Raw genomic sequence first — 144,179 nt, 5'->3', positions numbered from 1 at the left:
TAGGGTCAGCATGCTCAGTGGCCATGGACTGCTGACTTGAGGATAGGATGCAAAACCACATGTGGAATGGTAATCTGAAGTAAGGCTTGAAACTGAACTACCAATGCTGTGTTAAGGGCAGGGCTGGCCTGAGACATTTTGCCGCTGAAGGCAAAACGCCAAGCAATGCCCTGTTGCTGCTCCCAGCCCCTGGCCCAGCCCCTGTTGTCACATGTGCGCTCCCATCGCCAACCCCACCACTGCAACGGCACCCTGACACAGCGTCGGCCACTAGGGGGCAGCAGGTGAGGAGGGGCAGCAGCACGGTGGTGGAGCTGGCAGTGGTGTCACGGTTGGGGAGGGGCACAGATCTGCCACCCGAAGCAGATGGCTTCACCTTGCCTCATTGAAGGGTTAAGGTGATGGTCGGGTTCAAAGTCGGGGGTTTAAAAAACACAAAGTCTATCTTAAAAACAAGAACAATTTATGATTCGTTCTGAATCATAAATAATCTTGCCTTCTCATAACTAAAGATTTAAACACAGTTTTGGTTAACAGTACCTACGTAGTTCGTCCACGGTGCTTCTCTTACAAATCTGATCATGCGTAGACCAAAATTTATAGACTACCCAGAGTTTACTAGCTCTGAAAAGTATAAACATTTTGAGATCTAGAAATGGATACATCAGAGAGTGTGGTGGTGCCAGAAGCATACTCCACACTTGCCCTAAGTGTGACTTTGGAGATTCTTTTTTGGAAATAGGCCATAGCTTCGTGAAGCAAATATTAGCACCTGTAATCTGGGGCTGAGGTGCCCATATGCGGTTCCCCTCCTCAAGATTTTATTCTTGTTTTGCATTATCGGTATTATCTACCTTACTATGATAAAGTGTTAAGTTTGGAAGACCCAGTCATCTTCCTTAACATTACCTGTACAGTACCTTCTTGCATACCTGAGACCTCTTGATTACAGAGACCTGCTGATTTTTAAATTCTGCCAATAGCTTTGTTCAAGCAGGAATTCATTTTATAGCAAGAGGCCCTGGAATAACTGGTTATTCTTCCTCTTTTTAAAAAAACAAAAATACTTGGAGGGAGGATACGGAAGCATCCCAGGACACCCTTTATTACTGATCAGAAGGTGAACATTTCAAGCTTTGCATCAGTAGGTGGCACCAGTTCTACACCCTTGATCATCAAAGCTCATGGTAAGTAACTGTCCTTAGAGTGGAGTCCCAAAGTCTCTTCTTTCCATTCCACCTCTTGCAGGTGGAATCCTGTGAGAGATGCTCTGGGTGGGTCTTGGTCTTATAGATAGGTTCTGTACAAGTGAGCCCAGTTTACTGGGGATGGATTTGTTGCTTTGTGTCTTTATTTGTCCCTCCTCTCAAGCTCTGTTAGCGATAAATAAATTACATTAACCTCCTTTTGGATATCTTGCAGCAGCAAAGGTTTGGGTGGTCTGTCTCTGTTACGATACCTTGTGGTCTCTGACTCGCAGTGCTTTTTTGTTAGGATTTTAAGTATCCTTAGCTACTTCAGCAGGACTATTATGTTTAGTGTAAATCACTTGAGTGTCTAAGTTAGAGTGTGGGAACAGAAGACTGGTCTTATCTCTTCCGCCTGAGTATGTATTATTGTAATTTGGTTTCACTTCTGCTGTGTCTCAGTATGTTGGATTGTTCTGGCAGAGATTGGAGAACACAGACGTGGAAATGGACTCTCTGTACGTAGACTGTAAATAAACGTAGTTTAGATCTACAGATGTCTCTTACTTCTTGCTGAGTGATGCTAGAAGACGTGTGTGCTCTTCTCAGGAGAGAAGGGTCGCATATTATCGGCACTCTGGACTGAAGGGGAATGCCAGCCAGAGAGGGCCATTTGGGAGTCGCTCAGGGGGCCTGGATGTCGCCGGTCCAGGCGAGCGCATTCCCAACATTTTTTTCCAAAAAATGTTTAGGGGTACTCTCATTTTGACTCAAGAAAACTACCATTTTATAGTTCAAATCAGTGGAAAATAAATACAGTAAATACAACGAAACTAACCAATCACTGTGCTAGACTCCAACTCCTACTTCACACATTAAACGCTCACTTCCGTCTGAGACTCAGGAAACACCGTGACAGGAAATGAGGCCGCCATCAGGGGTACCAACGGAACTGACAATTCACCGTGCTAGAGAAGAAGAAAGAAACTAAAAATGTTGAAATTTTTAGTTTCTTGTACCGTTAGATTCACAAAATGTTTAGGAGTATGCTTACCCCTGCACCCCCCCCCAAAAAAGCACTGCTGACTTGTAATGGTGGATGTGGAGGAAAATGTCTCAGTGATTCATCTGGTGTAAGCTGGTCTTGAAGCTTTTTTTTTTTTTGACAGAAGAGCAAGTAAAAAATTCTTATTCTCAATAACAGTACTAATTGTATCAAGCAGAAAAGCAACCAAGTCCCTCCAAACCAATTTAGAGAAAAGGCGATGTGATATAAAATCATGCAAAAAATTGATAGAGAATTTTTTTATCCCTTTCTCATAACACTAGGACTTGTGGACATCCAGTGGACTGGCTCTCACAGGAGCCAGCGATGGCCACCAACCTTTAAAAGACCATTGGACAAATTCATGGAGGATACAGCTATCAGTGGCCGCTAGCCATTATGGCTATCTTCTGCCTTCCTGGTGGGAGGCAGCAATGCTACTGAATACCAGTTACTGGAAACCATAGTAGGGGAGAGTGCTCTTGTGCTCTCGCTTGAGGGTTTGTGGGAACAGGACTGGACTAGATTGACCCTTGGCCTGATCCAGCATGTTCTTAATTTGTTCCTGATTGCCTGCTCTCTGCCTCAGGTCCTGCTCGTTAAATTTAGCCTTGCCTCCAGTTCCCACAATACACTGCCCCTGGTTGACAGTGCAAGGATACTGCCTGCTCCTTACAGTCACTGACCTGCCAGCCCAAGCCCTGTCATCTATCAATCTATGTTTGGGACTATAGGTGCTGACCAGATTAACCTACGCAGGAACCCACTTCCCTCAGCACCGATTCCTCAGTAGGCTTTAGCCACGAAGAGGAGATGTTGAGCCCGGTTCTGTGACATGGTGTTTTCCTTAGACGGACAACACTTTCAGCTGTTGTCAAGAGAAGGAGAAATTACTGCTTTGCTAATGAGTTTTGTTTTTTTTAGGCACAGTGGCCTACTGGTCTTTTGGAGGCTTCTTCCTACTAACGATTTTTTTCATTAATATTTTATTAATTTTCCAAATATAAAACAGAAAAAGAAACAAAGAAACAAAGAAAAGAAAAAAATAAGATCAACAATAGCATCAATAATACATACACATAATCGGACATAAAAAAGAAAAGAAAAAAGCAAGAAATAGATAAAGGAAAAAGAAAAGTTGACTTCCCCCTAGTCCCTTCCCTGGTTCCATTGTTTATCATCATACTGCATGTCCATTTTAATTTTAAAAATCATTAAAATTTTCCATTCATATTTCCTTACAAATTTTTCTAGAATCCTGCTAATGTAATTAACCTGTGTGCCTTGCTTCTGTATATATGCAATAAAGTCCTTTCAGTCTTCTTTAAACTCGCTGTCGTCTCTTCCTCTTAATTTCAATGTCAATCTTGCTATTTCAGCATATTCCATTAATTTAACTTGCCAGTCTTCTTTAGCTGGGACACCTTCTTCTTTCCATTTCCTACTAAGGATCAAGCTGCTTGCTGAGTAATTTGAGAGCTGCTTTACCTTATAAACATGGGTTGTGCAGTACCCTACGTTGCCTGTGAAAACAAAATAAAGTACATGTCAATTTACTAGAGAAATGTGTACATCTTCCAGAATAGCTCCTAGAGTTTTGCCAAACATATATTTATTTTGATTAGTAAATATGCGTACTATTTTTCTTGCGTTCCTTTGGCGTAGAAGAATGATGGGCATACCAATGTGTTTGTGTGACAGAACATACTGTACACTTATTTATCTGAGGTACCTACAACTCCTCTTCAATGGAAAAGAGCTTTCAGAGTGACTCACAGCAATCACATAACAAGATGGCCCTGCCTTCATGATTAAAATCTAAAAGATAGAACACAAAAGGATAGGGGATTGGGATGGAGGAAGGGAACCCCCACCCCAAACACTCTTGAACATTTAATGAAAACCTTGTAATTTTCTGGTAGGGAGCGGTTGAAGAAAATTCGGTGGAGCTGCTCCTTCTCAGGCCACTGATAATTTGGTTTTTCTTTGTCTCTATGTGTTTTCTTTGCTTCTGTTCTAAGGAGCCCTCATGTTGATCGCTTGGATGACCACAGGCAGTGTGGGAATGATATTTGCCAGGTACTTGAAGAAATCCATCAAAAAACCTCTCTTGGGTAAAGATGCTTGGTTTCAGGTACGCACGTTAATAGATCCGTGGTTGGGTAGAGAGGACTGTTAGGTTGGCCCCTACGAACAGGGGACTAGAGTAGTTTCAGTTGGCGAAATCACGTTCAAGCTTTGGGGATTGCGCAGATTATAATAGAAGTGTGTGCACATTTTCAGGGGTTTTTTCTGAGTTCAATGCAGCAGCAGCAGCAGCAGCAGCAGTAACCACAATCCAACCACCGCCATTTGTTCTGATTCTGCGCTAAAGGTACTGTTTCTCCAGAGAAAAGAGGCAGAGCAAATGGAGGTGTGGATAAGCCCTCAGACTTTTGAGTCTTACCCTGTTCTGCCTGCAGATGGTGAAAGTGAATTGGCTATTTTAAAGAAGGAACCAAGGCTATTGAGAAACATATCCATTCTATATAATGGCTGGTTTGTAATCTAATTTAAGCACATTTCCCCCCTTTCAGATCCACTTTTTGATGATGTTGCTAACTATCGTGGCAACGGCAATCGCTTTCATATTAATCTTTGTGGCAGCAAATGGGTGGAGTGAGGTAAGTTTAGCTTTCCTTGATTTCTACAGCTCCTAGATCCCTGCTGAACAACTTACTTCGATGAAGGGTGATGAAGGAGGCTGATGAAAGAGCAGGGACCAATTTGCTACCCCTCTCCAAAGCAGTCTGCCAGCAGCCTATAGCCAAAACCAACAACACATGCAACACACATCTGAGTTAGCAGCAGGAACCTAGATGGCATCTTGAGGGTGCGGGAAGTGTTGGATTTTTTTCAGCACAATCCTCTGCATCGTTACTCAGAAGCAAGCATGTTTTCTGAATTGTAATTGTGTGTTTTGTGATTGCAGTTTAAATTTGCCCAGAATAGATGTACCGTACTGTATATTAGACCTAATACCTAGATAGCAAACCCTGCAGTTATGCATTTTATGCCATTCATTCAAGTGGTGGTTTTTTATTTATTTTAAGAATCTGCTGAAATATTATACATTGGATTATTTAAATACATTTAATTAATAAGAAATACGACCACTGGACCAAAATGTGCTTCTGCATCAACATTTCATCTCCTAATTCCCCTGTCCCCTGACTTGGTTTCCTTAGTCTGCAATTAAGTACAGTATGAGCGAAGGCACAGTTTTTGTTGTTTTATGCTTGCATTGATTGACAAGTCTATTCCGTCTGATGTCCATGCAGTAGTTTTTTTTTCTTTTCGTTTTTTCGGAAATGGTGGCATGTTAAGAGATGTCAAACCTTCCTGAATGACTGTAAATAGAAATAGCTGACTGACCACTTCTACCTATGGGCGGCAGCTACTGTACCTTTTCCGTTATACAATGTTCTTTGCTGCCCCAAGGTCCCTTTGCAAGGACATTGTATGCGAACAAGGATTTCCTACAACAAGAATTAAGATGCAGCCTTTTCTAAAGGAGAGGTGGCTTCCGTAGCGTTTCCGTAGCGTAAATAGGACTCATACCCTTTTCTCTCTGACAGAGTGCAGGAGCTCATGCTGTTATTGGATGCATTGTCATGATTCTCTCTTTGATTCAACCAGCCGTAGCTTTTTTCCGACCATCTCTTCAAGATAACCGGTCAGTAACATCAAATGTAATTAATGAGGTAAAAAAAATTAAAAATGCTTCCTTGAATTGCAGGAGCATTATACGCTAAGTGGGCAGAACAGCCTTCCTCAAAAAGCTGATTTGGCTCTGAGCTGCAATACCACAATCGGTAACTCGGCACAGTTACAGTTGGATGCTAGCTACTTCAGAGTAAAAATATATTCCTCATAAGATCTCAGGGAGGTTCACAGAAGCTACACTTTCCCATTATCATCTCAGAAGCACTGAAATTATAGGGTTTTCTTGATTTTTAATTGTGCTGAGCAAAATTGTAAATACAGACAAGTGTTACTTTTAGCCATTTATTTGTATTTAGATAATGAATCCTTTGGTGCATGGTTTATTTCTCATAGCCAGGGCTTTTTTTCCAATCAGAACTCACTGGAACTGAGTTCTGGCACCTTTTAGTGGTGTTCCGGCCTGTTTTGTGAGCTACCTGCATAGCCCCTGAGCAACCAAAACCATCAAATGCCAACAGTGCCCTTCAGCTCTCTATATTGGACAAACAGGACAACCCTTACGCCAAAGGATAAATGGACATAAATCTGACATCAGGAGCCATAAAGCAGAGAAACCAATAGGAGAACACTTCAACCCCCCCAGGACATTCTATACAAGATCTTAAAGTAGCTGTCTTATTGAGAAATAATTTTAGAAATACACTTGAAAGAGCAGTTACAACTCATTACCAAACTAAAAACCATGGTCTGGATTCATGTCCCGTTATACATGCTAAAGCTAATTTTGGTCATCTACCCCTTTAAAAATCCCTTGCCCTTCCCTGTGGAAACAACTGCCATCATTAACAGTCATCAATAATTATAAGGTTGAAGCGACCTCTGCTTCAGAGTATCTGAAGAAGTAAGTGTGTATACACACGAAAGCTCACACCTAGAAAGCTTAAATGGGAAAGATTATTTTTAAGACTGTCTTAAGACAAAAAGACTTGATTCTCTTAAGGGAGTTCTTTTTGGATCATGTTTTAATATCTATCTATCTATCTATCTATCTTTCACCTTGGTATTTATTACAACCAAAACCAGTTCACAACAATACCTGGAATTAGGCAAAGCTAATGGGGCTGAAGGCAGGGCTCAGCCTTGGCACCTCTAGAAATAGATAACAATGAGTTCCTGATTCCATAGCTCTGTATTTTGCCCACTGTGCTGCAGCATTTATAGTGTGCAGGAGTAGCAATGGATTTATAGTGTGCAGGAGTAGCATGGATGGATGGTGGCCAGCTTGCAAGATCTTTTTGGCATCCAATGTGGAAGGTGAATCTGAGTTGGAGAATCTTTGCGACCCTCCAGAAGTTCTTGGGCTCCAATTTCCTTCAGCCCCGGTCAGCACGGCCAGTGGTTAGGGATGATGGCAGTTGGGTGTCTACAGGGCCACAGGTTCTCCAGCCACGTGATAGCTCTTTGTGTCTATGCATATGTATGTTGGGGGATGGGGACTAGTAGGTAGGTGTATTGCATGCTCTCTCCCTTACGCTGTCCCTGTGAGACGTACTTTAAGCGGCTGTAATTCTGCCCCCCTCTGACAGCATTGTCAGAATCACTGCTGTGAAACTCAAGCCTTTTAGCTAGGCCCGCTGTTGTTGACGACATCCAGTGCCTTGTTGTTTTCTGGCTCACGGTAAAAACAAACCAACCCCTATTGCATTTGGGAAAGACAATGCTTTGCTCTGCTGCAGTGGACTTACAGAAAACAAATCTGGAATGTGAATTGAATACATTGGTGTGCATAAAAAAGAGGCCTGCTGGAGCAGAATAAAGAGCCATCTCATTCATCATTGTGTTTCATGCAGAGACCAATCAGATACTTTATAGGAAGCACTCAAGCAGGACTTGAAGGCACACCAGCATTCTCCTGCTGTTGCACCCCAGCAATTTGTAGTCGGTGGCACATGCCCTCTGAACATGTTTCAATAGGCTAGCAGCAGCATGGCTGTGCACCATTTCCCCCAATGGCAGCCATAGGTGTGCTAGATGAGTTCTCCACCTCCTATTTAGTGGAACCGCCCTCTCAAAGTCTGCTCCGCCACGAGGAGAATGCAATGGACAGAGTAGGCATGATGCAACCAGCTAATGTTTACTCCTTGGGAGAGCAAAGATATCTAACAGTGTTTTGCATTGCACCAACAGGAGGTTTATTTTTAATTGGTTTCACATGCTAAACGCATTAGTCATCAAAGTTTTGGCAGGTAAGTGGATGGGTGCTTCTGTTGTAACTTAACAAGTAGGATGCTCGATTCCCACTGCGTAAGGCAGTCTAGAAATGCGCAAGGCTAAGATGATGCGGCACAGAATGAGATGCCACCCACCCTAATAAAATTAGGCCGGCAGCTGCAGTGGAATGTTAACACCCTGGTCCTAAGGACACATACTGAGAAACTCCAGCAATAGGTAGATACCTGGAAAACAATAGCAGGTAATATACATAAGCAAAACTCGGCATGACTTAGCTCTAAACACGTCTGTTCAAAATCAGGCTGCAGGGAATCTCTGTTTTTGTTTTGAACAAGAAAGGTTCTAGCTTTGCATTGTCCAGAGAAACCTACCTAAGTACAAGTGGGCCATTTCTGTTGCAAGGCCTCCAGGTTAACGTTTGCAAAAGTCACACAGGACATATACCCATATTACGTAGATAATGGTATAACTGTATTTTTACTTTTTATTTTCTGGGAGTCCTGCAAATTCTGTAGACTGGGGAGTAATCTCCGGACTATGGAAAGGCCTGGGGGACCCAGGTGGCGCTGTGGGTTAAACCACAGAGCCTAGGGCTTGCTGATCAGAAGGTCGGCGGTTCGAATCCCTGCCATGGGGTGAGCTCCCGTTGCTTGGTCCCAGCTCCTGCCCACCTAGCAGTTCGAAAGCACGTCAAAGTGCAAGTAAATAAATAGGGACCGCTCCAGCGGGAAGGTAAACGGCGTTTCCGTGCGCTGCTCTGGTTCGCCAGAAGCGGCTTTGTCATGCTAGCCACATGACCCGGAAGCTGTCTGCGGACAAACGCCGGCTCCCTCGGCCTATAGAGCGAGATGAGCGCTGCAACCCCAGAGTCGGACACGACTGGACCTGATGGTCAGGGGTCCCTTTACCTTTACCTATGGAAAGGCCTGGGAGTTTTAAGTGGTAAAAAAAACCCAATGTATGTTTATAGGGCAGTATTCAATTCACTCTTTGCCTGTGTAGAAGACCTTTTGCTTGTACAAGGCTTGTGCCCTTTCCTTTGAATGTGCCTCCTAATTTTGTTCTGGAGTTTTCTCCCAAGCCCCACAGAGCAGATTTGGGGAGGGTGCAGGGCATGCACAGAGAGAGGTGGAAACATTCCCATTGTGCAAGCGGAAGTCATTCCACATGTGCAAGGTGTTAGCTGAACGCTACCCAAAATATAAAAATTCAAGGAGGCAGGATTTCAGGGACACTTTATGAACCCGGTAGGGGTGGTGATAAAACATCTCCTGTACCATTTGTGCCCTGTAGCTGTGGGACTAAATGTATTGAATATTATGTCTAGTTTTTTATTATTATTAAAAATAACCAGCCAGTGTGTCTCCAACAGGCTATTTTTCCCACATGCGTTTGTAGGTGCTTCCAGATACTGTGGTATCGGTGTTCCTCATCCATGCAACAATGTTCACACAATGTCAGGGACGCCAATATGCCGCCCCTAAATCCCCCCCAATTTGATTCAGATTTTATCTTTGCGAGGAAAAATTGATGTTAAAAAAACAACAACAATGGCCCAACCCTGTTGCTAATGACTATTTCGTGATAGGATAGCAACCTGTTTGTGGCGTTAAGTTTCCATTTGGAAGCACCGGATCATGAAAAGGTCAGTCATCTTACGCCTCGCCTCTTCCTTCTTTAGTTGCCGCCATATTTCTGGGACTGCAAATGCTCAGCAGCTCTCCTAGCCAATGGATGGTTAAAACAATGGGAGGCTTCGTGGCCTGGGAAGTCTTAGCAGCTATCCTGATGGATGTAACTCTGTGGTTGAAAAAGAAAGGTAAAGCTTGATTCGGATCTACGTATAAAAAGCTTTTCTTAACAAAGCACGCAAGTAGGAATTAATAACATTCCTGTTTTTTTGTTTTGCTTTGTATTTTACAGAAATGCATGAAGATTCAAACACCAAGGTAATCTTTTTGTTCTTGCAGTCATTTTATCAGTGTTTTGTTTTGTTAGATTTCTTCTTGAGTGGAAGCTCTAAAACAGAAGGTTATTGGGAAAACCAAACAATTTTGAAAATGTTGCTAGCTAACTATATGTGTGGGGTCCCGGTCCTCCCCCCTTTAAGGAACCCTCCAGGCATTATTTTTATTATGCATGCATTATTATTTGTGCTCATGAGACTATTGGAGTGCTTATATGTGCACCTGCAAAAGTTTGGGGGCAGTTATACTACTTTGTTTCCAATCAGTGCGCATCCTGTAACTTCCTGTTGAAACCTTGCAATCACAAATATTATGGTATTTATTTATTTATTTATTTATTTATTTGGCCTGCTTTTGTTGTGCTGTAGCACAGGAGTGCCCTTCTGGACAGCAATAATCAAACAACATTGGGGCAGCATCACAGAAAATCTAATGATGAAGAATGGCATGTGGACAGTCCAGTATATATCCACCACTAATGCAGTATTATTGCATAGTATTATTGCATCAATGGCATTTTGCAGAATAATACCCCCCCCAAAAAAAAAGAGTCTGGAGGAAGCCTGAAAAAGCTAAGTTGCTTCAGGAAGGGGGCAAAGCAGCCGGATGGTGTCGACAAACTTGCCAGGCCACAGTTCTTAGGCCTTCTCTCGTTTTTTATGAACACTGATGAGCCGTTCAAAAGGAATATAGTGAACAGATCTTTCTCATGGAAGATCTCAGACTGTATATCATGTAGAGGCGACTGTGATTAAGCTGCGTACAAACTGCGGAAATAAAATTCAAAAATTTATAACTGTTAAGAAAAACAGCTTCTAAGAATTTTCATTGTTTTTAATTTTGTTTCCTTTCTAGGTGAAAAGTGAAGTGATACTGCTGCTGATGTATCTGTGTGGCAACCTGGCATTTTTAATAGCTCTGCTTACAGGTATTGGAGGTTCCTAAAGCCGGTTTCCTGTTTGGAGGAAGAATGAAAATGGCTTCTGCTCTTTTCCTACCCAGACAGAAATTTTCAACCTCCTCTGTGCAATTGTCTACCTGGATGTACCGACTACTTGTTGAAAGGCATCAACACTGATCATGAAAGTTGTCTGATAATGATTCTAAGGGAAACTAATTTACAAATGAAGCCAAATATGGCAGATGCAAGCGCATGAGTGTGTTGACATGGAATGCATCTGTAGTCCTGACCATGTTTGATGTACCTACCTGATCAACATTTGGATATTGGCAGGGTTTCTTTTTCAAGCCATGGCAAGAGAAACACTCCCCCTTCTTTTGTGATGCCATCTTAATCAGTTATTCTGTTACTTTAAATTTAAGGCTGGATTTGCAATTTCACTCTCAGACAAATTCTAAGTACCGGTACTACAGAGGCTTCATTAGTACTCCCTTTAACTTGACAAATACAAGTACGATCATCAACACAATCTTTCTACCACGCGGAGGCTGCAACCCTGCAAACATTTTATTTGCAAGTAAACCCTACTGGCTATCTTGGAATGCATGTCTGATTAAGACTGCAGTGCCTGTGTGGTCAGCTGCGTGGAGATAAACACAGATCTCTCGCCTCTGCAGACTGCTCCATTCATTTCAGAGGAAGAGCACAATCTGTGGTCACATTTTTTGACATGAGTCGTGCTAGGGAGCTCTTTCATCAGTGAACAATTATTGGAGCACGGCATACATTTAATTATGACAATCCCCAAATTAATCACATTGCTCTCTTAATATGCCCCCCATGGTTTTGCTGTCCTTAAATTACTGATCTAGTCCAGCAACTATTGGCAAGACCTTGGGTCGTCCCAAGCTGCAAATGTTTTGTCACATTTTACAACTCAGTGCCAGTGTTCTAAAACCATTAGCAATAGATGTTTCACATGTAACACAATAATCATGATAGCTGTCGAAGCACAGATTTATGAATTTAGAATCCATTTGGCTCTGCTGTCTAAATGCGATACTGGCTGGCTGCCCCTTACATGAGCCTCGTTCTCTGTTCTTCATCCTCTTCCTTGCTGCTTTCTCACTCCACAGAAGAGATGACTTCTTTTTTTGCCTCCACATGCCTGCATTCTGTTATTTGCCTTCAATCTGCAATCCTCAACAATGTCCAAGAGGAATTTTGTGGTCTTCCTCCACAAGACAGCACTTGCTGTTTAGCCTCGTTCCTCCCACCTGTTCCCTGAATACATAGAACCATAAAATTGTAGAGATGGAAGGCACCCTGAGGATCATCCAGTCCAACCCCCTGCAATGCAGGAATGTGCAACTGTCCCATACGGGGATTGAACATGCGACCTTGGAGTTATCAGCACCACACTCTAACTGATTGAGCTACCCATGCTAATCTCCTCTTTTCACTTGGCAACAGTGGCCAGAAAGAGGGGAGGAGAGCTCCATTTCCCCCCTGCGTTGTTGGCAGCCCCAATGGGAACAGTCCATTTGGCTATGTGGACTGTGGCCTGGTCCAGCATGTTAATTCTTACGTCTGTAATAATGCAAAGCAAAACACCAGCATATATGTTATGATCAACTTTTGTATTATTATTCATATGCTGATTTTAAAATATTCCTTTTGTATTGTTCAGATTTTATATGATGAAATACAATTCTTTTTGCATCTGTTGAAATAAAAGTCTCACTGAGCGACAAGTGGCATTCTCTCTTGCAAATGCAAGCAGGTCTTCTGTTTTCATACAACTTCCCTACACAAACAGTTCAGAGAAGCTCAGGTAGCTTGGTTATAACTCTTCAGGATTTGGAGAGTTGCCGCCCAAGACGTTTGGTGTCTGATGCAAAGGATAAGAAGGAGCGCTTCCAGGTCCACATACAGATTGCAACCCAATCAGCTGTTGAATCAGAACTTCAGCACTGAAAGGATAGGGTCTTCTGTTACACTTGAGACCAACAACCTAGTTTAGGAGGCATAGCGCTTATGAGTTCAAGGTGCTTGGGGGCAGTGGTTGGAGCTATTCTTGTTACCCAGTTCCCCCACCAAGCACATCCATTGCTGCACTCTGCCTAATAGTAGGGCCAGCCCAGTCAAGGCTGTAAGGGCAGGTGGGACAACTGGAGTCTTTCCCCTTGATCTCACCCAAGTTGCTATGGAGGAGAGAGGGGGAAATAACGTGAACTTTCCATCTCTTCTTTCCACAGCAATAGTTCATGTTGTATAGGGCTGGGAAAAAATCGTCCCCATCCCTATCCCCACCCCCAATCCTTGGAGGACTACTAAAAATCAGCACACTGGGCCCTGGTGGGCCAGTGCTCTGATAATATAGAATCACAGAATTGTAGAGTTGGAAGGAACCATGAAGGTGATTTAGTCCAACCCACCTGCAATACAGGAATCTTTTTGCCCAACGTGGGGCTTGTACCCATGACCCTGAGATTCAGAGTCTCATGCTCTACTGTCTGAGCTATCCCACAGTATATAAGGCAACTTGATCTGCTAATCTCTAGATTTCCTTGATGTGTGGGGAAATGGCCACCACTGTGGACAAACCCTTAAATAGGATGAACACATTCCTACCCTGTGTATCACTTCTCTTCCTCTGTTGGTAAGACAGGAGACCCCTTTCATAATTTGCCTCCCATCCATGGCCATTAAAAAGCTAACACAATAATGATTATAGGTATTCACTATTGTTTGTAGCAGTTATCCTTGCCTCATCGCATAGCTTGCTGGCAACCTCACATCCTTCAGGCCAAGGAAGTAGTAATTGCTGGCATTCATGTGTTAAATACAGATAATTAGCAATCTGTTATAATCCCCTGACAGAAGGAGCTCTTCTCAGTAGAGAACTTTATACGAGCTCACAGTGTTATTATTTCTCCCTCTGCTGTCCCTGCAAAACCTCTCATATGAAAATAAGTACCTTATTTTCTTGCCATTTCTTTCATTTCCTTAGATGTACTGGGACTTTTGATATTTGGAATACAGAAAATCGGTACTATTTAGAGGGATGAGAACAGCAATATTCAAATTAAGGTAGCAGAGAGAATCGAAGTATTGTAGAGGTGGAAGGGAGTCATCTGGCCCAACCAACTGCAAAGCAGGAAAACGTCTCTGACAACCTGATACAGGTTGAGAGTGTGGGGATCTTGGAGTTACTGGTTCCAGCATCCAGAGCTGGGCAATACTAGGATCAGCAGGATAATGTATAGGGAAGTTTCCAATGTTTGATGTTTTATTATATTTGTTGGAAGCTGGGCAGAGTGGCTGCAGCATCCAGTCAGATGGGTGGGGTACAAATAATGAAAATATCATCATCATCATCATCATCATTAAGCCATCCTTCTTAATACAGCAAATGTAGGGCAGCCCACAGGATAGAGGGTTGTTGCTGTTGCAGGAACGTTAGGGATTCACATTCCAGTCTCTGAATCTGTCACCTCTGCAGCAGTATACCTGAAGGAGCATCTTCACCCCCATAATTCAGGCCAGACACTGAGGTCCAGCTCTGAGAGCCTTCTGGCGGTTCCCTCACTGCGAGAAGTGAGGTCACAAGGAACCAAGCAGAGGCCTTCTTGGTAGTGGCGCCCACCCAACATTACGTGGCTGGACTTCCTCTTCTTTTCTTCCATAGTGAGGTAATAATGCATTGGGAGTGAACAGTGACCCATACTGCTGAAGTTATCTACATCTTAGAGGTCCAAAGGTTGAGCCTGTTCGAAATCTGAATGAGCATTTTTTGCTGATGTAGGTCTCACATTCTCACTGAAAACTATCCAAAACAAAAAGCAGGAGCAGCGCTGTGTTAAAAATTGGTTTAATGGCAGGGTCAGTTACAATTGGCCAGTTCTTACTAGGAAGTCAAACTGGGTTCTTTCAGTTAGCTTTGTAATCTTACCAATGCATTCATACCCCTATATTAATAATCCACATCTTTATAAGAAGCAACTGGATGACTGTATCAAAACAACAGCTATTGATCCGTGCTGTAATTTAACATAAACTTGTGCAATACAACATTATTTGCTTGGGCTTCCTTGTGTTCCCAAACCACACCTCTTGACAGTCATGTCTTAAAATTAAGACATAGTGACACTTGCTGGACATGCCTCAAAGCACTTTCAATGAAACTGGTTTTGGAGCCAGCAGAGCACAAGCTGAATATAAGGATAAAAATGACAGAAAGCCAAGTTGGCCTTGGAAACAATGATCTGGTATCACCTGAGCGATTGCAGCGCAGGATGGCAAGTGATGGAGAGATAATAGGTTTTGTACACAGTGACCACACACCCAGCTTTTCTCATTCTGCAGGGTTGGCAAGTAAGTCATCTTGCCTCCAAGAGTTCTGCTTGTGCAGCACAGAGGCAACCTCCCCCTCTTAACAGGGAGGAGGACATCTACACTCTACAGTAATACTCTACTTACTGTATGTGTCAGGCGAGGCTTACCTTCCCCCTCGCTGTAGATAACAGCACAAAGTGAAAGCAGTCTTTTGCAGCAACAGAGAGGTTTATTGACCACAGCACAAATATTCAGCATCCATTCTCATTGTACAGGTGGGCGCCATTGTCATTCCTTCCACTCCCCTCTAGTTACTTCTGTCTTCTCGTTTCCTCATCACGTGGTCCCTCCCCCACTGAGCCTTCTGAGAGGCTACCCTGGCTCTCGGGCTCATGGGATGCATACTTTCTAGTGAGGGAGATTCAACCAGCTCTCTCTCTTCCTGTTCCTCTCCGCTTGGTTGCTCTTCTCCCAGGCCCAGCTCAGCCCAACTGTCAGTTCCCGAACTGTGTCCTTCCGCAAACCATTGCTCTAGGTCGATACTATCCTCCTGCTCCAGAGGAGCTTCAGGATTAGGCCCTTGAGCAGAGGGAGATGGGGGCTCCCACCATTCTTCCTCAGAGCAATACCCTTTAGTCTGGTTTCTGACATCATGGGATGTGGCATCCAGCTTACCTTAGTTATGATGATGTCACGTGAAGCTCATACTCTTGACTCGTAAGCAGGGCTTTTTTTTGAGCTGGAACTCAGTTCTGGCACCTCTCAGGTGGGCGCCATTGCCATTCTAAGAGAACAAGTCATGGTGAGTTCCGGCACCTCTTTTTCTAGAAAAATAGCGCTGCTCATAAGGTCCAACTTGCAGAAGCCCAGGTACATGGAAACATGGGCTTCTGCAAGTTTGTTATATATATTTAGCACAGGGTGTACAGGGTGTTAGGGGAGGTGTACTACCTCGGGGGGGGCATGTCACACACTTTCTGGGGTCGTTTGTCCACCTTTGCTCCCCACCCTACACTCACCTTTCACCTGTGACTCCTAGAAGCTGTCAGAACGGGACAGTGGCCACACCCCGAAAAACAGCTTCGACTGGCCAGCTAAACCAGGTGAGGTAGCTGATGGGTCTCAAATCCTTGGTGAGTTAGGGACTTTCCTTGCATGCAAAAACAGGATCTGGCAGATTGAGCAACCACTAGTGGGCCCAACAGTCAAGAAAGCAGCTTCTGCATGTGCTGTAGAGGGAAGTGATGTGGCTCGTCAACCTGGGAAGCCCATCTCGGAGAAGGAAAACCGACCCTAAACCTCCACTGCTTTGTGGCATATCTTCGGGAGAGGAATAAGCCACAGGGTACATCGCTTATGTGTTTAGGGAAGGTGGTGACTGCTCTGGCTAAGAGCTGCTAAAGCAACTTACTAACTGATGTCAGCAACAATTGTCTTCTGTAAGTGCTAAGTAAGTCACCCCTGTTAAAATTATGATGCATCCTTAAAACTCACAGGCACCCATTGAAGAGGAAATACTTATGACTTTATGTGCACCAGATTGCAACAGGTAGAGCTCTTACAACATTTCCTAGAAAAGGCGATCCTGGTACCTTCCTTTCAGGTTTCTTTGTACTTCAAGAAACAAAGCATATCCAATAGAGTTCATTCAGCTAGGAGTCACTCTTCTCCCAACCTGGTGTCTTCCAGATGTTTTGGACTACAACACCCATCTTCCCTGGCTGGGGCTGATGGGAGTTGTATTCCAACAACAACTGAAGGGCATCAGGTTGGGGAAGGCTGCACACGGTCATTTTGGGAGCATGGGAAAGCTTACATTTAAAGGAAAGCGAGAAGTAACATGGTCTCTGCTACATCAAAAGAAACCTGTAGGCTTTGATCCAGAAACACACAAATCCTCAAACGCTACAACTAGGGTTGCTGTTCCAGTTCAAAGCAGGTCAAGAGAAAGGTACCAACCTGCTGTTTTGGGGAACGAAGGACTATAGAGACTAAATCCAGTTCCCAAACAGCTGAATGGCATTGCTGTCAATATTCTCTTACCAGGATTATGTAGGCTGAGCTGCAAAAAAAAACACCGTCCGTCCTCTCCCACAGCCATTCCTGGGTGGGCGCACTGTTTTTAGGAAGCTCACTTCACACATCAAACTCCATTTTGTAGCTACACACCCTAAGGTATTTACCACAAGCTCAAAATAACCATATGCTGCAAAGCTGTTTTGTAACGGTCACATGATTTACACCTGTGCACAACCCCAAAAGTATGAGTGGGTTGTGGATACAAAAAACCCCCAACAACAACACTTGAGTAAAATGCAAGAATGAGGGTCAAACCAGACATTGGAAGAGATGTAGATTAGTTCCTGTGATGTCTCTTCCTTGTAACACCTGACACAAAATGGCACAGATTAGTAGTAAATGTTGTATTTATACATATCCTGCCTTTTTCCCTGTCAGGGACTCAAGGTGGCTTACAGCTAAACTAGAAACAGCTTTAAAGTTGTCAGTTTTGGGGTATAGGTTTGCTCTATTTCCCCACTGTGAGGAGAAAGACTTTGGGAAGTTGAAAACAACATAACAAAGCTGAAGCTTTGATTTGGCAAACTATTACAACTTTAAGCAGCAAATGCAGTTCAAGCAATTTTAAATATCAACCTTGGGAGACCACGGGAGGAAGGAAAGTGTCAGGGAAAGAATGACTACTGCCACAGATGATTTCATTTGCCATGTGGTAATTTCTGAGGTGGAGGCTGAGGTGTCATTAATGGGCTGTTCTCCATCCTCTGCCTTGTGACAGGTTGAGCCACCCAGTTCTTCCCTGCTATTTGTTACATTGCTCTCAGAGTCCTACACTACAAGGTTGCAGGACAGAGGCAGATGTACCAAGGCTGACCAGAAACAGGATTATTAAGGTAGGTTGCTGGAATTCTAAACAGTTTCCCCTTGTACCATTAATTTTTATAGACAATGAATTGTACTTAATGGAATGTCTTGACTGAAATGTTTTAAACAGGAAAATAAAGCCAGGCTTTGATATTGAACCCTGATAGGTGGGCCCAAACTGGCTTGTTTGGGTTGTATTTTATTCAGAAAGTAAAGCTTGGCAGGGAAAAATGACAGAACTGAGTGCATGTTTAAGGTATTTTTGTTACTATTAACTGAAGGGTTGAACCAAGATGTTGAGGATCAAATGCACTTACCTATGAACTTGGTAGCTGAGAAAAGTTAATGCAGATAATGTAGGCTTATGGTGTATATAGTCCTATGAAGTCAAGCCAAGTTGAATGTGAAGATTTATGGGCAATTGGGCATACATTCTGTTAACAGCAAGAGAAAGAATATGGAAACACCTTAATGCCTCCACTTCCTACATAAAATTCAATGGCCTTAAGCAGGAATTACCTCCATGTAGCTGAAGAATGCAGGCAATTACCTTTCTTCAATGAAATTGCTCTTTATTTTCACTCTGAATTGCACAAGTTCTCGGTTGGTAAATATACACATTTCTTTCTCAATCCGAATTTGCATCTGGGTTTCCTTGCACAACATTGCTAGCCTAGTCCAACCAGCTGAAAAAAGAGTGGGTTGTTGCTGTGACCGAGAAACAGGCCCACAGACCTGTTGGGGTGCATTCATTGTGGGCCCCTCCTGCTAATCTTCATGCATCTGGAAGAAAGTGGGATAGTCCAAAGTATATGTTTCATATTGGCCTTGGAAACGCCTGTTGAGAGTTCTACCGAGGCAATTCAGGCCAGAAGACATGTGAGATCCCCTGCAAGATGAAGGATCCTACCAAACACCAAAGAGAGATGTGCAAGTTTGTCAATCATTTGAGCCCAAAGCAAGGGTTGAAGGGAACTGCTGCCCAAAACACAACCTCTGAGTTCACTGCTCCCTGTCCCACAGGAGAAGGACTGTGAATAAGACAGGTAGATGTTTAGAGTGATTCTGCAATGGTTAGTCTATACACTGGGTCTCTCTTCCTGGCTGCCAAGGACTCCCTTGACCCCACTTCCTCCAAAGAACTATTACACTAGCTACACTGAATACTCATGCCTATAGTTCACTGAAGCTATTTCCTCATGGGGAGGGTCTAAGCAGTAAGTCATGGAGTGTGAGATCAACCCAAGCTCTATCTCTGCACTAGCCTTGGTGTTGTTGGGTGGATACGCATTCCCTCTCCTCTGGAGACCTTGGGAGCATAGCAACGGTAGTGGGATTGTTGTCAGAGATCAAGATCTCCTACCTGAGTGATAGTCTTCTACACCCTAGGGAAAAGGCAGCCTTGATTTCTGACAGGGTCATTGGAGTTGGACTCCACACTGTGATAGAGAATAACTTCTCCTCAATCTGCAATATAACTGGCCCTATGTCATAAGTCCCAGTGCCTTTCCAGCATTGGCTGGCTTGCGTCAAAGTCAGCAGAAGGTGTCATGATAAGCAATACTTCCCACCCCTTCTTCTGGACTTCCACCTTTGCATGTGCTGATAGGCTGAGATGGCAGGAATCGGAGCCAGATATCTGGCCTATACAGTGGTACCTCGGTTCTTGAACGTACGTAATCCATCCTGGAAGACTGTTCGAGTTTGGAAACGTTCGGAAATCAAGGTGCAAAGGGCTGTCTGCAAATTCAATTGAGAAAATTGAAAAACATGCAGTGGAAACTGTTCAACTTCTGAGGCATGTTTGAAAACGGACGATTTACTTCCGGGTTTTCGGCGTTCAGGTTCCGAAACGTTCGTCAACAGAGACGTTTGAGAACCGAGGTACCACTGTACATGAGATGTAAGAATGAGTTTTCACTGCTTGGGGTCCATTTCGTGTATGTGTTCAATATATTTTGCATTTGTTGAATCTTGAATGCAAGGATTCTGGGGAAATGGAACACCTCCTGCTGTTGTGCGAGTGTGGTGGTGTAAGTGTGGTGGTGCGAGTGTGATTCAAGCTGCCCATTGGAGAGCTGGAAAGACCATAGTTGAGTAGCTGAACACACTGGTGGTACCCAGCTAACTTGTTACATCAGCTCAGGGAATTCTGCTTGTGCAACAGGATGTCATTCATTCCTCTCTTTCCCTGCACACACCCCTAAATCAGTTCTGAAAGTTCCCTCAGCCCTCTACAGCAGATATTGAGACAATGTGGAGCATGCGCAGGGAGAGAGCAGCGCAAGTTCCTTGTGGTGATAGCACATTAGTTGGATGCCATCCATGCTCTCCATACAGAAGGTTCCAAGTTCAATTCCTGACATCTTCAGTTTAAAAAAGGAATGTTGGAGGGTATAACAGAGTGTTTTGTAAGGCTTCACCATTTTTGCCCAGCTTAATCCCTGCTTCCAAGCAGCCACTTAACTTACCGGTACATATATCTCAGCCAGTCTGCTCCTGGCCAGAAATGAAAGATCAAGAGGACTTTCCCCAGAGTCTGTCATTTATTTGGTGACAAGCCAGAGCACGTAAACCTATTGAGTATCTTAAGCATCATTCCTGTTTACCAGTTTTTCCAGACCAGCTAATTTGAATGCAATGGAGTCAGAGTATCGATGGGTGCACACAGACTAATTTGAGCAGCAAAACGCTTTGGAAGAACGTTCGGGTTCAGGCCGGACCAACAATTTTGTGCCTGGGACTGAACTTAATTGAAACTGGTTCTGCTAGTTCGCTGCCGAAGCTGGCAGTGAACAGCACAGATTGGATTGGTCACTGTGTCGTTACAAAATGCCTCCCCCTGTCCATTCGCCAGAGCAACATTTGCAATAATAAAAAGGAGTTGCTGGGCACTTAAAATAATACTAGTAAGTTAATGGATGAATGTTTGTCTAGCTGAATAAATGTACATAAACAAAATGCCCATCTGAAACATGAGGAGAGCCTCAAGTGTGAGGACTGAATCAGCCATGCAACTACACGCACACACACAGTGTGTGTGTGTGTGTGTGTGTGTGTGTGTGTGTGTGTGTGTGTTGTGTGACAATTAGTGTGGGGAGACAGACTCGCTACCTAAGAGAAACAGAAGCACTAACTCCTGTTTCTAAAGTGCATTTGGGTGCACTATAATTAGAACAGAATCAAGTATATCAGCTTTATGAGTCAGATGAAAATGGTTTCAAAAGAGCTCTAACTCAGGGTTTAAACTGGGAATACTGATTACTTACTCACTATATTGCCATGACAGCTCATAGGGGTTGGAATTTCAGGTGTTAGTACAACTCTTTTACCTAGGAAGTCAGGTGACTCGTGGATATCCAATCAACTTCCTCCTGCCTTCTCTTATATGACATCTGAGAATTCCTGAGCAATTTTTGATACACTTTTAGGAAACACAACACATGGCCCTCCTTTGCAGCAAGAATGAAACTAAATATTTATTCTTATTTAGAATTTTCATTTATGAGAAACATTTCAAACAGAATCATCTTTACATATCATATTTTGACTTCCCTCTCCCTCTTTCTGTGGTTCCTTATATTTACTCTATTTTCCTACATATCTCATTTTAAATCTATTTTATATTTTATTTCCATCCATTTCTCTCTTTAAAAAAAATACTGCATGTTTTTACATTAATCCTGCTAACGTCTTAATTTGTTTACGATGAGTTTGAAAATATTCAATAAATTATTTCCATTCTCCCTTAAATACTTTGTTATCTTGATTTCTTATTCTTCCAGAAAGTTTGGCCATTTCTGCATATTCCGTTAGTTTCTGTAGCTATTCTTCTTTCGAGAGGACATCTTCCTCTTTCCATCTTTGGGCAAATACCATTCTTGCAGCAATGATTGCATACATAGATAAAATTTCATAGTGCTTAGGTAACTCCAATCCCGTAATTCCTAAAAGAAAAGCTTCTGTGGTGTTTTTATTTTATTTTATTTTTTACAAAAGCTATTTTAAACCTCTTTTTCAATTCATTATGTATCATTTCCCAGTAAGCTTGTATCTTCCTGAAGGTCCACTAGATATGGAAAAAGGTACCCTTATTCTCGATTTTAATTTGTACGTTTTAGCTAATCTACTAGGTGTTAGATGCCACCTATATAACAATTTCATTTTTCTTAAACCATAACAAGCTGTAAACTAAATAAACCCAGCCAACAATATCCGACTGAAGATGAAAATGTGAATGAACAGTTTGCTACCTAAGTAGCTAAATGAAGAACAGACACAAGCATGTTTCATTCCACCAGCTACATCCACAACCTACATTGAAAGAGCATTGCTCTCCTCCCACCAAAGGATCCTGGGAAATCATGGGTGTAGCCAAGGGTGAGGGCAAGGAGGGGCAGCTGCTCCCCAATCAATAAAAATACATAGTAAATTGAGGTTCTGCCCCCCTAACAAAAGGCCTGCCCCCTAACAAAAAGCCTTGCTACACCCATGTGCAAAATGTTAAGAATGCTGGGAATTGTAGTGCTCTGAGGGGTAAACCACACTTCCCATGGTTCTTTGGGGGAAGCAATGTGCTTTAAATTCCTGGTGGGGTTGTGACTTTCCATCATTCTTTCTACTGCTTTCCCCTACCCTCTTTGGTTGGGTCCCGTTCCAAAGTTTGCTTTCCAGAACTATTTCCTCAACTGTTTCCTTAAGGCATTAGAGGGTTAATTCCCAAGAGGGTTTCTTCCCACCTGCTTCCTTTCAGCACAGCATCCCATAATTTGGTAATTACAGACAGGAGTGCCCTTCAGCAATTCAACCTAGCAGTCTAAAGTTTCTTTCGGATTGCCTCATAGATTTTGCCAGCTAACATGACTGTCTCAAGCAGCTGTTTATTTAAAGAAAAGAGTTTCAAAGATTATGTCTGCATATTGCTTACAGACACTAGGTTAATTCCCTAATATTTCAAAGATTCCCCACCTCTCTGTTTTAAGGGAGCACCTGTGGCACCATTATTTTGTGCCAACTACAAGATATAATGCCCTCTGGCATTTAAACCAGAACTATAAACCGGCTTTGTGGTTATAGGTTGCCTTAATAAACTATTGTGTTGATTAGTTCTGTCAGGCAGGCAAGTTCAGAAAAAAGTCAACTGTTTCTTAATTCATTGAATATGGGCGGGGAGGGGGAGATTAGCAACATGGGATTAAATAATAACAATGCATAACTTTAACAATATAGGCTATACTATTATTGCTGAAACTTAACCAAGATTGATAGAGTTGAACTTTTGCACACAGTAAAGTGTTGTTACTAATGAAGTATTAGCAGGGGCGTAGCAAGGCGGTCCACCCCATGTTCCATAATGGAGGGGGTGACAAATTATCAAGGAACAATTACTGCCCTACTAGGGCGGTTCATAAAAAACTTTTTTTATTATTAAAAAAAATGCCTGTTCCAAAGATCTTATCTTGCTATACTAGGGATTATATAGTTATATATGAAATTTCATGCATATCGGTTAATATCTTGACCCTCCTCCACCAAAATAGCTGTTTACTTGGCTGTTTTCCTATGTCTTGAAGGCTGAAATTTCAGTTCAGAGAACACTTACTGTTCCCAACCCTAACCCTGTGGAAAGCCATCTAATTAGACTTTAATTTGATTTTGAGATGTTTTTAGGAGGTAATTTAATTATTGTTTGATTTTATACCAATGTTATGTATCTGATGTTAGCCACCCTGAGCCCGACTTCGGCCGGGGAGGGTGGGATATAAATAAAAGTTGTAAAACAGAAATACTATTGAGCTTTTCCACATACTAAATACACAAGCAAGGTTCAGTTTGAATAGGTACGGTTTGCTTATCAAAAGTGCTACGTACATAATAAAATTACTTTTACTAATATAATCATGATTAAGCAAATAACTGAATATAACTAAGTTGCATACTCTTATTACCATTAACATTTAACTGAATTAAATGTTCTTTGTACATTGGTGTCTACCATGGTTCCTCCACCTTCTTATAAATACCTTTATTCTCTTACTTCAGATGGAGAAATATTCTTCCTTCGTGGTCATTTTTTGTGCTGTCTTCCTGCCCAAGGCCCTTGGATTTCCATATAAAGATGTTTCAATAGATTGTTTCTCCATGTTACCGAATTGTGGAGGAGGACCACAGACATCTACCCCACCTTATGTCGTCTCTGTATCATTTGATAGATATGATCCAGGAAATGAAATACAAGGTGTGTTACATAACCTGCTAATGTTATGAATCAGAGATATTTAATGAGTAGGAATGGGGGAGAAATGTGATTCAGTTCATTTTTAAAAAGCAGAACTACCAGATTTGTACTTCCAGAACTGCTTTTTCATGTATATGTGATTTTATATTAGTTTACCTTGCCTTGAGCTTTTAAATTTTGTAATTGGCGGTTTTTATTATTATTATTATACTGGTCATTGACCATAATAAAATGACTTGACTTGCACTTCCAGAACAATGCAAGAGCCAAAACACAGCCTTTCATCAAAATTCACAATTCTCCAAATTTTCTAGTTAAGTAATTGCAGCTTTCTGGTTAAGTAATGTGTCGAAAAATCATGTATTAGAGCATATATTAGTGAAAATGCACTATATTAGACAAAAATGTACTGGATCTGGGAATTCCTTAAAGAGGAAGGTGCTACAGCTAGATCATTGTACCGTTTTGTTCTTTGAATTTAGGTTATGTAGCAAAATATATTTCAGGATTCTGTGGTGGAGTCTAGTTGTTTGAATGCTGTAATTCCACAGTGCAGAAAAAACACAGAAGGAGTTACTGAGCAGAGAATTTGAGCTTCTTCCTGGGTTATTTAAACTCAAATTCAACCTTGAAATGGAAATGGAAATAAATGTTGATGCATGTGGTTCATGAGAGGGGTGTTTCTTTGATGTAATGAACTCACAGAAGACACACTGGAGATGAGAACATATCTGATTCTTGAAGCTATTCAGAGGCAATTGCTATTCACTGCCATGGATGTAAATTATCCTGGCTTTCTAAATGCTGCAATCACTTAGCCAGTAAAGTTTCTGACTGAGACGAAACCTGCTCTGCAAAAATGAATGACCCAAGTGATCAAAGGGGAAATTTCTGGTGCATAGTTTAGCTCTGTTAAAAGTCATTATATTAAATTTATCTGTTGGTTTCCCCCAGTGACTCTAGAAGGAACGTCGCCAGCTGGATTCACAGCATTTATGGTACAGGCTCGGGAAATTGATGGCAATGTTCCCGTTGGTATGTTTCGCATCAGGGATCCAAATACGCAAGGCTACCCATGTGCCAACATGACGGTATGTGTTCATTTACCACGAGAAGTTGCTTTCTTGATGGTGTCAGAGTGGTATTCATTAGCCTCATAACAGAATGTATAATTGCTCTGTTTCTTCCTTTTCTTTAAAAATACAGAAGATATACCGTATTTTTCCATGTATTGGGCGAGGTTTTTTGACTCAAAAATCATGTCAAAAAACTGGGGTCATCCAATACACGGATAGTGGCATGGGGAGGGGGGGGGAGAAGCTGGGCGCTGCCAGCCACCCGGTTGGCAAGAGAGTGGCTTCCCCCGATTCTGCAGCAAGCAGGGAGCGATCTGGGGCGTGTTTCCTACCCACAGCTGACTGGGGGAACAGGCTGAACAACTTTGGGCCATCTCCCCTTATTCTCTTAAAATTGAGTCCCCTAAAATAGGGGGGTCTTATACATGGGGGGGTCCTATAGATGGAAAAATACGGTATCTGTCTTCCTCCTTTTTCATAACCAAACTATTTGTGATAGGCAAGGCACTTTTCCGCCGGGGCATCTGCCAAGAGGCATCTGCCAAGGACACAAGTGTTTATAGAGCTGGGATAAATTTGCTTCTCAAAATTTTCCTATGTGGAATTTAATGGCAAATATTCTTGAAAACTGAATATCCAGTACATATTTGATATTTAATAGTGGCATTGTGCATACGTTGATTTTGATGGTATCCGGTAGCTGAAATGCGATAGCAGTCAATGTTTGCTGGCGCCTGACATTTAGTGGTCAGTACCTGGTGCTGTCCTACAGGTGGCTTGCAATTAGGGAACATTCTGGAAACACCTTCTTAAGTAAATAAAAACTCACAGCCAAAATTTTATGAAACTTTGAGTTAATATCTATTATTATTACTAGAAGCCAAATTGCAAAGTATGAAAATCAATTTCATGTTTTCAGATTTAAATGCTGCCGAAAGGTCTTTCAACTGTAAGAGTAGCCTAGGCTGTAATCCTGTACCAGTGCTTTCCTGGGAGTAAGCCCCACTGAACTTAATGGGACCTACTTTTGAATAGACATGGATAGGATTGCACTTTTAGAACATAATTTTACACACATCGGCTCAGAAATAAGTCCTGTTGAGTTCAGTGGGGTTACTCCCAATCTTGGGTAAATAGCTGTAGGATTGCAGCCTTAATTAGTGATCTCGTTTCAACTGTAGCATGAGGAACAATTTGCCTCAAATATTGTTTTTGAGCTGTTTTTCTTTTTTACTTGTGTGTCTGGATTCTGTTTCATTTGCCTTCTCCTTTCAGAATTCAGCAGTGAGTCACACGAATCCCAGCATAAAACGCAAAGTCACAACTACCTGGGTTGCTCCTCAGGGTACGAATAAGATTCGCCTTATGTAAGTTGTGGGTTTCTTGCTATGTAATATTTATTGAGGAACTTTAGTTATTCTTTAAAAAAGGAACAAAATATATCAAGGTTACATGTATGGCCATATATTTGGAAATCACAAATGTTTATGCGGACAGGTGCACTACCTTCTTGGTAGTGGCACCCTCCCTGTGGAACACCTTCCCTTTAGATGTCAAGGAGATAACTTTTAGAAGACATCTGAAGGCAGCCCTGCATCATGAAGTTTTTAATGCTTGATGATGATGATGATGATGATAACAATCAATTTATTATTTATACCCCGCCCATCTGGCTGGGTTTCCCCAGCCACTCTGGGCGGCTCCCAACAAAATCTTTAAAATAGAATCAAACATTAAAAACTTCCCTAAACAGGTCTGCCTTCAGATCTCTTCTAAAAGTCAGTTGTTTATTTCCTTGACATCTGATGAGAGGGCGTTCCACAGGGAGGGCGACACTAAGAAGGCCCTCTCCCTGGTTCCCTGTAACCTCACATCTCACTGTGAGGGAACCGCCAGAAGGCCCTCGGTGCTGGACCTCAGTGTAATACATAGATAGATAGATAATACTTTATTCGGCTATAAGCCCACAAGGAAAAACAAATCAATAAATAAAAACAGCATTTTACATTCTAAAATCAGTGTAATACATAGTGATGTATTACATTGTTTTTATATATGCTGTAACCCGTCCAGAGTAGCTGGGGAAATAGATAATTCTGGACTGAAAAGTATAATGCAATTTCCCCTGAGAGAAAATCTTATGTATAATATATATGATGTTATATATCTCGTTAGAGAAAAGCCTCCACACTAGAAATACTGTAGTGATGATTTATTGGTGTGTGTGTTTTTTCCCCTCTCAGGGCTACTTTTCTTCAAGATTATGATACCTATTGGGTTGGCGTTCATAGTAAAACTCTCTCACCCAGATTTTCAGAAGTGGCTAGTATTTCCAAACCCACCAATGATTCCAAACCCATCAATGCTTCCAAACCCATCAGTGATCCCAAACCCATCAATGTTTCAATGGCAGCCAATAGCTCAGACCTAGCCAGTGATAATGTGGCATCAGTGGTTCCTGATATTGCCGATGATTCTGAGGAGTACCATGACGATTTTGATTTCAACGCCCTCCTTGGTGACACTGAGGCAGTTTATGACAATGAGATACCTGTTGATTCTGAGGAGACGCCGGACTCCAGAACAGAAAATGCCACAGAAAGGAGCAGGAGGAAGGTATTTGTGAAATACTTATTACAAACCAAAGGAGGGGCGTAATTCGACTGAACAGAACAAGTGCATGTTTTTCCAAACACTCGATCATGAATGTTGTGAATATGGCCCACCATTATGTTCCTTTAGCAACATGGTTGTATCTTCTGCATGGGTGCTTCTTGCCACATCACTCCAGTAACTTAAGAAATGGAGGAGACCCTGTAGAAGGGACTCATTTATTCTGAAGCAGATGCCAGTATGTTAGAATTTCTGCTGAGGCTGCAAACACTGGAACAGGCAGTAACAAAAGTCAAATTCTATTGTTTTTTTTAGCACATATTTTATTGGAACAGTATAAGATATGGCTACATTCTAGGAACTGGTAACATTATTTATAGAATCTTAAGAACCTTTATTCCAAGTGATTTCAAGCATCCAGTTTGCCCCTGCTCTCAAGTGGTGGGTATCATATATAACATGGAGCAGAGATGCGGGGGGTGGGGAACAAAAGTAATTCAGTTCACATTTAAATGTAAGCCTACAAAAGTTGCACTTGCCAAACCAATATTCAAACTAAAACACAGTACTCTTCTAAAGTTCTCATTTCTCTGATGCAGTCCTCCAACTGAAGAATGCAAGCAGAAATTTGTACATAATTGAAAAGTGCACACGAGAATGTTTATCAGTTGAAATCATGTTCAAAAAAAATGGGGGGGCAGGAATTGCTTGCAAAAATCAATACTGTATATGTTAGGAGAAAAACACAGGAAAATGCAAACAAATGTGCACGCAAGCTTTTTTCCCCTTGATTGCAAATGCATGTGGAAGACTTAAGACTGAGAAAAAATGATAACGGAAAAATGACGGATTTGTGCGTCCGCACAACCGAGGTGCCATGATAAACAGTACCCCAATGAATGAGTGTATGTGTGCGTGTGTGTGTGTGTATGTGCTGATTCTAATGAAAACCAAAGTAATATGGTTCTGGAAGGCACCCATTGCATTGTGAATACTGTAATCTACTCCCAGTTTTGCATATGAGCGAAGTCAGCACTCCATGAGATATTGGTGCGTTTCACTAGGTGGATTTATGAGTGGTATAAAAAACACCTCGGATAAATAAATAAATAAGTAAAGGAACATATCACAGGAATGCTATCTTCACTGGCATCCCTGTGGTGATGGTATTCCTACTCCAGTAGCTGGCAAAATAAAAAATTAAAAAAATTCATACCAAATTTCATACACGAAAATTTCATACACGAAAGCTCATACCAAGAACAAACTTAGTTGGTCTCTAAGGTGCTACTGGAAGAAATTTTTTTATTTTTTATTTTGTTTTGACTATGGCAGACCAACACGGCTACCTACCTGTAACAGTAGCTGCCAGTTAGCTAGTGGTTGCAGTACTAGTTTGTTTCCCATTGGTGGGCGATTGTCTGGGTTGGCAAGCGGCTGGTGATGCATGAAGAATCGTCAATTGATGCTACAGATTTCAAATGCTGCTAAAATGAAGGGCTAATAACAGTAATCATGGTGAAATTGCTGTAAGCTGATCCGCCCTTACAGAACCACCAGGTTCTTCACAGCTTTCCAACATATTATTAGGTACAGTCCGTACTATACAAAGCGCTAACACTTTTCTGTTTTCTTTTCAGTCCGTTGTGACTGTGAATGTAAACTGTGGCGAGGTAAGAACCCTGTTTTTAAAAGAATCCTCAGCGTTTCCCTCACTTACTGGCGAGATCTTTTTAATTGTGTGCTTATATATTTACTAACTGTAAGCTCACCCATAATATAAAGTTCTCTGGGTGGTTTACCCTAAATAAGTATAAACACAATGGGAATACAAGGTAAAATAAGATCTTACCATTTAATGAAAAGCAACAAGAAAACAAAACTCTCCACAACCCCAAAGTTGAAGCACAGATTTAAAAACGGAGAGAACCAGCTACGTAAGTTATTTAAAACATTTGGATAAACAGAAAGGGCTAAAAAGGGTTGCACAAGGCGAAACTTTCTGGGAAGACTGTTCCATAACTGGGGTAGACCCATCAGGTGTGCAGCAGCACAACCGGACACCTTCATCTGCCCCATCTGCAACAAAACATGTCTCTCCCACATTGGTCTCTACAGCCACACCAGGAGCTGCAACCACCCAACAGCTTGACCTCACCCCCAAAGGCAAACTCCTTCATCCTCCTTTGTCTTCTGAGACAGACGGATGCCAACCAGTACCATTTCATAAAACAAAACGGCATGCACCTGCGTTGTACTCCTGAAATGTTTAGAATGGCCCACGATGCTTGAGCTAATCGATTCTTTTCTTTACCTGGTGTGATCAAGTCCAACCAATTATACTGGGAAAGAGAAGTATTTGTACTTGGCAAAAGGCTATAATGCATTTTGACTGGTTAAGTAAAATGAGTGGGTTGAGAACACTGCTTCATTGCACTGCCATCGCTATAGTATAAGGAAGGCACAGAGTCCCTTTTAATGTTACCCCTGGGCCGGCCCTACCATTAGGCAAAATGAGGCAACTGCCTCAGGCAACAGATACTTAAGTGGGAAGTAGCACTCCCCTAGACTAGCCTGCTGGAGGCTACAAGGAGAGAAGTGGGGTGTTTCATTCCGTAAACAAGAGTCTGCTGCATAACTGGAAGAGCAGCATTGTATATAACCCAAAGTTATTTAAAAAAACAAAACAAAACTTGAACAATCTTATTTTTTCTCAGGCTGGAGCAGTACAGTCAAGCAGTGGTGGTTGTGTCAAGGTAAGCATTATTTCCTTAAATGTCCTTATTCCCCTACAAGACATGACAATTATATACACATTTGTCTTAAATTTTTAAGGAATCCTTCTGCACATAAACACTGCAGGTTCAGACAGGCTTTTTATTGGGGTAAGTTTGAAGTGTCAGGCTCATTCTTCTGCATAAAATTATCCAGTCCTGTTAGTGTGTCTTCTGTCTGCACTCCTGGTGTATCTGCATCAGTACAACTGGACGCTTTCATCTGCCCTAGATGCAATGAAACATGTCTCTCCCGTATTGTTCTCTACAGCTGTAACCCTCCAACAGTTTGACTTTACCCCCAAAGGCACACTCCTCCATTTTCTCCCATTTTCTCTCTTCCTGTTTTGACCCAAATAACAGAGAGAGGAATTTCCACTTCTTTCATTTTTTGTTCTTAGTGCCTGCTCAAACAGATCACTTGCCAAAGATTCCACAAAGACTTTTAAACTCTTCTCCCATGTCTTAAAAATTAAACCAACCTGTGCTGCATTCGAGCACAGTCAAAGGGTCCACTGAAATGAATTTCAGAGCAGCTCTGTTTATAATGAAATAATTCTTTTTCCTTTCTTGATCTTTAAATATCAAAGTTTTGGGTTGCATTTATTCCCTCATCATAATTTTAAATTCCCTCAATTATTCCCTCGTCATAATCTTAAATTCCTGATTCATTTTCAGAGTACACAAGGATCATCGCAGAACAGTGGCAGCCAAGCCAAGGTAATTGATGTTTTTTACCTTGCCGTTAATTTTCTGTTTCTTCTCAGGACTTGCTTAGAGCCAAACTACATGTTACACCTCACTACAAACTACACAGTAGCCACAAGTAATATTAGTCCCACCACAGCTGTTCCAATCCTTGGGAGGGGACAATTTCACAGAAGAGAAGTGCTGTGTTACTTCTCCTAACATCCTTGGTGCTGCTCATGCATGGAGGTTTTTTGCACAATCCACATGAAATAAATTCTCATCAAAATGCCTTCCCATAGTATTTCCCCACTTAAACCAGATTTGCTGTTTCTGCAGGGAACCTGATAAGTTAAAATAAAAAGTAGAGTGGAAACAGCAAATCAAAATTAAATGCTGGGGGGCGGGGCGGGGAATTGTGGAATTGCACTTTGATGAGGTCAGTGCCATGTGGACACTGGGAGAAACTTGCCTGCATGAGCAACAGTAAGTCCACAAAAAGTGCAGCTGTTGGGAGCTTCCACATAGCAGTTAAGCCAGTGAATGCTTCGAAGTTTTGTATACAGTCCTACCTCGTGTTGCGTTCGCTGCAGATTGCAAATGGCACGGGTTATGAACGCGGCAAACCCGGAAGTGAGGTACCACTTTAGCTAATGGGGCCTCCTGCTGCCGCCATGCTGCCGCCACGCAGTTTTTGTTCCCACCCTGAGGTAAAGTTCTCAACTTGAGGTAACTTTTCCAGATTAGCGGAGTTTGTAACCTGAGGCGTTTGTAACTGGAAGTACCACTGTACTGTGCAGCAGGCTGCAGTGCCCCCCACCCCCAATCCCAGGCTCAGAAATGACTGGCATCATTTTTTCTTTCCAGGTCATAGTGGTCAAAGAAGGAAGCAGCAGTGGAAGCGGCTGTGGTGGGGCAAGTATACACTCTGTCCTCTTGATTCTAGAACTTTGTCCCAGTGTAAATGCTGCATAACACAAGTTGTACTCGAGGATGCGATGAACTGTGTTACTGCAAAATAAGAGATTATCCCATTCTATAGCTGCCCCTCTCCAGTGCTGGATTTACGTATAAGATAAACAAGCTATAGCTTAGGGCCCCACTCTCTTGGGGGCCCCCAAAAAAATTAAAGGGAAAAACCTGGATGTACATTTCCAAAATATAAGATAAAAAACAAATAAAATAAAATCTACATACAGCAGTAGTGTTTTGTATTGTGTATGGACCTATTAGTTCCATAAATTACCATATAGCATACATTCAACAAAAAAAACAGCAACAATTTGTTGTTGACAAAGGACAACTGGACATATAAAGGGCCCCATTACCTTCAGTAGCTTAGGGCCTCATCAAACCTAAATCCATCCCTGCCCCTCTCTGTGTGATTTGATCTATCCAAGTTGATTTACCCACCTGAATGATATAGTCACAATTGTACCATATCCATGTGCACTGAAAAATTACACAACTGTCTTTTCTTTTGCTCACAGGGAGGAACTGCAAGCGTGTACAACAAATTTGGCTGCAGAGATGTAAGTACTGCTATGCCTCTTTCTTTGTGTTTTATTCCTGTTTCCTGCTCAGCAATACAGGGGAAGCTACCATTGGTAGCATATTGGTCAATTTCACTCAATATTGTGTATACACCAAGGGTAGGCTCCCCCGTTTAGCTGAAATGCCGCTTGAAGAGGTTCTCATTTCTTACCAGTCCAACAGGGTGGTCTGCTATCCAGAATTCCTAGGATTTATACTGAATTTTAGCCTTGCTTCTACATTTTCTTGAACTCTAAAGGCTGCCCTAATAAATTTAGCTCCTGGACCAGGCTTCCTCCGCTAAGCATCCAGTTGCAGAGCTAATCATTTTCTTTCCCAAAGTATGCCTCTGGTTAAATCATACAATTCAGGAAATTAAGGGAGTTTTGGTTTGTTTACAGAATGCAGCTGCTTCCGGCAGTCAGTCTTCATATGGCCAGGTAAGAACGCTTTCCACATTATTATTTATTTTACAATAAATAAATAAATAAACTTTCTCCGGAGTTTAACAACTCAATTTATGTCTTCAAAAGGTAGGTTGTACCAGGATGTGTGTTGAGTTGCAATCTTGACACGGAGGAGCAAACCATGCTCAAGATCTAGGTGCAAAAACTGCTTTGTTGATGAGTTGATGCATGGTATTTCAAGGGATTTTAACTAACATTTATATTCTATATCTTACAGTCGGTTTCCACCAGCAAAGTAAAGGTATGTAGGTGTTCCCCCCCCTTTCCTTTCCAATACATTTTTAAAGGCTGGAAAACGTTGATTGATCCTTGCTTCAGCAAGCCAAAGTTTTATGGGTGTTCTGCTGTGAGGAAACCTGTTATAGTAGACTTTTCTTTAAGAGATTGTGTGTTCAGCCCCTATGGTGTGTCCATCCCTTTTAGCCTCTTGAAATCTACAAAACGACCTCTTGGTGCTCTTAACATTGGTAACAGCAAAGTGCTGTCATTACCCAAAAAATACCTTCTTTTGGGGAAAATGCCAGATCTTCTTGCAAGAAAATTAAAACTGGGAAATAGGAGGGGAGATTATTTCCTGAACTTCCTAGCTGTATGCCATTAGTATTTAGAATGTGAATCTGCAGTGCTGCATCTCCTCTCTTTCTGAGTAGTTTGAACACCTTTTTTTGTTTCTTTGTTCAAAAAGCAGGGTAAACCACCAACACTTACCAGTAATTAAAATATACACTACTTCTTTTCTCATTAACAGGTTGTGACCTACCCAGAGAGCAAACCTTTCCCACCTGAGGTAAACGCTGTTCTATGCTGCATTTGTTTATTTTTTGTTTGTTTGATTTAAATTGCACTGTTTAATGTAATTAAAATCTCTAAGCAGGTTACAAAAAAATTGCAAATAATGCTCAGTTAAGGTAACCTTTAAAAAACTGGATTAAAAACAATCTCAAAACAGAAATGTGTATCGCAAATCAAACAGAAATGTGTATTGCAAATCAAACAGCCCTGACCAAGTAGAAGTTAGGGTCCATCGAGCTAATGATGGGGACACCTGGGGCTCTCCAGATGTTAAAGGACTACAACTCCCAGCATCCCTGACCATTAGTCATATTAGCTCATGGTAGTTTGAGGCTCGTGACACCTGGTCGTCTACACTTGGTTCCCCTTCTCTAGTTTATACTCAGCTGTGCTGAGCAAAACGGGTGTGTGAGGAAAGAGAGCCAAACACTTTCCCCACCTGCTATTTGACTCTCCTGATTCACTCCTACCCTGAATGTTTTTCTCCAAGCTAGCTTACTTATGGTATCAGATCTACGGATGAATGAATCTGTCCATTTCCATTTCTCTCAGTTTCTCATATTTCAATTCAGTTCTTTGCATTTCCACACCAGTTGGTAATTTTTCAAATAAAGAAATCCCCATCAAAATTGATCAGGATTTTCATGTGAATTATTAAAAACAAACACTTTTTTTTGCATGCAGATTCCCCTAATACACACATTTTTTAAGCTGTTTTCCCTAATACAATGCATTTTGTAGGCTACTTTCACAGCCATTTTTATGTACTCTTCTGCCCTAATATTTGCATTGTTGTACACATTGCAAAATTCAGAGACTTGCACATTTCAAAGGACAGCTATGTCTCAGTTTGCATATTGGTTCCAGAAGTACAAATTAGGTACTCCTTCAATAAAATTAAAACTATATCTAATTTCTCTCCCATTCCTACTTAAAACTGAAGGGGGAAAAACATCTTAAGGACAGATAGTAGGGACATTGGTCACAGGCAGCAGGAGGGTTAAGTGCTTGGGATCAAGCTGTTTCTATAGAGTTGGCACAATAAAAGGAACCTATATTGAGGTTGCATGTTATGCTTTCGTTTAATTTTTCATCCTTGATCTTTTCTGTAAGGAACCCTTTTGCAAGTGAATAACACCATTGCGTCTCTTTGTTTTTCCATTTCCTAATAGCGTGATTCTACTTATCCATCGGTAAGCAAAACATCTCCTTTGAATAGGCATTTGTATGAGAGCAAATCTTATGCTGCCTACCTCCCAACCCAATCTACCTGCATAACCTGCAGCTTACTTTTCATCAGCTGAGATGAGCTCTATGAGTATCCAGTTTCTCTGGAAAAGTCCCTTACCTCTGTAGTCAGTAATAGTTACTGTGTTGTGAGTGGTTTCTGTGGACAGGAGCTTACAAACCTTTCCAACTTCAAGGAATCATTTCCATCAAGACTTGCCTCCTGAGGGACCTCTGCATGAATGCAGAAGTTTTGAGGAAGTGTTTTAGGTTCATGGAGTTCCTGCAGGTTGCTGGACAAGTCTATGAGGCACCACCATTGCTCTGAATGAGCTGTAAGTGCCGTCTGGAACACACCCAACACACCCTTGTGGCTGTGGTGCAAAATAGTGTCAGGGAATCGGCTTCCTTCCACCGTGGCAGTAGATAAGCAGAACAGAAGAAAAGGAGTCTTCTTACCAGTTAGAAACTTTAATAATCACAGCGAGAGAACAAAGAACATATCTCCTAGAAATGGTGGTGCTTATAATTAAGGATCCCCCCCTTCCGTCCTTATTCATTTACATCACTGCTATGTCTTGTAATCTGAGCTTGTACTTTCTGTGCTTTCTGTTCTGCCACTTTCTGAGCTCTTCTCAACCTTGGGCTGAGAGGAGGAATGCTTTCCAGAGACTGTGAATCTGTTAACCCTCTCTCATCCAGTGTTTCTTCTCCTAGCTGTTCCCCATCCAGTATTTCCCAGCTTCTGCCTTCTGAACTAGGCCCCTCTGCTAACCACTGTTCCAAATCTATAATGTTCTCCTGCTCCTGGGAAGATTCAGGTTCCAGAGCAGGGGGAGGGGGAGGCTTTGGATCATAGAACTGTAGAACTTTAGAGTTGGAAGGGACCTCAAGGGTCATGTAGTATGACCCCCTGCAAGGCAGGAATCTTTTGCCCAACGTGGGGCTTGAACCTACAATCATGCCAAAGTTCCCAGTTTCACTCACAAACAACTCCAGCTAGGGCTGGAGACCCTGGAAAGCTGCTGCCAGTCCAGGCCAGATGGACCAATGGATTAGCTCAGTATAAGGCAGCTTCCTATGCTCTGCCTCTGATCACATGCCCAGAAGTTTGTTTTTAATAGCAGAACGATACTCATGATCCTGTCACAGAAAAATCCAGCTCCTGGTTTCTCTCTCTCTCTCTCTCTCTCTCTCTCTCTCTCTCTCTCTCTTTTTCTCTCTCTCTTCCTCTCCACCAAGCTTTCTGCCACCCTTCATATTGGCAGCCTAATGAAGAAGAATAAAAAGTATTTTTATGATTACTTTTTAAAAACAATCGGGAGTGGGGATCCTTGCCGATCCACTGCAAGGAACTTGGAGCTCTCTAAGCAGATTCTCATCTAGCTTCCTTCTCTAAGGCTCTCTGGAACACAGTTTAAAAACCACGGCTATAGATGACCCGGAGTAGACAAGGGTTCAGATTACTTGCTCATATGGTTTACTGCCTTTCCCACTAGCTGCATCATAGCCAAATTAAATGGTTCTCGGTTTTCTTTCAGAAAATTGCTAACGCTGGTGGAATAATCTATTCCCAGGTAAGAAGCCTTTCTTCATCCCATCCCAAAAATGTTGCTGTGTTTGTGTTATCGGCAACACTGTTTTATGAAATGTACATTTCTCCTTTCGATCTTAACAACTCCTTTCTGTGATGATGGGCAAACAGTTTTGTTTTTTGTTTTGGTGAAACAACTGCAAAACTCTTTTACAGGGTAATTCTACAGCGCCACAGCCGCTGCATGATTTAAGTTTTCATGTTTGACTGTAATTTGGATGATTTTACTACTTGGAAATCACTCTGTGTATCATTTTAATTTTTTTAAAGCAACAACCCCTTTCTAACTCGTCCCACTTTCACCATTCTTTCTCTACAGGGTTCCAGACCTCAAGGTGGTTCATCGGAAACTGTTCGTATTACCGTACAGGAGGTAACTATTGCTCAGTGACAAAGCAAATTTGGCATGGGGGAAATGAAGTTTCCCAGTTATGGGCGTTGTAGTAAGGCCAGTCCTTGTTTTAAACTTATTTCTGTTTTACTTCTGTGTCTTAGAACAGAAGCTTCACCAAAATGCAGTGGGGGTGGCTGGGTTGAAAAGGGGTGCCGCAGTTCTTGGCTACATCTACTAGCCAATGTGTTGAAGAGGAGAAATAGGAATTTAGTATAAATGTGAAGTATGCTACATTGAAACAGGCACATAAGCAGCCAGGTCCCTGATTTGTTGATTTTGTTTTCACAGGGTGGGAAAGGTAGTCCGGCTTGTGATAAGGTGAGTAATTCGTCTCCACCAAAACTCGTTTATATTTATATTTTATTATAATATTACTATTCCCCCATGTGGTGTGTTTATGCAATGGCCTGGGAATTAAAAAAAAAAAAAACCTGATAAAAGAAGAAGAAGAAGAAGAAGAGTTTGGATTTGATATCCCGCTTTTCACTACCCGAAGGAGTCTCAAAGCGGCTAACATTCTCCTTTCCCTTCCTCCCCCACAACAAACACTCTGTGAGGTGAGTGGGGCTGAGAGACTTCAGAGAAGTGTGACTAGCCCAAGACTGTCATCCAAAGAAGCTCAGTTGTGGTATGTCCAGAACAGGCAAAAGGAAATGTTACTACATAGAGCACATAGTCAAACTATGGAATTTGCCACAGATGGTGCGATGGTTACCAAAATGGGGTTTAATGGTGGGAAATGGAGGGAAAGGTTATTACTGGCTACTAGTCATGATGGCAATATATGTACCAACCCCTATCCTCCTCTGGGATAATCCACTTGAGGCCATTTTACAGGGAAGGAGGATTGTTCACCAAATTGTGGCAAATTCACTCCCCACATACCACATCCAGAGCCCACAAATTGGAGCTTTCGAATCCGCACAGGATCTAGAAACATTTATTGTTTTGATGTCTTAAAGGTTGTGTTCAGATAACCTGTTTCTCAATGAAGTACCGGTAATTCCTTTACTCTTTCACAGACTTCATCCTCCTATAACATCAAGATTTGTAATCAGGTAAGCACCTCTATTCCACATTACCTTGGATTTGACTGGATGGTGTTCATAGTTTTAAATACATTAATAAATATTGTATCCTTGTTTTGCCTCCCCCCCCCATTTCTTAAATAAACTCTGAAGTACAGATGGAAAGAGCTTTCAATTTTGATCCTCTTATTTGCTCATTTTCCCCACCTTAAGTTTAGTTCTCCACATTTCTGCAGCAAATTGCAATTTATCTTTTTTTAAATTCCTCTTGAAAATTCATCAGAATTTTAGAGCCAATTTCTCCTCAGAAACACATTTTCATATGCACTTTTGACTAATGTACATGTTTTAACAAATACATTTTCCCCAATACATTTTTATATATTATATATTTTGTAAAATATTTTCATATTTATGCATTTTTGTAAACACTGTTGGGTTAGAGAACTGCATTTCAAAATTTGGTTAATTGCAGATTTTGAAACACAGCTGTGTTTTGGTTCTCCTACTGTTAAGGAAAACGTGAATTTGATAAAATTGCCTTTAAATGCGAACTTTTTTGAATTTCTCTCCGATCCCTACTCTAAAGTAAATGTTTCCATTTTGGATTGCCTTTTTTAAAAATCAAGGACGTTTGTTTTCATTATATAGCAGTAAGGTTTATATAAAATGTTGCTTGCTTTTCCAAAATAAAATTCTAACTGCCAAAAAGTTTGGTCAAGAAAAGCATGTTGATGTCTGTTTTTATTTGTAACAGAACCAGCTTTCAAACTCACAGAGTACCAGCTCCTTTGGCACACAGGTATATAGATATACACATTCACTGTACTATATAAAATGTTGGCTACTTTCCTGATAATGCTGTTCTTAGATTGGTTGGCAATAGTATGGCTGATAGGGACAAGCAAGCAGAAGGCGGCTAATGCCCCAGAATGAATTGGGTCTTCCCTTCTATGGCAGGTGTCAACAGTGGTTCTTTGTATACCCAATAATAAAGTCCTTCCACAGTGCAATTCTGTAGAGCAGAGTCCCATTTAATTTGATGGGATTAACTCTCAGGTAAGGCTCCAATCCCAAACCCGCTTTCCAGGGAGCAAGCCTCATCAAATTCAGAGGCGTTTACTTCTGAGTAGGCATGGTTAGGACTCCAGTGGAAGTCTAGACAATCCTTAATTGACATTGATCTCAGTTGTATCTGGGTGGCTTCTGGAATTTCCTGTTGCTGTTTGTTCTTGTTGGAGAGACACTAAGATCTTAGCTTCCTGGCTGGTATGTCCTCTAAGACATGATAGAGCTGTGTGACCTGAACTGGAATAATAATTTTGTGTGTGATTTTTATAGGAAAGCAGCTAAAATAACCCTCATCATTCTTTCTCTGCAGGGTTCGAAACCTCAGGGTGGCTCATCAGAAACTGTCCGTGTTACCATCCAGGTAACTATTAGGGTTATGCAAAGAAAATACACACACACAACCCTTGGCACTGGCTTTGTTGACCTGGGTAGTGTTAGCTTGGTGGCATGTACTGAAATTGTACTTCCTCATGGATCCTTGGTGGAGGGTTGCCTTACCTTGTTTTCTGAACCTTGGTTGACTGGTCCACCGCCTATAAGGAGGAAAATAAATGCTTCAGTTTTAATTAGACTTGCATGAACCTTTTAAACTGAGTACTGTAGCTCCTTCTGAAGATATCAATGCTGTCAGATTTCAGACACATAGGGACAGGGTTTTTGTGTTTGCTAGGTACCTCTTTAAAGCAAGGATCTTTCAGCCTGAGGGCTGGATTTTAATGTAGCCCAACCTTCTGAGGGCCACATTCGAAGGGAAGGCAAAAAGATTGACTAACAATAGCGTGGTTGATGTCTTGTTTTTCTTCACAGGAGGGTCGGCCTTCAGGATCACAGGGTGGTAGCTCTGTTAGCATACAGGTATATGCATATATATTATATACTTTATAGCAAATGTTGACTTTCTCTCAAAAATATTAGCTCACAGCAGCAAGGTTGATGTCTTGTTTCTCTTCACAGGGGGGACAGCCTTCAGGATCACAGGGCAGTCAGGCTTCAGGATCACAGGGCGGTAGCTCTGCTAGCATACAGGTACATACAAACACATATATACTTCATATCAAATGTGAAGGGCAGATGGGGATCATCAACCTGGGAAGGTAGGCCATCTGGGAGAAGGAAGACTCTGATCCTAAACCTCTGCTGCCTTGTGGGATATCTTTGGGAGAAGAAAAAGCTAAAGAGAAAATCCCTCACTAATCTGGACTGGAGTCCCTCAGATGGTTGGATGACCTTGTAGGCCTCCTTCTTGAGAAGAAGTAGAGGTGGTGGTTCCTTGGTAGACAGAAGAGTCTATTGGGGAGGGGGCAGAGGACACAAGCTGTACAACAGCAGCAATGATATCGGAAGGAAGGAAAAGTTAACAGCATGGAGATACCCTATGTCTCCTGAAATTTATGGGGAAAGTGTCTTCCAAGGAACCACTACCTACATCCCATCCTGGGCCCCTGGTAAATTTTTCTCCCTGGACATCAGAATGGTGGTGGCTGTACAATTAGGGCAGGTAACCTGCCCGATGTAAGCTGCTTTGCCAACCCTGACTCTGTAGGAATTGGGCAAAGAAATTGGCCTGTGCTCGCCCTCCTGCACAAGATCCTTAATGGTCATTGCCTGCTTTTATTCACAGGGCCAGTCTTCAGGTTCACAGGGCAGCAGCTACTCTGGCAAACAGGTATATATGCATGTGAAATCATGGAAATCATAGCATTGTACAGTTGGAAGGAACCTTGAGAATTATCTAGTCCAACTCCCTGCAGTGCAGGAATTCGCAGCTGTCCCACACGGGGATCGAACTTTGCAATCTTGGTATTATTGGCACCACACTCTAACCAACTGAGCTATCCAGGTTGTGTAGTGGTTTAAAGAGTTTTGGACTCAGAGCTGTGAAATCTGATTAAAAACCTTGCTTAGCCCAAGATGCTGGCTGGGTGACTCCGGGCCAGTCGCTTTATCTCACACCTAACATGTGATTATGTAGTTTATTGTTTTGAAGTGATTTTTTTTAATAAAAAAAATTCTGGGAAAGAGTGTTAAAACAATTATAGACCACAAGAAAACAACAGCAATCAAAACACAAATGGAGGGAATGTGTGAAAAAATATATTACTTTGAAGGCGATAGTATATATTTTTATTTCTTTGTTTTTTAAAGCAGGGTGGATCTTATTCAACCGGTGGCAGTCCCTGTGGCAAGGTATATTCTTTTATTTGACAATATTTTGGAAGCTGACTCAGTATCGGTTGTCTTACAATAGAACAATTTGTTGAGAAGGAGATGATGTGAGCAAAACATTAAAGTATACAATAGGGAAGCTTTGCAATTCCTTGTTACTTCTGATAGCAAACAGTACTAGAATTGGTAACATACAAATATTTGCATACAGCAGATCTTTAGATGTGAATTTTTCTTGGACCAATGCTGGGGTAGAATTGCTTTTCCATGGAAGGAAGTGCTATTATCTTAACCTTTATCCTTCAGCAATAACTGGCATGGCAGCATCCCCTTTGAGGCTTTGTCTACATGTCACCCATATGAGAATGAGTGCAATTCTTGCCATGTATTTCATATACAGTGGTACCTCGGTTTTCGGACGTAATCCGGAGGACCGTTCAAGTTCTGAAAAATTCGAAAACCGAGGTGCAAAGGGTGGCCTGCAAATTTAATAGAGAAAATTGAAAAAAAACAAAACTCAGTGGAAGCCATTCGACTTCTGAGGCGCATTCGAAAACGGAAGCATTTACTTCCGGGTTTTCCTCATTTGAAAACGAAAACATTAGACTTCTCAGATGTTCAAAAACCGAGGTACCACTGTATATTGAATGTATCACTGAAATACTTTCTCTCTCTGCTTTCTAAGTCAAGGGGGAAAGGGTGGGTGCTTGTGTTTTTCCATGGATGTGTGTGTGTGTGTGTGTGTGTGTGAGAGAGAGAGAGAGAGAGAGAGAGAGAGAGAGAGAGAGAAAGGGCACTCTAGCCACGTGTCTGCATACATAGTGGTGCTGGTTTTAAGTACAGATGTGCTCAGATCCATAATCCAGGACTTTAAGGAACTAAAAAGAATGATAAATGCTTTTTTTTAAAAAAATGAAAACCTAGCAATAACAAGAACAAACATTCATTTTAAACAGGGGGTTACATATGACAGCAATCCCTGCAACCAGGTAAGATTTCCATGCTATTTACGTAAAAGACATATGTCAATAGAACATCTAGTTTGGGGGTCTAACTAAATGCGAATATAATGAATAAAAGCTCCTGAAGATGACCTTGTTCTAGTGCATTCATGATGTTTTGTGCATCTGATGGTATCAGGTTAGCTTTAAATGATTCTGCTTTGAATACTGTTCGTGCCTGCCAATGTTTTGGGGCAGACATGCTGTTTTGTTTCCAATTGGTGCATGTCCTGCTGAAATCCTACAACTTTTCATGGTATAAATGTTCTGGGTTCCCTCTTTCCCCACTGTTCTTGCCATGCTGTTGCACAATAGTGACCCTCTAGACCAGTGTTTTTCAACCTTTTTTGGGCAAAGGCACACTTGTTTCATGAAAAAAATCACGAGGCACACCACCATTAGAAAATGTTAAAAAATTTAACTCTGTGCCTATATTGACTATATATAAAGTAATTTTCCCACGGCATGCCAGGCAACATCTCACGGCACACTAGTGTGCCGCGGAACAGTGGTTGAAAAACACTGCTCTAGACAGCAATAAACATTGGGGATGCAAATTGAAGGCTGCTCAGATGATCGGAATCTAAGAAGAGAAGAAGCCCAAAAACATTTTGGTGTGGCAAATTCCCCAGAGTTTTGGGGAAAGGCCACGAAATAGAATGTGCAGAAATAGTGCAGTGCATTATTTAGAATTCCAAACAAGCAATCTCTTGAGCAGCCAACAGCATTTGCAACTCTACCTCCATCATAGAAATTATCATGCATTTTCCACTCAAATAAGAGAAGATGGTAGCATTTGTGTGAGATTGATTTTGTGCTGCTTTACAGGGCCAAGCATCGTCATCATCGTCATCATCATCATCTTATTCATCGTCTTCTTCTTCACAAAGCACCTATGGCCAAGTAGGGGTTGTTTCCTTTAGCTGTTTCTTCCCCGTGTATGATGAGTGGATGATGCACTGATTTTCAGGCACTTTAACTGGGAGACAATATCTGAAAATGCCCATAAGGAAGTGCACAAATGAAAAACATGGCTGCAAATGTGCTGACAGAATACTGGAAGGTCACAGGGGACCTATGCCCAGAAACAGATGGCGTGCAGATCTTTGGACATTTTCATTGGGATCAGAATATAATGCATGATGAGAAAACGCCCATTGGTGCTGAGACAACATAGGACACCAACTCACTAGAAAGTTCTCCTTCACAAACACCATTGCACTGTTGCACACCTCCCATTCCTTTCAAGGGAGTTTGCTCGTGCAAGAAAACATTTCCACTGTTTGTGCCCTGGGTTTCCACACATTTCTAAATTTTCTTTTAAATTCCTGTGAGCCAAAATAATCTCCCCTTATTTTGAGTGCCCCCAAAAGATTCTAAGCACTAGATTTCTGAAATTCAACTGACAATTCAACTATTTTAATGTGTTTTCCTCCCTTCCCCACTCTGTTTGTCTTCTTTAGGGTGGCTCACAATCTCAAGGCAACCCCAACGCTTGTCCTCCGGTATGTTCCCTTTCTCTTTAGTAACCAAGTTTTCCTTAAAGGCCAATTTCAGAAGCAAGTGATGAGAGTCAGTTAGCGCCTCGGGTCCTGTTACTTCTTCAAGACAATCCAAGAGCGTTCATCAATTGTTGTTTGTTTTCTTATATCTTTATCCTGCTTTTCCAACAAACATTGTCTGCCAAAGTGGCCCACTTCAGTAGCAAACAAACAAACAAACAAATGCAAGCATTGTCCTCAGGCTTGCTAATCTAATTTTCTGTTCTGAACCACCCTGGGATCTTCAGATAAAAGGCGGTATACAAATAATAATAATAATAATAATAATAATAATAATAATAATAATAATAAATAGACACACAGAAGAGAAGGGGATTAGAGGAAACAAGCAGAGGAGGGAGATCAGTTTGACAATGCAAGGGATGAGTTGTATATATGCTTGTAGTCTTGTATGGACAAAGGTGTAAGAACTATGTGTATGAGAGAAATTCAATTTTGTGCACATTTAAGGGTGAACTTACATAATTCACACTTGGCAAAGTAATTTCTGATTTTGTATTTCTCTCTCTCAGGGGATAGATACTTCTTCCAACAACAGAAATAGATGCTGAGTGGTAAATATCAGCTCTTATTATACAAAGATGAATCTCAAAGTATGATAGTCTTTGAATATTGCAGAGACATTTGTATTATGGGTTGCATTTGACTGATTTTCTGTGTGATCTCAGGGAAGCTTTCCCAAACCCAAGGGAACCATATAAAGGAAGGGGCACCGGAAGATTATATGCATGGGACTTAAATTTGTTACACGGCACACAAAGCTCTAGAAAGTGAACAAACTTTCACTTAACCTAAGAATATGCCTCATAGTAAATGGAATCCTGAATGTGATTGTAGGTGGCAGCATTTTCATTTTACCTTGACAATTCTAATAAACAATAACCACACTGTGCTCGTGATAAACAAATTCACACTGTTCAGCTCCTCACGCAATTGATGTATAATGTGAAATTTAAATGAATTGGCAGATAAATAGGCAACTTGTATTTTGCCCATTGCTCTTAATATGAGATGGAAGTATTTAGCATTGTCTCCCGAGACAGACAGATGCCAACAACAGGTAGAACTGAGGCCTTGGTTCACATAAATGATCTCAAGATTAGATCATTACCTGTGTCATTCCATACAAAGGAAGTTGGATTGTTAGTAAAATGTTATCAGGAAAGAATTTCAGCAGTAGGGGATATGTAGGTTGTCTTTTTTATTTTTTTAAGAATCCTGCTATAGGTAAATAAATAATAATAATAATAATAATAATAATAATAATAATAATAATAATAAATAACAACAACAACAACAACAACTTTAAGTGAAAGAACTACAGAATGACATGGTTGTATTTATGTGTTTTAGCAATATGTGTTGAAACAGAAAACTGGTCTGGAGAGGAAGAATAGAATTCAATAGTCACGAGAGCAACTGGAATTTCTCAAAGTTCAAATGCATTGCAAAATTACCTGTCTGCGTTGCCTCCCTGACACCTCATGCTGCAGAACAGAAATGTTCGTGTTTTCACAAGTCAAAAGCAGGAGTCGTGAAGTGAAATAAAAACAACTTTTTCCTTAAAACGCTCAAGTCTTTATTTTTATTTTTATTTTATTTTTATTGATTACATTTCTATCCATGCCTCCTCTCAAAGGAGCTCCGGGGAGTGTCTTCCCCTCCTTTTGCACAGAAGCCTTGCAGAATCTGCACATCCTGATAAGCTAGTCCACCACTCCCTGGTTTCTCTGCTGTCCTCCTTCACCCCCAGTGAGAATATTTTACCCACAGAGCTGCCAACCTTAAATGCAAACCAAACCTGAGGTTCTATGTGTCCAAACAGAACTGCCCCAATTGCAGTGGAAGAAGTAGGAGGTTTCCTTCTTTAAAGCAAAAGGAGGGTGTGGCTGATTATGAGGACATCTCTTTGCTTCTTTCCCTGAGCTGTGTGCCCGGAGTTGCTGATCAGGGACACTAGGGGACACTGCTCCCCATTGGCGATGCCAATAGTCCCTGTTACCACAGCAAGCTGGGCTTTGCAGCTGCAAGTATAATATAACCCTATTGCACTCTAAAGTTCATACCCTTTCCAAACATGGTGTTCATGGTTGTGGCAATAGATTTCTTAGGAGGAGAGATCAGTGGAATTGCATTGACAACGGAAATGACTACATGTGCCAAGAAAGTACAGCTGAGTTAGCATTTTAGAACAACATTGCATTTTCTGGGTACCAACTATAGAAATTTAAGGGCTATTGGCTAAGTGCTAGAGTGAAGCTTGATGTCACGGTGTGCAGGAACTATCTTGGCCTACCTACATATGTTGGGGAAATCCTACAAACGGTAGAAGAGAAAAGACCAGGCAACTGTTGGCAGCCAAAGAGAAGAACCAAGGGCTGGTAAACCAATGGTCAAGAATTCTCTCCATGGACAGAAGCAAAGGGCCGGTGCCAGACTTGGCATAGTCTGGCAGATAGCACCCCCCCTCACTGCCAAGCCTTCACTTTGCAAAAGGGAAATATGAGTCCCTGTGACACACATGTATAGGGTAAATAACACGAGAATCATCTGGGTGCCTGGGTTCAAAACATGGGATAAACTTGCCCTCCAACAGGAGAGAGCCCCCAGTCAAGCAGCAGTATAGCATTAGGAATATAGGTTGTTAGACCCTTTTGTCCCATTTAGTTGCATCCAGCGCTCCCCTCTTTTTACACCTCCCTCAATGAACTGACCACACACTGCTAAGCAGTGCTTTTCCCCCTAAAAAAATGTTTAGGGGTATTCTTATTTTCCTAATCATATTGAAATACTGCCCCTCAATGAGGCCAAACTTAGATGCACAAAATGTTTAGCGGTATGTGTCCCCCAGCATCCCCCCAGAAAAAAAGCACTGCTGCTAAGTAAGTTTAAAATACTTTACTTACAAAATGTCCCAAGGGTCTGATTCGTGCATTTATCGAAGTAGCGGCAAAGAGAACACAGGCAGAATACTCTTTGGTAGAAAATACAGAGAAATCGCTTCAAAAACGTGCTCTGAGCTTGGAGCTTGCTTATATATGTCCTCCCTGGGGCAGTACATGGCACAGGGAGAGAGGGAACAGAAAGAAAAGGCTTCACTCCCTCATCAGAGAAGAGGGGGCGTGACCTAGTTGAGTCTAGGAATCTAGCTCTGTGGTCTTAACCCCTTCGTGCATAGCTATATTTGACTGCAATTTCCCAGACACTTTGCAGCAGAAGCACAGCCACCTTCTCCACCACCTCTCTAAGCCTATGCCACTGCTGTGGTCAGCCACAGCAGCTAAGAAGACTTTTTTAAAAATTAAGTTTGTTTGTTTTTAAGCTGCTATTACTCAATGACAGCTTCCCTCCTACTAGTGGTCAGCAGGGCGGTGGCACCTCCATGACTTACCTAGAGGGAGAGGCGGCAGAGAAGTCTATGCCGTGCAAACAGACTCTTGGGTGTGTCGGGTTGGCTCTGCTGGTACATTTGCACCAAATCAACCTCGCCCTTCTCCCTCCCAGTAAGCTGTAAGCCCCACCCCTACGGTGCTTTTATCCTCTGCAGGTATGGCAGCTCAGCCGCAATGACTGATGAACGTCATTTGAAATGGTCCATTGATCCATACATTGGCTTTCTCCTTCAGACATCTATGTTAGCCAAAATATGTCCAGGAAGAAGGGCCTGATGCTAAGACTGGCAGCTCTTCCCAGCCATCGTTGAGCCTTCTTCCCACAATGAATGCAGTCTCCAATACATTATTTGGAAACGAGACCAGACATGAATTGATTCTGAATAATATACTTAGGACTTGGATATATATATAACCTGCAGAATTTAAGTGCATGCAGTTGTCACGAGTCTTAAAACTTTAGGACAGTGGTGGGGCCCTCAGGACCAACTAGGACCTCCATGTGGGACAGGTAAAAACATGACTAGGCCATAGCTGTCAACTTTCCCTTTTTTGCAATGGGAAACGGCGCTGGAATAAGGGAATTTCCCTCAAAAAATGGAAAGTTGACAGCTATGGACTAGGCCAAAAAGGGGCACCTGGAAAGGCCTCCCCATAGTGCCCTGTGCAGCTCTTTCCATGCCCCAACTAGTCCTTGCAGACCACCAGCTGGTTGCTGAGGTTTCAAAGTGCTGCACACTCTACAAGACTAAAACAAGTCACCTAGCATCAGTGTGTTGTCAAGTGATTGGCAGGTGGGTTAACTTGGCCCATGAGGCATGGGAAAAATTAGGATCCAGGCCTGCTGACAAGATCCCATTTCCCACCCCTGCTCTGGGGCCTTATTTATATTATCACTGGAAGCACACCTCGGTCACATCCTGTCAGTCACGTAACTGTATGCCCTGCAGTCCACAAGCAAGTAACATTCTAAAGAGAATAACTTCCTGGATGGAGGCACATAAACGACTGCGATCATGAGCAGCAGAACAAGGAGATGGCGTTATTTGAAAATGTATGTTAACCCCTCAAAGTTCAAGCATTGCATTAAACCACAGACAGAAATAATTATGCGTATCAGCACTCTGCTCGTTTGTATTAAAGCACCGTCTGTTTTTAATGTTGTGTGTGAACCAGGCCTATACAGGTAGAAGCACAACTAAGCTATTCTGGGATGATGGGGGTATTCAAACTGCAACCTTAAGAAAAAAAGCACATAACTACCTGAGATGGAGAGCAGCCTGGGAACGAGGCTTCTCCAGAGACATCTCTCTCTCTCTCTTTCCATTGTATACAATCACAGATGATGCCCACAAAGTAACAATTAAACTGATGCATCCACTACAATTACAACTTGAGACAAGTGGCATCGTCAAGAGTTGGTTAAAGTTGCCATGGTACCAGGATGAAGGCTTGGGGCTTTACAAGAAAAGGAATAAAATATAGGCATTAGAGATTTGGAAGGCACGCTTAAGTGAAGCTAGTCCTTGCTTTCAAGCATAGGTGTACCGTCACCCTGCCTACAGAGTGACCTAATTTGATTGTATATTCCTCCCTGTCTCTGCACTCCACCCAGGCCTCTGTACATATCTAGCAATATCTCTCTTCCTTCTCCACCCACTTCTGATTCCCTTCTAGTTTGCCTTCATGATTGCTCTGCACGTGGCAGAACCCCAAGGTCAGGAATGATTTGTCATTCCCTTTCTGCCTTCATTGATTTCACCACTAAGAACATATGGAGCTGGATCAGGCCAACAGCTCATCTAACCCAGCGTCCTGTTCTCACAGTGGCCAACCAGATGCCTAATGGGAAGCTTGCAAGCAGTGCCAGAAGTGCACAGCAGAGATCATTATCTTTGTAACTCAAGGGTTAATTCTTTTAGTGCTGAAGGGATGGGTGGGTGGAGGTGCTCCTTAGCGACTAGGCAGAGTGGCATGATGTTGACAGACACTGCATGTGCCCTGACCGGCTGTGTAATTCTGAAAGAGTTTTTATTGCATATGTTTCGTTGAATGTCCACCTTCCATGTTCAAGGTCGGAAGTAAAGAAAGGCAAGTATTTTCTCTTCCTTTCTCCTCAAAATTCCACTGCTTGTATCTATTTTCCTCAGTTAAGCAATATCAAGGCTTTTCTCTCTGGACTCCGCATTATTTAAGTCACGATACTAACAAGCAGGAACTGATAGCCTGGATAACTCAGTTTGTTAGAGTATGATGGTGATAATGCCAAGGTTGCAGGTTCGATCCCCATATGGGACAGCTGCATATTCCTGCATTGCAGGAGGTTGGACTAGACAATCTTCAGGGTCCCACCCCCAACTCTATGATTCTATGGTATATATGAATGCAGCAGCAGTCTCCCCTGTTTGATGCCTAAAATGAGGTTTTTAGCACGTAGTTCCAAATTTCAAAATCCAAACCAGTTTGGCCTTCTCCCTCAAACTGAATTCCTAACACCCGAAGGCCTTTTTTCTGCTGGCATTTTGCGTGGTTGTGGCAGACAGCATCTAAGGCATATTTTGGGAGATGAGCATAACCTTCACATGGCTTTCTCCACTTGTGGGTTCTCCAGTTTTCTCAGCCCCGTGCCAATAAATCTTTATGGCAGAGCTTGCCAACACACATTCTATACTTGGCAGCAAATTGTGATGTCGTGCCAGAGTCCTCCAAGTCCTTGGGTCCTCCCTGGGCCACAGCTATACACTATAATCACTTGCATGCCAATGCAGTAAATAATATCTGAAAATGCTCATGAACAAATCCTGCCAGTCTGGATGAAAGCAAATGGTAAAATCTTATGGCGCTTGCAACTAACCACATTCTTGTTATACCTGTACTGTACATGACAAGTAGCCACTTTTGTCCAACGAGCCTGAGGAAAAGTTCTGTTTAACTCTCATGCTTGCATATCACAACCAGATTTGATACCTTCCTCTAGGGATGGGTGACAAATTCCACTCAGTTCCCATTTAATGCTGAAATTACCTAAGTTGTGCTTTCCACCAGTGTGGTGTAGTGGACATTGCACAGGGACTTGGCAAGCAGTGTCTCCTATGCAGGTCCTGCTAAAAAAAAAGCAGTGTAGTGGTTAAGAGTGGTAGACTTGTAATCTGGTGAACCGGGTTTGCGTCTCCACTCCTCCACATGCAGCTGTTGGGTGACCTTGGGCTAGTCACACTTCTTTGAAGTCTCTCAGCCCCACTCACCTCACAGAGTGTTTGTTGTGGGGGAGGAAGGGAAAGGAGAATGTTAGCCGCTTTGAGACTCCTTCGGGTAGTGCTAAAGCGGGATATCAAATCCAAACTCTTTTCTTCTTCTTCCACAGCAATATGCCCCCTGAGACACAGCCATCCTTTCAAATTTGTGCTTCTCCTAATTTTGCAAGGGGGTTCTCCAGCCAAGTAACTGTCCCAAAACGCAGAGGATATAAATGCACATATTTCTGAAAATAACATTATATTAGTGGATATGGCTTTGCAACAATAGGTATGTTTGTCAAAAAATTACACACAGAATTGCATGTATAAGGAAGAAACACCAATTAATTTTCTTGAGGATTTTTTTTTTATGTAAAAAAAATCACTGACTGATGTAGAATTGTGGAAAACTGAACTCAATACTGGGAAAATGAGAAACTGAATTTGACATATTAGCCCATCCCTACCTGTGTCATAGATATCTCATTCGCTGAAACCACCTCCCTGGGACAGATTTTTCAACACTCATTGTCCTTTCTCAGTCACGGTTTCTTCTGAAGATGTGAAAGAGAGCTTCCCTAAAAAGCAGAACAGAGTGGTGCAGCCAGACAATGTTTAGACCCCGGACTTAATAGTCCTACAGTTTGGGGTGGGGTGTCCTCCTTTGTGGAGCTCAGTCCCAACATTTATCTTCTCTCCCCCACCACTCCATGAATGACAGCTGCTGCTACACTGCTGATACATTAGAGCAACAAATATGATCCAGTTTGACAGCCCTGAATTCCTTTTCTTTTTTTAAAAAAAGCAGAAATAGCTTGAGCACGTACTGTTTCGCACTGTAGGCTCACCTAAATCATAGCACCACTATCATGCCTAAAAGAAAAAAAAATGTGGCTTGCTTCTGCTGCTGCGATTCTCAACACATTTGCTTGGGAATAAGCGACATCTTGTTGTAGAAAATGGTTTTCGGTAGAAAGTCTACAGTAGCTGAAAAGTCTTTGTTAGTATGTGAAATTAATGGGTACCAACTTCTGTGAAGGAATCTCCCTGTGCAAAGCCATTGGCTACATGTATTAGTTGAATTAACTTGTCTATCAAAGCCAATTTACATAATTATTGGGTACTGATTAAGTGTAGGCAGCTGAGTTGCTTTCCAGCTACTGGTTATTTCCATTCCAGCGGCCTGAAGACAACTATGGGTGGTATCCAAGTCATACTCAAAGTAGACTCATTGCAAGCAATGGACTTAATGGGTCAACTTTGAGTAAGACTTTTCCAGCTACCCTGTATACCTATTTCTAGTTTAGAGTGAGCATCAATATTTGAACATAGGAAGCCTTCTACTGAGTCAGATCACTGATCTATCTAATTACCTACTGTGACTGGCAGCGGGTCTCCAGAGTAGCAGGCAGGGCCTGTTTCCACCACCTAAGAATAATAGAATCGTAGAGTTGGAAGGGACCCCGAGGGTCATCTAGTCCAACCCCCTGCAATGCAGGAATCTTTTGGACAATGCAGGGCACAAACCCACGGCCCTGGGATTATAAATCTCATGCTCTGCTGACTGAGCTATCTCCTTCATCCCTGTTAACTGATATTTGGACTGGAGGTTCTGGCATTTGAATTTGGAACCTCCTACATGCAGAGCATGTGTCCATCCACAGAGGGACGGTCCCTTGCTTCTGCAGAAGCCAATCTGCTACTGACTTTAAAAGGCTCAGGATTCAACACTTTGAACATGGCAAGAGAACCTGTGTAACGCAGGCACAGGCTTTTGTGGAATAATTTATGGATTCCAGTGGGAAAAATCATTGGCATGCATCACCGAGTTTTGGTATAAGAATTATGGGAGTTGCAGAGAACCAGGTATTGCGCTTTTGTCACGCAGCTCCCGGCTAAAAGCTATGTAAAACTATTAAAGTTCCTAGCTGGCTCAGAGCAAATGATTATTTTCCTAGTCTAGCCTACTTCAGAGGGGCATTTGGAGAATAAAACTTGATCAACTCGGTTGCATCCTGCCCTCGGGATAAGACAGGAAAACTCAACAAACAAACAAACAAACAAACATAGATCACCAAATATCTTTCCCAAGCTAATGATAAAACTGGTTTGACAAGCTGCTTGTTCTTTGTCATTGCAGAATAAGGCCCAGTCCACATAGGTAGCAGAATGAAATAATCGAATGGACTGTGTACCACTTCAGGTGACCGCTGTTTGCATAGGATGGATTTCCATCTTTTTAATGTCACACACACACAAAATACTGCTTGGAAATAAAAATTAACACATCGGATGGAAAGGCGCTAGCCCTGCTCACTCCATGATGTATTGCTTTTTATGTGTAACGACCTTGTTTACGCATGCGATCATTAAAAAACATGACCCCACCTGCAGTCTAAAGGGGTACAGCACATTCTCCAACCTTGGAATACTACCACTTCTTTCCACTATATTAGGTGTTAAAGAGGACTTCAGACTTCACCATTTTTTCCCCTCTCCCTCCAGGCAAATGGATATTTGCAATGGTATCATTCCATTGCAGACCTGCTGCAGATTGGAAGTAAATATTAGATCGGCTAAACTTCTTGTTTCATGTTGTCACTAGCACCTCCTCCTGTGCTGATTCCAGTTTTACCATGGTACCATTATGTCGGGATGGGAATTGGTGATGGGAAAGGAGGGAGGGAGAGAGCAGAGGAGGGTAATAACTACAGTACAGATTGCTGAGGCCATTCCTGACTCTTAACCAAACATACCATACATTTTAAACCCTTGATTCTTCCCCCCAAAGGCAGAGACAGAGCAATGTGGGGCAGTGGGGGCGGTCCACCCTGGGTGTCATCCCTGAGGGGGGGTGACTTCGCCCCCGGGACGCTCCCTGCCACTGGCACATACTCCTGGGCTGTGTGCTGCTGCCACTAGCTCCACCTCTGCCCATTTCTATGGGTGCGGCGTGGCACGCCCTATCCCTAGACCCTATGGGCACTGCACTGCACTGTGCGCCCTGCCCCTATGGGCAGTTCACCACGCCCCTATGGGCAGTTTGCCCTGCCCCTGGCCGTACCACCCCAGGTGCCTGAGAGGCTTCCTCCGCCACAGGCCAAAGGATTCTGGGAACTGTAGTTTGTTAAAGGTGCTAGGGATTGTAGCTCTGTGAAGAGTAAACTGCAGTTCCTAGGATTATTGGGGGGAAGACATGTGCTTTAGATGTGCTTTAATTGTATGGTGTGTTTGTTGCCTTACATATTGGCCTTTCAAATAACACGATCAAGGTTCCTAGGCTCTTAAATCTTATTTTTCTCTATAACTCGTTTCACCCTACAACTCTCTCACACATTTGTACCCTGCAATGCAGTCACCAACCACTTTCGCACAACTGCCGCACGTACCTGCCACTCTTTCCTAGCTGTCTGTAATCTCTCAAGGCAATATGCAGGCTTCTCTCTTTATTCCTTCGTATCAACTTGCTCCCAGTTTTCCAGAGCTACTATCTTCCTGGAAACCGATCACAAGGACTGAAAGAGCAATCATTTGGGAATACATTACAGGGGATCAGATGAAAGAAAGCAATCATTCAGATTCGGCATGCCAAAATTGCAAATGAATATGCCTAACTATTTTATCTGCCGCACCCCTTATTGGCCTAGGCATTGCTTATGCATCAGGTTTGGAGTTATTTTTAATTAAAACATGTGCATAAATGGCACAGGTTCTTGTTGCTTACTAGTCTCCACATGCATATCTATCCAGTCTCCTCACCTTTATCACCCGTGTGGCATTTTGTTAGGACAGAGGTAGTCAAGGTGTTTGCCTTCAAGATGTTGTATGCATAGCTGTCAACTTTTCCCTTTTCTTGCGAGGAATCCTATTCGGAATAAGGGAATTTCCCTTAAAAAAAGGGAAAAGTTGACAGTTATGGTTCTATGATGCCAGCTCCCATCAGGCCCAGCTGGCCTGTCCAATGTCCAGAGATTATGGGAGTTGAGTACATCAACATCTCAAGGGCACCATGTTGACTAACCTTGTGTTAGAAGTTTCTCTTGACAACTTCTTTCTGAAAACCAGATGGGTGGTCTAAACCAGACCTTCCCAAACTTGGGTCTTCAGCTGTTTTTGGGGGGACTACAATTCCCATCACCCCTGACCACTGGTCCTGCTAGCTATGAATGATGGGAGTTGTAGTCCAAAAAAAAACCAGCTGAAGACCCAAGGCTGGGAAACCCTGGTCTAGAGCCAGTGTGGTGTAGTGCAGTGTTTTTCAACCTTTTTGGGGCAAAGGCACACTTGTTTCAGGAAAAAAATCACGAGGCACACCACCATTAGAAAATGTTAAATAATTTAACTCTGTGCCTATATTGACTATATATAAAGTAATTCTCTTGAATAGGAATCAAATAAACACAAAGAAAGTATTTTATAATTCTTGGACTTAAGAGCAGGGGTCCCCAAACTAAGACCTGGGGGTCGGATGTGGCCCAATCACCTTCTAAAGGCTGCCCGCAGATGGTCCAGGAATCAGCGTGTTTTTACAGAATTGGAACCTGTCCTTTTATTTAAAATGCATCTCTAGGTTATTCAGGGGCGTTCCTAGCCCCTTGGCTGCCCGGGGCGGGAAGCCAAGAGGCACCCCTGGGGGGGCGTCGCCCTGCGCGCGCGCGTCATGACGTCATGACGCGCGCGGCGACGCCCCGCCCCCACAAAGGGGGTGCTACAGCAGCGGCTTCAGGACTCTTTGCAGCCCAAAAACGCTCCAAAAGCCCCCGCCCGGCACCCCCTGGGGGCGGGGTGTCACCGCGCGCGCGCCCCGCCCCCGCCCGGCGGCCCGTGGGGGCGGGGCGTCGCCGCGCGCGTCATGACGGCATGACGCGCGCGCGCAGGGCAACGCCCCCCGCCCCCAGGGGTGCCGGGCGCAGGCTTTTGGAGCCTCTGCAGCCCGCGAAAAGCCGCTGGAGGGCGCGGGGGCTATTTTGGGTGCTGCCGGGGCAGAGCCGCAGGAACGGCCTGCGAGGGGGGTGACACCCCGACTCGCTGGCGGCCCCTGCGGCTCCACCCCGGCAGTGCCGAAAATAGACTAAAAAGAATTAAAAAAAAAATTATAGAAAAAAAGCCCAGTGGGCGGGGCAGCCCCCCATGGGTCACCCCCAGCAGGGGCGCTGCCCGGGGCCCCCCGCCCCCCCTGCGACGCCCCTGAGGTTATTTGTGGGACATAGGAATTTGTTCATATTTTTTTCAAAATATAGTCCAGCCCCAAGTAAGGTCTGAGGGACTCTAGTCTTGTACCTGAGTGACTTTTTGTGACAAAGACATGAGTGGAGAAGCTCCTGAGACATCCTGACATGCTATAATTAACTGCCATGCCACACTTGAGAGCCCAGCCAATGTGGTGTTTCCCTTTTTTGTGATGATCTTGTGCTTTGGGAAGTTCAAAGAGGTTGAACCAGCAAGTGCAAAATAAATGCAAAAGGAAACCTACACATCCTAATTATTCATCATTTATTAGCAAAGTGCTCTCACCCAGCTGAAAGGAGCCAGGCTTGTTATTTCCTCCAAACAGCAAAAGAATTCTTAATTTATGTAGGTTGGAGATGACTACTCTTTGGGAAACGTTTCCCTTGAGAGGTTATAGATGCGGTTTTGCATCCGATTTGGTACTGAATCCTCTCTCTATCTCCCCCTCCCCGGCCTCCGCCTCGCGCGCGCCATTTCCAAGCCCCCACCCACGCCCACCGCCGGCTCCCTCCTCCTCATTTCCGGCCCGCTCTTTCTACCCCCTCCCACTTCTAAGATGCGCACACCTACATTGGCCTCGGAACCCCACTCGCGACAAGGGGCGCGCGGCGCGCAGGACCCCTTCAGGGCCACGCCGACAGCCGAGGAGGCGGGGAACTCCGGCAGGCCGGAGGGCGCTGACGATTGGCCGGCGGGAGGGCGAAGGAGGGAGGGAGGCGCTTTTGAGGCGGCCGGCTCGGCTGCCGCTTCCAGGGCCGTGCAATGCAGTGCAGTGTAGCCTCGGTGCTGCTGGGGCAAGGCGGGCGTCTCTTTTCGGCTCTGTGTACAAACGCGCGGGCTGACCCTGATTGGCTGAAGGAAGGCAACAACAACGGCCGGGACGTTTTTCCCACGGCACACCAGGCAACATCTCGCGGCACACTAGTGTGCCGCGGAACAGTGGTTGAAAAACACTGGTGTAGTGGTTAAGAGTGGTAGTATCGTAATCTGGGGAACCGGGTTTGTGTCTCCACTCCTCCACATGCAGCTGCTGGGTGACCTTGGGCTAGTCACACTTCTTTGAAGTCTCTCAGCCCCACTCACCTCACAGAGTGTTTGTTGTGGGGGAGGAAGGGAAAGGAGAATGTTAGCCGCTTTGAGACTCCTTCAGGTAGTGAAAAGCGGGATATCAAATCCAAACACCTCTTCTTCTTCTTCTTCTTCTTCTTCTTCTTCTTCTTCTTCTTCTTCTTCTTCTTCTTCTTCTAGACTAAACCCAATTCATGTTTTCTGACACTATTCCACCCACCCATAAAACAGAAAAATGGAAAGCCCTCCTTGTCTTGCCGGACTTTGGCTGTATACCACTATACTTTTAAAGCACCTCGAAGCACATTTTTCTGGGCACTGTAGTTTGCTGAGGATTGTAACTCTGTGTGGGATAAGCTACCATGTCCATAATTCCTTAGGAGGAAGGATGTGCTTGGAAATAATACTGTGTGTATGTAGCCTATGAAGCAATTGTCCTGATTCTACTTGATGCGTGATTATGGTACAAGTGTCAGTAAAAGGGACATAATTGGTAGGCTATGTGTTTATTTCCTCACCTTTGTGAGCGCGGATACAGATGCCTCAGCAATATTGCTCCGTCATTGGGTGTCTCACATGCATCTCGCGATGCGTCAGTTAAAAAATACTTATACATTCAGAGCAATTATCTAATTGTTGGCTTAGCTGGGTTAAAGCTGTTGACATTGTGGGCTCCCCGGTTCCATTTTTAGCCACGCGGTTATAAATGGTTCCAAACACAGACATTATTTGCAACTGGGCTAAAGTTGGCAATGATGTTTTTCTCCATCAGGGGGACCTACTGTGCTTTCCTCCATGGCTGCAATTCATCCCTCACCATCCATTAGCCACACAGATGAGAACCAGAGTCTGACAACATCTGGAGGGTTCTGGAGGTGAAAGCGGGGAATCATTCGTTGTAATTTTAGGCAGAAAGCATCACAAATGCACCTGACCTCAATCAGGGTCGGTTCAGAATCAAATAGCTACTTTTTAGTCACCCAGATCTCATGATGGAACCTGTCAGTTTAACATCCTGTCAATTTCATAGTCCTTTCCCCTCTCCACGATGCAAATTAGAGAGAAATCAGTGGCTGAACCCACATTTCAGCACTAAAATTGGTATGGCATTAATGACAATACACCAAAAAATGAGAACCTTAATTGTAATTCATGGTCATACCCATTTCTAAGTAATTTTTGGAGCAGTCCTCATTCATTGCCAAGGTGGTTTAAAAAAAAAAAAACATTTAGAGTTTTCAACCACTTCCATCCATATCAATCCGCCTAATTATGCCCCCCTGTTACTGTCTAGCTTTACTTATCAGTAATGAAGATTTAAATTAGTCCACTTTTCAATTAAAAGAAACCTCATCCTTCATCAGAGAAGAGCAAATTTTACAAGCAAATGCCGTGTGTGTGTGTGTGTTTGTGTGTTTCTGAATGGAAAGTACCTCCAGCGTTGTTCATATTTTTGGAGAAGAGGTACAAGACGAAGGATTTCTCTGAATGTTTGGGAGAATCTTACACACTGTAGGATTGGAATGCAACTCCCTGTACTCTTTGGCTGGCTGGATAGCCCGAAGGAAGGCCAAACTTCCTTTTTGACTCAAAACAGTGTCACTGTCTGTGAAGTACAAGGAGGGGTGAATGCCCTTCAGGGAATAGGAGATCTACTCCTATAAATAATTGCAGGGTGTTGATAATGAATCGATGCAAAACAGGATATGTTGAAACACACAGTCTTCACTCCGTCGCTTGCCTGTGTGCTGCTCTCCAGCTGTCAGCAATTTGTGTTAATCTGTTTGGGTTGGTGTGGGTAAAACCCTTGCAAGTGTCTGGGATCTTCCAAGCCCATGGAAAGTTGAACTTTCCTTTTAGAAGGCTGATTGGGGTTGTATATGGCTGCTTCTGAAAAGACAATGTTTCTAGATGTATTCCTGTGTCTTCCCAGGCAAAGGAGATGCAATGGCTGTATTTCAGATATGCCGTGTTGGCTTGGATCCAGGGGTTCCCATGAGTTCTCTCGGGAGGTTCTTGCAGGAAGGAGGGATATTCCCTGATCCAACCTTCTCCCTGAATCCGCTGTGCCCCTAAAAAGCTGTTCCAGAATGTGGGGGGTGGCGGTGCTTCTGGAATAGTATGAGAAGTGGTGCAGGGCAAAAGAGGAGTCAGCAAAAATAATCTCCCTCCTCCTTCCCACCCTCTAACTTTAACATGGTTTTCTTTCAGGCTATCTTTTCCTTCCCAGGTTCACGGGCATTGCTACGGTCACATGGTGGTTGCTGTTTCCCGGAGCCTGGAAGGAATTTCCCCTGCTCTGCAGGTTTTGCCTTCCCCATAGCAATTGTCACAACTTTGTCGGTTTTAGGCCTTGGACGGTCTCCTATAGTCTATCTTCGGAATGGGGGGGGTAGCATTATTATGCAACCCCATGTGGCAGCGTTTGCAGGGCCAGTTAAAGGGTTGATTGCGGGAGTCTCTGGCCCTGAGCGTAGGGTCAAACTCCCTACTTCAGGTGAAGTTGGGGGAACACTGTGTAAATTCTCATTTTACAGTCCCCCTCCCAACACCCGCCTGCCCTGTGCATCCTCAGACCCAACTGGGGCTGAGAGGGTTGCCGTCCAATGCCTAAGCCAAGGTTTCCTAAATAATAATAATAATAATAATAATAATAATAATAATAATAATAATATCCTGATTGTCATTGTACATCTGAAATCAATAAAGTTGTGGCCTAATTTTATCCCCTATATGGTTGTTGTGTCTCCTTATTTCGGGCTGGCTCCTGGGCCGGGGGGGTTAGCACATGGGCTTGCAATTCATTGTTCCTTTGGTTAAACATAGCTGCATGTGCGCGCACACACAAACACACACGAGTCTGTTTACTAACACACCATGCTAGTCAAACTATTGAAGAAGGCTGTTCCAAGTACATTAATATAGCAGGCCGTGAAGAGCCTTTAATAATCTGTGGTGAAGGGGTGGAGATTTTTCAAACCGTAATACAAGTTGATGTGATGATAGAGATGTTAGAAGCGCACAAGGGTGTTTCCCTTTCCAAATGATGAGATGTAGTGAGACATGTTCTGCTGCCTGGCCGGCTGAGCCAAGTCTGAACTATGTGACATGGAGCCTCATATAGGCCCATTCCTTGCAAGATTTTGCAATCTTTCTCTCTTTTCACAATGGCTGGCAACTCCTAGACACTTGCAGGTTTCCCTGAATGGGTCTACAATGCCTGGGAAGATTCACAAATGTGGATCTTGCCCTTGACACGGGCACTGCCATAGTCCAAGAGGCCCTAACGCAAGAGTGTCTCCATTTTCATCTGTGAAACGTTGGAGAATATACTCTGCAGCAGCAGGAAATACGTATTTTAGGAAACCTTCTCCACCACCGTTACTGATCTTCTCATGGAAGAGTCTTTGAGACACTTCTAGGCAGTCCCAGAATCATGTATCGTCATTCACCAGACCTCTGGTTTGTTGTGTTGCTGCTGCTTACCAAGAAGTAGAGGGGAAGGGGCATGGTGGCGGCAAGGTTGGCATGTTGCAAACACACCAGTGGGAGTCCAGAATTGGCTCCACCTGTTTATTTGCACCACATCAACCTTACTACTGCCTTATTTATTGAATTTGTATTGAATTTATCTACTACCTCCCATGAGCACTCGCCATTGCATCCCCCACATCATGTGCTACTGGTGGCCAGGGTTCCCCGGAAGAACGCACATAAAAAACAACCACTTCAGTTCACGATGGCTTTGTTTTGCTTTGGGAAGGATGTCATTTAGACCTGTATCAGCAGCAAATCTGAACCAGCCCCTCATTAAGGCGTGACTCGTCTGATAATCAAACTGTTAACATCCCCTTTGTTTGTAATGAGCCCATAGACCAAACGGCAGCAATGAATGTTTATGTAGAAGCGACAAGGGCAAACGTTGCTGCAATTTGTCTGCAAAGTTGAATTGTTATGCCGCATCTGGAAACAGGGAATTATAATAATGTACTGTGGGGGCAGAGTCAACAATGTTAATGATCAAGTGAGATCCCAAAACTGCCGCAGTATGCAATCAATTTGATAAACTGGTAAGATCCCAAGAAACCTAAGCTGTAGTACAGCATCGTTACAGAGCTTGAACAAGTCAACTTCCTTGTTTGAGGCTAAGTGCTGGGTTGAAAGACCTGGGTATGTTTAGCTTAGAAAAGAGATGAAGGAGGGATGATGTGGGGCCATGATAGGCCAAAGGTTGTCATGCAGAAGAAGGGAGTCTTGTCTTGCCCCAGAGGGCACAGCTCAATCTTATTGACTTAACCTAGAGGAGTTTAGATTTTGGTGGAACATTAAAAGAATCTGTTATGTATTGGGTTTAACACGTTATGATTCTAACCAATCGCAGAGCGTAGGTGGACGAAAGTTCTAATGGCAATCTCTGTCAACTGTCAACTGCCAACGGGCAGTTCTTGTTTTAACAGAATCTAAATGGTGGTGAGAGCAGTTTGACAATCAAACCAAAAGCTGGCACTCGGGGGCTGGGTGATTCAGCATCCCGGTATCAGATTTGACAACAGATCTGACAGGGTGAATATTTCACCAGCAGGCAATGAGGTTTTGTTGAGATTGGCTGCAGATGTGACTGGTTTGGCGGCGAGTGAGCAGGGGGTGGTCAACTCAAGTGGCCGATAAGGCATTAGGTAGGTGGGTGGTGGGAGGGGTCGAGAGCCCCCTCCAGTCCAAGAAATCAGGATATCCCATTAAAGGGATCCATGGGGAGGTGCTGTCCACATGGCCAGACGGGGGCTGGTGGGACATAATACCCTCCCAAATGGTGATCTTGGTGGGTCACCCCGATCTGATGTATGTCATAGAGCAATCTTGTCATGGAAGATAGCTCAGCTGGTCATAGGGCAATCTTTAACCTTGGTCAACCCTACCAAATAATCCCCCAGCAGACAGGTTGGTTGATTCAGGAGACACGCCCAATGCCTGTGCCAAAACTTGCCAGTATCTGTAATCACTAAAGTTGTGCTCTGTTTATATCCCAATTGGTTGCCCTGTATTTATTGCAGTTCGCCATGCCTCAGTCTGCCACCCATGGCTTCACTGCACCTGGACCTGCAACTGATGTTTTAAACCAGTGTTTTTCAACCACTGTTCCGCGGCACACTAGTGTGCCGCGAGATGTTGCCTGGTGTTCCGTGGGAAAACATGGGCAGGCGGTTGCGGCACTGGCGGGAGGTGGCGACGCTGCTGCTAGCGGCAGGTGGGCTGGGCGCGTCTCCCCCTCGGCCCACGGCGGCGGCGGGCGCCTTTGACTATGAGCTGCTCCTCCTGCGGCGGAGCCCGCGGAGCGCCTTCCTGCCCAGTGCTCACGTCTTCGCGGGCGGCGTGGCGGACGCGGCCGACTTCTCGTCCGACTGGCTGCAGCTGCTGGCAGGCGGGCCGCGCTGCGGACTGGGCTCAGTGCGGGGCGAGTGCCCGAGGGCGCCGCTCTTCGCTGCTGAGCGCCCGGAGCTGGGCTCGCCGCTGCCGGGAGACGTGGCCTTCCGCCTCTGCGCCATCCGCGAGGCCTTCGAAGAAGCCGGAGTCCTCTTGGTACTGCCCGGGCCGGTGGCTGATGCCGCCGCCGCCGCTACCACCGCGGGCCCGGCCCGCCTGCTGCCAGCCGAGCACCTCCCGCCGTCCTCGGGACTGGCTGAGTGGCGGCTGCGGGTGCAGCGGCAGCCCGGCAGCTTCTTGCAGCTGTGCCGACACCTGAGCTGCGTGCCCAACATCTGGGCACTGCGCGAGTGGAGCAACTGGCTGACCCCCGTGCGCCGTGCGGGGCGAGGCGGCCGCCGCTACGACACCGCCTCCTACCTCTGCTGCCTACCTAGCATTGGGGCATCTGCTGCTACCAATGCTATTTTTCTAGAAAAAGAGGTGCTGGAGCCTGGAACTCATCACGGACGCCTTCCCTCGTTCTCTTATAATGGCGAAGGCGCCCACCTGAGAGGTGCCAGAACTGAGTTCCTGTGGCTGGGGGGAGAGTCCTGACTAGTACTATAGTTGTTATTTATTATTATTAGCCTGGTGGGGCCGGGGCAAGGTGCGCCATCTTCACATGCTCAATTCAGACATGAGAAGAATTATCATTTTTATTATTACTACTACTACTATTATTGTTATCTAATGGTGGTGTGCCTCGTGATTTTTTTCATGAAACAAGTGTGCCTTTGCCCAAAAAAGGTTGAAAAACACTGTTTTAAACAATGCCTTCCAATGCTAATTGGTTGATGCTGTCATCAAGTCTCCACGGCAGCCTACAAAACCAAAATAATAATCATTCGATGACTATGCAGCACCATCTGCAACCCATTTCACAAATATTAACAAGGTGTACTTAGCACCTCTGTGGCATACATAAATGTCTATTCTCAGTTTATGAGAGGAAACTCCTGTTATCCCACATGTAATCTCTTGTGTCTTAACAACAATACCTTCAATAATCTTAAATGGTTTGGATTCTAACCCACTGCATGTTCTTTTTTTCTTTTTCCTTAATGTTTCACTGTAACAGACCCAATCACTTCTCTGCATAACTGTATTTTTTATTATAGTTCAACAGAGATTATAGAAAATTTACACACATATTATGTATCTTCCTCGGCATTACAGAGTGAATTCAAAACAGCTTAAGCAAAAATTGCCTAAAAATGGCAGATTGTATGTATCATAGCTTGGGATACGCACAACCACCTGGCTGCTGTTGTTTTAATTAAAGGTTGTATTCAATGCTGTGTGAGCAGAGTTCCATTTGTGCATTCCTTTCCTTGCATGGCCCAGAAAACTGCTCCACAGGGTCCCCAAACTCTCTGGAGCAGATTTTGAGGGTGAACAGGAGGCTGCAGGAGACAAGAGAAGAGGAGAAAATTCTAATGCGCAAGTGTGTACACAGCCAGAGAGGGAAATAATGGCACTGATTCTGGACACACTGCAAAGCACATTCCTTCCTTTCAGGTGGTGGTAAAATTGGGGATGAATGTCCAAGCACTATTAAAACTATATGTGAACCATAATTGCAACTGGTGACATGTAAGGCCAATAAGCCATCAATTATAATCACATCATTAAATTGTGATAAAATAGGGTCGTCAGAATTTTGTTCTAAAATTATGGTACCTCAGGCTTTGAATGTGTAAAAAAGGTAAAGGTAAAGGACCCCTGGATAGTGAAGTCCAGTCAAAGGCGACTATGGGGTGCGGTGCTCATCTCACTTTTCAGGCTGAGGGAGCCAGCATTTGTCCACATACAGCTTTCCGGGTCATGTGGCCAGTATGACTAAACCGCTTCTGGTGCAATGGAACACCGTGACAGAAACCAGAGAGCACGGAAACACTGTTTACCTTCCTGCTGCAGCACTACCTATTTATCTACTTGCACTGGTGTACTTTTGAACTGCTAGGTTGGCAGAAGCTGGGACAGAGCAACGGGAGCTCACACCTGTTGTGTATTGATTCAAGGGTTATAATATCTGTATTACTATTGTCTGTATTCACATTAGGGGAAAGTAACTGCCTTCCTGTTCCAGAAGCTACTATTGGTTCATTCAAGTTGCTGCATTTGGATCCTCAGTCTTATTGGTTCCCACCAAAAGGCAGCTTTGTGACTGCTTGAGATTGTTCCCTCCAAAATGTATCCTTTCTAGCCAGTCTTCTGTCCCTATAAATGTAGCTTCCCTCTCCTCAGTTCCCCAGTCTTGTTTGCCTGAATAAAGAGTGTTACATGAAGAAGCTGTCTACTGCCTGCTATGTCAGAGAGCTGAAATCACTTGCTGAAATCATTATCCCCACGCTACTACAACACCGTCGTGGGATTCGAAGCGCCGACCTTCTGATCGACAAGCCTAAGAAGCTCCATGGTTTAGACCACAGCGCTACTCGCATCCCTATTGTTAAAATATGTGCAAAATGCCTTTCCCCACAGATGAGAAGTAGTGTTATAAACACAATCTGTGTACAGAGAGGATACCTTGAACGTATACATTCAGAGCACCCATCTTCTGAAGTGTGCCATCTATCTACTTATGCATTTTTTTTTAATGCATCTCATAAAAAGTATGGTTGTCACAAAAAAACACAAAGCATGGAATGTTTGCTTCTGCCTTATTCTCTTCCCATCCTGGGAGAAGGTCAAAATGAAATTTTGTCCTAGTATAATTCTGATTGACTAATAAAGTTGTGGTAAAGCCATTGTACACAGATACTAGCCAGTTCTGTATGCAGTGCGTGTTTACATTGTAAATAAATAAAGGTATACATATCCATGTCTAGCTGCTAATTGGCCTTTTGGCTCGTTCCTTTTAAATCAGCAATTAAACCTGCTTCATCTTGCCCTTTTCTGCATCTCTTTATAGCAAGAGCACTTAATAGCTTCCATGCTATGTTTCCACACATGTAAAATGCAGCTAACAGCCACTTTCCGGTTTCAAAAGGGTGTTGTGAGAATTGGGGATTAAAGGACCAAGGCTGAAAGAAGTGTGGAAGTATTACTAAGGCAGTGGTGGTGGAAGAACAAGAGTAACACCATTGGGGGGGGGGAGTCACACCCTGGAACGTGCCTCATTGATTGGATGTTAGCTAGCAGTGACTGAAGATTTTAAATCCGCCATATCCTTTCTGGCTCAGCTATTCCCTTTAGGGCTTCTGCTAATGGAAGACTGAATTGTGAATCATAGGTGTTTCCATGTCAGTGAATAAGGCTTGTTTCCCCTACGATTCCACTCGGTGAGCATATTTCCATCCATTTCACACCAATCAGCAGTTCACACCTCGATTTAACCCAACTGTTCTCTTCCTGTACTAAAGGAGGCGGCATGCACAAAAAACTCCTCTGTTACAGACGCAGCACGACAGGTGTCCATTCAAAAGTTCATAACATTTTCCCTGGATCCTTTTAACGGGATACCCCATTTTCAGAGGGGCCAGGCAGAGGCTACATCCTCCCCTCCGACCAAGACTATGCCTATTCAATGCCTAAACCACCAAAGTTGTCACAATTGTTATGAGGAAGGTGAAAACCAGAGGGCTGGAGCCAATTTGCCAACTGGGAAAATTCCAACCTGGGCCCGAATTTGGTGACTGGCTGCGCCATAGCAAGGGCAGGGAGAACAACATGCAACAACAATATATAAAGCAGGCTTCCTCAACCTCGGCCCTCCAGATGTTTTTGGCCTACAAATCCCATGATCCCTAGCTAGCAGGACCAGTGGTCAGGTATGATGGAAATTGTAGTCTCAAAACATCTGGAGAGCTGAGGTTGAGGAAGCCTGATATAAAGGGTGGGAGGGTGGGAGATCCAACAAAAAGTGGCTGCAGAGCAAGCCACATGCCTGTGTCATATACTGGAGGGCTGGGCTAAGCTCTCACCCTGGTGGGCCACAATTCGCTGATTAGGTGAGCAGGCAGGACCAATTACCCAGGCAGCAAGCTCAGCCCAGAGGCTTCCTTTGCTGCCTAGGAAACAATCCCTGGGACCTCCCACGTCAGATCCTGGCGCTTGGGGGAATACCAGCCCACAATGGTGCCCACCTGAGAGGGCGAGTGGACCAATAATAATAATAATGCGAACATGAGATTGTTTTGACACTGAGGCAATTAGTTTACTGTCGACAACACAGAGATGATTACTATCATCATCGTTATCAGATAGGAAGGATGGGCATGTGGTTAGAAACACTTTTCTTGGAATGTAAGAAAGCTCGAGTTTCTGTTCCAGTTCAATGTTTGTAAATTGAGAATAGTGATGGATCTGCTAACCTTGGTTCTCTTAGTTTTCCATTTTTCCAGTCTTAAATTCAGCTCTCCACATTTCTGCCTGATGATCTCCTGCTATACATTTTAATCCTCATAAAAATTCATCAGCCTTTTAGTATGAATTTCACCTAATAAATACATTTTTCGTATGCGGTTTTGACTAATGTGCACATTTTTGCAAGCAATTTCCCTCCAAGAAACGCATTTTTACATAATTTCAGTAAAAGATTCAGATCCATTTTTGTAAACATTTGTTGCAAAACTGAATCGCAAAATTCAGATAAGTGGGAATTTTGAAGTGTTATGGTTCACACATTGTTTCAGAAAGTGTGGATTTGATCCCTTACAGAGGATAATGATCCCTCCCATATTACTAGTACATTACTTAATAAAGAAAGAAAAAACTATGAGTACTTATGTGTTGGGCTAAGTGTCCTTATTCAATGTGGTTCTGAATCCATCTTCAAAAGTTCAGATCACCTTACATTCAGTTCCCACAGCCCACAGGGGTTCAGCTGTGCTGCTGTCATTAATGTGGTATGCAGTTTGTTGTATTTACTCTTTTAGAATCCTTATGTACTTCCATCTGTATCATTTTAGGCAAGTTTCCAAGCTGTAATATAATATCCCTCCACCTTATATTTGCTATGTCTGCTGTAAGGAACTGTGTTCTAGGATGATGGAATTGTCACCAAAACCTCGCTCAAATTATACTTGCATGCATTCAGTTGATCTCATCTGATCTACTATCAAGATTAACTACAGGTATCACAAGAGTTCCTTCCACAGTACTTAGAACAGTTGTTGTACTTCAGGTTAGTTTGTTTTCCACAGGTGAAGTTAGTGAGGTTGCCGGTCAAGATCTGCTAACCTTTAAGGCTTCCGATCTGAAGGCCAACACTGTTAATTGTTTAATTCACTCTGAAGCAGAGAATGCCTGAGTGTATTGCTGAAAGGGTTTAACTGGAAGATTCCACTGAAGCTAAAAGACAGCTATCTAATCACCTGGATGGGTTGATAATTAACTGTTGTTGCTCTCTGCTCTATCACACGCCTGACTTGGATCACATGAAAGAGATAGGATTACACTCTAAGCATATGTTAATCTGTGGGTCTCCATTTTGTGGGGAGTTAGTCTTTCTCTGAACGCCACAGAGAGACCAAAGGTGGTGTAAATGAATCTCCTGAAGGGAGAGAAAACAAGCTCCAGGCTAATGGAGAATGTAGGAAGAGAGAGACCTTTGCTTCTAGGTCTGTTTGGAATTATCTTTTATTTATTTTTTTCCTAATTATTTTTTTCATTAATTTTCCAAATTATTACAAGTCAAACCAAATTACTTAAATGGAATGATCTTTTTTTTCCTTATCAGATGCTGAGCCTGTGCTGGACATGCAGAAGATATTGCATGTATTGAATTATTTGGAAGTATCTTTGATGTTTTTTGTTCTGCTTTGAAGAAAGTTCTGCAAGTAAAGTTCTGAATAATAATTATGGGTCTGGACAATGTTTATTCCAAAAGGAGCCAGCTTCTATGCATCCAGCTGCTTCATGCTGCACATTATTAATATTTCCAATAGACATACCATCCTGGCATGCCTGCTGGGAAATGCCGTGGAAGGTGACCAGTATCCCACTGCAAACCTGAAACTGGTGGTGCCAGGCTCAGGTTGGGAACTGGAGTTTCTCCTCAAGACGCCTTATGAGGACCCCCATTATGTTTAGATTCTACCAGGTGCTATTACCAAGTTGCAACAGACATAAAGTATCCTAACCATCACCTGCCATCCACCAAGGCAGGGGTCAGCGAACGTTTTCAGCAGGGGGCTGGTCCACTGTCCCTCAGACCTTTTGTGGGGCTGGACTATATGTTTTTTTTGGGGGGGGGATGAACAAATTCCTATGCCCCACAAATAACCCAGAGATGCATTTTAAACAAAAACACACATTCTCCTCATGTAAAAACACAAGGCAGGCCCCACAAATAACCCAGAGATGCATTTTAAATAAAGGGACACATTCTACTCATGTAAAAACACACTGATTCCTGGACCGTCTGCAGGCCAGATTTAGAAGGCGACTGGGCCGGATCCAGCCCCCAGGCCTTAGCTTGCCTACCCATGCACTAAGGGAAAGGCAAAAACCTCTCAGCCGATTGAGACCACAGAGGAGCCTGTAGAATGCTGGCCTGCAACTAAGGATACGCAATCAGAATGGCCACCCTTCTAACAGCAATGACATACCAGCTTAGCCATTCTGCAGGGCAGGGACCGTCTAATTGCTCTGATGTGTACAGCAGCCAGTGCAAAAGGATGTGGGCCTTAGGAGCTAATGCAATAAAACGTATAATAGTAGTTAATAATAAGTTCCTCTGAGTCAAGCAAAGGGAAAGAAAGAGGCTGCAGTGACTGAAGATTCAACGCAGAGGTGCTGACATAGTCATGAGACCTTAAATGTCCAAAGCCTCGCCCAGCTGTCTCATGGATGTCGCAGCAAATAGGCTTGCACCATCAGTCGCCCAACACCTCCTTTCAACACCTCCTTTGGTGATGATGCTGACACTGGGGACCGAAATACAATACTGTATTGTGCTGTCAGTGACGTCTGCAATGTATTTAGTTCAATGGGTGGAATTATAGCGTTTAAATTGGGGTATGTGAAAGCAGGATGAGGTCTGTCTGCACCACAGGACTTCCCCCACCTCTCCTACCACTGCGTCACCATAACTTGTTCTGGGGGTTCCCCCAATCCCCCCTGAGCCAATTTAGGGGCACACACACATGGGGAGGAGAGATGGGAAACGTCCCCTTGCATGGGCGGACCTCGTTCCACTTGAATAACTTAGTTCAGTGTTTCCCAAACTTGGGTCTCCAGCTGTTTTGGGGCCACAACTCCCATCATCTCTAGCTATCAGGACCAGTGGTCAGGGATGATGGGAACTGTACTCCAAAAACAGCTGGAGACCCAACACTGACTTAGTTTAATCCTGCCCAATAATTATTTCAGCTTTGTGGTGTCATTCAAAACTCCCAAAGAGGAGAATGGTGAATATTCAGCATTGGAAATGTGTTATACTTTTTCTTCCAAGAGTTGGTGTGAAAGAAGGGTGGCTTCTTGTAGTGTCCTCCCACTTTTGCTTCTCTAGTAACCCCTCCCCATGGTAAATATTATTTGTATGCAGCCAATGTGGTGTAGTGGTTAAGAGTGGTAGACTCGTAATCTGGGGAAGCGGGTTCGTGTCTCCACTCCTCCACATGCAGCTGCTGAGTGACCTTGGGCTAGTCACACTTCTTTGATGTCTCTCAGCCCCACTCAACTCACAGAGTGTTTGTTGTGGGGGAGGAAGGGAAAGGAGAATGTTAGCCGCTTTGAGACTCCTTCGGGTACTGTTAAAGCGGGATATCAAATCCAAAGTCCTCCTCCTCCTCCTCTTCTTCTTCTTCTTCAATGTGGGTCTGAAGAGAGTTCGCCAAAATGATTGACTAATGCCTTGTAAGGTGCATACCTGTGTGTGTGTGTGTGTGTGTGTGTGTGCGCGCAAAGAAGTTAAATAGTATATACTTGGGATAGGGAACCTTCAGTCTTCCAGATGTTACAGAACTATATCTCCCATCAACCTAAGTCAGTATAGTCAGTAGCCTTGGCTGATGGGAGTTGCAGTCCACCAAAACCTGGAGTGCCAAAGGTTTCCCATCCTTGATGTCTAGGCTGGGGTGGCCATGTGTTTTTCTCGACAGAGGAGAATCCTTCATTTAAAGGGCTGTTAGAGGACAGAGACTGGGATAGTGCACTTGGTAGAACATGAGACTCTTAGTCTCAGGGTTGTGGGTTTGAGCCCGACATTGGGAAAAGATTCCGGCATTGCAGGGAGTTGGACTAGACAACCCTTGTGTTCCCTTCCAACTCTAAAAACCTGTGATACCATGAGAGTGATAGCAGACAGTGCTCTACGGTATTTAAATAAGTCCTCTGAACGGTAGTCTGGTGCAAGTCCATTTTTGAAGGCAAAGAACCATAAGAAGGCAGAGCGGGGAACTTGTGCAAGGAGATATTGCTTGAGTGTTGTTAGGCCATAATTATAAAGCTTATGGTTTCTGTTAATTCTTAGCTTTAGCAGATTGATTAGCCTGTTACCCATGAAACGTGGCAAGCCACATATTTTGGGAACCCAAAATACTATTGTTTTCTACTAAATTAATGGTGGGGTAAATAGTTGCACTTTTACTTCCCTGAATGTCTGCCGTGTTTTGTTTGTCACTTTGCTTATTAACCTTAAGACTGTGCGTGAATGTACTTGTCTGCTGCTAGAAGTATTTCACACAGTAATTTAGGCTGGGATTTATAGTTTTCTGTACACGCACCCAGACTTTAAAAGCTGTCTCTTCTACTGCTGGACCTCGGGAAGTTTCTGATATTTGATGTTTTATTATGTTTTTATATGTGTTGGAAACCACCCAGAGCGGCCTGAGCAACCCAGAGAGATGGGTGGGGTATAAATAATAAAATTATTAGGCCTATTATTATTATTATTATTATTATTATTATTATTATTATTATTATTGACATCTGCGCCGGGACAGTAGGCAGGTGACCAACTCACACAACTATGGGGAGCTTCATTGTATTTAAATTAGGGGAATTATTTCTAAGTTTGCCCATATATAAATAAATTAGCACATGCAAATTGTGTGCAGTCCTGTGCTCTCCCTTGATGATGCACTTCCTCTTTTGTGGCAGGGCGGAAGTGGACACCCAAATATCGGCCCCAACCCAAACGATTGTGTGTGTATCAGGAACCACTAGGCTGTCTCCAATTAGCACATTGGCGAGGCAGAGCGGATGCAATTAATTAAACCCAGTATCCCTCTTCCTTAAGCTGTTTATTGGCATAATTCCACCTTTTCTTATAATCAGAGGTTGAATTACCTAGGACGGGAGAGACAGGATCGAGCCCCCTGCACCCTAATGGTCTCTTTTGCTTTTAGAAGGTCACAAGGAGAGGCATGATTTGGGAATATTGTGTGGGGAGGCTGGAGGCTTATGGATATCGCTAAGCCACCTCTGCCACTCACCCCTTCCCAAGCTGTTGTCTTGATCTAGGGAATCCTATGAGTAGCACCCATTTACTCACGCAATTCACATTTCAGCTATGGATTAATGAATGCTTAGCAGCCACTAGCAGGATTTGGGCAAAGAAGCAATCCTGGTTTTTGCAAGGAGAAATAGGCACCTGGGTACAGATGCAGATAAAGTGAATCTCTGCTAATAAATGGTTTTGACTCTTGGAAACAATTTTCCCCCATGAGTAAAGAATATTCAGAAGATTTGGGTAGCATTTGGAGGTTTGCTTATTTTTTGGCCAGCTAATTTTGAAACTGCTGGCAATCTGATATCTTTGATTCCTTGACTGCAGTTAACTTGTTGTGGTCTCAACATTTTTTTGTTCTAGCCATACCTTGTTTTTCTTAACTATATACCTATTTGTTTTTAATGTCTTTAGAATTCCTAGCATTGGGGTTTGTGAGGGTGAGGGAGCATAATTTCTTATTGATCATCATGATTTCTTTTTTAACAACTTGTTGCAATTTTTTCACAAAGTGAATATAGCTTTAAAAAAAACCATTTCCTTTTCAGGGTCACATTGGCCTAATTTACACATCACTTTAAAGCACAAGTTAAACACAGTTTAAATGTGAACATGCAGAGTACTGGTGCATGACGGCTGCTTTGCTCCTCCCCATATCCTGTCAGGAGCCAAACCATGGTTTGTTTGTTTTTTTCAATTTTTTTTATTAATTTTATCATAACACAAACAAAACACAACACAAAAACTACAAACAATAAAAACATCATACCCCTCTACCAAAATACTTATCTAAACCTATCTGTTCTTCTATATATCATTGTGAGTTGACTTCCTCACGTCCTCTCTGACTGCTTTCTTTTTTTTTATGAAGAATTTATTAACATTTTCATAATACAACACATACCCAGACCCACACCTACAAATACAAAACAAATACAAATACACATAATGCCAGGATTCTTCTTCTTGTTTGTATACCTTACAAAAAAAAAATTCTATTTTTGAATCTTGACGTTTGACTTCCCCCGCCTTTTCACCTTCGGTTTTAAATCCATATTTTACTTTCTTAACAACTTTTCTCTATAAATTTTTTTTAACTTCAATTAAAGATAGCACAATTCTCTTGATCGTCCTATTATAACATAAAACTTAACAGAATATTCTTATAAAAACTAAACTTAATTCTTCTGTCCTTTATCATGCTGCTTTTAACTTAAAATCCAATATCTCCTTGCTTATTCAAAATAAACTTATAATCAACAAACTTCACTCTCCGATTTCAGATACCATAACAGACCATTTGGGTTTTACATTTAATACTTCATCCCACCCCCCCTCTGTCCATTGTCTTTCTCTGTCTTTCGCCAGAACCAATCCTCCAGTTGTCTTCTTGTCCCAAATGTCCACAGATCCAGGCAGCATTCACAACAGACCTTGCATCGAGCTTCAGGGTACACATCACATCCTTCCTGGGCTCCTCCGCTTCTTTGTACCATACTTCTGCTTCTTGTAGATATCTTAATTCCATGTCCCTTGCCCCCGAGCTCCCACCTCGGGGTCTGGATATTATAAATTTTCCCGTTCCAGGGCTGCCACCCCCAGCAAACGGTTCCTTTTCCCGGAGTTGCCCAGTCATTTCAGACCATCCTTCAAGCACCCCTTCCAGCTCTTTGCCAAGGTTTGCTTCCATTGTGTAAAACTTTTGAAAAGCCTCCTCTGTGGGAAATAGATTCTTTTTATTTATAATCCCACTCAAGACTTGCAATTTCCGATTAAGCAGTTCCAGCCTCAAGACAGTAAGCATTTCTTCATCCTTTAGACCAGAGTTCAAAACAAGTTCAAACACAAAGTCCAGCATTTTGGAAGGGAGGGTGAGTGAGTGTCAAATTTCAGTTCCTGTCTCTTCCTTCCTTTGTTTCAATTATTTCCCACGTCAGTCCAAATTTTCCATCGCCATTTTTTCTGAAGCCAGAGTGTAAAGACCAAAACTTTAAATGGAGATATTTTCTCCCCACTTAATCCCCAAAGGGAAAACTCAGCAGTCTCAATTTTCAAATTCCGAGCACTTTGTATCCATTATTGTAGCAGCAGTCACTTAAACTGGTTACTTTCTTTCTCTCCCGAAGGGAGGGAGGCAGGCTCCCTTTCCTCTTCCCCCCGGATCGTTCCAAAAATAGAAAAGTCAGTCAAATACTCACAACCACCGGGTTCTTTCAGATCGTTAAAGACAGGTGGAACTTAGACGCTCATCACAGGCTTTGTCGCCGCATTTACATCCCGGTTGGGGCATGTCCCCTATAGCCCGACTCCGTCGTCCCTTCACCCCCACTCCCCCTTTACAGGGGGAGCGAGGGAAGGGTTCGGAGCCACAACGGGCACAGCCGGGGAGCCCAGGGTGCGGGACGCTCTTCCCGCACCCCACCGGAGCCCCGCTTTGCGGTAGCGGGGCTCCAAACCCCCGGGATGGACTGGGCGCCTCGCAGCTGAAGCAGCCCACGACCACCCGCAATGGCGTCGCCGCCGGAAGTCCTCTGTCTGCTTTCTTTGTAATTCATCTTTAGTAATTTCCTTACCTTTTTCTAATCTTATATTAAAATACTATTCAACATATCTTAATTTTAATAACCTTAAACATTACTTCCTCTATTACTAAACCTTATCTGTCTTCTACCTCTGTGGCCTAACTATTCCCACCTATCTGCTTTAAATAATAATTTTAGCATATTTCTTCAAATATACTTTAAATTTAGACTGGACAAACCATGGTTTGATTTAGTGTTACATTCAAAATTTTGTGGTTAGTCTCTCTGCAAAATAACTATGATCTAGGTTAGCTTGTGGCAGCACTACAACTGTAGGAAAGAAGTGAAACTGCCAGCAGCGGAGGAAGCCGCTTGGGCGCCTGGGGCAGCGTGCCCAGGGGAGGGGTGAGGGCGGGACCTCCTGAGTCTGCCTGCTTCCTCCCACTCAGCTGCCCTAAAGCTGGGGGGGGAGGCAGCGGGCAAACCGTTTGGGCAGCGCGGAGCCTGCATGCGCCCAAGCTACTGCATCTCTCCCAGGAGAGTGCCGCCCGGCATTTTGTCACCCCCCTCAGTGGTGACACCCGGGGCGTCCCACACCCACTGCACCCCCCCTTCCTCCACCCCTGGAAACAGCCACAATTTTAGCCTCGTGCACCAGCATGCCACACACTCATTTTTAAATCATAGCTAACCTTAACTTTGGCCACCTCATGAGAAGAGAAGACTCCCTAGAAAAGACCCTGAGGTTGGGAAAGATTGAGGGCACAAGGAGAAGAGGACGAGATGGTTGGACAGTGTTCTCGAAGCTACTAACATGAGTTTGGCCAAAGTGCGGGAGGCAGTGAAAGATAGGCGTGCCTGGCGTGCTCTGGTCCATGGGGTCACGAAGAGTCAGACACAACTGAACGACTGAACAACAACAAACCTTAACTGTGGTTTAAAGCGATCTGCAAACCATTGTCTGCAAACCCCTAGGCCTGACAATATTTAAAAAAAAAAAAAGTCTCTGTCATGTTGCCTGTAAATATTAATTTTCTCCCTTCGCTTCCCTTCCCTTCCTTTTCTTTATTTATCCTTTGGTAATTTATCCTTTGGTAATTTTTCCTGAAGTGACTTCATGACATACAAAACAAAATATAAAATCAAAAAATCCTTCCAGTAGCACCTTAGAGACCAACTAAGTTTGTTCTTGGTATGAGCTTTCGTGTGCATGCACACTTCTTCATACAATCAGCTTAATATAAACATAGATTTTAACTTGGACACTAGAAAGGGGGAAGCCGAAATGGATCCTAGTCTTCACTTCACAGTAATGCAGTAGTAACAGTGAGATGCTTGCCTAGAGATGAAAGTTCAAAATGATTTTTCATTTGAGATGCCAACAAAATGTGTAAACACTTGGGTTTCCTGTTACCTTCTCTTCCATTCCAACCAGAAGCCTTGGCTAGAAACAAAATCTCTCCCTAGGCTCCATTTTTAAATCTACCAGTTTCAACACAGGTGGTTTTAAGGTCAGAGAAGGAGTGAGTCATGAACGGCTATTGCCACACTTTGATGGAGGATTCCACCTGCTATGTCCTAATTGTTGAGGAGGTGATACCAGTGTCTGTGATTGGCTGGCTTCCTTTCTCCGCCCTGCTTGTGATTGGTGTATCCACCCACCTCTGATAGGCTTTTCCTTGCCATTCTTAGCTCAGCTGTTGCACTCCAGGGCTGTACACTTGCTGCACACTGACCACAGGGGTTGCTCACAGCTGATCTGCACTCCAGAAACAAGGTGTGTTGGTTGGAATTTGTGGGAAGGAGGAGGAGGAGAGGAGGAGGAGAGGTTTCACCTGCTCCCTTTGTCACCGCAGTTTGCTTTATTGGGATATTCTAGAGTGATTTCATTCCTAAAGGGAAAGGTTGTACTATGCTAAGAAATACTGAAGCTGGGTGGAAATCTGGCTGAGAAATGTGCAATTGGGACAGTGTCAAAAACAAAAAAAGCATGTGGCTTATTGAGTGTGCTCTTATTTAGGTTTTTTCCATGGGGATGAAATTATCTAATGCCTGCAGTTGAGGCTCCCAACTATGTTGTATATGTAAGCATATATATTGCTATGAAGTAATGCTAAATTATAAGTGGTTGGATGTTTTGGGTAAATGATTTGACAGTGCTGTGGTCGAGGGCAATAAGACTCAGAATGCTTTCAATACAAGGACAAAATATAGTACAGCGTTTATTTTCCTTTTGCACACTTTGGCCAATTCAATGTCTGCAGTCTTTCCTTCCGTGATAGTTTTTCTGAAATTTTGGATACATTTCTTCCCATGTGAATGTCACCCATTTCCTTTTGGTTAACATTTATTTTCAGGCCAGTATCAAAAAGTCCAAAATTATTATTATTATTTTTAATCTCCAAACATCCTTTGTAATATTATGCAAAAGATATACATGATAACTTTGTGCATAGGATATCCACTTGGTATCTTTGCACAACATTCTTTTTTATATATATATAATGGAAGAACACAACCATTTGTGGATTAGTTCCAGCTGTGTTAAGACCTCAGTCTGAGCAAACTATGTGTCAGTGGTTCTCAAAGGGTTTGGCAAGCCAGAACTGGTGTGGCAAGAGAAGATGGCAAGTGTGGCAGGAAGATTAAGGACAATCAAAGGAAGGATATTTCAGTGTAGTATAGTATCAAAAAATAATAATTATATTTGCAGAATATGGATAGAGATCTTTTCAAAAAGAAAGGAAGAGCGTCAAGTGAGACTGAGGGCAACCCTAGTTGTGTTTTCCATTGTCTTGCTTATCAATAAAAAAATTGGTGTGGGGCACAAGCAACTTTTTATTCTGAAGTGTGGCCCAGAGAAACATGTTTGAAACTGCTGTAGGTGAAGTGGTAAAACTTCATAATGTGTGTGTTGTGAGGGGTGGGGGTGGGGGGAGTAATTGTATGGTTGAATACTTTGCCATGGGTGGGTGGAGGGGAAATCATTGCATGCAAAATTAAAATATCAGGGAAAAGGCAATTCTTTAGTCGTTTCCCCCAACATCTACTTTTTGTGTCTAAACCCAGCCAGATGGGCGGGGTATAAATAATAAATTAATAAATAATAATAATAATAATAATAATAATAATAATAATAATAATACTTGCTTCGCATATGGAGGGGCGTTCAGCTCCTCGCTATGCAATTTGAAGTGGAACATAGACTGCAGATACAGAATATGTTTACCACCTCACATGTTAATTGTATGAGCCAGTGTTGGTAGACATGTGGAGCAAACAAATGAGAATCTGGGGCTCCAACTCTGGTGGCGATGTTCTACCTCCACTGTCAGAGACAATACCCTTCTAGATACGAGTTGCTGGAAGCCGCAGGTAGGGAGAATGCAAGTTGCACTCAAGTTGCTAGTGGACTTTGTATGGGCACCTAGTTGGCTACTGCTGTGAGAACAGGGTGTTCAACCAAATGGTCCTTTGGCCTGATCTAGCAGGTCCTTCTTGTGTTCTTATGTCCCTCGGTGCAACTTTAATTTTGACCGTGTTGGCAGTGCCCAGCATGGGCAGCAGCAATCTCTTGGGTAATTGTGAGGGCAGAATGCGGTAGAAGTCTGGAGAGAAGGTCTGCCTTACAGTATCTGCTGTGGTTGCCCCAGTCAGGGATGTTTTGATGTGCGAAGGAGTTTTGGTTTTATATTTCCTCCCTGCCCTGGTTGTAGCCCCTCCTCAAGCAGCATTACAGACAAAATAAAATTGACTGGGAAAGGCTGCTATGTTGTTGTTGTTGTTGTTGTTGTTGTTGTTTGTTTGTACATGAAAGCAGATGCTGAAAGGGAAAGTGAGAAGAGCGAAAGATCACATATCTTTAATAAGGCTGAGTGGTGTGCAGAGCAGTTGATAGACCTGAGTTCATTGGTGCACAAAGTTGAGAAGATGAAGGACATGCCAGCCATTAAAACATCTACAGACATTTTCCTGAGGTGAAGTGGCTTGTGGCGCTGCTGTGAGAAAAAGCAGAGGGAGTACAGAAGTTGTGGGGCAGGCACATTAAGCTGCTCCAGAGACAAGGTCAGGCTACAATAAGACCCAAAACACACGTGTGGGTTAAAATAGGCCACAACGTAATTGTGGGGTTGGCATGGCATGTTCTCTGCTGTGAACATGTGATGTTCTTTTCACAGAAAACCCATCCCAGAATGCCAGCTGAGGAATGAAATGGGAGTTAACCAGTGGGGAGGACCCAACATGGTGCAAGCCATGCACGGGATCCCGCTGGCAACCTGAGTTGAGTGACACCAGGCTGAGCTCCACGGGAGCTATGATGGGCTGCTTGGTGGATCACCTCAAGACCCAACATGGGGGTCCCCATCCCCGTGATTGAGATCCTGCCCAGTGCTATGTCCTCTGCAAGAGTAGGCACATAGCAAACCACTTGCTGCCACCCTCACCTACAACAGCAACCAGCCCAGTAAACCTGAGCATGGGACTTCCAGCCCCTTCAAGAGTTCTGGAAAGAACGACGAAGAATTTTGAGGTTCTGGAATTGGCAATGGTATAAAATAGGGGTGAGCTTGTTGTAGGAAATATAATCAAAAGGCCTGTTGCATCTTAGAACTCCTGTTTAATGAACACTCATCCTGATTTGCTGGCACAAAGCTTGCATGAAGATTATACGATGTCCACTTTAACAGAGTATTCAATCATGATTTGCCTGCAGCGAAGTTGCATGTCTTCTCATCAACCAATCACTATCCTATCCTTTTTGGTGCACTTTGCTTTCCTAACTGAAAGAGGAACTTTTCTTTAAAAAAGGGAGTGGAGATTTGTTGCACCAGAGGATTTTAATCCATTTTAATTGTGCAAGACTTAATTTCTGCCATGCAATCGAATCCCTACCACAAAAAATACCGATCGTCCAGAGGTGAACTTAAGAGTCTGTCGTATTTATTGTGGCATAAACATTTGAGATCTACAGAAAATTTCATCAAATTCATGAAGTGATCTGGAAAGTTGGTCAGGAATATGGATTTGCAGAGGAAAATAATTTTCCCTGTCTTGATTTGGAACATAAGAGGGTGCTATATCCTGGTTCTTCTGTACACTTCTGTATGGCCAAACAGTCATGCACTAATCAAGCTCTCTCAGCCATACTTGAGTTTCCTTTCCGTTTTGGGTAGAGTGGGCAATTGCTTCTCCTCCAGTCCAGCCCATTGCTTGGAGAAGAACAAGGACACAAGGTCCCCTGCCCCCCACCCACATGTCCCTGCAGGACCAGAACATGCAAATGCTAACTGCACATGTAAAATGCAACAGACACCAGCTGAAATGATGCTGATGTTTGTCACATTTATGCTTCACATTCTTATGTGTACTCTTAAACCATCTTAGGTTATACTCACCTAAAAACACACACACCAGCAACCGCAGTATATGAAGTGGTCCTTTTCAGCTGATTATGGTCAGGGATGCTGTGTTTTGCTCCTTCACCTCCAGGTCGGGGAGGAAGGAAGATAGTACAAAGTTCAGGTTTAGAATTATTTCAAAGCTCCCATTTCCCAGACCTGCCTGATTTAAATGCCACATTTCAGAACAGAGCAGAGAGGCTCATTACTTAGGAGTTATGAGTCAGAGGGAAAGATCTCAACAACACAGAGACTAGCTCATACGAAATCGCTGTTTATCACAGCACTTAAAAGTGCAGCACCCACATGCCGTACTTAAGATTTAATTAGAGGTGGGTCAAGTGGATATACCCACAGGAAAGTGAGCAGCCACACCTACCACACTGATACCTGAACATAAATCCATGCGGAACATCCCATGTGAATGAGTTCCCTTGGCATCCGAGAGCGAAACAGTCTCCATCCCTTTTGTTTCATAGGGATGGTCATTGTTCCTCCAGGCATCAGATTGCTCACTACCTTGCATCGATTGTGACAACGGCAAAGCTTAAGCAGGTCCTCCTGGGCTGTTCCCCTGGCATGACTCAGTTCTTTCATCACAGCCTTTGCAACCTCCTCCTTTTTCTGCTGACACTGTGACTTGTTCCCATGGCTGCTTGGTTTCTGTTGTCACTTAAGCTGGTAAACCCAAAACACAGCAGTCCGTGGATCTTGTTTGCTAGCTTTGGGATTCGAACTTGCCGAAGTGGTGTTAAGCAGGGGGTGGGGAAGCACAACTCACCCATACTCCTTTGTAATATCCGAAATGGGGCTCAGAAGATGGGCTTGGTCCCACCTAGATCTTGTTGATGCCCCTCACTGATCCAAGTCTGTTTTACTTCCGTTGATCGATTCGTGTACGATGATTCTGCTTTTGTTATTCGTTCCCTTTGCAAACATTTTTGCAAACTGGGTCCCTCTGTGTGTTTGTGTAGGTGCACATGTGTCTATATCCAGCACTTTCACTGTCTCCTTCATGGCATCCGTCTCATGGGGGTAGGTTTTTGCCTACTAAAACTCATGCCGCAATAGATGCATCGCTTCTCTTGTTGGTTCAAAATCTCGCACACGTTAAGAAAGCACTCGTTTCAGAAATTACAAAGAAAAAGTGCAAACGACTTCCATGTCCTTCTTTTCCCGTGATTTGGAATGTGAAAAGTTGCTGCCGTTCAGCTATATCATGGAAGCCATCTGCAGCCCACTGACATCCATAGCATTCATTGTCTTTATCAGTGGTTCTATGTCCACTCACCCTCTTTGATGGGCACCATTGCGGGCTGCCATCCCCGCGCGCACTGGAATCTGACATGGGAAGTCCCAGGGACTGTTTCCTAGGCAGCAAAGGAAGCCTCTAGGATTAAGATTGCTGCATGGGTAACTAGTCTCGCCCGATCACCTAATCAGCGAATCACAAGTGGGCAAGGGCCACCAGGGAGCAGGCTTAGCCCCCCCCCCCATATATAACTTAGATCTCTGGCTTGCTCTGCAGCCACTTTTCATTCGACCCATCGCATCCCTAGTCTTTAATAGTGGTTCTATATTGCTGCTACGTGCAAAAATGAATTACATGCCGCTTTGTGATTTTCATAGGATCCAACGGCACGTGAATTCCTTTCGCTTTGCTTCAGGAAACTTTCCTCCACCTTGAAAGTGTAGAACCTTGTGTGGACATTGCACAGGGACTTGGCAAGCAGTGTCTCCTATGCAGGTCCTGCTAAAAAAATGCTGCATGTGGAGGAGTGGAGACGCGAACCCGGTTCACCAGATTACGAGTCTACCACTCTTAACCACTCTCTTAAGAGTGGTAGACTCGTAATCTGGTGAACCGGGTTCGCGTCTCCACTCCACATGCAGCTGCTGGGTGACCTTGGGCTAGTCACACTTCTTTGAAGTCTCTCAGCCCCACTCACCTCACAGAGTGTTTGTTGTGGGGGAGGAAGGGAAAGAAGATTGTTAGCCGCTTTGAGACTCCTTCGGGTAGTGATAAAGCGGGATATCAAATCCAAACTCCTCCTCTTCTTCTTCTTCTTCTTCTTCTTCTTCTTCTTCTTCTTCTTTTTGCCATGCGGACAGTCAGGGGAATTGACACAGGCTCCAGTTAGGGACCATGTGGCAGGCTTGTAGAGATGTAATGAGTGAATACAATACTGAGTACATCCAGAATGCTGAATAAGGGCTCATCTACACTTCTGATTTCTAGGCATGGGTCCATAATGTTTTTCTTTTGTCCCACTGCTTTCCCCATGGAAACCCACTGCTTACCCACTGAATGGGAATAAATGGGACAGGGCAAACAGAAGTGTGGATGAGCCCTACGGGTGCAAAATCCCCTTCCTCCATAAGCCTGTGTAGATCTCTCCATCTGTCCATCTGAAAAAATGTACCTAAAAAGCAACAGAATGTTGAACATTGGGCTTGTCCACACTTCTGCTTCTCCTATGCTTAGAAAGCATGAGTCCGAGTGGTTTTCCCCTTGCCCCGCTCCTTTCCCAAGGAAAACCCACTCTTTACTGCTAACTCAGAGCAAACGTCAATCTGGAGAAAACCCGAATTGCCATTTGCTCTGATTGAGTGGTTTCCCCCGGTGGAGGGTGGGAAGCAGCAGGACAAGAGGAAATGTGGCTGTGCTCATTGTCAGCCCCTGCAAATGTCCCCCTCTTCCATGTTCTGAAGAGTATTAAATGAAGGATGTAAGAGTAGCTTTCCAGTGGGTATGGGAAGGATCAGGCTATGCTGAGTATGAATTAAAGGAAATTAATATGCCCTGAGTTCTGAATCAAACATGTCAGTGCAGGTTCTCAGCTGATGTGAGTCCTCATAAATAAGAATCAGGAAAACAGAAAAGAGGATTGTTCACTTAAGGTGAAACATCAAGTTGGGTTGCTTTCTAAGGATTTATGTGTTAAAAGATTTCGGTGGATTCATTGCACACATGATGCAGAAGGTGAAAGCAGTCATAATTGTTAAGGCCATGTGAAAACAACTTAGAGAAGGCTGTCATGAAACCACAGAATTCTTTTTAAAAATTCCTGTCCAGACTTTCTTACAAAACCTTCTTGGGGTAAAAAGATGCACACTGTTGAATCCAAATCACTTCCCACAAATGGGCTTCGGTTGATTGGTAGTTGCTTTGATTTTTACAGGTGTCAGTCACCTGGTGTCATTATGATGGCTGGTGATTTCGGGTATAGGGCGGTATAGAAATAATGATGATGATGATGATGATGATGATGATAACAACAACAACTGGGGAGTTGTTCTGCTCAGCTGTCAAATGTGATTCACTGGGGGTGCGGAAATTAGGGATTTGGCCCACTGAGCAGATCCTGTTTCTATCCTCTAGTTAAACTGCTACTACATTTGCTGATTTCCTATCCCCTTAATATTGATTATTTAATTTAATAAAATCCACATATTTTTAATGTATTGCTCAATTTGCTGCTTGCACTATCTTTGGTGGCTGTTGGGGTCAGTTGTCCCCCCTTTTTGGCTGAGATGCTTTCAAAATAGTTGAAAACTGTTAAGCCTTTCACATATATTTTTCATTGAGGCAGAAAATGCTCATTCATTTTCATTGTCTAGAACTGTAAACACAATGAGGTTTTACAGTTGCTTAGCATTGGCTTAGATGATAAAAACCTAAAATGATGCCAGCTTTTCGTGCATCGTCATCATAACTGGTTTTCATGCTTTCCTGTCCTTTATAACTTCTGAACCTTATCCTTAACTCCATAACAAAGAATTACTTAGCCAGTTATTCCCCATTTTGAATTTAATATAGTTTTGTGCCGATTAAGTCAATATGTCTTAAGACTGCACACAAGGAAATCAAATGCGCATTGAAGCCTTCATGCACAATTTGTGCCATTGTTGTTCAAAGGCAATAAGCTGAGAAGGAGAAACGGGATGCCTGTTCTGATCATTGCCAGTTTTGCATTCACATTAGGCATTGATTTCAGGGCAAGCCAATTTAAACTTGACGTATGAAAACACCCTCGGCCACCTTCTTAATCAGGACAGTCAGGCTTGATGGCTATGCAGAATAGATATTGCGTACAGGTGAGCCACCTGAAAGATGATGTCTGTGCAGGGTGTTTTGTTATCATCATCCTGTAATGTGAGTGGCCAACCTGCAATGCAAGGTACCACAACTGACATAGCACACTCCGTGTTTTCCTACTGGTTCTAGGATACTAGAATCTGGACTAGTTCCAGCTGAGATGTTATGTAGGATTCAAGCTCACTCTGAACACAAGCTAGACCAGAAGGGTTCTGGTGAGGTCAAAGCTGTTGTAATGACACCATACTGTCTCTTAGACCACTTCTCTATGTTCCCTTGGCTCCCTCAATAAAATGACAGCTTCCACTCCAGCCCTTTACTACTGCCAAAATGGCCTTGGCACATGGTGGGCTCCAGGTGTATTGTAGTGTATCAGAGTAATATCACCTCATACTTTGACCCAGTGGCGTAGCGTGGGTTGTCAGCACCCGGGGCAAGGCAAGTAATTTGCGCCCCCTAACCCGTGGATTTTAGCACTCGAGTCTCTTCCAGAGAGCTGCGAGTGCGAGCGCACCCCCCCCAGATGTTGCGCCCGGTGCGGCCGGGGCCCCCTGCACCCCCCACGCTACGCCACTGCTTTGACCCAAGAGGTTGGCTACTACGAGAGTCGTGCCATTTGTGTTTGCTTACTGCTTTGGTCACTTAGATTTCTGTTCACCTGTTTCTTGTTCTCTGTTCCCCCTCAAGATGGAGAGGTACCACTTGGTTGTGTTTCTGCTCTGTGGCATCTTCATGTCAAGAGTCTTCAGCGTTACGTACAGGAATTTTTCAATAGATTGTGGAACTCTGTTGCCCGATGACCCAACTCACCCTCAGGAATCTGAATTGCCATATTCCATTTCTGTGCCATCAGAGGTGTACGACCCAGGAAGTGAAATAAAAGGTATGTTACATAAGTGTCCTCCCTTTCTCTGCGAATTTTGCTATAGTTCACCATCCTTCTTATTCTGAACACTTTCTTGGGAAGAAGGTGACTGGAATAAGATGGGTGGTGAGTTATGAAAAGATAATGTATCTTATGAGACCAACTTGTTGGTGTGTATGCCAAATTACTATAGCAAAATAGACTATAACTTTAATTCCCTGAAACCATCCATATTTTTCCTGCTTTTACAACCTGTGCATGCAAAAGGGGTATTATAGAGATGCTTCTTTAAAATGGCTGTTTTAAATTACTCATGATAGTGCTTGTATTCTTCTGCTAAGCGACTGATATGTAGTGCAGTGTTTTTCAACCACTGTTCCGCGGCACACTAGTGTGCCGCGAGGTGTTGCCTGGTGTGCCGTGGGGAAAATTGAAAAATTCAAGAGAATTACTTTATATATAATCAATATAGGACAGAGTTAATTTTTTAAACATTTTCTAATGGTGGTGTGCCTCGTGATTTTTTTCATGAAACAAGTGTGCCTTTGCCCAAAAAGGTTGAAAAACACTGATGTAGTGGACACCTTGTGGAGCAGGGAATTTTCTCCATGCCATCATCAGTCTTTTTGCCAGAATGGAATTTGGGAAACCAGAAAATACATTGCATAACTCCTATTTCTGCTTTTAATAGAAATATTATAGATTTAGCTACGGCAGCTAAAAATGTCCCATATTACTGAAATTAGGGAAATGTGGAGAGGTGTAAGTGAGGGGTAACCTAACCATCCATATATTGCTGTCAGTGCTATTGAAACAGAATGCAAAATATGCCACACTTATGATTCTCGTGTTCTGTGTTTCTCTCCAGTTGACATACAGGAGCACCAGGAACTGGATTTAAATGGTTTTATGCTACAAGCCCGAGACATTGATAGAACAACCCTGTTGGTTCGTTTCAAGTCACAGATCCAAATACACAGACCCACGACTGTTACAACATGACGGTATGTGTTTACTCCTTCAGCCTGGCTATTAACATGGTTGAATTTGTTGGTCCCATCATAGAGGAAATCTGTCTGGTACATTACCACAATAAGGTACATGATAAAGGATTCTTAGTGGGTGGAATCCTTGTCTGAATTCTCCTGGGGCTAGAAATTATGATCCTGCTCAAACAGAGAAATGGATTAAAGCAAAGTTGTAATATACTACCCTTAGGAGAATTCAGACAGTACCGCTTTCCATGATAGATTTTGTGGTCAACTCATGGTAAAATCCCCATTGAATGAGGTTCAGCATAAGATGGGATGGGCCACAGCATGTAGATGGCATGATCCAGTCAACATCATATACTTGAATTACCCCCCTGTATTGTTTCAACATTCTCAGGAAGCCATGTTGTTTTTGCCTGCATACAAAAAAGCATGTGACCATAGAGTCAGCCCAAACACACAACCCCTTAGACAACCCAATGGTACCAAACTGCACACTGGACATCAGTCAGAGCTGTCTAGAGGGAAGACAACCTTTGATTTAACCCCAGGGCCCAGACGGCAATAATAAACAAATCACTTTCGCAATAGCGGGAAATAAACAGTGGATTTTCCCCAAGAATAAATATTGGGACCATTGCAATATATTTATGAATGAATGCAGATGCTGTTATACTTAATGAGGATTGTAGCAGGGATGTGTTATAATAGGGAATAACATTTTGACAACAGGCACCACTCTCTTACTATGTGAGCCTGCGTAAAGTGTGTACGGTGGCTGCACATGTACACTTGTCCTCACTGGGCTGCCTTTGCAGGGCTCAGCCTCTTAAAATCATTTAACAAATGGGGACATTTATTTCTGCAGGAGCCTGATCTTTACATAGGAGTACAAAAGCTCTGGATCATGCAGTGGGTGGGAAAGGCATCTTGTTAACTGTTCACCTGAGGGGAAAGGATAATTTGTTTGTGTCAAACCACTGGATTTCATTCAGTGTTCTAACCTTGTAGCATTCTGTTCTGTGTGCTCGGTAATGACTCCATGGTGATTTCCCCAAGGCTGGGCCATTAGCACCACTTTAAAAGAAAGCAAGACGGCACCCTAGGGAGATGCAATTCAAACTGACAGAAACAGTGTTTTACAGCATGGCCAGCTCCCCATGTGACTCATGGGGAATAGTCTCATTTTTCATAAGGCGATCCCTACAAAGGACAGATGAAACCTGACCTAGGACAGAAAAAAACACCCTTATATGGTCCTGACACAAAGCGAAGTACAATAATGAGCTTCTGCAGAAAACACAATGGGAATTATTTTTTATCATACAACGCTAGCAATGCAGAATAACACATTTGAGTTGCACATCAGGAGCATGTGAGAGGGCTTTACAGTGCTGTTGAATGCCTTGTTTTGTCATTTTCTGGAGTACCTATTTTTGTTTTGCCTATTTATACACTACTCCTCTTGTAAAAAGTAAACTGGAGTTCTGTCTCCAGTGCTGCTGTTAAGACGTTTCCTTCAAAGAAGCAAGTTCAGTAAGTGTCTAAAAATGAACAAATAATCTTAACGTTTGTCTTTAATTTTTCAGAATTCAGCGTTACTTCACAAAGGGCTCAGAAGAGAAGCACACATATCATCTCCTTTGGGTTCACCTGATGCTAAAAAGGTTCCAATTTATGTAAGTGCATATTAGAAGGATTAAGCTTCATTATGATTTTCTGTTTTTTTGGGGTTTTATTTTTAACCCAAAAATTTCTCTGATACTCACAAACACTCCTCTAGTTTGGGGAGGTTTTTTTGTTTTGTTTTTTAAACTTCAGCTTGGCTTTCAGAGTAAATATTATAATACTGCATGCAGGAAAAGTTGCATGTTTTCAATAGACATATAACTAGGGTGACATGCAAGCCACACCTGTTGATACTCCCCTTCTGCACAACTATTAAAGGCTCAGGAAGAGCCTCTCCTTTTGCTTCTTCGCCCATCTGGCCACCCAACGTATGACATAGTGATCCATCTGGTTTACTGGTGTGGTGATTCATTGAATATGTACATTGGGGCCAACCGAAATGGTATAAAATAGTGTGCAAACTCTGAGGTCTCCAGAACTCTTCATCTGGCTAGATAGTAAATAAAACCAGGGAGAAAAGCTTGGCTGATGATGGAGCCTGCATTCAATCACACTCTTAAGATAGAATGTGGATTTATAATAATCTTTGGTAGATGGGTGTATTACAAAAGTGGAGAGAATAAAAGGGGAGGGAGGAGAGAATTTTGATTCAACAAGTCTATTTATATGTCAGAATGGTGTGACATATCATGTGATATGATAGTTTTGGTGAATAACAAAGGTCCATTACAAATATAAGAAATATGCATACATTTGGATTTAATAGGAAAAAACTGCAACCACAAAGCCTACCTTAGAGCAATAAGGCAAAACCTGTTATTGATGCTGCACAAAAAGCCCATTCTGATCCAAACCATGACCTATTAACAACTGCATTTTCTTTCCAGAGCGACTGTTTTTCAAGATGCTGAACGTACTGGCTGGTTCCTAGCATAGTCCTGTTTCCTAAGCTTTCCAATGAGACAAAAGTTGAAGATGAGACTAACAAAGGCAATGTACCACCAAAAAGTAGGAAGAGGTATGCTGAAATAAAGACCAGATAACATGGACTTTCCCCTTACATTATATGGCTGGAATTTGGCCCAGACGACGAACTTTTAAGTCCCACAGACTGCACAACCAACGAGAAAAGTCTAAGTGTGCATTGTTTGATTAGATAGGATGGCACTTGTGATTACGACATCTGCACTTGTAGAAGGGACAGCTGTTTCACCCCATGTTCCTCTGGTCACACGCTATTGTAGTCACTGATTCTCATACAGTCATGCGACAGAACCTGTTCACATGATTAATTTTATGTCAATGATACGTCCCGCTTTAAAAAAGCTGTAGCACAAGCCCTTTTCCTAAATCGTATTCATTTTGTTTCTTTACAGTCAGCTTCCGTTACCATAAAAATAGACTGTGGACCGGTAAGAATCCTTCAACCCTTATTTCCCATGATATCCCTTATCGACACAACTGCTTTTTTAATGCATCGTGTCCATTACTGTGCATTTAAAAGCAGGAATGGTTCTCAGCCGGCAGAATGACAGTTGTTTTTCCTTCTTTCTTCTTTTATTGTGCTGAAACCTTTGCCTACATCTGCCCTAATGCACGGAGGAGAAGGGAAGGAACTGGAAGTGCGGGTGGCTCCAACTTCCTGTCTCCATCTTCCTGCTTCTGTTCTTCTTTGGGATGCCTGAAAGAGCTTTCTCCTCTCCTCCTTCACTAAACCTAAAACTGTACTATATTTGCAAAAGTCCTTAAAAATCAAATGCCTTTATTGCTTACACAGGGGAGGAGCTCATGTAGGCAGCAGCAAGTGTGCCCAGGTAAGCGCTTGTTTTTTCCCCCAAAATATACGGCACAATGACATGTTAGCCTTTGATAGCCTTTCTGTTATTTGCTGAAAGCAATTTCCTTTATCTTTACACACACAACACACACACTGTCTCTCTCTTAACATCCCCCTGTCGCGGGCCCTTCGCCCTGTACAGCCCACCCCCGGACGTTTTACGGTCTATGAGTGCTGCACCAACGACAAACAGTCCCCAGCTGCCGCCCTTCAGACTACTAGCTGGATCCTGCTTACTCCATTCACCACAGACGAGGATATTGTGAACTAAAAAGATGTTTATTGCGTACAAAGCTTGTGGTTGCTGATAAATAAAAGGTTGTTCAATAAGCTAAAAACAGTTGTCCTATACCGGCCTAATACCTCTAAATATTACCGGCCTAATACCTCTAATAGTAAACTAAATATCAATAACAACGCGTTTCACAATCTCTTTATCCTCTCTGCTAACATCCACCTAAGACTCTAAACTCCCAGCTCTATCTCTTGACTCACACTTCAACTCCAACTCTAACTCCCCGCACTTAACTTCCTCCTGCCCACACTTCAACTGCCTTACTGTCCACTGGGAGGGGTGTTTTATACTCAGGCTAAGCCCGCCCCTGAGGGTTCTAACTGTCAGAAAAGTTAACCCCTACCTGGCCTTGGGCTAGTTCTCCACATACCTCCCTCCTTTTTAGGTTTGTATCAGAGGAGTTACTAGCCAAAGTATCCCTCTGATACAAACAACAGTTTAAAACATTACTATAAACATTACATTTATTAACTCTTACCTTGTCCCTAACTATGGCATAAACAGTTATATCTCCAGTAAAAGTACATATAGTTGTGAACATTATATACAATAGTTCATGCAGCATTAGGTCTTTATTGCAAGAAAAACCGTAACTGTCCATTTTAACCTTTGTCTTTGGGTCTTCGTGATAAGGCGTCTGCGATGATGTTTAGGATCCTTTCACGCTCCTTATCGTCCTTAACCGTCGCAAGAAGTATCTTTCTCGGGGCACCAGTCTGTTCTCTGCCAAACGTGATGGGATGTAAGCTGTCTTCCCCGGCCAGATGACACAGTCCCATTCCGATCCCTGCACTCGAGGCGTCTGTAACGATTGTGGATCCCAAGCTGGGTAGAGTCTTTGTTTCTCAGGGTCAAAAGCTCTCTTAGTTCAACCTCTCCCTCCTTCAGGATCTCTGTTAAATGTTTAAACTCGCGGACTTGTTCACACATCTCCAGGTCATCATAAGCTGCATAAGAACTGGTTGTCTGGCTTTTAAATGCACTGGGAACTATTTTCAGAAGTTTGTGGATATCTTCTTTTTTAGTCAGCTTGTTGAAGCTTTCTAGACAAGCGTGATCACTTAATAAAAGTAGGCTAAAAAGCTTTGATTGCTTATTGCTCATAGCAATCTCCCTTGTTGTCAGTTCATCTTTGGTCTGTAGTGATTTATTAGTTCCCACTTCGAGCAATTTTAAGATTACTTTTGTATGCCTTTGACGTGGTAGCCCTGTTAATGCTGTGTAACTACATTCATTTTGGACATTTATTTGTGTCGCATGAGCAGCAGGGTACCCATCTTCCCACCACACAATCTCTAGTGTAGGAAACACTTTCACTTTCATAGAAAGTCGATAGGCCCCCATGCCAGCTATAACTTCCAGTACGTCTTTCTTTCTATCTTTCCAACTGATGAATGGTTTATCGTAACTAAGACTAGTTGTTCTAACTGATCTCACAGATAGGTCACTGGTCACATTGCAGGTAGACACTCCTTTACCAATATCACAGGCTTTTTTAATAACGTGACTACTGTAGTCTAGATTGGGTTCATGGTTTAGTGACTGGGTTGGGTTTATCATATTCACCTGCATGACCCGCCTCCCTTCACCATGCTGAATTATATTGTTTATATCATTCATTTTTGAAATGATCTTACAAGGACCTTCCCATGTCAGTTGTAACTTGTCACTGTTTACTGATCTGATTAATAAAATATCTTGTCCATGTCCTTGTAATTGGCAAGTATGGCACGTTCGACAAAATAACTTTATTTGCTTGCCCATCCCAGGCCAAAAGAAATTTTGGGACACCCTTTGTTTGGTTCTGGTGATTCCCAAGTGACCTCCAAAGATACTGCCATGTGCATGTTGTATTATCTTGGTTCTAAATTCAGTAGGTACTATCAGTTGCCTGTGGATCTCATTACCCCCTCTATTAGGCTTTAAAAGAATCTCCCTGTATAGCAACCCATTGTTGACTATAAACCGCTCCGGGCTTTCAGGGGTTAATACTGTATTCACGGCTGTGGCTTGAAAATATTTCTGTAAATCTGTATCTAGTTTCTGCTTGGCTGCAAAACTAGCTGCTTGACTATTTGTAACTGGCATTATACTTGTATCTTGTGTCAGTTCAACAATTGTATCAGGCCTTTCCTCCTGAGGTAACTGTCGCAGTTTTTGTGCCCTAGTTATTACAAATGCACTCTGTACATGGTCAAGGAGATCCCACCCGATTAACATTGGAGCTGGGATTTCTGGTGAAACTGCTACTTGCCATTTTCCAGACCATTGTTTATATGTCAGATTAACTAATGCGACTGGCAAGATTTCTGGCTGTTTTGATATTCCTTTTAAACTGATTGTTTTGCCTTTAATAAAGTCTTCTGGCTTTAACAAATCAGGATGTACAATACTAATCTGAGACCCTGTGTCTTTTAAGCCTTTATATGGTTTACCATTCACCCAAATTTCTTCTCCTGTTTTGTGTAATAGCATGTCATCTTGTTGAATTATATAGCACCTCACAACTTGGGCCACTGGTAACTCATCAGCCTGTTCTCTAGACTGGGCCTCGGTTGCCGTGGCAACCATGTTGGCAGTTGGCTCTGTCTCCACAGTTTGGACACAATATGTCTGCTTCTGAGGGATAGTATTTGCACTCTTAGTTCTGAGTTCAGTTCTACAGTCCACCTGTCGATGGCCTTTTCTCCCACATTGCCAACAGATTAATTCAGGCCTTTTACCCTCACTATATTTATTTACTTTTCCCTCAGTCTCCCCCGTTGTCATAGTCGTGTTATGGGGAACATTTGCATTGGCGGGAAAAATTTTCTTGGCAGTTTCTGTGGTAAACTTTGTGGGCGGTTGCATTCTCTTAAACTTATTTGTTTCCCACTGTTTGTCCTTATATTTTGGGGCATCATAAGCGTGTTCTCGGATTTCATTTATTTCATCTGCCAGATTAGCAGCTTCCCGGATGGTTTTAGGTCGTCTTTCTTTAATTAAATACTTCAGATGGGTATTAATCGTGTCATAAAATTGTTCTAATGCGAACACCTCTTTTATTTTCGCCACAGAATCAGCGCCCTCCTGTTCTAGCCACTTGTTTAAATAATTTGTAGTTTTAGCTCCTAGTTGAGCAAATGTTTCCTCACGCACTTTTGTTATTGTTCTAAATTTTTGTCTCAGTTGTTCTGCAGTAATTCCGAATCTGACATAAACCAACTGTTTAAATGCTTCAAAATCTTTAGATTGATCAGATGGCATTTGAGAATAAATCTCTGTTAATGTTCCACTAATACGAGCTCTCAGTATTTGCATTTTCTCCTCATCTTTTACTTCAAAATCTTCGCAAGCCCTCTCAAAAGAAATGATAAACGCTTCAGGATCGTCTTTATCTTTGAAGTCAGGGAATCTTTTAAATCCACCCTGCTAGGATTTTGTGTGGAACTATTGTTGTTGTTTCTATTTTCTACAGCTGATAATTCAAGTCTTTTCATTTCTAGTAAATATTCTCTTTCTTCCCGTTCTCTTTCTCTCTCAATAGCTAAGGTCATTTCTTTCTCTTTCAGTTCTCTCTCTTTTGCCTCAGCTTGTAATTTTAATTCTCTCTCTTTTGCCTCAATAGTTAATATCATTTCCTTCTCTTTTAGTGCTCTTGCCTCTCTCTCTCTTTCAATATTTAAGGTCATTTCTTTCTCTTTTGCCTCAGCTTGTAACTTTAATTCTAATTCCTTCAGTTTATATTCTTGTTCTAACTTCCATTTCTCAAATTCCTCTGAGGCTTTAAAACTAGTCCCCTCAGCAGGATTTTTGTTAACTGTTTCAGTACTGGTTTCTTCCATCTGGGAAACCCCATTTTCGTCTTCAGAGCTTTCTACTTGTGAGTCCCTAAGAGCTGTTTTTGTCTTCCTAGGTGGCATTTTCTATTTATTTGGTGGTATTATTTCTGTACTTAAAGCAAGGATGTTTCAGTTAAACTATTTCTTCAGGCTCAGTTTCCCCAGTTTAGGTCCAAAGTCACGCCTAAAGTTACCTCAGTGCACTTTATCCAGCATACTTTTCCGACCTCTCACTATAAACCTTTCTGCCTGAAATAGTTTCAAACGCAAAGTATCTTTGTAACTCTCTCACAATCTCACAGTCTTAGGCGCTATCACACCACAACCCTAGGGCCAGGTAATTCCTCTCTGAATTCCCCTTCTCCCTTTCCAGGTGTATGCGATCCCCTTCCTGACTAGATTGTAGAGTCTCACAGAAGTTTGCTTAAATCGTCTTTAAGCCTCACACTTCACACAATGCGTCACCCTTAAATCTTTCTTGTACCTTGGCACTTCTTGCCAACACTTTAGATCTTTGATCTCAACGTGACCACCACTTTATGACTATCTTTCGTCCCGACGCTGCCACCACTTTAATGTCGCGGGCCCTTCGCCCTGTACAGCCCACCCCCGGACGTTTTACGGTCTATGAGTGCTGCACCAACGACAAACAGTCCCCAGCTGCCGCCCTTCAGACTACTAGCTGGATCCTGCTTACTCCATTCACCACAGACGAGGATATTGTGAACTAAAAGATGTTTATTGCGTACAAAGCTTGTGGTTGCTGATAAATAAAAGGTTGTTCAATAAGCTAAAAACAGTTGTCCTATACCGGCCTAATACCTCTAAATATTACCGGCCTAATACCTCTAATAGTAAACTAAATATCAATAACAACGCGTTTCACAATCTCTTTATCCTCTCTGCTAACATCCACCTAAGACTCTAAACTCCCAGCTCTATCTCTTGACTCACACTTCAACTCCAACTCTAACTCCCCGCACTTAACTTCCTCCTGCCCACACTTCAACTGCCTTACTGTCCACTGGGAGGGGTGTTTTATACTCAGGCTAAGCCCGCCCCTGAGGGTTCTAACTGTCAGAAAAGTTAACCCCTACCTGGCCTTGGGCTAGTTCTCCACACCCCCAAGCCACCCCATATACTGGGATTACTGCTATAAATATTACCACTGCTAATTTCTGTATGCAAACACTTATACCTGACAAAAATGCCACACAGAGGTATTGTGAACAGAGGCTATGCTTGATCAGACATGGCCTCTGTTCACAAGACTCAAACATGAATCTAGGGCAGGTGAGTCCAATATTTGAAACATGGGGCATTTCCTTATACCAAGTCAAGCTGTTGGCCCATCAAGCTGACTGGCAGAGGGCCCTCTTGGGTTTCAGACAGGAGATGTTCCCAGCTTTATCCGGACATACTGGGAATCAGGACCTTCTGCACTCAGTGCAGGTGTTCTGCCACTGAGCGACATGCGGCCCTTCTTCATATTGCTCCTCCTTTCCTATCTTGAACTGTACATACATTTATCACATGAGCAGCCTAAGTAAGTTATCCCTGCTTACGTGGAAGCAAACCCCATTAAGTTCAACAGGGTTTACTCCCAAGGAGAGTGGGTGGAATTACCGGTACCGCTCAAATGATGCAGAGCAGCAGAACAATGTGAAATAAAATACGGGGTAAGCTGAATAAGCCATTGCGTCTTGTTCATGCCATGAAGGAGGGTTATGGAAATTCTGTTACTTAACAGTTGTGCTTGATGGACAGAGCATCTCATTTTCATTCCTTATTACTTTACAGGGTTCAACGTTTTCCTCTCAGGGTGGTAGCACTCAAGGCCAGGTAAGCATTGCTTTCCTCAATATGTTACTGATTTCATAGGCTCACTTGCCTTCACGATAATCTTGAGTCTTGCGCAACCACACGCAACTGCTCAGAGCAGAAATTTACACCTACACAGAGAAACGAGTACAACGATTCCTTCCGGTGACTCCTTGATTGCGTGAATTAGTGCAGTTCTGTGACAATATACATCTACATAGTCCGATACGAATTGCAAAGAAGGAATTCACTGCTGCCACCCTTGGTTCTTCTCACGGTACCTTGTTTTCCATGTGTTGCATTCCATGCCCTTATCTTTTCCTCATTTATGTACCAATCTTAACAGCACGCAAAGCTATTTGCGTGCCCAGGCAAACTGGATGGATTGCAATGAAGACACTGCAGTTTTCTATGCCTGCATTGAATAAAGTGTTTGACAAAGAAATAACCTGTCCTTACTTCCTTTACAGAGAGTTATAGTGTACCAAGGAGGTGTCAAGAAAGGTGGTGGATGCCTTGCGGTAAGCAGACATTTTTCTGTTCTCATTTAAAACCTTGTCCCTGTGCAATTATTGTAGTTGAAAATCTAGGCAGCCTTTGTGGGAGTTCTGTATTCTGTATATATTCAACCTTTCCCCTCCCCCTGCATCTACTTCAGTTATCCTCAGCCGCCAGAACCCATATTACTGTAGGCCATTAAAATCCATTTACTAGCAGACCAAAACAAAGAATCATATTACACTAGTTCTCTGTTTTTTTCCCATACAGGGTGCCACTGCTAGTATCTACAACAAGTATGGCTGCTACGATGTAAGCATTCTCCTTCTTTTCCTAATAGAAGTTGATAGTTACGGTTAGATATGTGATGGGTGGTTTGTGTCGTAAGCAACAAGTGAATAGTCATGCAAGTGAAAACCTCCACATTGTGTCTTCAGCGTTAGCTCATTTGGATGTCTAAAATCTGAATTAGATTCTCTCCCCCCACCCCCCACCAACAAGGATTTCCCCAAGATCTACATATTTAAATTAAAGGTTAATCGGCAACAAAATGTCCCTTAATAAACACCGTTTTCCTGAATTCTTGCCATCTCTCTTTAAAGTTACCATTGCAAATGGGTTTAATTTCATAACGTAGCAATTTGTTGAAATGTGTGGCTTTTATCATGAAGTAACTGAAGTTTCTTTTTTATGTAGCCTCATGTAAGCTATGGTAGCGGCACTTCCTATGGACAGGTGAGGAACTAGCAATCAACCCTTCTTCTTCTTCTTCTTCTTCTTCTTCTCTTCTTCTTCTTCTTTTCTTCTTCTGCAATCACTCATAGCTGAGTAAGATTGTCTTCCATAAACAAACTTTTAACAGTGAGTCCGTAAGTGACTGTGGATGCCAATTCTGGATCTACACATCCTTCCACAGTGGGGACATAGGTTTCCGGGTGGGAATTGATCATGGTGAGGGTTTTCCAAGCATGCCTTCCTCTTTGCACGTTTCTCCCTTTCGTCCTGAGTTAAAGTTTCTTCAAAGCCCATGACACCTTTGGTAAAGGCTGTTCTCCAACTGGAGCTCTCGCAGGCCAGAGCAATCAACTAGTACTGCTGCATCAAAGGTGTCCAAAAATGTGGAGCAGGCCTCCTAGAAAGGGAGTACTAGGGCAAGGATGAGGGACCTGAAGGCTGGGGACCAAATGTGGCCCACAGGCACACTGTCTCCATAGGCCACTCCTCTCCCCAACCCTACTGACACCCTGCTTGAGTGTTTTGGCCTGCTTGGAATGTGTCCTTGAACTCCAGTAATGCTTCTTGCTTGCTTGGATGGAGGATAGAGGGTGGGTGGGTGTAGAAACTAGCCTGCTATAGAAAGCTAAAATACCCATTTACTTCTGACTCGGCCCACCACTAGCATGCAGCCCCTGAAATATTGCCCAGAAGGGGCTGTGGCCCTTCGGTGGAAAACTGTTCCCTATTCCTGTCCTAGGGGACATAGGGAGTACTCCCTGATGCTTCCAGCCCAGTCAGCTGAGCACAAGGGAACAAAAGTATTCAATGTTTGCTTTCTGTTTTCCTTACAGTCCGTTTCAACTGTTTCAAACCAAGGGAAGGTATGTATCTCTTTCTGAACTAATTTCCTACTGATTTAAGCAACAGCTGGGGTGAAGATCGGTGCAGCCATTCTGTCCTCAGTAGGGATGGCTCAAGATGTTTTGCTACCTGAGGCAGAACAGGAAATGTCTTTTGAATTCAACCCAATTTAACTTGTCATTTGATGATTATTACTTTTTGGCAGGTCATAGTGTATGCTCCCAGCCAGCCTACCCACCTGAAGTAAGCTCTTTTAAAATATCATTTTGTGCTTTGAGGTTTTTATTAATGTGGGAAAAGTTATTTGGGAATGGCTAATTGTTTGTATTTCTGTTGTTTTCACAGCGCAACACATACTCATCGGTAAGAATATTTATTTTTCTTGCTGTTAAGCAAATTCAACACAAGAATTCTTTCATTGCTGGAATTATTTCTGGAAGTGATATTTAGGCCTGTGGAACTACAACATATGTTGTACTAGAGCTGCTAATTTTATTTTGCAAAATCTATTTTTAAAAAACACGTTTTTGAGCAATTTATAAGAAAATTTGCCAAAACATCCACTTCCAACAAAATCTACGCTTCTTGCCTACGTCCGGATTTTCCCAGATATTTCAGCAATTTCCACCCAGACACAGCTTCTGACAGCCGAATCCCAGCTGTGTCCAGGAAATTCGGGACATATGCCAACCCTATGTTGTACCCTGCTTTGATTTCTTACTAAATGCCCAAGCCAGTCAAAATGTATGAAATTGTGCAAAAACATTCTCAGTCATTTGAAGAGAAGTGGTTTTCATGAAATGCCCCTTGCAAAACAAAAAACAAAAAAACCAACCTATTTTGTTAATTTGTTTAGCTGATTCTTCAGCAAGATAAAATCAGTGGGGCTTACTTCTGATGAATCACATATAAGTTTGCACAGTTCATTCCTGAAACAACTTTGGGGGCTGTGTTCAAATAAAGCATCATTTACTTTTTTGCTGGACACTCTCATTTCATCGCTATGCCTAAAAGTCTTTATAAACAATTCATTTTTATTTCCGTGAAACGGCTTTGGGTTTATTCCCTTTCAAGCAGCTGGTTTGTTTTGACAAAAGAAACATTCTTCCAACCTCTCTTCCTAATCATCATCACAGCACAAAGTCATGACTATGAGAATAATGATGTGATGTGTGCATACGCAGTACAAATAAAATGTTTCTGATTCCTTTTTAGCAACTTGCCAACTCTAAATACAAACACATTCAGGTAAGCATTTCTACTCTGCTTGCTGCAGGAACCCTCACTCTAAGGGAATTGCCATTTGCTCGATTGAGGACTAAAGAGTGGTTTTTCCTCACAGGGGTGGGGAGATGTGGGGCAAGAGGAACTGTAGATGAGCGCTATGATGCAAAAAAGTTATGAACGAAGCGAGAGGAGAGGATTAGGTTATTGTTTTGAACTGCTAGCTTGAGAGCTTGTGCTTAGAACACTCCGTTTGAGTGTAATGATGACTCAGGGTTCAAGATGTAGAAGCAGGATATTGTCCAGCAAATAGTAATAACAACACAGCACAAGGGATATCACTTTATGAATGGAGTACACACAAAGTTAGCAAGTATTTCAAGAAGGCAGGTAGGCCTACTCCTCTGTGTTGAACTAATTAGTTTCCGGTTCCTTTGCAGAGCACTATATATGGGGACAAAATCAAGGCTCAGGTACGTTGTTTTAGTTTTTCTTTGCCATTTATAGGCTTCTCTGCAACAATTAACAGCTTGATCCTGGTCCTTGTTTGCACTGGCAGATTATCCTGTGTTACTGAGGATGCTTTGCGTGTTCAGACCCAGAGACCTCCCCCCTAAATAAGACACATTTGACTCAAATTTTAGTTTTGGTTTTTGGCAGAATTTAGGTCCACAACTTTATTGATTACAGGAAAATGAGTGGTTGCATAGGCTCTGGTTCGACTAGCTCCCTACACCCTTGCAGGTAGCGCTGACCCAGAGCTGTATCGTAGGTCAGCCAAGGGTGAATACCTGAGACAGGTGAAAAGCCTGGGAACAGACTCTGTTCACTCCCCAGATGCTCACCTGGATTCAGACACAGGCACAACCCCCTTTTGGGGGTTGACCAAACCATGTTGAGTCCCTGGATTCCTTTAACGGAATACCCTTCACATGGAGATGGCGAGACTGTTCTCCCATCCCTATCACATGAACCAGTGCCTATCCGCAGCCTTACAAGTTGTGATGAATTGCTACGCAGCAGGCGAACCCAAATGGCCACAGCCAATCAGCCAAGTGGGGAAAATTCCTGCCGTGCCCCTGTCCCAACGACAGATGACGGCACAGCAAGGTCAGTCGCAAAATGCCCTAAAGTAGGGAGAGGTGGGCGGGTGTTCCGATGCATGAGCTGAAAGAGGAAGCTCTGGGGACATGTGCATGGGTTTATATAGGTCCCTCGATCCGTTTAGACTGCACCCCCATTGGCCAGATTAAACCCAGCAATGAGGGACCTACCAATCGGGGTTGTGGCTATCCAATAGACCCACCCACAACCAGGAGGTCAGTCTCCAGGTCTCACCACAACACATGCCCTCTTTTAGGGAGGACATGATTTCACAGAGTACTGTGGAAATATGTATCAAACACCTGAGCTACAGTCTAAATCGCTAACAGTTCAGGAGCCATGAAACCAGCACGTGCTGTTGCGATGGCTGTGTAATCCACCCCCCCCCCCCAAGATTGTGAAGAATTAGTAAATTCAGCATTGAAAGAAATTCAGCAAACTCCATGTCTCATGGATGAGAGCTGTAAACTTCCTCTCTTGGCCGCTGAAGAAACAATACGTAGCAAAATAAATAAATAAAAGTTGCGATCTGTTGGAGGAATATGGTCAAATGAGAAATGAAGAAAGACCAAAGTAGAGATATTGCCCATCCAAAGTTAACAGTCATCATCTCTCAGCCTCACTTTCCCATCTGTAAAATCAAAATACAACAACATAGCCTAAAGCTTGTGAAGAGGACCCCAAAGAGCCAAGGAATGTCAGACTTTTATTTCTTAAATGACACCCACCTCCAGCAACACAGTGGTTTAGTCATTCCAGTTGCCCTGAGCATGCTGGATTCTGACCTGTAAAAGTCAATTTATAAAGATATGGTGCAACCATGTGTGGAACAGACCTGATCTCTCTCACACACATCAGAATTTAGCTTCAGTGAAAGCGAGTGAGTTTTCAAGCACGCAAATTGCTATAGAATACTCATGGTTTTAAGCAGAGTTCAGATGCGTTATATCCTCTTTCTAAGAAAATTAGTTGCGATTATCTCTTTACATCTCTTTAATTATAATTGCACTTGCCCCGATGCTTTTGTAACAGTACAGATCATTGTTGTGGCAACTTGCTTTGGTTTATGAGAGGGAGATCGCCGATACATCTGTTCATGCAACAAATATATATTTTTCCCATTCAACTTTGTCACCTGGGCAGGTGTGTCATGTGACTAGTTTGCCATGGTTATATGCCTTCTGTTATTAAATTACATTTAATAAAAATTGTCTAGGGAAATCTTTGTAGCTATAGAACATGCTGCTGCCTGCACTTTGATTGCAAAATTGTTGTTGTTGTTGTTGTTGTTGTGTTGTTATCATCATCATCATCATCATCATCATCATCATCATCATCTTCTCCCCACAGGGCTCAAACCCCAGATGACATCCGAATAACATCCAGGTAACTATAGTGTAGCTTGCACTAAACCCTCTAAGTGACAAAAATTATACACAGTTGTGTTTCTCGGTAATGTTCACTTCGCATCACAAAACCAATTAGTGTTTATATTCGAGATCAGAAAATTTGATTAACAACAGTCTTGACTGTAATGCGTGCAGGATTTTATTCTAACATGGTGTTATATTGCATTTGAAGATTTGTTTTACAATGGCTTCTAGTCTCCCCCAATTATAGTGGACGACCTGGGCAAAGTTTGTGATAAGGTAAGTGCTGTTTCACCTCTGGGTTGGATACCAGCTAACCCACACATTGGCCTTTCGTCCAGAAATAAGTTTGGAAGGAAGACTATCTGAACGACCAATAATGCATCAAACTTCCAATAACTGCTTTAAGGACCAAGCATTTGTAAAACAAAACAAAACACCAGTGTATATGTGTCTGCAGCTGTATATCAGTACTGAGGAAATTCACAAAATGTAAATTATTACAGATAGTAACCTGTACTATGCATAAACCCCTGCTCCTAACTATTTCACTGTTTATTTTTGCAAATAAATGTTTTGTTTGGTCTTTAAGGTAACCTTATGCTCATCAGATAAACTTTTAAACAGATGCGGAAATTACTGCAAGTTAGCATATTAGTTGTGTTAATTCAGGGAGTAATTTCTGTCTTTTTCTACTTCACAGACCTCATCCTCCGACAACAGCCAAGCCTGTAAAATGGTAAGCACATTCATATGGCTGCAGCTTGATTTCTGCTCCTTTGAGGGATCTGTCTGTTAAAACACACAGAGCTCTGTGAGATTACCCTGTGTTGGAATGTTCCTCTTGTCTACTTGTATATTTGATAAGATTTTTTTGGGGGGGGAGTCATTAAGACGTTCTAAGCATACTAGCAAAGAGATTTAGCATACGTGGAGGAAAACTACAGCCAGCAAAACATTTTGCCAAAGCATTTAAGGCCTTGGCAAAACAAATACAGCAATTAAAGGAGAACACGACCAGAATGTGAGATTGCAGTACATCATATGACTGTGTCGTTAATTAGCCCGTACCAGTATATGTGAAATTACAACTCTGCCGACAATGAATGGGAATTGCTTTTCAAATGGTTTTTATGCTTTGTATTTGTTAATAGCCCACCCAACTGGATGGGGCAACCCAGTCAGATGGGGCGGGGTACAAATAAATTTATAATAAAATAATAATAATAATAATAATAATAATAATAATAATAATAATAAGCAGGTAGGAATCTTCTGCTTGTCTAGAGCTTCTAGTACAGTTCTAGGGGACCTTGGGTCCTTCAGCTGTTGCTGAACTACACTCCCATCATTCTGGGCCATTCTGCAGCTGATGGGAGTTGTAGTCCAACACATCTGGAGGGCCGGCGGTTCCCAAACCTGTTCTAGTACTTCCAATAAGGGTTTTGACAGATTAGTTTATTTCCAGCCGGGGTCACTTTTCACCCAATTCCTGTATAACTCCTGTGATTATCGTTTTTTTAACCGCATGAAGACATTCCACAAACTTTTTAAAAAAGATAGCATGGAAATCCACATTTTTTGGTATGCATTTTTAATAAAAAAAATAGAAGGAAGGCGGGGGAGAGCAAAGTCAGGCAGCAGTTCTTAAAGTTAAGAGTTGTTATGAAGGCCAGGTGGGATGGAAACAGGAGGAGAAGCAATATTAAGATGGTTTCATAGCAGAGCTGGTGGAATGGTCCTGCTTCCCTTCTTCTGCTCTGTGGACTAATGGAATGGCTGCTTCTAGTAGATAACAGTTGAGAAAGAGCCAAAGGCAGCCAGTGGAAAACCCTACTTCCTTTCTTCCTCTCTCTGCTGCAAGCTGTTGAAGCATTGCCTGCCATTTTTTTTCTACACAGCGAGATGACCAAAATATCTGTTTGTTTTGTTTTTTCCACAGAGTATACAGTCACAGGGAGGCGGTTCCTATGGCTCTAAGGTAAATAGCCGTGTATATTCCTACTGGTTTCTCTAGGAGTTCTTAGAAGAGGTTATTTAGTGGTGTAGAAGAACTGCTGCTGGATAGTTCCTGTCAGCCATGCTGCTCTGGTAATGTCAGAAACCCAAACGCACCTGAGAGGGACCCACCATGCTGCAGCTCGTCCTTCCCATTCAAGTTTTGTCCCGGTTTTCTGGGAGGGGCAGAGAAGGCGTGGGAAGGAGCTCTTTGTGCAATCCTCCCATGTTACAGTTCCCTCATCACAGAAATCTTCTACACGAACATTTCCACCCTTGCATGCATGCACAGTTCTTGGGATACATCCACAGAACCTTCTTCAAAACAACAACAACACATGCCTTGCGTCAACTGAGTTCTTGGCAGCAAGGTGTGTGTGCTCCCTGCAAACGGTTCATAAGTGCGATCGGTTTTTATTTTGATTATTTAAGCCAGTCATATATTGCCCAGTTACCCAAGTTTTTCAAGAGGGATTTGCACCTGCAGTTGCATCAGCGAGATCTAACTAGAGAAATGGTTTAAGATTATGTGTTCCTAAGTTTTAACTCACCCTGGGACCTTATGATGAAGGGTGGGTAAGAATTCAATAATAATTAGAATAACTACACATTTTAAATGCAGAAATTGGTTGTCTTGAGTCTTTTCACTGCCTGGATCAGAGCAAAAATGGCCAACATTAAGTGCATGTTCATAATGTTTTTCTGAATGCAATAAGTTCATGACACACTATGGTTTTCCAAAACATTTCCTGTAGTCTTAAAATACGAAGGAAATATTATTTGCTTAGTTATTCCTGTAGCCTGAAAATATGGAGGAAATACTCTTTTCAGCAGTTGGAAATTACCCCCTTGCCTTATAATTTCCATCGCCATACCTTTTGCAAATCTTTATTTATTGTTATTCATTCATTCATTCATTCATTCATTCAGATTTATAACTTGCCCTTCCTCCCCAAAAGTTGTGAAGAGCAGCTCAGAATAATAATAACGTTACTTAAAAACCAATTCAAAGCAGCTCTGTAACACGCTACAGGCAGCATTTAAAACCAGCAGCGTAAAAATATTCATAAAAAATTGTCCGGAGCCAGGATAAATAAGGAAGTTTTACATGGGTTTTATTGAATGCCGGTAAAAAGGGGGCCTGCCTGATTTCCTTTGGGAGACTGCCCCATAGGTGGGGTGTCGACACTGAGAATGGCCCATCTTCATGCTATTCCTATTGATGGACCACAGAAAGGGTCCCTCCCCAAGATAACAGATTTAAGGTTGAAAAGTACAGGTGATGGCGTTCTTTAATGTTGACACGGTTCTTTGTGTGTGTGTGTGTGCTTTAGCTGAGTGGATCCTCTACTTCGGTTGGTGGCAGTGGAGTCTCTATTACATTCGGTGGCAGTGGATCCCCCCGGCTCAGTTGGTGGCGGCAGATACCCTAATTCAGCTGGCGGCAGTGGATCCTCGCTTCAGTTGGCGGCAGTGGGGTCTCTGTTACTTTTGGAGGCAGTGGATCTCCTGGTTCTGTTGTTGGCAGTGGATCCTCGAGTTCGGTCGTGGGCAGCGGATCCTCTTCTAAAGCTGGAGGCAGCATCTGCGGCCAGGTAAGAATTGCCACAAATGCATGACAGAGGAACTTGCCAAAATTGTCTCATATCTTGTAGTGTTAAAGAAAGGTTTGTTTCATTGTCCACAGTGTAAGCAGATGAAGAAAACTGAATAATATGAGCACTGGTTTAATTGGACTTTTTTCCCTGACAAACACCTTTTTGTATCCATTCGGATTTATTGCATTGTGGGTGATGTTTCAAAATTTAAAAAAATCAGATTTCTATAATAATTTTTGCACCGTAAGTTGATAGAGTTATCATCAGTTGCCAGCAGCTTAGCTTTCTGCTGGTTCATTTTGTAAACCATAAAACATTTTATTCTTTGGCAAGCACGTAAAGCTGAATGCACACAAGTTAAATGCGCATAAATTGCAAGGTATTTGTATTTGTAAAAAACCAAAAAAAACCAAAACAAAACCAAGTGGAATATACCTTCTATGAAATAAGCCCGCTCACCTTTTCCGGTGGGTAGTGTTGCAGCCAGGGATCCAGGACACTGCATTGATCAGGTGTGGGGGCAGAGGGTTGATGCCGCTCATGTCATCCTGGCTGTGTGGCCAGCATTGGGTGGGGCCACACCTAGTGTGTCTCCCCTGGCCAATCAGTGCCAGTTGGGGGAGTGGCCACATGAGATTTAACCACAGCACGGCCAGGGGCCCTCCTCTCTTGCCCTTTCACTGGAGCTTTGCTCTGATATGACCTTGCTATGGACAAATATTAGCTGCCATATTGTTGGTGCCGGGTAAGAATTTTTTCCACTTGGCAAATTGGCACCAGCCATTTGGTTTTCGCCTGCCTTGCAGCAGTCATCACAACTTTGTGAGGTAAGCCTTTGTTTGGATAGAGGGGAGGTTGTAGCCTCCTCCTGCCCCTCCAGTGTGGTGTAGTGGTTAAGAGAGGTAGACTTGTAATCTGGGGAACCGGGTTCGTGTCTCCACTCCTCCACATGCAGCTGCTGGGTGACCTTGGGCTAGTCACACTTCTTTGAAGTCTCTCAGCCCCACTCACCTCACAGAGTGTTTGTTGAGGGGGAGGAAGGGGAAGGAGAATGTTAGCCGCTTTGAGACTCCTTCGGGTAGTGAAAAGCGGGATATCAAATCCAAACTCTTCTTCTTCCTCCTCCTCATTAAGGGTATCCTGTTAAAGGCATCAATTCTGTCCGATGCCTGGACATGGGCTAGGGCCATGCCACAACCCCAATGGGGAGGCTCTATATGATGTAAGTCATAGGGCTCTCCCTATTGGTGGTTTACCCTTAGATGGACTCCCTGCAAACAGGCAGGAGTCGAGATATAGTCTGGCTTTACCCAATGCATAAGCCAAACCGCTCACATCTGTAACCAATAAGGTTGTGGCCTATTTGAACCCATAAACCAAAATAATCGTGTCCGCGTGTTTATTATCCACTAGGGAACGGGCCTTGGCACGCTAATAAATACTGGTTGAAGAATCCATAGTAAATGTAAAAGGCATAGCTGATTTACCTGTGCAGGCCATATTTGTCTGTCTATTAAGTCTTTGTCAGCTTTATAATTAATGCCCAGTTAGTAGTTTACTTAATTGACACAATCTCTTCTCGACCAATGGAGTTGAAGATCGAAATAAATGTCCACCAGAAGTAAAAGTATGTTTTGTTTTTTGAGGAGGATGGTTAATATTAATGTTCATAATTTTCTCTTAGGGCTATACAACTGATGGCAATCCTTGCAAACCGGTAAGATTCCTCGGCTCTGAATTCTTTGAAGGCTTGTGTCCAGCGTGGATCTTAATATCGTGAAATCCTTTGCCCTGACTCGGCAGCTGTAATTTGTATTGGGATTTAGTCTCCTGGCCTTGCTTCTTGCCTACTAATTTGGTCCCCATATTTAAAAAGGGTGGTACAGAGAGAAATACCACATTTCTTGGGATCCCCACAGTGGGGGAAGCCAGCACCCCACCCTACTGTACCGAAAGTAGTGTAGACACAGGTCCACACTTACAAAATTAATGTTTTTATTAATTATTTTTCCCACAGGGTGGATCAACATCTCAGCAAAGTTCTGGAAGTATCCAGGTAAAAAATTCCTGCTGAAAATACTCCTTCATGTGGCATTTTTAATGGTTCTGATTTATCATAAATTTCTATATTATTCTTCGTTGTTTGCCTCCTCGTTGCAGTGATATAGCGTAATGTGGCTATATACAGGATACAGTCCTTGTTTGCTCCCTTTACAAATGTTTCATATTTTTGTTGGTGTTAAAGGTGCCAATCATATATATATATATATATATATATATATATATATATATATATATATATTCTGACAATATACAGTATTTTAAATTATTTGCTTTTCAGGGTGGATCATCATCCCAGCAAACTTATGGAAGTTCCCAGGTAAAGCGGCTCTTCATTTCCCTAGATTTTAACCCATTTTGCTAAAATAATAATACTGCATCATTTGCCATTTCCTTGTTTCCAAGAAAACACTGGTTTTTTTATTGTTTCCATTGTAGGGTGGATCATCATCTCAACAATCTTACGGAAGTAGCCAGGTAGAACTGTTTTGAACCTTCCTATACTGTATTATTATGGACTAAGTATTATTATTAATAATACTGCATCATTCGGTATTTGAATAGGTCCCAGTTTGTGAGAAAATACCTTTTTTGTTCCTTCTTTCCCTTGTAGGGTGGATCATCATCCCAACAAACCTATGGGAGTAGCCAGGTAGAGCTGCTTTTAACATTATTATTATTATTATTATTATTATTATTATTAATTATTATTATTACTGCATCGTCTGTTATATGAAAAGGTCCCTTTCACAAGTAAAGACGTTTTTCCTCCTTCTTTCCCTTGTAGGCGGGTTCATCATCCCAGCAAACTGGAAGCAAACAGGTAAATTGTGTATTGTGTCTTCACCATTAGCATTATGGTCTAGCACACATTTGGGTCACCTGTGGGCCTTTAAGTTGGACTACAAGTCTAAATTGGGACCATATTGCTGATTATAGGCTGTGCTGTCTGGGGCTGATGGGAGTTGAAGCCCAGTGGGCACAGGTTCCCCATCCCTAAACATGAAGAGCATAGGACCCAATTCTACATAGCTGCTGCTCCTCCCTGTACAAAAGCCGATAACGATTCAAAAGTGCACATTCGTATGGTTTATGCCTGCAAAGACCATTATGGGTCCATGTAACAGTTTCCAACGCTCCACCTCCTGGAAGGAGAATGCGCATTCTCACGGAGGTCATGACTGATGGTTTCAATTAAGTGTGCAGCTGTTGCCCATTTTATATTTGGAGAGTACCAACTTACTTTCAACTGGAAAATCATTTCGCTTCTCTTTTAGCAGTACTGGGGAAGAGCCTTTGGACCACGGGCTTTATTTGGCCCACTAGGTCTATTCAAATGGCACTTGAGGCCATTTTTAGTGAAATTTCCTCCCCCTGCCAATCACATGATGTCATTCCCTTCTCCCACCCTTATTTTCTTCCACTTTGGGCCCTTGGTCCAGAGGTTCCCCAGGCCTAATTATATTATTTCCTAGTCTGAATTTACTTGATTTATGGAATATATTTGTGTGTGTGTGTGTGTGTGTGTGTGTGTGTGTGTGTGTGTGTGTATGTATGTATGTGTATATATATATATATATATATATATATATATATATATATATATATATATATATATGAAGTAACTTGTTTTTTTCCTCCCTTCCAACTTTCCACAGGGTGGTTCATATTCTCAAGGAAGCAACAATAATCCTTGTGGACTGGTATGTCCCTTTCTCCTTATTTGTTAACTTAGTTTAAGATACTTGGCTATAAAGTGCCAACTTCCCTGCTGGCTTTTGAGGTTGGATCTTTAACTGATAGCATATTATGCATTACTTTAAGCAACAGTTTAAATAAACCAGAGTGCCTTAAAATGTATTATTATTTTCCTTCCAGGATGGTTATACCGGTAAAATAACCAGCAGTAGCAACTGTCCACAGGTAAAAACTCTATGTTTTCTATCGTCTTACACTAACAGGTGAAAACATCGAGCAAGGTGTCTGTGGATGGGAGTGTGCTATAGCTACACCAAATGTCCGCTGTTAAGCATTTCCAGTGTGAAAAGCAGGGAGTTTCTGCAGACCCCAAATGTTCACACACATCTGTTCACTGCTCTCTAATGCCCCATTTCAAGAGTTACTAAGTCCCTTTTTCCTTAATATGGGACCTCTTCCTAACTATGTGACCCCAGGCAATACCTGGCAGCTTTTGAAGACTTTTCTTTTCTAAGCAAACAAAACATTTCTATACCACCATTCAGACAGGGGAGGTGCTCTCTCTCTGTATATATATTTTGCTAATAGGATGCATAAATAGGCAAACACAATTGCCCTCGCTCCACATAATTCACTTCCACTGAAGCTTATCCAGTATAGTCGTACCTTGGTTTTCGAACAGCTTAGTTCTCAAACGTTTTGGCTCCCAACACCGCAAACCCGGAAGTGACTCTTCTGGTTTGTGAACTATTTTTGGAAGCCGAACGTCCGACGGGGCTTCTACAGCTTCCGATTGGCTCCTGCAGCCAATCAGAAGCCGTGCTTTGGTTTCCTGAATGTTTGGAAGTCGAACGGACTTCCGGAATGGATTCCAGTTCGACTTCCAAGGTACGACTGTACTGCCACCTGCTGCCATCTGGCTCCATGCAGGAATTGTAGGACTGTGCACTTTCAGAAGCACCCATGTGTCACTTAGTGGGGCTAAGCAGGAATAGCTGCTAATGTAATATTTGAATACTTCGAAGTAATGCGTGTTTTCTCCATAGAGCGGACAAAGTGGATCTTTTGGCAGTGGTGGCAGCGGTGGTAGCAGCCAATATGGACAGGTAAAAGCTTTCGATGTGTAATAAAACTGATGGATTTCCTAAAAAGTTTTATTCGGTTTCTGCTTCTAAATATATAAAGTAACTTAGTGCAGAGATTTCAAAGTGGCAACCAAATCTGTTTTGCAATTATTATTATTATTTATTTATTATTTATTTGTATAGGTTGGCTCATATGGCAGCAGCAACAGCCAATATGGACAGGAATACCTTTTTCATATATAGCTTATATAATATGTGCAATATATGTGCTAGTCATAGTATACAAGGCAAGGCTTTTAAGCTGTCTGCCCTGCTTTCCAGGCTCTGGGATGCTCTCGTGGGACTGTCCAAGTTTCCCTGAGATCTCACGAGAGCATCCCAGAGCCTGATAAGTAAGGAAGAGAGATTAAAAGTTATTTCTGCGCCAGGAAAGCACAGTGCAAAAAGAGCTTTTAAGCTCCTCACCTTCCATGCATTTAATCTGTGTGGTTTCAGCCAGCTGGCCTTCAACTGTGCAAGGTTGAAATCACGCAAGTTAAATGTGTGTAAGACATGATCGTACTGTATGCCAGATGTGTGGGATCTTTTTCATCCTGAGAGCCGCAGTCACTTCTGGGCAGCCTACCGAGGTCCACATGCCAGCATGCAGAGATATAAAAAATAAAATAGAAAGGAGTTTGTGGCAGCTATGTTAAAGTAATCCTTTTGTAGTAATAAATGTTTTCTCTGCAGAGTGGATCATACGGTGGTGGCAGCAACCAATTTGGACAGGTAAAAGCACTTATAATATACAGTTCATAGTTTATATAATATATGTACTAGTAATAGTACACTCTAGATGTAGGGGACATTTTTCAGCCTGAGGGCCACATTTTCATCTGGGCAGCCTTCTGAGGGCCACATGCCAGCACATAGAGATATGGGGAATAAAAGTAAACATGTAATAATAATAATAATAATAATAATAATAATAATAATAATAATAATAATAATAATTTTAGTGGCTTCCAGTACATATAAAAACATAATAAAACATCAGACATTAAAACCTTCCTGATACAGGGCTGCTTTCAGGTGTCTTCTGAAAGTTGTGTTGTTCTTTATTTCCTTGACATCTGATGGGAGGGTGTTCCACAGGGTGGGCGCCACTACCAAGAAGGCCCTCTGCCTGGTTCCCTGTAACTTCGCTTCTCGCAGGGAGGGAACCACCAGAAGGCCCTCAGAGCTGGACCTCAGTGTCTGGGCTGAGCAATGGGGGACATGGAGATGCTCCTTTGGGTATACTGGGCCAAGGCCATTTAGGGCTTTAAAGGTCAGCACCAACACTTTGAATTGCGCTCGGAAATGTACTGGGAGCCAATGTAGCTGTACTGGTATTAGGACTGGTGTTATATGGTCCTGGCGGCCACTCCAGCCACATTCTGGATTAGTTGTAGTTTCCAAGTAACCTTCAAAGGTAGCCCCACGTAGAGCGTATTGCAGTGGTCCAAGTGGAAGATAACCAAAGCATGCACCATGCACCCGTGAAACAGTCTGCAGGCAAATAGGGTCTCAGTCAGCATACCAGATGGAGATGGTAGACAGCTGCCCTGGACACAGAATTGACCTGTGCCTCCATGGACTTCTGTGTTCCCAATGTGCCTGTGACTGCAGGTCCAGGTCCAGAAAGTAGCTTTGTGCAGATATATTAAATGAATCCTTCTGTAACAAATGTTTTCCCTGCAGAGTGGATCATACGGTGGTGGCAGCAACCAATTTGGACAGGTAAAAGCACTTTTAATAGACAGTTTATAGAGTATATAATATATATGCTAGTAATAAGTATACTCTAGGTGTGGGGGAACCTTTTCAGCCCAGGGGGCCACATTCTTATCTGGGAAGCCTTTGAGGGCCACACGCCAGCCCACAGAGATTTAGGAAATAAAATTAAAAATAATATAGAAAGTATCTTTGTGCAGGTATCTTAAAGTAATCCTTCTGTAATGTATGTTTTCTCTGCAGAGTGGCTCATATGGCAGCGGCAACAAATTTGGACAGGTAAAAAGACTTTTAATAGCCAGCATACCCTAGTTGTAGGGAACCTTTTTCAGTCTTGAGGGCCACTTTCCCTTCTGGGCAGCCTTCCGAGGGCCACATGCCAGATATCATGGATTTGTTGAACACAGAGGAATAGTGGGAGGAACTAGCTGGGGAACCCCCAAGGGTTAGAAGACTCAGAGTGGTCAGAGGGAGAAGACTGGGAGGAGGAGGAGGTGTCGGAAGATGAGAAGGTAGCAGGATCTGGTGAGCAGAAAGAGGCTGTGGTAGAGGGAGGTTCAGAAGTAGGAGCTGGAAGCAGGAGAGGAGGAAGGCCAAGAGGCAGAGATGAGTCCTGGCTGGTGAAGAGGCATGGGTGTCTCCCTCTCCTGCTGCGACAAGCTCCCGTCCCCCAGCACCAGAAGAGGCATGAAAAGAGCAGAGGAGAGATTGGCTCCATGTAGGCACAGTCTTAGATTGCTTGGGAAAAGCCTTGGAGAGGAAGGGACTTAGATGGCTATGGAGAGGCAGGGACCTTCAGTCTTGGCAGCTGATTATTCATGAAGTAAGACCACTGGGAATGAGCTGCTCTGCTCATTAGGCTTAACACTGAACCGAGTCTGCGGAGGTTGTGTTTAGCTTAATAAGAGTCAACGCCATCTTAGAACCGTGTGGTATTGACTGGCATGGCTTTTGTGAAACCAGCAGACAGAGATATAGGAAATAAAATTTAAAATAATATAGGAAATAGTTTGGTGCGGATATATTAAAGTAATCCTTCTATAATAAATGTTTTCTCTGCAGAGTGGATCATACGGTGGTGGCAGCAACCAATTTGGACAGGTAAAAACACTTTTAATAGACACTTTATAGAGATATAATATATATGCTAGTAATAGACAGTATACTCTAGGTGTGGGGGAACTTTTTCAGCCCGGGGCCACATTCTATCTGGGAAGCCTTCTGAGGGCCACACGCCAGCAACACAGAGAGAGGAAATAAAATTAAAAATAATATAGAAAGTAATTTGTACAGATATCTTAAAGTAATCCTTCTGTAACGTATGTTTTCTCTGCAGAGTGGCTCATATGGCAGTGGCAACAAATTTGGACAGGTAAAAAGACTTTTAATAGCCAGCATACCCCTAGTTGTGGAGAACCTTTTTCAGTCTTGAGGGCCACATTCCCTTCTGGGCAGCCTTCTGAGGGCCATATGCCAGATGTCATGGACTTTTTGGACACAGAGGAATGGTAGATGGAACTAGCTGGGGAACCCCCAAGGGAAAAAGACTCAGAGCCTTTAATATGCAGGTTAAAGCATAATATGTGCTAGTAGTGGACAGTATATGCCAGGTGTGGGGAACCTTCTTCATCCTGAGGGCATAAAAAAGTGGATTATTTAAAATGTCCTGTCCATGCTAACACCCGCCTTCTCCACTTTCTGTTAAACAATATTTCTTTTAAGTCAAGGTGTCTCAGAATCATTCGTTTCTTTTCCCCACTGAAAAGTCCAAGATTATTATTATTGATAAATGCCAACCATATTATTTCTTTTGACTTTGCCTCCCTTAATTCCCACTACCATTACTCCTTATTGAGTAAATTCTTCCATCCCTGTCCATTAAAAAATCTCTCCACTGCGATCACATATTGGGTGAATATTCCCTATTATTTTTCTTATTATATATCCTTTAGTTCATGCCCAGTTCCGTAATGTTCAGATTCCACTTCCTGTTGTATTTCCATTTCCTGTTGTGTTTATGATAGTATCCTGATCTCCTCCTTCTATTTTTTATTTTTCCAGCCTTAAAAATAATATATAGAACGTAGGCTTGCGCATATATATATATATATATAAAGTAATCCTTCTATAATAAATGTTTTCTCTGCAGAGTGGCTCATATGGCAGCAGCAACCAATTTGGACAGGTAAAAATGCTTGTAATATACCATTTATTGAGTATATAATATACACTGGGGGTGGGGGCTTTTTCAGCCTGAGGGCCGCATTTCCTTCTGAGCAGTCTTCTGAGGGGCACATGTCAGCACACACAGACATAGAAAATAAAATAAGAGTAAGATAGGAAGTAACTGTGCAGATATATTCAAGTAACCCTCTTACAATAAATGTTTTCTGTACAGGGTGGATCATACGGTGGTGGCAGCAGCCAATTTGGACAGGTAATTTATATTTATCAACTATCTATCTATTTTCATAGGATTTTTATTTTATTTTTTTAAAAAAAACTGCTTCTGAATATAGAAAGTAGCTTAGATTGTGTACACAGCATAAATGTGGGTGCTGTGCCACCCCATAGAAGACATCCATTCACTTTGAATGCTGGTTGGAGGACAGGGCTCTGTGTCTGTCTGTGGTGTTTCATTGTGTGTGACTGTGTTTTATATCTGTCTACACGCACACACGGTTATGGTTCGCATCAAACACTACTGTGGGGCTCTTAGGCTGCGTCCCCCACCATACATGTAAAGTACCCCCCCGCCTCAACAATTCTGGGAGTTTCACAGACCTGCAGTTCCCAGCTCCCTTAACAAACTACATTTCCAAGGCTTGTGGTGAGGGTGAATGTGTGGTGTGTACAGACTCATAGGCTGTAGATTTTAAAGGTGGGGTCGGCAGAGAAACAAAGGTGGACCAACCAGCTCATCTAGTGCCCTGGCAGGTTGTGCAAAAGCAGAACTGTGCCCATGCCCTCCTCCTCTGCCCTATTCTCGTTTGTTTTAATTTACCGATTTCCAGTTACAGTACAATTCAGCAGATTACATAGCTCTGCAAGGGCAGAAATACAGTGGTGTGCTGGCATCGTTTCTTCCCTGGTTTGGGGGCATGTCAGGGAACGAGGAAAGGCTGAGGATTCTCGGAATCCAAGACTGTAAATTGCATTCAAGGATGGTGACCAGACCCAAGTTATTTAGAGCAAACTATAACCCACCTTAAGCTTGACAAAAGTCCACCAGAAATCTATGGGGATGTAGCCAACTAAAGTAGGCCAGTGAAATCAGTGGACCTAAATTAATCCTAATCCATTAATGTCAATGGTTCTAATCTGGGTGGTATCCATCCATGGCCATACTCAATCTCTTCAGTTGCCTTGAGGCTCAATTCCTAGAACTCCTGAGCTTTTGTGTTCTGGACTGGAACACATGAAATGCAGACTGAGTGCTTTCTCCTGATGTGTTCTTAGCATGCAACCTTTCTCCTCTGCCATTATGGCAGCTCTGACCTAATGTCAGTGAGGTTAGGGCTTTGAATATAACCATGGCGCTGGGGAGGGGACCTGGGGTGAGATCTTCCTCTCCAAGGTCAGATCTCTCTTTCTCTGTGTCTTCAGAGAGGGAGATCCATTCTATCCTAGTGCCTCTTCAAGAGACCATATTACTGCAGGGCTAGTGCAGATGTATTAAATCAAGGTGGTATCTCAGCAGAAAAATCTGTTTTTTTAAAAAAAAAAATAACAATAATAAAAACTATCCTCTGCAGGGTGGATCATATGGCAGTAGCAGCAGCAGCAGCAGCAGCAGTACCCAATATGGAAAGGTAAAAACACTTTAAAAATACACATGATATAGGGCTTGGTCACTCAATCAATCTAATGTTTTGTCAACCATCCATTACAGAGAGACCAAAATATGAAGTAATAACAAACTACAGCCTCTGTAAGAACAAGTTAATAAATATTAAAACTGACAAGTTAGGAAATAACAAACATAGCAGGTCTAAGAGATATTACAACCTTCAGATATATTTCCCTCCGGTCGGTAATAAATTTATTGAACACCTGAAGAAAGATACTCAAAAGAGTCTCTAAAGATCAAATGATTTTTTTTCTTTCTTTAACCCTTTGTACATATATATATATCCCTTGACACTTGAGATGTCTATTTTCAGAGCCCACCATATTTAAGTTGTTTTACACACTGTTTTTAATACTGTGTTTTCATATTGATGTTTTTTTAATTGTTGTAAACATCCCTGGGTCGTTAGGGTGAAGGGTGGATAATTAATAATACCAATAACACTTGCTAATGTGCAGCGTATACACAGAGATCCAGAAAATAAAATGCAAATAAGTACCTCTGCTTATTTCTGCTCCCGAATAGAGGAAGTAGATTTGTGCAGATATGTTAAGGTAATCTAATCTGAGAGCCAGTGTGGTGTAGTGGTTAAGAGTGGTAGACTCGTAATCTGGGGAACCGGGTTCGTGTCTCCGCTCCTCCACATGCAGCTACTGGGTGACCTTGGGCTAGTCACACTTCTTTGAAGTCTCTCAGCCCCACTCACCTCACAGAGTGTTTGTTGTGGGGGAGGAAGGGAAAGGAGAATGTTAGCCGCTTTGAGACTCCTTCGGGTAGTGAAAAGCGGGATATCAAATCCAAACTCTTCTTCTTCTTCTTCTTCTTCTTCTTCTTCTTCTTCTTCTTCTTCTTCTCCTTTGTTAAATAAGATGTATTTTTTTCTGTACAGGGTGGATCATTTGGCGGTGGCAGCAGTCAGTATGGACAGGTAAAACATTGTTTTAATATTATAGCATATGTGCAGATCATGCCATGGTATCGTCCACAGAGAGATGGGAATATCAAGCCTATACTTAAGCTGGGTGCTGGAACTAGAGATACACTTCTGCTATGCCAAGGGGAAAAGTATGCTGAGCCCTGAAGGGCAGGAAAAATATACACAAGTAGAAGATGCAAAGAAGTCATAAAAACCAACAGATGCCCACAATCTTCCAGGAAATACTGCCAGTGCTCCTTCAGTTCAGGAACTTGGCTGGTGATGACAATCTAAATGTACCCAAACATGGAGGGACACACATCACACACACAACATGCAAGACATGCAACAGTGCCCCCCCCATCTCCTCCAGTGACAGAGCCAGCAACAAACCTCTGGTGTTCCTTGGTGGGCAGCCTTCAGTTCCAGGCTCCTTAACCCATGGTATTTATGCAGTTTTTCTCACGGTAATTAATTGGGTCCTTATTTTATGTTTTTGGCAGGGATCACAGACCGGTTGGACTTTACGGCAATATCATTTGCGATCAGGTAAGAGTAGCCCTTCTGTGTTGCACCTTACACTTGGCATGTGATGTGCATGATTATCCCCAGGTGATAACATTTCACTTGTTTCTGAAATGAAATCCTAATGGGATACTCTCACAGTTCCCCCCCCCCCCAAACAAGTTTGGTTTTTAAAAAATTATTTTTAAAAAAAATATTTATATTCATTTTATAAGATAAGGAACATAAACACACATACAAAAAGACATACAAAACACAAACAGCTCTTATATCAACTTCACATTTCCCTTTACATCTTGAGGGACTTCCTCCGACCTCCCCTTCCTGGGTTTCATTACATATCTTCTTTAGCAGTTTCCCAATTAAACATCAATTTATTTTCATATTTTATACTAATAATTTATTATCCTTTATATTCTCCTTTAATCATTCATCAGAATCATAATACCCCCAAATTTTATGCCTGAAACCTCTAATTACTTCCCTAGAATTTCATAAATTTCTAAGTTTGGTTTTTATTTAAGCGTAGTGATCTTGCTCAATTACCTTTTCTACTTCCCGAACTCAACTCATTAAAAAAAAAAAAAGAATCATAAGCATGAATACAGATATTATTTTGGCTGAATCCTCCTACTTCACATTCCTCAAACACTCTTTCAGTATTATAAGGTACCGTACAGCTGTGCATTACTTGCAGCGCAATTACATTTGCACAAAGGATTATACAAGATGAAATTAGTGCTTTTTTCCTGATTAGTTCGCTGGGCTAAAGTGAAGGCAGGAGAAAATATGACATTTGACTGGGAAAAGCACATTTTCACAACTCTTTATGTTTCTAATATCTGTAGGGGCCTACTTCAACTTTTAAAACTACATGGAATTTGATATAAAAATGGCTGTCTTCTGCTTCTCTCTCACATTTAACAAACAGCATCCCCTAGTGGCACATTTCAGATGGACAAACATTGCTAGGTCGTTGATGAAACACACTTTTATAGCTATATATCTTTGGTGGTTTCCACCACAGAATCCTGCTTCATGGAAGTACTGACAATTATCCACTAAAGCCCATTAAACCCTTAAAGAACTACAGTTCCTTAAAGTTCCCTAGAGGAGGAGATGCTAAACGATTTCAGTTAGTACTATTGATGCATTCTTAGCATCGCTTTGGGCGGCTGGGAGGGGCACACCTTATATTTAAGATATCACAAATTAGTCTCTTGGTTCTGTTTTTCAAAATATGTAACAATTTAATATTTCCCCTCTGCAGGGTGATGCCTCTACTTATGGAGGAAAGCTGTGGTAACAACTTTTTGATTTGTAATATTTTAAAATACCAGTTTAGGCCTTGCCCAAGTTGAATTAGGGGGTCACACATTATCCTTTGAATCGGAAGAATATGACTCTCAGATTTGAACCCTATAATCCTCGCTCATGCTCAGGAACCTGAGACTTGACTAACAAATATTCTAGAGTAGGCAACTGTTACAGGCTGCTTCAAATGCAGCCGGTGAAGGAAGAGATAATTCAAATCTTGATATGGCTGCACTACTAAATGGAACCTAATACCATAAATTTTCTATAGCCTTCCAGGTATGGCATGCTGAGAGAAAGCTGGCTGGCTTTCCTATTATATCACAAGGCTGCTGCACAATTGTTCACTATTACACAGTTGTGGCGCTAGTGATTCCACTGATCTATTGCATTTGGACCATTGCACATTTCATATTGCCTCGGGGGCAGGGAATGTCAGGGACCTGCTGGAGGGCTGAGTCAGCTTCCACTTCATGGGTCACAAATCGAGTGGGCATCGGGTTTTTTGTTTGTTTGTAAAAAAAAGCTTCTTGTTTTCATTTCATTCCATGCCACTTATCTCGGCAGAGCTCAGCAAACTGTAGAGGCAAGAGGGACGTAGCAGCTCAAGTAAGTACTCTTCGTTTTTTTCCACGTGTTGGATTTGCTCCAAATATGCTTCTAAAGAGCATATTTGTGCAAACAAAGGCACAGAGGGATTCATTCGGCATCTGCTAACTTGGGTTTATGTTTTCCCTTACAGGATGCATTCAAAGCTTTCATCAGAAAGATTCAGGAAAAAGAGTAAGCACTGCCCATTACCATATCTCAGTTTAACTCTTAAAAGAGTCAGCAGGATTGGATTTTATGGCAGCACTGGCTCATATGCTCTTAAAATTGTAGAAATATAGGTAGCTGTATCAACAGGATGCAGGATTCTTTGCCAGCTTTGAGGTCAAGAGAATAAAGCTTCATAAACTGTTTCAGGAAGTAAAAAACTGCACACTTCATGTACTGCACAACTTCATGTACATTAGCAGAGAGTTTAGTCATACAGTCTTGACTCTTCATGTTGGGTCATGGTGTGATTGTGGTATTTGTAAACTCTGCCTGGTTCCAGCTACCTGTGGTATTCTCTGTGGTGTTGTGTACCTAGGCACTTTTCCTAATGTGACATTATAATGAGTTTTATTTGACTTGTATATTTGTCATCTCTGTATAGTCCAAGCCTTCATCCAAGAAGTTCCTACTTCTTGCAAGAGATTTAGTAATGGCATCAGACCAAGGCAGTTTTAACTGGTCCTTGCTAGTTTTACCAAATGATAATAAAGGCAGAACTTTCAGCCAAATAGAAAAGAAAAAAAACAGTTATTCCATAATTTTATATTACATCATATTACATCTCTCACCACACCAGCGTGGTGTAGTGGTTAAGAGCAATGGACTCGTAATCTGGTGAACCGGGTTCAATTCCCTGCTCCTCCACATGCAGCTGCTGGGTGACCTTGGGCTAGTCACACTTCTCTGAAGTCTCTCAGCCCCACTCACTTCACAGAGTATTTCTTGTGGGGGAGGAAGGGAAAGGGAGAATGTTAGCCGCTTTGAGACTCCTTCAGGTAGTGATAAAGTGGGATATCAAATCCAAACTCCTCCTCCTCCTCCTCTTCTTCTTCTCTCTCGTCTTGGATGTTGTATGTTTCATTTTAATATGCAAATGTACACATTTGTACGAGATGCTCTTCCTGAGGACATGTGCTCTGTGAGCAGAAAGACCTCACTTATAGATGGTGCCAACTTTATTATAGAGCCTGAACACTCACGGGTGAATTAGCCAGTTTGTGTGGCAAAATATATCAGTCTTTTGAGCTAGGTTAAGTTGAGAAAGAGAAATGCGGTGAGCTTCTTAACTGCAGAGATTTGAACCTAGCTCTTTCACATCTAGTGGAGGGAAGTCAACCTTCCCACTGCTGTTGATCCTCCCTTATAATGCACTGCAGGCAAGTGTGTTGATTGTGTTTCAAGGTGTATGCTAGGTTTATACAGAGCAATGCAGAGGCCCTGCAGGCCCACCTAAAATAATATTTTGTAAAATGCAGGTGTTCCTCAGTGGACAGGGTGATGTGGAAAGGTTCCCTGACATAGGAATGTCGAAGAGCACTGCTCATCAGCTATAAGCATAAATGTTATATAAACTAATATTTTCTTTCCTTACTTCTTCCCAGGCACTTCCTGTAATCAGAAAGGCACGGAGTGTGCAAAGTGTTCTAACCAGAAAGACTCGAAGTGAAAAGTAAGTGCTACTTGTATATATCATAGAATTGTGTTGTTGTTGTTTTTTAATTGTGTTTTTGGAAGGGACCACAGGGTCCTCTACTCCAACCGCCCTGCAACGCAGGAATCTTTGCCCAACGTGGGACTCGAACCCACGACCCTGAGAATGGAAGGGAAAGCTGTGGCATGTTTCCAACCAGGTGGTGTGTGTTGGCTTCCTCCCATTCTCCTTTGCGCTGTCTTCAAATCCTTTTTGTTTGTTGTTTTAATGTTCAGCTCAGGGAGATTGTAGAGGTTGCTCTAGAAAGTCCCATTCCCGTTCAATCTTCTGTGCCAATCCAAATATATATATATATATTTAAAAAAAATAGTTGGAAGATAGGCCCCAGTACCAATTTTTTTCTATGCTCCTCCCACCCAGCCTGAATTACTGGAATAAAATGTTACGTTGAGAACAGAACTCCTAATTGGTTTTGTCCTCCAACACTCATTCAGAGATGGGGAAGATCCAAGAAGAGCTTTTTCAAAATTTGATCCCTTGTTATATCTCTGCAGTTCTTTCTGAGCTTCATATTTTGCAAAGTGGCTAACGAAGCCCTTAGCATGGCACACACCGTAGTTTGCTTGATGTTCATTCAAATAAAAGCAGGACGTTGAAACTTTCCTTTGTCTCTCTGCAGGTTCGCGCTCTGATCAGAGCAGCTCGGAGTGAAAAAGTAAGGACTGCCTGACACCATTTCTTCATTTTGACTCTTGAGCGCCTGTTGTGTTTGCTAGTGCCAAAATTAACTGTACTGTAGAGGTGTTAAAAATAAAGTGCAGGAAATAGCTTTAACTTAGAAGCTAACACACAACGCTTGTGCCCAACAAGAGGCAGGAAGAAGCAAGACTCTCTCGCTGCAGACTGGTGGAGCGTATAACATTTACAAATCAATGCATATCTCTGAACTTACCTTTTTACATGACGTAACCTTTCTCTGATAACACTCAGCTTTCTCCTGTGTTTCAGGCTGCCACCTGCAAAAGACATATTTAGGTTTATGTTTCAATTTTTGTGTTATATGTGTGTTACTGTACTCAGTTGAATAATCATCAATAAACAAATTGCAAATAAAATAAATGGAGAAGTGTTGTTTGGGCTGCATGAGGAGAGCTAAATGCAGCCCTATGGTGTAGTTAATGGAAGAAATGATTTGGGCCTTATATCAGAGAGGTCTTCATCAAACAATGCCTTATTGACTCAGCACTGCCTACTTAAAACCTACATGCATATAATTGTCCACTGAGCTGCTGTTTGCAGCAGGGTAGAGAGAAGATTTCTCCCCAAACCAGACAGCTCTTAATGGCAAAGAAAAAGCACATGTGTCTAAATAAGCACATCAAATAAACCAGATTTTTCCTGAAAACTTCTAGGATTATTTATACTTACTTTATACAATGTGTCTCTATATATCGGGGTAGGGAACCCCTTTCCGTCAATGGTCCAGATTCATTTATGGCCAACCCTACATGGTCTACCTTTCACAGGTGGGTGGAACCACCTATTTGTCAATCACCCAGCATAATATGTCATCAGGTGCAAAGCAGCGCTGAACGCAAGCCATGTTTGCAAAGGAACAATCTGGACCCTGCTCCTGCCAATGAACAATTTGGACCCAAGGCTCCTGATTGTTCCTTTGCAAACATGGCTTGCGTCCAGCACCGTTGAAATTTGTCATCAAATGCAAGGTACATTGTCGATTCTCGAATGAATACAATGTCTACTGAAAGCAGCAAAACTTGCTTTTTCATTTCTTTTGTAACTTTGGTGCTGCCTTTCCACTGATTGGGCTCTCAGACTTCTACAGCTTTGAAAAATCCAGTGGACAGGCAGATTTTCCTCTTTCACATAATTTCATTTATTTAAGCTGTTGCTCAGGCAAGCAAATAACTCTGCTTTCTGAAATTTCTGGCTTTGTTACAGAATGAAACCTCTAATCCACCAAGTATCAATACCTATGGCCAGGTAAGGACATCCACTCCAATCAAGTCTTCACTGAAACATACTAGCTTTGACTTGAAGTTAGGCAATTGTGCCAGCCCAGTGTGTGTGGTGTGGCACTACATGCTAAGAGCTCACTAAGAGACAAATGAAGCTACAATTGGGAACATGTGTGTTGCAGCTAAGAAATCCGCCATGCACACTTCCTCCCCTGAGGAAATTTCTTCATCTCACCTTGAACACAGGTTGGCGAGCAAGTTGGGAACTATACTAACTGCTGCTCAGGCAAGCTAGAACCTGCTTCAGAGGGTTTGGAGCGGATTAAATCATGCCCGCCTATTTGTTATAGATCAGGACCTGTTACCAAAATCAGCATCCTCTCAGGCTGCAATATCAGGAGTTTTCAAGGACTTGCAAACAACTGGTGCATTTTTTAATGACTGTTTTTTTCAGTGGACTGTGGAACCCCCACCCCACCCACCCACCCACCCTGTTGTATCATGCTTTTGAAATTCCTCTTCATTTCAAAAGTGGTTTGCCTTGCAACATGCTAGGCTCCTGTCCAAGAAACAGTACTCCCCTCGGAGAGTAAAAATGGTTTGCAGCTCTAGGGAATGAAAGGAAGAAGCACGAACCAGGCAGCTAAAGATCCAAATGCCAATGCTCAACAGTTCACCTGAGACAGACTTGCTCCTCTTTCTCATCCTTTGGACAGTGAATTCCTATGAAAACAGATAGGTCGTACCCCTGAGCAATTTTGTGTCCCAGAGGAAGTAGAAGCAGCCCCGGTGTCGTTGCATTGTAGTGTTTTATGTAAGAGGCTTTGAGGGTACTTCTCGATCAAAAGCTGGGATAGAAATTAAGTAAATAAATAATCTGGATGACATCTACGGTCTCTGGGTCCTGACTACAGTGGTCCTTTCAATTAATTTCCCCAGATATTACTAATTTGGCTTTCACTTTAGTACATACCCTACACAGTACACAATCCTGACAGACTTTCTGGATGTTTCTGTATTTCAGTCACATCCGACTGTTTGGTTATTATTGTATATCCTAGTGGCCATAGGCCATAGACCAATTCTTTGTAAAGTTTTAAAAATCTTTTGATAATAATTACATTACAGAAATAGATGGTGTTTATTTATTATTTTGCATCTTTCACAGGGCGAAAGCTTTTATAATAATGAAAACCATAATGTACAGGTAAGAATTTTCCCACCGTAGATCAGTTTGATCAGATGGTCCTTCAACCAACTCTGAGTAATTACCACTCACTTCCTATAGTTTTCTGGTGTTCATACAAAGACAGTGAGAGCAAGTAACTCTCCAGGGAGTATACGCGCTCCTGTTGAAAGTTGGGGGGGGGGGGGAATCAAGGGTTCTTTATGCTCTTAATCAGGACGTGGCATAAATTTAGGAATTTTAATGAAATCGTTAATCTCATGAAAAAGAAAAGAAACTCAACAAAAAAAAAAATGTAAAATGATCTTCCAAAACACAATTTGGGCTTAAAAATAAAATAAAGTAATAGAACAGAACAGAACAGAGTAGAATAGAATAGAATCTGGAAAAGACGTATGTAAGAAATATGAAGCACCAGAGTTTATCTGGAAATATTCTCAGTGTATGTAGTCCAAATGAATATATATTCTTCTCCAGGATTCTGTTCTGGAAAAGAAAAATGCAAATCTGGTTCTGAAAGGGAAAACTAGTTACAGCAAATAAGCTGAAAAATGCAGCAGTCTTAGAACATTTTAAAAGTGGTGTGCTGACATAGTTTACTACTGAGTATAGGTAATGCATTGATAATAATATATAGTCTTCAGATCATTGCATTGCATTTGAGTTGCAAATCTGGGCTCACCCTGTGGCTGCAGGATACAATTTGGGCTATCTTTTCCCCCTGCTCTTTCTGTCTTCACCCAATAACTTACATTGCCTCATATTGTTATGCAGGCACAATGCTAGAAAGTTTAAAATAGAAGTTCTGGATTGAACTCTTAAATCGTACAAAGGTGCCTCCAGGTGCATTTTTGGGTGTATACTGTTGGTCATATAGCACTTATGACATAATGGAAATCAGTGGGACAGTGATGGGGAAATCACATCTATTCAACAGCTCCTAGCAGGTGGCACTGTGGTCTAAACCACTGAGCCTAGGGCTTGCCAATCACAAGGTCAGCGGTTCGAATCCCCGCAACGGGGTGTGCTCCCGTTGCTTGGTCCCAGCTCCTGCCCACCTAGCAGTTTGAAAGCACGTCAAAGTGCAAGTAGATAAATAGGGACCGCTCCGGTGGGAAGGTAAATGGCATTTCCATGCGCTGCTCTGGTTTGCCAGAAGTGGCTTTGTCATGCTGGCCACATGACCCAGAAGCTATCTGTGGACAAACGCCAGCTCCCTTGGCCTATAAAGCGAGATGAGCGCCGCAACCCCAGAGTCGTCTGCGACTGGACCTAACAGTCAGGGGTACCTTTACCTTTACCTAGCAGGAAGATTGATTATGGAACTTTCACTGGTCAGCAGCAAATCCTAGGGTCTTCCACCTACATTGTTCAGCAGCATGATGATCTTGTGGTGTAGTGGTTAAGAGCGGTAGACTTGTAATCTGGTGAATTGGTCTCCGCTCCTCCACATGCAGCTGCTGGGTGACCTTGGGCTAGTCACACTTCTTTGAAGTCTCTCAGCCCCACTCACCTCACAGAGTGTTTGTTGGGGGGGAGGAAGGGAAAGGAGAATGTTAGCCGCTTTGAGACTCCTTCGGGTAGTGAAAAGCGGGATATCAAATCCAAACTCTTCTTCTTCTTCTTCTTCTTCTTCTTCTTCTTCTTCTTCTTCTTCTTCTTCTTCTTCTAAACACAAATTATGGTGCTGTTGCTCAGAACTATCTATAAAAAATAGTCACATACCACTGTTGACAAAAAAAAATATGAAAGCAGTTTACAACAACTGTACATAAAACCATTCAATCGAAAACATATAAAATAAAAACAAAAACAGAAATCAGCTATATATTGTGGAAAGATTTGTTCTTAATTATGTACATAAGCTTGACAGAATAGAAACATTTTCAGCAGGCGTTTAAAAGTTGAAACAGAAGGCGCCTGCTAAATCTCTGCTAGTATAGCATTCCATAATACCAGGCCGATGACATTAAAGGCTTGGTTCCTTGTTTCTGTCGAATGAGCCTCGCCAACTCAGGCCACAACTGACAACGTTCCTGCAGTTGATCTCAGTGACTGTGCTGGGGTTGAGGTGGTCCCTGAGGTACCCTGGACCTAAACTGTTCAGGGCTTTGTAAATTAAGGACCTTGAACCTGGCTCAGTAGTAGAAGAGCAGCCATTGCAGATGCATTTAACAACGGCGACAAATGTTGTCGGCCAGATGTCCCTGTCAGTAATCTGACCATCGCATTCTACACCAGCTGGAACATCTGAACCAGGCCCAAGGGCAGCCCCACACAGAGCGCATTGCAGTAATCCAGCCTCGAGGTTGCTAACACATGGACCACAGTGTGTGTATCAACCTATAAACATCTGCCTTAAATACTTCAAAATTCGAATTATGTTTAATATAAATTAGCTGTGCATGCTAGAGCTTGGCGCGATGAAATAATTAAACACACGCAGTAAGCAGCACTTCAGACAGTTAAGTGCAGATAGAAGAATGAACTGTATATTGAGATGCTATTTGTTTTTAATTCACTTTGTCCTTTATAGGATGGATCATTTGTGGCTTATGCCAATAGGCAGGTAAGCAAATTTGATGGGGCCTTGCTCAACTGTTTCTTCTATCCAAACATTAATGGGAGAGTGAGGAGAATTCAGTTTCTATTCCTTCTTTCAGTTGCTTCCCCCCCCCCAATCCCGGTCAATTTCCTCTCTGGTCAATTTCCATCCTTAGGACTTTTGGTTTCTCTGATCCTCCTCAATTGCCTTGCCTCACAACCTTTCATTGACTTGCCAAAAGGCAACCAGCCTCTTTCTGACACTTGGGCAACTGTAGTTCCTCTTCTTCTGCATTTCAAAGAAAATCTTAAGATTATCCCAAGTGACTTGCCTGTGCATTTGTTTCAGGCTTTTGTTCAGTTCATATCCTGCCCTTCACCGGTTTCACCGGTTATAGGGCAAGTTGCATCTCAGTACACACAAATTCATACAGTAAAATTTTAAATAACTGGCAGGACAATCCAAGCCCTAGCTGGGCAGGGGTGAAACACGACAGGGTGTGGGGCCATTGCCACCACATTCACATCCCTATCGGGGCAGCAAGCAGACAAATTGCCGCACCAGCCTCAAGGTGGCACAGCGGTTGGGCCTGGTGCCATCAAGCTATGGCGTGCTGGATGTTCCATCAGAAAACAGAAATCAATTTGACCTCAGAAATTCAGTAGGTGGATTTTCCCCCAGATGCTGATGCAACATTGGGGCTTGACTCCCATCCCATGTAGGAATAGATTACAACTTAAATCCTTTTCGAATTTGCACATGTTACTTAAAATGTGGCAGAAGTATCCATAGAATCTTGCTGCTCCCATTTTGTCAATATAAAGTTACGGGAAAGCGTGCTGCATTCCATCTGACTTCTTACAACAAAGATGGAACTAACTTTTGTATTTTTTACAGGGAGAATGTTTTTGCCCTGGTGCACAGGTAACTATTTTTCTTTAATGTTCCCAAACTGGTTGTCTCATGTGATTTCATTTAGACTTCATTTAGCATTGTTATAGGTTGGAGGGAGCGGGTGGCGCTGTGGCCTAAACCACTTGGGCTTGCTGATCGGAAGGTCGGCGGTTCAAATCCCCGCGATGGAGTGAGCTCCCGTTGCTCTGTCCCAGCTCCTGCCAACCTAGCAGTTCAAAAGCACACCAGTGCAAGTAGATAAATAGGTACCGCTGCAGCAGGAAGGTAAACGGCATTTTCATGCGCTCTGGCTTCCATCACGGTGTCCCGTTGTGCCAGAAGCGGTTTAGTCATGCTGGCCACATGACCCAGAAAGCTATCTGTGGACAAACGGCGGCTCCCTTAGCCTGAAAGTGAGATGAGCACCACAACCCCATAGTCGCCTTTGACTGGACTTAACTGTCCAGGGGTCCTTTACCTTACCTTTTACCCTGTCCTAGGTAATAGGACACCTGGTTCACATAAGATTACTTTTCCTGGTCAAGGGGTGAGGAAGACAATAAATAGGAAAGCCACTCTTTCTTCCTCTGTAGTGACACAGGTCTGGCAAGGCTATGAATATGGCAGTTTGTCTGACTTTAGCACCCCCACACACACACACTTTTGGGATTGCTCATCCCATGTACAGTATATACTTTTACATTTATCAGTATTTCCGCAGTGCAGACCTATTAAAGTGATATACCATCTTTAGCAACTGGGTTTTGTTGTTGTTGAAGTCATTGTTTTCTGCGCAGGGTGGTGGATCGTATGGCAGTAGTGGCAGTCAATATGGACAGGTAAAAACTCTTTTTTGATACTTAGCATATATGAAACGCATCATGTAGTAATACTGTACACTAAGATTTTAAAAACGAATGGAAAAAATAGGTTTTATGGGTGATATCCAGCATCAGTCATACTCTTGGCAGACCCATTCAAGTCAGTGGACTTAAGCATCTTCAGTCAATTGATATTAATTGGTCTACTTGGAGTGTGACTTAGAAGGATATCCCTCTGCTTTTTTTTGCTGCTCCTGAACATTAAAAAATAGTTTAGTGTGCATATATTCGTGTAATACAACAGAATCATCAAGAACCTTTTTGCAGTATGGATTGTTTGTTTTTTCCTACAGGGTGGATCATATGGTGGTGGCAGCCAGGTAATAACTTTTAATAAGTAGCAAGAACTTTTAATATGCATTACAAGTAACATACCCAGAGAGATTAAAAGCATTTCTGATTATTCTTCCTTCTGAATGTAGAAAGCAATATGGTTTTTTTCCAGCAACATTTTTTTTACAATAACTATTTTCTGTGCAGGGTGGACGGTTTGGATATGGCAGCAGCAGCCAATATGGACAGGTAAAAGCACTTTTAATTTATAGGACGTACAGAGTATATACTGCACTATGGCTTGCATCCAGTTAAGTCATATTCAGAGTAAGCCCATTGAAATTATTCGACATCAGTTAACTATGACTAACTTTATTTCAGTGGTTCTGCGCTGAGTATGATTTAGCCAGATACAACCCCGTGGTAAAATACAGTACATGCAGAGACATGAAAATAAAATCTGTTTAATGCTTGTTGTGCTCTTAAATTTAGAGAGTTGCTTAGGGCAGATACATGAATGTATTAAAAATATGAATATAATGTCTCCTGCACGGGGAGGAACACATGGTGGCGGCAGTGACCAATATGGGCAGGTAAAAACTCTTTTAACATACAGTGTATAAGTAATGGAGAGGGTGGCGCTGTGGTCTAAACCACTGAGCCTCTTGGGCTTACTCATCAGAAGGTCAGTGGTTTGAATCCCCACAACAGGGTGAGCTCCTGTCAACCTAGCAGTTCAATAAACCTAGCAGTAGATAAATAGGTGCTGCTGCAGTGAGAAGGTAAACGGCATTTCCGTGCGCTCTGGTTTCCATCACGGTCACATTGCACCAGAAGCAGTTTAGTCATGTTGGCCACATGACCCGGAAAGCTGTCTGTGGACAAACACCGGCTCCCTCGGCCTGAAAGTGAGATGAGCGCCGCAACCCCATAGTCAAGTTTGACTGGACTTAACCGTCCAGGGGTTGTTTACCTTTTTACCTTCACTATATGTAATATATATGAGGTCATATATGGTATACATATTTTTATTATTACTCTGATCCTCCACATAAAACTAGCTTAGAATTCAATCCTAAATTGAACTGGAATAGTGATGGAACAGCCACCACTTCCAAAAACCTGCTGGCCAGAGTAGATGGTGTTGGGGTGTGATTTTCTTTTTTGCTAGGTGGATGTTTTGTTTTGTTTTGTTTTGTTTTGTTTTGTTTTGTTTTGTTTTGTTTGGTTTGGTTTGGTTTGGTTTGGTTTGGTTTGGTTTGGTTTGGTTTGGTTTGTTTTGTTTTGTTTTGTTTTGTTTTGTTTTGTTTTGTTTTGTTTTGTTTTGTTTTTAATCCCCACTTCCCCAGTTTGAATGGGAAATGGACAGGAGATAAGTAAGGCCAGCTCCATGCTAAAAGAGGGTAAGAGCCCAAGGCCACCATTGTCTTTCCCCTGCTCAACCTCTGTTTTGTGTCCTAACGCCAGCTACCGATTGCAAAATAAGGCACAGCTGTTCCTGTATGACCATGGAGGAACATAACAGGGCATAACAGGAACCCCCATGCCCCTTTGCTACCCAAGTTCTGTTAGAGATTTCAGAGTTGCCTACGTGCAGAAATGCAGCTGTCTATCTCCAAGCAATTAAGCAATTAACTAGTTGGCAGAAAGCCCAGATCTGCTCTCTCTCAGACCCTTAGCAACGACCTGTGATTGGTCAATGAGTTCCTGATAAGGTGAGCTCTGTGTAAGAGTTGTGTGGTTAGTGTGGTGCAGGTGTTGGTGTGGAGAAAGTGGTCAGTGTAGAGAGAGAGAGACAGAGAGGAAAAGATTTTATGTTTTGTTTCTTTTATTTTGTAAAGTCTGTACATAGTAACTTATGGATGCTAGTTGCTTCAATCAATAAATACTGTATATAGTTATCCAGTGAGTTGCTGAGTTCCTGCGTTGTGCTGTCCAGTCAATTACACAACAGCCAGAAGCTTCCAGAAAAGTCTGCGTCTAACTCTGCGGTGTCCAGGAATACGTTATACTCCTGACAATAAATCTTAAGAAGTTCATCTCTAGCAAAGGAGACAAACCTGCACTCCTTCCTAACCCCCTTCAGCCAGTGATAGGTTTGCACTGTGCATGTGCTAAGGTAATATTAATAAGGTAATAATTGTTTTCTGTTCAGGGTGGACAGAGTGGATCCTATGGTGGCAGCCAATATGGACAGGTAAAAAGTATTTTTTGTTATCTCGTATATGTAATGTAATACACACACATATATGAAGTTAGTTGAGATATATTAAAATAATCCTTTTTCAATTTATCATTGTTTTCCGTTCAGGGTGGATCATACGGCAGCAGCAACCAATATGGACAGGTAAATGTTATTTTGTAATATAGCATCTGGAGAGAGAGAGACAGTGAGAGAGAATTATGAAGAATAAAAAAAAATACATTTTATGCTTATTTCCTGTCCTGGTTATAGAAAGTAGCTGAGTGCAGATGTATTTCAGCAATATATATATTATTTCAGCATCAGAGAATATTTCTTGAAATAACTGTTTTCTGGACAGTGGGCAGGGAGATCATATGGGGACAACAGCCAATATGGTTGTTTCTCCCATTCTCCCAGCTTTGAATATTTATCTGCAGTTTATTTATTATGCAGTTATATTGAGGTTGCATTTTTTTAAATGGTTGTAATAAGTAGTAAGTAATAAGACTTTTTTTAAAATACAGGGTGGATCATATGGTTATGGTCATCCATATGGACAGGGTGGATCATACGGTAGTGGCAGTCAATATGGACAGGTAAAAGAATTATACATGCATATATAATATACAATGTACATGTCATTATGGCATCATCTATGCTCTAGTAAGAGCCAGGCTAGACTATTGGTTGTTATATTATTTGCCACCTGACAGCTTTTTAGAAACTTCACTTAAATTCAGAACATGGTATCAAGATTATTAATGCTGGTCTGAACATATTTTATCCATCTCTAGCTAACAGTTTGTTTGTTTGTTTCTGGGCACCACTAAATGTGGTGCTTTTACTCTAAAGACCCCTAAATAGCTTAAGACTAGGCTATTGAAGGAGCATTTTTTCCCCTCCTATGTTCCTGCATAATTCTTAAGATCTGCTTCAGAGGCACTTTTTTATGAGGTGGGTGATAACTAGGGAGAAATCCATGAGGTTTTAACTCATAACAGGTGTTTGGACTAGGAGACCTTTGATGTCCATTCCATTAACTTGAATGTTAAGCAGAATTCCCAGCGCTGGAATTCCTGCCTTTTCTCCAGTATCATTCACCAGCTAGATCAACCAAGGCAGTTTCTTTGCAAAAACCAGATAGAAATGTATCCCGATTAGTTGCACAATGTGTTAAGCATATGGTACTATGACATCTCAAAGAAACAATCTTTTTTTTGAAGTAACATGTTTTCTGTTCAGGGTGGACAGAGTGGATCATATGGGAGCAGCAGCCAATACGGACAGGTAAATGTATATATATTATAAATGTAATATCTATGAATGTTCTTCAGCCTTGGGTCTTCAGGCACTGGACTCCAGCTCCCATCATCTGCAGCAAGCATAGCCAGTGGCCATGAATTATGGGAGTTATACTCCAGCAACATCTGGAGACATTGTCTATACCAGTGTTTCCCAACCTTGGGTCTCCAACTGCTTTTGGACTACAACTCCCATCATCCCTAGCTAGCAAAACCAGTGGTCAGGGATGATAGGAATTGTTGTCCCCAAACAGCTGGAGGGCCAAGTTTGGCCCATCACTGGTCTATACCATAGTGTTAGATAGTATGCACAAAGACATCTTATTGTAAAAGTGATATGCTTATTTCTGTCCCTGAATACAGAAAGTAGCTTAATGTCAGATATACTAATATAATGTGGTATTGCACCAACAAATAAACCTTATCTGAAGTAGTAATTGTTTTCTGTTCAGGGTGGATCATATGGCAGTAGCAGCACCGGACAGGTAAGAACTATGTTAATAGATAAATGAAATACCTGCCATAGTAATATTACACACACACACACACACACACACTGCTTATTTTGCTCTTAAATCTTGAAAATATGTTAGAGAAGGTTTGCTATTCTTAAATCATGATGATGATGATGATGATAATGATGATAAATAAGCATTTTCTCCCCAGGGTGGATCATATGGCGGCAGCAGCAGTGGACAGGTAAGAACTATGTTAATAGATAAACGAAGTACCTGCCATAGTAATATTACACACACACACACACACACACACACACACACACAATGCTTGTTTTGCTCTTAAATCTTGAAAATATCTTAAAGAAGGTTTGCTATTCTTAAATCATGATGATGATGATGATGATGATGATGATGATAAATAAGCATTTTCTCCCCAGGGTGGATCTTATGGCAGCAGCAGCACCGGACAGGTAAGAACTATGTTAATAGATAAATGAAGTACCTGCCATAGTAATATTACACACACACACACACACACACACACACACACACACAATGCTTGTTTTGCTCTTAAATCTTGAAAATATCTTAAAGAAGGTTTGCTATTCTTAAATCATGATGATGATGATGATGATGATGATAAATAAACATTTTCTCCCCAGGGTGGATCATATGGCAGCAGCAGCACCGGACAGGTAAGAACTATGTTAATAGATAAATGAAATACCTGCCATAGTAATATTACACACACACACACAAAAAAAATGCTTGTTTTGCTCTTAAATCTTGAAAATATCTTAGAGAAGGTTTGCTATTCTTAAATAATAATGAAAATGAAAATAAATAAGTATTTTCTCCCCAGGGTGGATCTTATGGTGGTGGCAGCAGTCAATATGGACAGGTAAAAACTCATTTAATGTATGCATATTAGGTAACATATGCCTTAGCATAAATACATCTATGAAAAATTAAAAAAATAAAAGAAAACATTTGTATGCTAAATTCTGTTCCTGATAATAGAAAGCAGCCATAAAAAGGCGGCTATTGTAATGAATGTTTCCCATGCAGGGTGGACAGAGTGGATCATACGGTGGAAGCAGCCAATATGGGCAGGTAAAAACAAATTCATAAAGTAGCATACATAGATGTGAGATAGGTAGGTAGGTATCTCAAGGTGATGTGAGATAGGTAAGTAGGTATCTCAAGGTGGCATAAGGCCCATCTGGACTTTGCCTTCTGTAGATGGAAGGTTTTCTTTTGCCCATAAAGCTTTCTGATCCATTGGATGAATCTGGTGGAAGGTGGGGTGGGGTGGGGAATGACTTTCTGCCACTTCCTCCGTCTCCGTGCTCCACCCCCCCCCCCCAATCCTTCCATGCTGTCGTGGATGAAGCCACTGACACCCCCCAGCAGAACAGTGTGGCACTGAGGGCTACAGTGTGGGAGGTGCAAAATTAGCCTCCCCGTCCATGATAGGAGTGAAGCCTGGATCCCATCCATACATAAGGAAACAAAAGTGTGGGTTGCCTTGAATGGTGCCATCTACTGGGAGCTAACGTTGCCAGTTTCCTTTCCTCTATGCAGGTCCCCAGCAGCCCCTGAAGATCTTTTCCAGAGACTCCTGGGACCTTCCAGAGGAGGATTTCAGGAGGTGCTGGAGACTGGAGGGGGGGAATCAAAAGCACTAGCAGGGCCAAGAGGATTTTCTGCTTAGAGAGTGGCTTGCTGTAGATTTTTTGATATCTTTTTAATAAATAAATAAATAAATGTTTTCTGGACAGGGCGGCTCATACGGTGGTGGCAGCAACCAGTATGGGCAGAGTGGATCATATGGCGGCGGCAGCGGCAGCCAGTATGGGCAAGGTGGATCGTACGGCAGTGGCAGCCAATATGGAAAGGTAAAAAATCATTTCCCGTTTATAATTCTCATACCATTGACAGTGAATGCGCTTTTATAATTGGAACATTGGCTCCTCCCTAGTACAGGTTTGGTCCATGAGCATTTGGAATTTGAATAGAAGGCTTTTTGTTTAGTCCCAGAAAGAATACTGTGATATAATCTTGCTTTAAATATACTTCTAAGATGTGATCATCTTTTAATTCGTGGAGCTTAGACATGCATTTGAGAAATCTCTGCAAGGGTCTTGAAAATTGGTGTTCTCCTGTTTATCAGAATGTGTTTGCAGCTCAGTCTAATAGCTGTTAGGAACCATTATGATAACTGCGAAATAGTTACAAAATACTATGCTGCAGTTCTCCAAATCTGGTCTGCCGAGTTTGCATATTAAGCAAATCTGCCGGCTATGCAAATCAAGAGGGAAAAATGCAGTAACATCAGACACAAGAAAGAAGGAAGGAAAGAAAGAAGGAAGGAAAGAAAGAAAGAAAGAAAGAAAGAAAGAAAGAAAGAAAGAAAGAAAGAAAGAGAAAGAAAGAAAGAAAGAAAGAAAGAAAGAAAGAAAGATTATATATTATATACATAGTCACTCATTATAATTAAAGAATCCGATTTAAAAAAAATAATAATGGAGGAAAGCAGAATCTTGGGTTAGGGGAGCCAAAATGTAACGTTGCATTGGAGTTCAGTATCTGTGGGAGGGGAATCTTGATTTAGGATGAAGGGGAGAGAACGGGGTTAGTATCCACAGGATTTCTTCAAGCATCGGAAATACAGGACCAGGCTTGGAAATCATAAGATTGTATGAGATACTTTGCCTTAAGTTGACTTATTTTTAGAAGCCTGTTAAAATCTAGGAAGCGGAAAAGTTGGGCAGCTTCTCTTCAGCTAGATTATAAAAGAGAGCAAATACGTTGACAAGGAGGGGATCGTAAATTGCTCCTTGCATTGCTTTGTAGCCATCGGTTTATGAAAGATGGAAACAAAGATGGTTATCGCTGCTTCTCTGTAGGGCAATCATAGCTGTGTCTTCCTTCCTAAGACAATGGAAGGCAGACACAGACTTGGCGTCTCGCTAAACAATTGGCCGGAATCTTCCTTGTGGTTTTGCCTCATATCTCTGGATCTACAAAGGCTGGCAACTTATTGTTTTTTTCAGTGGAAGCTGGAAATGTGGCCCAAATGGCCCATACTGGATGGCATGCTCAGAATGTGGACAAAACTTGGACAAGCAGGCCATAGAGCAACCTTATTCATATCTTTAAAGATACCCCATCGCACACTAGATAGGTCTGCACATGCGTACCAGTGCTGTCAAGTATCCTGTTTTCCCCGGGATTCTCCCTTATTTTAAGCAGTTTCCCGCTGCTCTCCCTTATTTTTTATTTCCCTTAAATTTCCCATTTTTAATGGAAGCAGCTCCTCCCCTGCTGGCCAGGGACTGGGTGGGAAGACCTCGCCTACTTGGAGAGAAAAGCCTCAGCCCTCAAAGCAAGTGGGAGCCGTTTCCCGTGCATACAGGGGGGTGTATTCCTCCCCCTGCATCAGCCCCTATCCGTTGCCGCCGAGCCCCTCAGCCAGCCAATAGGGTTAGCTGGTGGGCAGAGCATGGCTGCCTTTCAGCAGCTGCTGCTTCTTGTCCTGTTTTGATGGGATCAGACAAGAAGACAATGGGGCTCCATTGCGTGGAGCACATGGCTGCCCTCCTCTTTGCTAGCTGCCCTCCTCTTTGCTCTGCTCCGAGCCCAAGCCCGCTTGGAGTTTACATTGCTGCTCCGCCCACTTTTGCTTCTGGCTCCGCCCACCACTGACATGTGACTGTCCCCGGGATAGGTGAGACTGCTGATCCCTTATTTTCAAATCCGAAACTTGACAGCTATGATGTGTACTGCTGTCAGAAAAATCAGCAATCGGAGCACTCAGCTGTTCAGAAGGACTGCAGGTGGCAGTAGATCTGGTCTGTTTCTCATGAGCCATAGGAAAGGAACTCTGGATGCAAAGAAAATTGGTGCTGCACTCATCCAGCACTAGAGACGCATGCGGCTGGGTCAGAATATAGACATTTACCTGTTTCCAAAGAACCGTACCGCAAAGCTGCAGGAGCAGAAACAATCAATTCCTAATTTTTTGCAGAACAACTCTTCCTCAGGAGGCAGTCAGCCTGGTGGAAAGGTAAGGATATGGCTGGATTGAGGTATAGACGTTCTATTATTTCCAAAAGAAGTCTAAACCACCCGAAGATTGCTCGGTTGTTGCTTTTTAAAAGGAACAGAAACAAACACTTCCTACTCTTTTACAGAACTCGACTTCTTCAGGAGGCAGTCAGTCTGTTGGACAGGTAAGAAATTAACATGCAGAAAGGGGGGGGGGGGAGAAACCACACAAAGAGAAATACCAGTAGGTATCTTGCCATATTAGCACAGAAATTGATTTCTTGTGTATTGCTTTTAGGGGTCCTCAGGAGGAAGCCAATCTGGACAGGTAATGTTTACTCAAAATGTCAATATTTCACAAATTTGCTTTAATATTTTATGAATTTGCTACAGTATTTTAGAACAGATGTGCAATTTGTCATTTGCCTGCTTTGTGGGTAAACAGATGATCTCACCTTGTGCCTCTCATCTGCATCTCTCAGCCCTTTATTTTATTTATTACATAAATATACTGCCTTTTTCCATGATGAAATTCAAGGCATCAGACATATTTGGGCCCCCATGTGGTCTATGGAGACACTGACCAGGCTCAGATCAGCTTAACTTTAGCAAGGTTGCTGTATCATGTGTCTCCATCCCAAAGCCAGAAGAGGCAGCTAAGCTAGCCTTTCAGTGGGTGGTATTAAATCAAATTAATTTATTTTATTTATTTACTATCATGACTATGCATTCTCTGACTCCCAGGGTATTTTGGGGGCAGAGGTGAGTGAGAGAAGTAGACAACTGGCAATCAAAAAGATATGGCAATGGTGCTATGGCAGATACGTCAGCAGAGTTTGCAAAACAAGTTGTATAGATTAATTTCTTGTCCCTTTTACATTAGAGTGGTGACAGAATCCACCAGTGGCACTTGCTATAATTAAATACCAGCAACAGTGGCACAGAAAGGTCATGTATAGATAGCCACATTTCAGAAATACACATCACATGGTAGTATTACTTCCAATAATTACTGATAAATTATGGGAATATAGGAAGTTGCTTTTTCCATGAGGCATGGATCTCCCTTCACTGTCATGTCTATGGATCAAGGTGTCATTGTTGGGCGAAGACCACAACAATCAGGAAAAAGCTTATTCCTTTGCTCCAAAAACGTAATTGCCTATATGCAGCTAAAGTGGCTCTCTCAAGGTTGGTGCAGATTTGATGGAGCCATTCTATTAAACACACTTAAAAGATTGGTAGTGAGCTGTGTGGGGTTGTGTGTTCCTTCGCTGGGATCTTTCCCCGCCTCTGGACAAATCCTGCTCTCCCTTGACCAGGATTAAATTACATGTTGGCACTATCAAGCATGGATGAGGCCAATCAGCTTCCATTTAACTTCGTTTCTTAACCAGGATTTGAAGCCAATTAATAATGGGCCGCTGGACCACAGACCATCATCGTTCTCCCCTGATTCCTTTACCAAACCTTTTCCACATTTAATGCCTTTAGAGTAAGTTCATAGCAATACTTAGGGTGTTCTGACCCTCCGCAATCTAGGCTGACTTTTCCCAGTCTGTGTTGTCTGTGTAATGGCCACTTTATTTTATCATAAAGCTTTATTATCATATTCTGCATACTGTATAAATATCAGAAAGCCATTGCTATATATATTACCTGTGTTTTCATTTTATAATTACAGGGTTCAGCATCCCCTTCAGGAAGCCAGCAGGGTAGTCCGGTAAGCATTTACCCACACACACAATTGATACTGTAATTACTGGCTGCAATTGGTGAACTCTTGTGTAGTTATAGGTAGACAAGTTCAGAAGATGAAAGCCTATTGGTTTGTTTTTGCAACTATAGAGCTCATCATACTCTGGAGGCAGGCAGCCTGGTGGACAGGTAAGCATCCTCTCCTTACCATGCTTGGTAATTGCATACATTCAGGTACAAGCCAGCTGAACGGACCTGAATCTGTAAGAAAACGGACCCCGTGCAAACGGGGTTGCTATCTAATGTAGTCAATGCAACAGAAATAAAATACAAATAAAAATATCAAAACTGAAACTTTAGCAATGTTTGGAAAAGGCAACTTGGAAGAACTTAGAGCTGAGGTTTTAGGGTCCAGAATAATAATAATAATAATTAATAATAATTTTATTATTTATACCCCACCCATCTTGCTGGGTTTCCCCAGTCACTCTGGGCGGCTTACAACACATAAAAAACATTAGACATTTAAAAAAATTTCCGATACAGGGTTGCATTTCGTGATTTTTAAAGTGTAAAAAATCATTGATCAATCTTAATTCACACAAAACTCCTCCATAAAAGTAAGATCGCTAAAGAAATATAACAAGTGTTTTGTGTTTTCTTTTCAGCCTGGGTGTTATTGTCCAGGTGGAATGACTGTAAGTACCCATTGCCTGCTGTATTCATTTTTATGTTTTGGAAGCTATATGAGATGGATGCATTATCTGTGTTTGTTTGTTTATGAATGAACTGCTTTCCAAAAGTTCTCTTTTCTGCAGCATGGGTGCAGCTAATTCTTTTGTGGTTCCCACCTAGTCTCTTGTGTGTAGCATGTCAATTATCAAATGCTTGAGGCTAGTCTGTTGTGGCATATATTTTAAACATATCTATATTACCCGTAAAAGATAGGAATAAATGGCATTATTTCTAAGTGCTTGTCCTTCTGACGCCACCCTTATGGTGGACAAGGAATAAACTTCAACCACATGAATTGCATTAAAAACCTGGCTTATTGTTTTTTTTGTTTACAGGGTTCTCAGTCAGGAAGTAGCCAGTATGGTGGCAGCCAAGGCGGCCAATATGGCGGTTGGCAAGGAAACCAATATGGCGGCAAAAATCAATATGGTGGTGGACGATACGGACAAGTAAGGGACAATTTTCAACAGAATTTACATTTAGGAGCTCATGACATATTTTTGTTTTTCAAAAAGCAGTCTTGAAGCCCTTGATTTGATTCAGGGCTATTTTGTGGGGTAACCAATTTCAGTGTGCCAATTTTGTGCAGCTAGTAGTCGTGGAGATTGAAACCTAGAGGCACCCATATTGTGCCTGTATCCCTTTCAGATTTGAATAATACTGGGGAAGAGGGGTTGCATTGAGAAACTTCTACAGAGGCAATGGATTATACCCTCTCCCCCAGTGCAAAAAGAGAAACCATCACAGAAGCTCCAGTCACAGTATTCCAACATCTTATTTAGTTTGGCCTATATATGGAGCCAAAAGGATAGTACCAAAATGGTGGAAACCAAGGTAGCCAGTGTGGTGGCTAACAAGAAAGAAATTTTCTCTACAGCATTAACAAAAGAAAATGGTGTTATATATATATATATATAGTTTCGAATTTCTGTTTTGATTCTAGGGTTACCCCTATGGAAGTAGCCAGTATGGTGGTGGACGACTAGGCAGCCAATATGGTGGATATGTAAGGACTGTTTAACAAATGTTTATTATTTATAAGTCCCAATAAACTCTGTAGGACTAACTTCTCAGTAAGTCAGCATGGAGCCATGCTAAATTGCTTTGTCCTCTCAATATGATATGGCAATGAGCTTTATGCTTTTCAGAGCCGAGTCACACTTTATCAGAAGACATTTTTTCTGAGGGAGTTTTGGAGATTTTTCTTTGTCTCACCCTCAAAGAAAAATAAGGCAGCTTTCTCCCAACACCCTCACTATGTTTTGTTGCCACTGCCCTGTTCCCCTCACAGTGCCACAGAATTCTGCTAGGTCTTGCATGTTGTTTGGAGGATTCAAAATGGCGGGCAGGGTGTCAACACGATTGCTACTCCTTCCAATGGCAGCAAAGAAAACAAAGCTGCCCGTCGCTCCTAATCTTTCCCAGTTACAATGAAACAACGGGCCTAGACAGTGCCTCATGAGAACAAAGTGTGAAACTGGGCAACACAAAAGGATTTTATGGCAGATACATAGATATTCCTCAGCAGACAAGTAGGCATGGCAGTAGTTCTCTCAGGATAGAGAGTTTGAAAACTTGCTTAATTCATTTGGATTTCAAGCCTATGTCGTCCTTATGAAGTAGGCTTTACCCCCCCTTTCAAAATATATGACTAAATACTTTTACACACTGATGCTGAGAAGCAAGGGACAATCCTGTATCTGCTTATCTGGGAGTAAACTCCATTGAACTCAATGGAGCTTTCTTCTGAGTTTACATTTCTAGGATTGTGCTGTAACCTCGGTTGGAATCAGTGGCCAATGTTCACAAGGAGGATCATAACTGAGTAGGTGATTCCTCCATCCCAGCTGGATAGTAGTGCACGTTTTCTAGATTTAATGGGTTTCTCATTTTTATAGGGTTCACCATATGGAAGTAGGCCATATGGTTCCAGCAAGGTAAGCAACCTTTCTGCATTAGCTTTTAATCTTCTTCTTGGCTTGGGGAGCATTTCTAAAAGTATATATATGACTTTGAAAGTATCAGCAAATCTCCTAAATAGTCCGGGACTGTAATCAGTCATGAAGCACTTGACCCAGTACTAACACAGGTTTATTATTATATTTTCACAAGTTAACACTAATAGCCTAATCCAATACATGTCTACACAAAAGTAAGCTGGACTGAATTCAGTGGGATTTACTTTCTAGTAAGTGTGCTTAGAATTGCTGCCTAAAACACACTTTCATGGGAGTTGTTGTCCTTTAATTCAGCCAGACTTCTTCACAAATAAACAAGTATAGGAATGTGCTACAAGTCTGTGATCATGTGTATTCTTAAAGAGTACATTTTGTTAAACAATCTGCATGGCTGCAGTTTTCTATGCCCTTACAGAAGAAAGTGCCTTACTTCTGTGTAGAAATGCTGCCCAACTCCTCCTTGGCAAAAATCTGTGCCACATCTTAGATATCTGGAGGGAACTGTGTTTCAACAAGAAAGGGGTAATTCTGGGCTCCGGTAGGTCCCATCACGAACCAAAGGCTCCTAGGCTACGCACAGGAAGACCTCTGCACCTTGAGGCCATATGAGGACTTACTATATATGTGCCGAGGCTGAGTTGCTGAAATAATTTGCACCCATTTTCCCCCTTCTGCAGGGTTTTCAAAGCCACCAGTCTCCTAACTCAGTAAGTACCGGTACACTGTTTTCAGAACACCCCCCCCCCCGCTTCCTTATTTCTATTAAATGGCAATGGCCATGTTCACAAGTAATACTGTGAACAATATTGGAATATCTGGCATAGACTAGAATGTGCATTGATCTTTTGTGCAACTTTTGGTTGACTGCCACATCTGGGCTTCTTCTTCTTCTTCTTCTTCTTCTTCTTCTTCTTCTTCTTCTTCTTCTTCTTCTTCTTCTTCCTCTTCCTCTTCCTCTTCCTCTTCCTCTTCTTCTTCTTCCAGTGCTTTGAAGTGATGCACTGGAGTCTAAGGGAGCATATATCTGTTTCATTTCATGTATATCCACCCAGTGTGCGTGTACAGTAGAAATGTGGAATGGGTTTTTTAAAGGGGGGGGTGCAGGAGAGGGGAGTGGACCCTCCTTTCTTCCACACTCCAGGTATTTTCTCCACTTCCAGTTCACTTCCTGTATTGGAGCTGCATAGGGAGAAAATTACCTGGAACAATTGACAAGAAGAGGAAAGGCAAGAGAGGAGGAGGATTCAAAGTCCCTCTCCTGCATGTTCCTTAAAATTAGTCTCACACACTGCTTTGTATTTAAATGGAAATTTGCATGTATCTTTAGTCCGAAAAGGCTTCTTATCATAACATGTAAAAATTACAGTCCTGTTAACATTTTATAGTTGGACTTTAGCCAAAGGATCCTAAGTCTTGGATAAAAGGATGGGTTATCAGGAAGGTAAACAGTGAAGTATCCTCAGGACCTCTCCAGAGACTGATGCTATTTAATCTCAGGCACCGTAATGCAGTGGCAGAGTGGATTGTACCACTGCGTTCTGAAGGTGGTACCTGCCATTTTTTGGAAGTTTCCCACAAGTTCACTGCAAACGAAACAAAAGCCTATCACATGAGGGAGAAATGTTTTATCCTGGCCTCTTCCCTGTTTTAATTTTCCACTTTCAAGTATATGTTTGGGCTATTGCTTTTTAACACAGGGAAACACTTAACGATTGTGATTCTTCCATTGGCTGCCTGAAGTGGTACAGTTCATTCTGCCACCTCATGGGCAGACAAGGCCTTATTCATAAACGATGTGCAGTCAGGTGACCGGGTTTGTGGATGCCGCCAAGTTATTTGCGATGGTGGGAATCCAAGCAGATTGCGAAACATTCCAAATGGAGCTCTCCAAACTGGGGAATGGGTAACAAGATAAATACCCACCAAAATTCAGTGGAAGAAAGGTCCAAGGGATTCACATTGTGGCCAATAGGCACTGAAAGGATCTGTGACTCCCCAGCAAAGAGATGCTGGGGTTGCAGCAGGTAGTTCACTTTAGACATCAATTCATTGTGTGCCAGCCATGAAAAATGCATATTTTATTATGCAAATTACTAGCGGAAGGGATTGAAAATAAAAAAATGATGAGTGCCATAATGCCATTATAGAAGTCTCTTGTGTGTGTGCGTTAGGAATACTGTGTGTTAGGATATTGCAGAGCTAGGAAAAGGTGCAGAAAACGACTACTGCCCAAATGACCAAGCAGTTAAAGCACTTTCCTATGAGGAAGGGCTAAGGCTGCATTCTCAGACCTACTGACCTGAGAGTGAGCCTCATGGAACTTAATTGAGAGAAATCATGTATAGAACTGCTATATAGCGTCGTGGGGCTTTTTTGGGATGGGATAAATATGACTGAAGAAGAAGAGAAGAGTTTGGATTTGATATCCCACTTTTCACTACCCGAAGGAGTCTCAAAGCGGCTAACATTCTCCTTTCCCTTCCTCCCCCACAACAAACACTCTGTGAGGTGAGTGGGGCTGAGAGACTTCAGAGAAGTGTGACTAGCCCAAGGTCACCCAGCAGCTGCACGTGGAGGAGTGGGGACGCGAACCCGGTTCCCCAGATTACAAGTCTACTGCTCTTAACCACTACACCACACTGGCTCTGGGGTTGGACAGAGGGCTGAAAGGGGTTTCTACAACTGTGCAGAAAGGGATTTTTTTCACCGCCTCACAATACTAGAAACTGATTCTAGAGTAATTATATATGTGTGTTCTTTTGCAGGACGCTTCTGGGAAACAACCCATCTTCAGCCTGATGCTTTTCAGTGTTCTGGCACCACTACTATCTCTTATTCAGTGGGTGATATAAACTTCTGAAGCCATACCAACGAGGAAGATTGACTTCTTCAACAGAATACTACTTTCTATACAAAACGACTGAGTCGAATTTATGGACTGATAAAACATTTATTCCTCCCCATCCCCACCCCTGGGTTAACAATGCAATAGGTCATGACACTGACTCTTCTTATCTCTTTATTTTCATAGCAGAGCTTCATATGCGTCGTATGAAGTAGGGATATTAATTGCAAGAAATGTCATCTTTTATTTGCTTCATTTGCTCTAAACAGGATTCTATTCATTCTAAGGAATTTGGGAGTTATAGGTGACAATCCATTTAGTAATAATAGTAATAATTTTATTATTTATACCCCACCTGTTTGGCTGGATTTCCTCCTGCCACCCTGGACAGCTTACAGCACATAAAAAATTGTAAAAAATTAGCATTAAAAATTTCCCGATACAGAGTTGCCTACAATAGGCTAGGCCTATTGTTATCAAGAGGATTAAATGTATTTTAAAATGTTGGCTTGTGGTCCTCAAATCAAATTTTATTAAACGGTCACAGACCAAATCATCCTCTTCAGCTGATCAACGTAGCACACACAAGACAAACACACACAAAAACAGCATTTCGAAATTAAGATCTTAAATGAAATTAAACATTTGCCTTTGCCTGCACATTGTCAATGGATAGCTCATATTTCCTGCGTCTGATAGCAGAAACGCAGAATTTGGCAACATTAATCGTAGTCTCGGAGAGCTTGTGGTCCTAGAAGAGTGATAACTCCCACATGCCGAGACCCCTAAATGGGTGTATAGAATGGTAATAATCCAA

At 42.5% G+C, this 144,179-nt stretch overlaps 3 protein-coding genes and 3 long non-coding RNA genes across 8 annotated transcripts in view; all 6 read left to right on the top strand.

The window, feature by feature from the left end:
• LOC117047868 (putative ferric-chelate reductase 1) overlaps positions 1-12,361 on the top strand; it is a 22,107-nt gene extending 9,746 nt beyond the window's left edge. Inside the window, exons 7-14 of the mRNA XM_033151096.1 lie at positions 1,074-1,187; positions 4,254-4,366; positions 4,809-4,895; positions 5,850-5,947; positions 8,125-8,183; positions 9,851-9,988; positions 10,093-10,118; positions 10,992-12,361. Coding sequence (XP_033006987.1) covers positions 1,074-1,187; positions 4,254-4,366; positions 4,809-4,895; positions 5,850-5,947; positions 8,125-8,183; positions 9,851-9,988; positions 10,093-10,118; positions 10,992-11,081 — 725 coding nt within the window. The 3' untranslated portion in view covers positions 11,082-12,361. The remainder of the gene's footprint in view (positions 1-1,073; positions 1,188-4,253; positions 4,367-4,808; positions 4,896-5,849; positions 5,948-8,124; positions 8,184-9,850; positions 9,989-10,092; positions 10,119-10,991) is intronic.
• A 5,779-nt stretch (positions 12,362-18,140) lies between these two features.
• On the top strand, positions 18,141-43,896 carry LOC117048115 (uncharacterized protein DDB_G0271670-like). 3 transcript variants are annotated; one of them, XM_033151537.1, is made up of 26 exons: positions 18,141-18,287; positions 24,301-24,496; positions 25,451-25,587; positions 26,848-26,939; positions 27,816-28,188; positions 29,826-29,858; positions 30,903-30,941; positions 31,638-31,679; positions 32,514-32,561; positions 33,137-33,178; positions 33,581-33,619; positions 33,864-33,887; positions 34,395-34,433; positions 35,611-35,631; positions 37,207-37,242; positions 37,579-37,632; positions 37,942-37,971; positions 38,676-38,711; positions 39,439-39,483; positions 40,063-40,113; positions 40,560-40,607; positions 40,707-40,778; positions 41,374-41,418; positions 41,898-41,939; positions 42,875-42,907; positions 43,748-43,896. In XM_033151537.1, exons 2-26 carry the CDS (start codon positions 24,301-24,303, stop codon positions 43,880-43,882), a joined length of 1,752 nt encoding a protein of 583 aa, XP_033007428.1. In that variant the 5' UTR covers positions 18,141-18,287; the 3' UTR covers positions 43,883-43,896. The 3 variants fall into 3 exon arrangements, with proteins under 3 accessions (XP_033007428.1, XP_033007427.1, XP_033007426.1); XM_033151535.1 differs by having other exon boundaries at positions 18,181-18,287; positions 41,901-41,939; XM_033151536.1 differs by lacking the exon at positions 35,611-35,631 and having other exon boundaries at positions 18,179-18,287.
• Positions 43,897-44,359: 463 nt separating this feature from the next.
• On the top strand, positions 44,360-46,049 carry LOC117047762. Its single transcript, XR_004426756.1, has 3 exons — positions 44,360-44,424; positions 44,994-45,035; positions 45,835-46,049. It is a non-coding gene; the product is annotated as an uncharacterized LOC117047762 (long non-coding RNA).
• A 48,954-nt stretch (positions 46,050-95,003) lies between these two features.
• On the top strand, positions 95,004-143,516 carry LOC117047867 (loricrin-like). Its single transcript, XM_033151095.1, has 38 exons — positions 95,004-95,018; positions 96,017-96,067; positions 96,315-96,356; positions 97,613-97,642; positions 98,838-98,870; positions 99,287-99,319; positions 101,571-101,599; positions 102,024-102,059; positions 104,757-104,913; positions 106,601-106,633; positions 106,934-106,972; positions 107,258-107,296; positions 107,416-107,454; positions 107,591-107,629; positions 107,765-107,800; positions 108,636-108,680; positions 108,856-108,900; positions 109,722-109,781; positions 110,493-110,531; positions 111,486-111,524; positions 111,762-111,797; positions 112,581-112,619; positions 112,855-112,890; positions 113,668-113,690; positions 131,589-131,598; positions 133,148-133,189; positions 133,858-133,974; positions 136,107-136,145; positions 136,273-136,311; positions 136,425-136,454; positions 137,811-137,849; positions 137,975-138,013; positions 138,493-138,522; positions 138,895-139,008; positions 139,503-139,565; positions 140,458-140,496; positions 141,195-141,224; positions 143,283-143,516. Exons 1-38 carry the CDS (start codon positions 95,004-95,006, stop codon positions 143,367-143,369), a joined length of 1,731 nt encoding a protein of 576 aa, XP_033006986.1. The 3' UTR covers positions 143,370-143,516.
• On the top strand, positions 118,679-120,388 carry LOC117048113. Its single transcript, XR_004426802.1, has 3 exons — positions 118,679-118,732; positions 118,866-118,906; positions 120,325-120,388. It is a non-coding gene; the product is annotated as an uncharacterized LOC117048113 (long non-coding RNA).
• LOC117048114 lies at positions 128,686-131,588 on the top strand. The gene is made up of 3 exons (XR_004426803.1): positions 128,686-128,725; positions 130,288-130,329; positions 131,560-131,588. It is a non-coding gene; the product is annotated as an uncharacterized LOC117048114 (long non-coding RNA).
• Positions 143,517-144,179: the final 663 nt, after the last annotated feature.

This window comes from Lacerta agilis, chromosome 6 (genome assembly GCF_009819535.1).
Source record: "Lacerta agilis isolate rLacAgi1 chromosome 6, rLacAgi1.pri, whole genome shotgun sequence".
NCBI lineage: Eukaryota > Metazoa > Chordata > Lepidosauria > Squamata > Lacertidae > Lacerta > Lacerta agilis.
The sequence above is the reverse complement of the archived record's forward strand: the minus strand, read 5'-3'. Positions and strand labels throughout refer to the sequence as shown.

Excerpts from the sequence above, each read along its gene's own strand:
- LOC117048115 (XM_033151537.1), top strand. The coding sequence starts at position 24,301 with ATGGAGAAATATTCTTCCTTCGTGGTCATTTTTTGTGCTGTCTTCCTG. Across the intron at positions 32,562-33,136 it reads GTGGAAGCGGCTGTGGTGGG|GGAGGAACTGCAAGCGTGTA; the intron begins GCAAGTATACAC and ends TTTTGCTCACAG. Across the intron at positions 37,972-38,675 it reads GTAGTCCGGCTTGTGATAAG|ACTTCATCCTCCTATAACAT; the intron begins GTGAGTAATTCG and ends ACTCTTTCACAG.
- LOC117047867 (XM_033151095.1), top strand. Across the intron at positions 110,532-111,485 it reads GCAGCAACCAATTTGGACAG|AGTGGATCATACGGTGGTGG; the intron begins GTAAAAGCACTT and ends TTTTCCCTGCAG. Across the intron at positions 139,566-140,457 it reads GCAGCCAATATGGTGGATAT|GGTTCACCATATGGAAGTAG; the intron begins GTAAGGACTGTT and ends TCATTTTTATAG.